Source organism: Cajanus cajan, chromosome 1 (assembly GCF_000230855.2).
Source record: "Cajanus cajan strain Asha chromosome 1, NIPB_CcT2T_4, whole genome shotgun sequence".
Taxonomy (NCBI): domain Eukaryota; kingdom Viridiplantae; phylum Streptophyta; class Magnoliopsida; order Fabales; family Fabaceae; genus Cajanus; species Cajanus cajan.
In genome coordinates, this window is record NC_138517.1 from 79,346,674 (window position 1) to 79,467,407 (window position 120,734).

Here is a 120,734-nt window from a genome sequence, read left to right on the forward strand (position 1 = left end):
CAGAATGTCAGAATACCTACTTCAAATATATTTTTACTTACAACCATAAATATTTTTTTTCATGAACATGATGGTGTAATATCTTAAAACTAAATCCAGATTAATTTAAATTCACAATGATCAAATGTTATTTTAATAGACAAAAACCAAACATGTAAACACTATATTAACCTCATATAATTATATTTTAGGACAAATCTTACGATCAGTTCAAAAAATTTGATTATGTATATTTACATAAAACTAATTCATTATTTTTATATACATAATTCTCGAATTATTTTAACCTTATAAGTTAAAGAGTTAATCACCTAAAAAAAATTTACATTGACAACCAATTATATATTTTAATTGTGTTATGTCACTATAAACATATTTACTTTTAACAGTGACATGACACAATTAAAAGATATAATTGGTTATCAGTATAAAAAAAACTTTATACTAGTAGTGTATAGGTGATTAATTCTAAGTTAAAACCACCACTAACTTACTCCAAATCTTCTCCTCAATTGCTTACTTAAATTTTTCTATTTTTTAATTTTTTAAAAATATAGAAAAGCATTGAATACTTCATTTCATTTATTCTGGTAATAATAAATGTCTTATCTTGACCGATCATAATCAAATATATTGCTGGATGCCATGCTTTTTTGTACTGGATCGATTGTGGGGTGCAGGGCACTGAGATGTTGCATAAACCATCCCTCACCAGTCACCACATTTCATTAATTTATTAGATGTAATTTGTCTGATAGATTAGACACCGATTCCCTGGTTCTGGTCACTCATTGTTTTGAATAGTTGTTATATATGGGCCACCCATGGTCCTTAATTAGGTCATTACTAACCTTTTATTAGTAAAAAAAATTATAAAAGCAGCGACAAAATTCAAGCTTTAAGAGCTTACACATACCATTATAATTACTTCATTATTAAGTGTGTGTTTGTTTTAACATCAACATACTTTCTAAAATTCGTTCAACTTAATTCATGAATCTTGTAGTTTTGAATTCAGCAGACGTTTGAAGCTTATCAACTATAAAACAAACACGTTTTAAATCCATCCTAATTGTGCAGTTATGCCTAACCTTTGCAAACGCAAATGGAGCATTTAGCTTTGTTATGTCTTCAGGGATTTCTCATTTCTATTCTTACTAGATTTACAGCAAGCTGAATATTTTAAATCCTTACTAGGTTGAATCAACAGCTTCTTCTTCAACGCGAGATTCACTAATTTGATTGTGTTGGAGGCCACTCAATCAACCTTCTTAAAGTAGTGTCAACTGTGGTGATCAATCAAACAAGATGCTCATTATCCCCCAAATTTCAACCCTCATTACCTAACACAATGACACAAATTATTAATGCACGTCAATCAAGCCCACTAACTAATATACACCAAACTAATTAACAATAATTTTTTCTTCTTATTCAAGTTCCCTCATTAATACTTTAATCCAAAAAAGGAAAAAAAAAAACTCTCATTAGAATATCTGATTAGAAAAAATGCATAGAACAGGTATATTTATAATCTCATAACTAATGCAAATTGGTTGGTTTTTGTCACAAAATAATTTAAGTTGGTTGGTTTTTGCCACACGTAGATGTCTCGTTGTTGAGGGTGCAAGATGGACGCGCACGCACGCTCGCCAAGTTTTAAGATCTTCAATGCCCATTCTTAGGTACAATATCAAAGTGTACCCTCACCACTTTTTAAGGCCAAGAAGATATGTACAAGAAAATACTTTTATTTAATCTTTACCTTTTTTATGTTTAATGCTAATAGAAGTGTATTCTCTCACATTTTGTGGAGAGAATTTGGTTGAGAAAGTGAATTTGATTGAGTATTTCACTAATTATATTTAAATTTGTTTAGTATTTATTTGATTGCAAATCCATATTTAATATAAAATTAATTCATTAATGGTTTGTCATTAAGCATCAAAATATAGTACTTAATAATGTGTATATACTTACAAAATTATGAGATTTTCGTATAAAGACAAAAATATTCAAGTATATATTCATTTTGAAGATAAAGACCAACAAATTACCCTCATTATAAATGTTTGATTTTCAACTCCAACTAAAATTTTTTAATAGGGGTCTAACGTACCGGAACACAAACATACAAAATCGATTAAATATAATCGAACTTATTCGCATATAAGTTGGTTGGATGATTGAGAGTTGGAGACTCTTGAGTGTACACTGATATTTCTTTTCTAATATGTGACTAGAATCGTCTTATTTTCTTAATTCGTGCATAAAAATTCCATTTATCTCGTTTTCTTTTCAAGAAACAATCCTTTTGTGTTTGTTGGAACTAATTCTAGTAGAAGCCAAATATTTATTTCATCATAATTGCGTTTGCTGATAGAATAAATAACACAATTGTATAATTAACACGATATTTGGCACTTTGTCTTTCGCTAATTATTTTTATTACACTACTATAAAAGTGTCATTTTTCTGCGAATTTTCTTATAAAAAAATATTTGCAGAAATTTTTTGTGAAAAATAATTTACAGAATTAGAAAAGTGTCATTTTTCTGCGAATTTTTTTGTAAAAAAATATTCGCATAAATTTTTTGCGAAAAACAATTTACAGATATTTTTTACAAATTTTGCTACAATTTTAATAATCATGGAAAAAAAATTCATGGTAAAAATTTGCAAAAAATATTGTAAGAATTTTATTTTATTTCTTGCAGATTTTCTTGCAAAAATAAATTCGCAAGTAATGTTTTCTAAATGGTAGAAAAATTTTGCAGGTAACTTTTCCTGCGGATTTTCCTTCAAATTTAAATCCGCAGGAAAAATTAAAAAAAAAATATTTAAATTCATAAGTTTAATATTTTAAAAAAACTTCAAGTCCCACATCGATTGAAAATAAAATAATTAAAGAGTATATAAGTTAGGGCAACACTTACCTCACAAGTTGATTTCTATGGTTGAGTGTTAGGCTTATAATCTACAATCTTAGAATTTAAAAGATTATATATCACATGTTGGAGGCATGGAAATAAAAGATTATGAATTCTTAAAAAATAGAATTTATAGTAATTTCTTTAATTTTTTTCATAAAAAATATTTCTGCAAAATTTCTTGCGAAAAAATTCGCATAAGTTTAGTTATTATGCAGAAATATTTTTTACGAAAAAAATTAAAGAAATTACTATAAATTCTATTTTTTAAGAATTCATAATCTTTTATTTCCATGCCTCCAACATGTGATATATAATCTTTTAAATTCTAAGATGGTAGATTATAAGCCTAACACTCAACAATACAAATCAATTTGTGAGGTAAGTATTGCCCTAACTTATATACTCTTTAATTATTTTATTTTCAATAGATGTGGGACTTGAAGTTTTTTTTTAAATATTAAACATATGAATTTAAATAATTTTTTAAAATTTTTCCTGCGGATTAAAGAGTATTTTTGTATGGTTTTCTTTTTAACAACATAATTTTACTGTTGTTTCTTGTGCACTATCTCAAATTTTCTAAATTTATTAAGAAAATATTTTAATTAATTAAATGAGTTTTATAAAATATTTTATAAGTTTTGATTTTTATGAATATTTTTAATTAAATAATAAACATTTGCAAAAAAAAGTGACTTGGATAAGAAATGAGTGAGTAGTCTTGTTCTAAACTCGGGTATTGATGAAACTATCTTGGAAATGGTAGGAGAATCTCTTCAACTAGCTTTTATGTGTCCTCAATCTTCTTCCATGAACTTGAATTGCTTCACAAAAAACTTGAAAATGATGGAGAAGGATTAGAGATGATGCATGCCACTTCACAAAGAAGATGAGCAAGAAGAGTGTTGAACTTGCCATGATGAAAAAATCTTTGATAAAAAATCTAAAGGAGGAATGTCTCCACGAGAGGGAACTAAGACTTTTGGAGGAGAAAACTCTAAATTTATTTTCACAAATGCACAAAATTTTTCACCCAATAGGTGATTACAAGTATATATAAGGTTTAGTAGTTTGTGGTGCAAGTTAAGTTAACATATGTTAAGTTAACTTAAATTCAAGAACACTAACCCTAGTTACCAAAATTCAAATTCAGCTAATTTTCTCCCAAATGTCACTATCTTAGATCTAAAATGGCTAATAAGAGTTTACCACGTGGCAAGATACGGAAAGTGTGACTTATGTCACCATCCTAAATCTATAAGAGTCAATGGGAGGTTGCCACTTGGCATGGTGTGTAAAGTGTGACTGACAAGGCCATGTGACATGTTGGCTTCTTGAATGACCTAGGAGACATCCGTGTCCCCTCCATGTTAGATGTCCAACACACTTGCACAAGCAAGTGGACATCCACATAGCACCGAGGAAGGATGTTCTTGGGCTTTTCAAGCCTAATAAGTCCAAATACCATTTTCTAGTTACACTCTTCCTAAAAGAATATTTACAATCCTAACAAAATAACTACAAGAAAATAAATTTATACACTAGTTAACCCAAAATACAAGATCAAAAATAAGAAAAATAATTACAAGAAGAATATACACAAGGAAGAAAAAATAAGCTACTAAAAGTGACTTAAAGTTCAATAAAAACTTGGACTTTCTTCCTTTAAGCCTAGCTAGCCCACACTCTTTTTGGCTCCTTTAGGACTTGGCCTCTAGGCATGATGTCATTAGGTATATATTGGATAGTGAAATTGATCATCAATCTCTTTTTTGTTGTATGCGTCATATAAGGGAGAAATCCCGATTTGAGACTTATTTCGTGTTTTTGTTTCCGATATAACTCTTCAATGCTCTAATTGATGTTATTGACATGTATGTATGTTTAATTAAACATATTAAATTAATATTGTGAATCTTGGATTGCCCATGGGTTCCTGTGGTAATCTTAGGGAATGAATGTATTAGGTCAAAAAGGGATAATTGAGATGAGTATGTGAGAATGTGTGAAATTGATGTTGAATTTGAGTAATTGATGAGATAATAGAGTAGTATTAAGCTTTCGTTGTGATGTTTACCAAATGGTTGGGGTTTTGGGTTCGTAATGTACGATTTTCACACTTCATTTCAATGAATTTCTCCCCAAAGCAGCAAATGGCATGCACATCCACCACATTGCACGCCCATTGATATGAATCCAGAGGGATGGATTCGTTTTACGGATCTATCTAGGTTTGAAACCTCATAATTAATAAATTAAAATAAAGAAATTAGATGCAAGAAATGGAGGGAAGGAAACGGTAAAGGAATGGAGGAAGAATCACTCTTCCAAGGAAGGCTTCACACAAAGAATTGTGGATGATCCTTTGATATGCCCAAATTCTTGAATCACTCAAGAACAATTGGAGAATCACTCTCAGTTAATAAAACTCAAATTCTGATCTGTTCTTATTCATCCCAATGGGCAGCTTATATAGCTTACAACCAACACCTTTCACTTACATTAGTGGGCAATTAATGGACTCCACTAAGCCTATCAATTATGACCACTAATGACAAAACATTAAAAAAAATCACTTTAGTGGGCAATTGTTGAACTCCACTAAGCCTAACAATTATGACCACTAATGACAAAACATTAAAAACACATGCTAAATTCGTGCACCCTTTGGTATGCCTCATGGCTGATTCATCCCAAAGGTTTTGGACCTTATTTAACTAAAAACAACTTGCCTAATAACTAGCCCAATAAGTGGTGCAGCCCAAACAAGAGTTGGCAGCCACTTTAACAAGAGTTTTAGGCCTTTATTTACTAATTACAAGTACTAAAAACACCCACTAAGAAAACCCTAGTCATTGGTCCTCCAAGTCCTTTGAGTGCTCCCATCAGATTCACATCACCCATGCAACCAAAGTTAAAAAAGTCTTGTGCTAAACAACAACGTGGGTGTGTTGAATTAGTTTTTTATGTTTTCATAAGAGTTGTAGCCTTAGATTTTAACTTTCAAATTTCATTAGAATCACCTAAAAAAGAGCTCTATAACTCAAGTTGTGATCAAAGTAGTGATTATAAGTCACGCTGCCAAATTTAGCCTAAAACATTGTGATTTTGTAATTTTGAAAATTAGTAGATGACAAAATTAACTCTTGAGATAAACATTGAAATTATAGATATTTGTCTTATGTTTGTAAAAAAATTAGGATCAATTGGATATCAATTATATAGCTATGGATATCATGTTTGGACCACACGAGGTCATAAAATATTAAGTTATGAAAATGCAGTTTAAGAATGGTGGTGATGAATGTCTCTACCCTTTAAGTGTATGACTTGAGGTACCTATAATAATATTTAGGAAAGAGAAATCATGAGAGAGAACAATTGTGAATAAGTTATAATGTAAGTTAATTGTTGATGACATTAGATGTTTTAGTGTTAACAATGTGTGATATCAACAATGTTATTAATCTAATTTAGTTATTAATATAAATGCTTAGTTTGATGTTGATCTCTTGATGACTATGGTTGAGGTATTAATATATATATGATGAGATGATTTCGTAATGATTTGTATTGGATGATGTTGTGTAATTGTTGTATTTGAATTGTAAACAATGTGAACTAACATTAGCAAATTGGTACTTTGTTGTGTATGGATCCTATGAGAACCATATGATGGAATGAGCTGAAGCTTAGCCACGATGTGAATGTGTGATGACCAGAAATGGGTACACAATTGTTATTTGTGAATATGTATTGTGATGACATAATGTTACATAGAGTCTTGTGTGACATGCATCATATGTATAAAAGTTTTTGGATGGGTACAATATGGAATACACTATCAAGGAAGGGCTTATTGTGTGAAAGTTTAAAGATTCATGTCCTCAAGGACAATTGGGTTTGGAAAGCCCTAATCTTGTCCATTTGTGGGTGTGGGACAGAACTTGCACAACATAACTATCCTAACAAGATCGAGTGAAGTTGTGTAATGAATCATTAATACTTTTGTCTTGGAATATGTTATATTATTACCTGATTATATCTCGTTATTGTGGTAAATTGTTAATACTATGTTTTGTTATTAATATGTTCTTGTTGTCTTATTGTTCTTATTATGTTTGTTTGACTATCCGACTATGTTATACACTATGAATAGAAGTGAAATATTTTTCACTCTCATTTTCTTTTGTCAACGCTCTTGTGTATGTGTTACAGGTGAGGATCATCATATAGACGATAAGATCAGAGATTAGGCTTATTATGCTTTGTGTTGAGTGTGGTGCTTTAATAGGATGCGACATCAAAGTTAGTTATGAATTCCATTTTGTTGATTTCTTAATGTTTAGGATTTCATGTTATATTTTATTTTGTAATTGTTATACTAGACAGTTGTTTTAGTTCTTTTTGGTGGTGTGTTATTATGTGATATCTCTATTTAATGGGATTTGTGAACCTTTGTTTAATCAGTAAAATTTATTTTTAAAAACTTTTGTATCTTAGTTGTTTTATATGTTATGTTAATATGCGGGATAGAAAGTATCACATTTTGAATTATTTTTAATTATAAAATTTGCAATCAATGCAATAGCAACAACAAATAGATAGTAAAATATACGTGTATCATACAAATACTCACACTAGTGTTTATTTTATAAAGATGGATGTGGATAATTAAAATAAGAAGAGAAAAGAGGATAAATAAGGGGAAAAAAAAGGTGAAACCATAATTTTAAAAATAATTTAGATTTATTGGTCGAACCAGTTAGATCGAGAACTAATTAGTTAATCTGTTTGAGCTTATTATTGAACCAGATTAGCAAACAACCTAAAATGAGTTAATTCAACTCAATTGATTTATGGTTGAACTAAGTCATTTTCATATGAAAAAATTTCACGATTTCAACAAATAATAATAATAATAATAATAATAATTTTGAGTGACATAAGAATTATGTTTTTGTCTATTTCAAAAGGAAATGTCCTTTGATCTAGTATTTGTTTTATTGATATATTTGTTTAACTTAAATAATTTATATGTATATCTTGAATTTAAATTAATTATTTAACTATTTTTATAGTAAAATACTTTTCTCATATTTTTTTAATGATAAACAGAAATAAAGATAATTTTAGATAATACGAGACTTGAATCCTAACTAATATGATTATTTAACACTTTAATTTAATGATTACTAAACTAACATGTACTATTATTATACAATTGACTTGAAAAATAATTTATAGCATGTTTTTAAAATAAATTATATATTTAATAATATATTAATTTATACAATTCAACTACTATATAATTTGATTATTTTGTCAGTATTATATTCACAATTTTTGTTGAGCTTTTTTTAAAATATTGCATGAATTTATTAAAATTTATAGATATTAAATATTCATAACATAAATATTATTTTTTTAAAATATATAATAAAAAATAAATCATATGGTTCAATAATAATCTACCGATTCAACCTTAAATTCACTAATTCAATCTTCTAATTAGTTTAATGACCAATTTGAATCTTAAAATATTAGATGTAAGAATGAATAAAAGAAGGTTATGAAAGGGGAAATATAGAAAAGGAACACCATCAAGCCCATAAACAAACCCAATGAAATAGTGTAGCTGGCCCGGCGTAAATATTTTGGGCTTCTTTTCAAGTCAATTAAAGTGTCAACCCAACAAGACAATGATGATAAATTGATGGTTCATGATATATACACCTCCTTTTTTTTATAAGTATATCTCCTTTTAAAAAAAATAATTAAAATTTTAAAATATTTTTAATTTTATATCCACAACATTTAATTTAGTACTTTTTTTCACACATCTTTCTTCCTTTTTTCAATTTTTACATGCACTTCCTTATTTTTTCTTCACTCCACCTATTTTAGTAACATGTGAAAATTGAAAGAGAAAAAAAAAGTATGTGAATAAGAAGAAGAAAATAGCAAATTGAAAGTTGAAAGTGTAAAATTAATTTTTTTAAAAAAATTTATAATTTTATAATTTTTTTTTTAAAGGAGGTGTATTTATAAATAAAAAAAAAAGAGGTGTACTTTAAAAAAAAAAGGTGTATATATCATGAGCCCTAAATTGATAATAAACTAAAAAAAATCAGGAAAAGAAATTAATGGATCTGTGTTTTTTTATTAATAAGAAAAAAATTAATGGTTATGTATCCACGATATATAACCGTTTTACATTAACCAATCACAAATCATGTCACGTTTAAAATTGGAAAAGTTAATAAATTTATCATCACAATTTGTAATACTAATTACATAGTAGTGTAAAAAAAAATTACAATGTGAATTGTCAATGAATTGATTATTTCCTCTTACCCAAAGCGTTTAATAAATATATATCAATAATAGTAGAGGTTATATTTATACATCTCATTTTGCAGTTGAAAATCTAAGAAACTAAAAAACATGAAACATAAATAGAAGCATTACTGAATGCCTGGGAATAAGGAATGGAGCACAAAAACAAATGAATCACCTGAGGAAACAATACATCTATTAATATTAGTTATTTTAGGACTCATTCGTGGTGGTTGCAAAATTTTTTTATATTTTAAATGTAATTTTTTTAGAACAAGGATTAAAAAGTTGAAATGATTTTTAAGATAATTCCAAAACACTTTACATTTTTTTAAAATATTTTTGTTTTGAATTTGGTTTTTAACTTTATAAAATACTGTTTTATTGCACTTAACATAACTCTTTTTATTACAACCATATTAATATTGTTGTTACTATCAACATTTTCACAACTATCACCATTACTGCTATTATTATCTTCTAAACAATTGTAATAACTACTATTTTTATTAATATCGTGATCATTACCATTGTTATCATTATCTATAAGGTTGTCACACTAACACTATTGATGTTGTCATTATTATTATCTACGTTATTATTATTAATACTAATATCATTAATGTTGACATTATTATTATCATCATTATCACATAAATAAATCTTTAAATTAATTTTAATATGATAAAAAGCCTTTAGAAAATAAGTTAAAATTAAAAATTAAAACAAAAAAACTTAAAACTTATTATATATTTTTTAAAACTTTAAAACTTAAATTTGAAAATTACTCCGACCTTTAACTTTTAAAAAATAAACCCCTATTTGTTTCAGGGGATTTACTGTTCACGACGAACGAAAGGTGAAGAAAAGCGAAGAAACTTCACGTTTGTTTCCGCTGATTTGCACCGAAAGAAAAGCGAAGAAAAGCGGAAGAACATCCTCGCGAAGTTGTGAAGTAAAGAGATGAAAGCCACGTAAGAAATGAGAAAACCCGATAATACCCCTGCCTCAAAGGCTGAAAAGAGATGAAGAATGGAGGCACATAATCGATTATGGATGACACATAATCGATTATGGTGTTTATTTTCGCAAATATGCAAACTCAGAACGGGTCGTTCCAACACTGTATTTTATGAGCAATATGCGAACTCAGAACGAGTCGTTCGACTTTGGGAACGGACCGTTTCAAACATGGCCGTTATGGGTTAATTTGAATCCCAGAATGGGCCGTTCTAGTCTGAGAACGGGCTGTTCTGATCATATTTAATTATTGTTTACTTAATTGATGACTGAATTGTATTTTCTGTTCCATTTTACAAATATGTTACTATCCATCTACTTTGTAATGTTAAAAATTTCTTAATTTTTTAATTGGTAAAAATTAACTTGTACAATTAACAAATATATCTTCATTTCATTCTAATTTATGTCAATGATTTATCAATTTTTTTAATTTATTATTTAACTTTCAAAAATTTAATTATACATTTTTTTTATATTAACAAAATTCTATTATTTAAATATTGACATCAAAAAGTGGAAATATAAAAAATAAAAAATAAAGTAATACATGTTTATAAAATTAAAATAATAACACTTTCATAAACATTAATAAAATAATGTTAGAAAATATAATTATCATAATATGTTTTGTTATTATTATTTATTATTATAAATATTATTATTATTATTATCATTATTATTAATATTATTATTATTTATTATAATTAGTATCATTATTATTTATTATGATTCTTATTATTTTTCTAATATTTATTATTATTATTATCATTATTTATTATTTTTTTTAATAAATTATACCTATTAATATAATTTTATTATGATTATTATTATTTACAATAATATTTTACTTATTTTTAATTCAAAGGTAAATGTGTAAATTACATATTCATCTATTAAATTTTTAATTTTTATCTATCATATAAATCAATTTTTACATAAATTCTTACAAATTTTTCACTCACTTTCCACTATCTTTCTCTTAATCCAAACAACCTCACTTTACACTCTCTTTCTCTTCAAATCTTTCCTTTTCTACTCTCTCAAATCCATCCTTCAATCCAAACTCAACCAAAGCAGCGTGGTGCATGTGAATCTTACCTCTATGTAAGTCATTGTTTTGATTAAGACTGCACATATGCGTTATTTTCAATGCAGTGGGCTCAGGGCTCTAGCGTAGGTTGCAGTTATTTTCGCTATAACTTATATTTTTATTTAATTAGTTCAATTTAATCTTTTATTTTTAAAAACGATACAATATTATCTTTTATCACCTAATTTAAACTAACAGTGTTACTCATTTTTATGTATGTGGTGACACTAGTTAATTTTTTTATTATGTCACATCTACATAAAATTAATGTTATTAGTCTAAATTTAGCTTTTTTTTTTTCATTTTGTACTCTTTAATATATTTATCTTAGTACACATATTTTTATTAGTTAAAATTTATTAAAAAATACATGATTGTAAGAGAATGTCATTAAATAGAATATGTATCTAGGGATGATAACAGTGGGTTTTGTTCTTTCCATCACCATCCCCATAAAAGATAAGGTGGGTTCAAGTTTTAAAAATTAAGTTTATATTTTTTAAACTCATTCCATTGAATTTTGTCAAGTTTGATATATCTAAGAGAAACTCATTATATTTTTTATAGTTTTAATTTATTTATACATTTTTAATAAATAAAATTTTAATTTAATTATTACATTATAATATAAATAAGGTATAAAAATAATAATTAAAAAATAGCTTACAAATAAAAATTTAAGAATCGAATTATATTTTTAGTTAAACATATAATTTTAAGTTTGTTATTTAATTATTATTATTATTATAATTATTTAACTATTAAAATAATTAACTTATATTTTTAATATTTATAGAAATAAAATCACAACTTTAATTTATATATATATATATATATATATATATATATATATATATATATAACTCTTTGTTGTAATAAAAAAATGTAAAAAATTAGCAGACAAGTAGGAGATGGAGACTTAAATACACAAATTTTCACTTGAATTCAATTTTTCAAGTCGAAAAAAATTCATACTTGAATCCGTACTCAATCAATTAGATTTTCTCTCCTAAAATTAGATAGGACCGTGCATGTAGATTTAGTTGTCATATCTATATGTATCTCACTGTTTTTTTTATAAATAAATTTCAAACAATTAATGAAAGTGTATTTTAAAAAAAATGTAAGAAAGTGTCTTGTTCCTTCCACTTCTTCCAATGTTTAAAGTTTAAACGGAGAGATGGACCTTTTCACTCACATTCAGGAATTGGTTCGGTGCATTTCTATAGCACCTTTAATAGTCTGCATGAAATTAAAAGGAAAAATTGAACTAATAAAAGTAGCAAAAGGCAAAGAATATAATTCTATAATGTTTGTCTTATTCAATTATTTTATACTTTTAAGTCTATATAATTTTAATTATTTTATTTTTTTATTTTTATAGTTTAAAATAAAATATTTATCTTTTTTAATCTCTATGATTTAAGATATATATTTTTAATTCTTATATTTACAGTTTTTTAATCCTTTTAACTCTTATCATTATTTTTTTTTTATAATATTGTCACTTTTGTGTTAACGTAACAAATGTATTAATTTAATTTTGTATGTTAAATATCAAATTTATTTGATAAAGTTACTCTAAATTAGGTATTAATTCCAATACTTGTACTTTTTTGATTTTTTTTTTTGTAATGTTATTTGTTTTGTATTAACGTGGTATAAGTTTCAATTTTGTAACAAATAAAAAAAATTATTTCAACAATGAATATCGCATGTAAGAGTGTAAATGTTACATAAAACGTCGAGAAACCTAATTAAAAATAGCTACATCAAAATAAATTTGATATCGTACACACAAAATTGAAATTAATACCTATGTTAAGTAACGACCCGCCTGGTCAATACACACAATACAGCACACCAGAATACTACACAGAAACGAACAAGTATATACATATAGGATCTAGAATATATATATATATATATATATATACAAGGTCCAAATCCGTCTAGAATCAAAGTGTACAAAATACATCCAGCAAATACTAACTAAGTAGCTAAATACATCAAAAGAATAAAACTCCATCTCCTAGCTGCAGACTCTCCTCAGCAAACACCAACCCAACCTTGCCCTGCTCCCATACATAGTATGATCATCGCAGTCCAAATCACATGGAAACAACAAAGGGTAAGCTAGTGAAAGAAACAACATACATATATAAATATATGAATAATAAACAGCTACAGCTATCAGCACATCAATCATCTTAACAACATCAACTTAATATATATAACAGCACACATTTCACATCATTCAGCAATAACAGCAGAAAACAGCAGTACACAGCGGTAAACAGCAGTAAACACACAATGCGTCGTCACGCATATAAGTTAGTAGTGGTCGCTTGTAATCGGTATAGCTCGACCTGGCCCCCATACCGTGGTCGCTTTGTACATGTGTGCCTCGACCTTGCCCACACACGGGACCACTAAGAATCTAGAGGAAAACAACAAGTTACCACTCCAAGGGTCAGTTTTCCATGGAGAGTTTTCAACAAATTAGGCTCTAAGAGCACCACAGCCACTCAATCCACACAATGGGATGAGGAATTTCAAAAACATCTCCTCTAGTCTTAGTGATCAACAGCTCAGCCTTACGGCCTACAACAGCTCCTATCAGCATGGAGCACAGCACTGCATAACAGCAATAACAGCATGGACTTAACGGCTATAACAACATCGACTTAGCGGCTATAACACAATAACTCCTATCAGCACGGAGCACAGCACTGCATAGCAGTAATAACAGCATACAGCACGACACAGCACATCAATATCAGCATACAACAATAGCGGCTCACAGCTCAGCTAAACAACTTACAGCACAGCAATATCAGCATACAGCAATAGCGGCTTACAGCTCAGCTAAACAACTTACAGCACAGCAATATCAGCATACAGCACAGCTAAACAACTAACAGCACAGCAATATCAGCATACAGCAATAGCGGCTTACAGCTCAGCTAAACAACTTACAGCACAATAATATCAGCATACAGCACAACTAAACAACTAACAGCACAGCAATATCAGCATCCAGCACAGCTCAGCGTTACATCATTAACAACATAAATCAGCATACAATTCAGCTCGGCTCAACAATAAAATTCAGCATTAACATCATACAGCACAACAATATACATCAACTACAGCTCAACATCATAATTCAGTATTATCAACTAATCAGCACAACAATATTTAACATCTACAGCTCAGCTTAGCATATCTATCAGCAAATTTCTACACATAACAGCTTAACATCAAATATCGTGTCTGCGCCCAGCGTGGCACAACTATAGAGCACCAGGGCTCAGCGTGCCCGACACAATTCTCATTGCGCCTGGCGTGCTAGGAGGTAGAGACCTTAGAAGGTCTCACACGCCTGGCGTGCAAACCCTCGCTCGGCGCAGGGTAAGCAGAGACTTCCCCAAAGTCTCACGCCCGGCGCAATATAAATTGCGCCTGGCGCCACCTCTAGTAGAGACTCCCAAGGAGTCTCCACGCCCGGCGAGACAAGGTCACGCTCGGCGCCACACCAGAAATCCCCAAGCAATGTCACTTACTGATATCGCGCCCAGCGCGGTCCAACCACGCCCGGCGGGGGCCATCCAGAGGCTCACACCCTCAAGCTCGCCCGGCGCATACACCCCTGCGCCTGGCGGGCTTGCCCAATGGAGCCCTCTGATGGTCACGCGCCCGGCGCGAAGAACTGCGCCCGGCGTGATACCTAACAACAACCCTCAAACTTCGAAAATCTCTTCCAAACCTGCACCGAATCAGCTTTCCAAACACATGCAATCGTCCCAAAACATCACATTTTCATCAAACAATCCAAAATCCCAGCTTTACCCACATGCAACCATAAACAATGAAAATCCCAAATTTCACCAAAAACTCGAAAATCCTGAAAAATGAGTTTTCATTCAAAGCAGCTCAAAACCTTTGAAAATCTCAGCGATTCGTGAGTCTTAACTCACTACAACACACAACCGACAAGAAATCCTAGCTTCCCTTACCTGAAGATTTGATCAGGATAGCCAAGAAGCAGAATCCCCTTTCCGAAGCTCAACTCGAAACTTCAATCCTTCAAAAGTCAGCTTTCTAGTCCAGAGCCCTTCTCTCTAGAACTTCTCTATAAAAAAACCTCTCCTCCTCAACTGCTCACAACCTCTATTTATAGACATTCCGGAGTGGCCAGAACGGCCTGTACCGAAACCGGAACGGCCCGTTCTACACCCCTTCATCATGTGCAAAAATCACATGCAGAACGGCCCGTTCTAAAATCAAAACGGCCCGTTCTGGAACTCATCCAGAACCGCCCGTTCTCCATCCAGAATGGTCCGTACTACCCTCTAGAACGGCCCGTTCTCCCTCCAGAACGGCCCGTTCTCCCTCCAGAACGGCCCGTTCTCAACCACGATTTACGGATCATTTTAATAGCTTGGAACGGCCCGTTCCAGATTGGGAACGGCCCGTTCTGGGCTACTAAAACATCAACCTGCTACGTCACATGTTACATCAATACAAAATAGAGAGCAGTACAAAAAAATTAACGATAAAGACTAAAAAATTAGAGAAATTCTTTAATACCCACACACAAAATTGATGAGTTTTGAAACTGTCAATTTTTAAATTAATAATAAGTAATTTTTTATTTTATTTTTTTGTCATGTTATAATTTTATATTTGTGATAAGTATTTTGTTAGAAGCATTGTGAACATTTTAAAACTAGTCAACAAACAAAATAGAAATTAAACTTTTCACCTTTTATTTGATCAAATTAGTATTATAAATATTTTTTCATTCCACTTTCATAATTTTAAAATTGTATTTTCACACTTATATTGAATAAGTAATATGGTACAGGAAAATGATTAAAATGTTAAGAAAAAGTATCATATAAATGTGAAGCATATAATCTAATGAAAAAAAATCTGTATCAAAACACATTAATTTATGAGAATATCATAATAACAGCCAAAAAATTAAAAAATTGTAAGTTTAAGAACTAAAATATTTATCTTAAATTAAAGACTAAAATTATTTATTTTAAATTATACGGATTAAAAATTATATTAACTAAAAAATATATATTTTTCTAACCTTATAGTTATCGTTTTATAAAATTTAGAAAATAATTATTATTTTTCAAGATTAAAACAGAAAGAAACAAGGTTTTAAAAACTGTGAATTGGCTTTTTGGCTATATAAGTTTCCGAAACTGCGATTTCAAAAGGAGGACCATGCTGGCTTGCTGGCCGCAGAAAGATACAAATCAGAAATCCAAGCCCACACATTTTAATTAGATTCCTCACTCTTTGCCTACTATAAACTCTACTCAAAAATATCCACTCAATAACTATTTATATATATATATATATATTATATGCTATGAATATACACTAGATCCTTGCGAGTCTGTATTGTTAAACTTCGTTATAAACATTTTTTAAGAAAAAAAAAAGAAAGAAAAAATAAAATAATATAAGTTAAAATTATACTATTTGATAATTTTTATAAATATTATACTATTTTCAATTTTAAAGTAAAAACATTTACTTTTTCACTTTAAAGTTTAACTTATATGCATTGTTTACATAAAATATTTTACCTATTCAACAAATTAAAAAATGGAATCTAAATTTTTAGGTAGTGTTTGTTTCCGGGAAAGTACTGTTCACGAGCAAAGAAAGATGTGAAAAGTATCCGTTTGTTTTCCCTGATTTGGAACGAAGGAAAGGCGAAGAAAAGCGAGGAGAAGCACTGTTGCTCTCCTCGCACAAAAGGGAAGAAAGGAGGTGAAAGACACGTAGGATTTGTGAAAATTCGAAAATGCCCCTCCCATGCATGTGCCATGCAGCATAGGATAATCGATTATGGTTGACAGAATTTCGACGCTGGTGGTTGGTGTTGCTCACTGATTCTCCACGTTCTCCACGGGCTGGTGACTCATTCTCGACGTTACGTGGCTGGTGGTGGCTGCTGGTGCGTGGCTGGTGGTGGCTGGTGGGTGTTGGTGGTGAGTGATTGTGGAAGGAGCTCCTCTATTGAAGGTAAGTTTGATCTCATATGTATATACGAAGGAGCATAATTGATTATGGTTGGCCTCATAATCGATTATGGCCTTGTATAATCGATTATGGGTGAGACATAATCGATTATGCAAGGCCATAATCGATTATGCCTCCAAGCATAATCGATTATGCAGGGTATTTTCGCTGCCAGTGGAACCCGGAACGGCCCGTTCCAAAAATGCATTTTATGAGAAATATGCGAAATCAGAACGGGCCATTCCACTTTTGGAACGGGCCGTTCCAGGTATGTCAATGAGACATGGCAAATGAGTCCAGAACGGCCGTTCCGGATTCGGAACGGGCCGTTCTGGGGTCATTAATTTGTTATTAATGATGGTTATTTAATACCGTTTATATATATATATATATATAATATTAATATTTAATATATAATACCTTAAATTAAATATAATTATTTAATATTAATATTTAATATTTAATATATATATATATAAATTAAATATTTATTTAATTTATATATAAAAATAAAATAATAATATTAAATATTAATATTTTTATGTTCTCACTTTGATATATATTAAAGTTCGGTTATATCACCCATCTACTTTGTAATGTTAAAAATTTGTTAATTTTTTAATTGGTAAAAATTAACTTGTACAATTAACAAATGTATCTTCATTTCATTCTAATTTATGTTAATGATTTATCAATTTTTTTAATTTATTAATTAACTTTCAAAAAATTTATTGTACATTTTTTTATACTAATAAAATTTTATTATTTAAATATTGACATCAAAAAGTGCAAATATAAAAAAAATTAAGTAATACATGTTTATAAAATTAAAATAATAACACTTTCATAAACATTAATAAAATAATGTTACAAAATACAATTATCATAATATATTTTGTTATTATTATTTATTATTATAAATATTATAATTTTCACTTTTTTAATATTAATATTATTATTTATTATAATTAGTATCATTATTATTTATTATGATTCTTATTATTTTTCTAATATTTATTATTATTCTTATCATTATTTATTATTTTTTTAGTAAATAAACCCTATTAATATAATTTTATTGTAATTATTATTAATTACAATAAATAATATTATACTCATTTTTAATCCAAGGGTAAAAGTGTAAATTATATATTCATCTATTAAATTTTTATATTTTTATCTATCATTAAATTTAAAGCAAATATTTAAATTAATTTATTTTTAAATTAATATTTTATAATTTTTTTTAGTTAAAATTTATATATTTATCTTTTAATTATAATAATTATAAACTTTTTTTAACCTAAGGGCAAAATAGTAATCTTTCACAATTATCAATTAAAAAATTTATTTTTATCTATCATATCAATCAATTCATTCACAAACTTTCACAAACTTTCTCTATACTTTCCACTCACTTTCCCTTAATCCAAACAACCTCACTTTCCACTCACTTTCCCTTCAAATCTCTCCTTTTCCACTTCCTCTTTTCCATCTTCAAATTCAAACAAAGCCTTAAGGTGATAATTATAAAAATGAGTAAATTTACTATAGAAGAGAAATTATGATTGAATGATTACATAAAAAGTGAACGTTTTTATAGAGTATTTAGTCATAATTTGGTTGATATATTTTTTAGAGTGGAAATAAAAGTTATTATCGAACGAAAAGACTCGTGAGTGGACAATGAGAGGTTGGATCCGAACATGGGAGAAATACTGACAGCTGGGTTGGGCTATAAGCCATCAATTCCCACCGGCCCACCTCATTCCAATCACCACTCATTCAATTGCCCTTTCAATATTCCTCTATCATGTTTATTCAATTATACTTCAAATTCCAATATTCCTGCAAAATAATAAATAAACACATGGCCGGCTAAGTTCGCCTCTGTTTTTTTCTTTCTTTTTTTAGAATTCATTCAGAACATTTTTTTGCAGCTTTCTTTTTTATTTTTATAAAGGTATAAAAAGAGAAACGATTGATATAAAAATATTAAAAATAATTTAAATTATTAATTATTAATTAACTTAATATTCTTACCTAAATTACTGAATTTTTTATAGCAACAAATCAACTTTTTAAAGGATATAAAGTAAAGTAGAGGTTACATATATCTTTGACTAAAATAATATTGCTTAAGTTGATGACAAAACTTTTCTTTAAAATATTTAATATAAATAAAACTTAAAACCTCACCCGCACCCTTCTCTGCCCAAGTCCAATTCACTATTGATAAGTGAAGTGATAATGACTTATATATTTTCTAGCCTAATTATTTCCGCCCTACCCACTCTCTGTCATTTTCCTTCGTTTCTTTATCTTTTGGCTGAGATAATACGGAATAGAATATATATTCAAAGTCATTTCTTTGAGTTTAATTAATAATAAATTAATTATATTAATAATATTTTAAGTTATTCTGTATAGAGAATATTTTAATTTATTTTTGAATATAAATTAGATAATTAAGTGAGGAATGAGGGTCGAAAAAAGAACTACCTAGTTCCTGAATTAAATATTTCCCACCAAAAGAATGATTGAAAAGCGTGTTAGATTTTAAGCGACAACGCAACGGAGCGAGAAAGGGCAACACCAAAACGCTCCGGAACATCGTCGTTTCGTTCGGTTCCTTTTCCTTATCACAAATCACAAATCAGACCCCAAAAATATCCCCCCGCTTTCCAAAAAGAGGCTCGGAAGAGGGCATAATTACGAAAAGGCCCCAGGCTTGAAAGTTGAAAGTGGAGAGTTGAAACTTGAAACCGTGGGTCTCATTTTTCATTCATCGCAGAGAATCTGAAAACCCTAATCTCCTCCGTGGTCGAAGATGAGAGAAATCCTTCACATCCAGGGAGGGCAATGCGGGAACCAGATCGGCGCCAAGTTCTGGGAGGTGATATGCGACGAGCACGGCATCGACCACACCGGCAGGTACAGCGGCGGCGACTCCGACCTCCAACTCGACCGCATCAACGTCTACTACAACGAAGCCAGCGGCGGAAGGTACGTCCCACGCGCCGTCCTCATGGATCTGGAGCCCGGCACCATGGACTCCGTCAGATCCGGCCCCTACGGCCAGATCTTCCGCCCCGACAACTTCGTCTTCGGCCAGTCCGGCGCCGGCAACAACTGGGCCAAGGGCCACTACACCGAAGGCGCTGAACTCATCGACTCCGTCCTCGACGTCGTCCGCAAAGAAGCCGAGAATTGCGATTGCTTGCAAGGTACTCATTAATGATCGATTCATTCGCTCCTTCTTCATTCGGTTGTTAATCTTTGATTGCTATTGTTGTTGTTGATGTAGGGTTTCAGGTGTGTCATTCGCTTGGGGGAGGGACTGGCTCCGGCATGGGGACGCTGCTGATCTCCAAGATTCGGGAGGAGTATCCCGATCGCATGATGTTGACGTTTTCCGTGTTTCCTTCGCCCAAGGTTTCCGACACTGTTGTTGAGCCTTACAATGCTACTCTTTCCGTTCACCAGCTTGTTGAGAACGCTGATGAGTGTATGGTTTTGGACAATGAGGCTCTCTATGACATATGCTTCAGGACTCTCAAGCTCGCTACGCCCACGTGTGAGTTGGTTTCTGGTTTTGGTTTTTGGTTTTGTTGCTTGCTGTGTTTGTTGAGTAATGATTGCTGGTAGTATCTGGTTTTGGGTTGAATTTTGGAAGTTGGGGTTGGGTGTCGTTGTGGTGTTGGTGGGGCCGTGGGGTTAGGTTTTGTGTCTTGCTCGATGCTAATGGTGGGTGGGTGGTGGTGTTTCACTTCTGCTGTCGATTTGGTTTACTGTCGCTTTCTCTCAATGGAATGTGTTTGGTTTATCTGATAATTTTTAGCTTTTTATGGAATTTGACTTTGAAAGAATTGGTGCTGAGAAAGTTGAGTTGTGGTTGGGAATGGTGTTTTAGTCAATTATACTTGCAGTCTGGTTAGATAAATTTCTCCATAAGTATTTCTAGGAGAAGAAAATAAGAACATTACATGAAATTAACTTCTCTAAAAACTAAAATTTGTTTTAAGTTTAAGCTAATTTGTGGAAATTCTCGTGTTAGCTTCTTCCAAATATGTTTTAGTTTAGATACTCATTCAGTCTCTGGTTGAAAACATTCTATGTTAGTCTTTATATACTGTCATTTTTATTTTCTTTTAGTTCCTATTGTCTGTTTTTTATTAATGACTAAAAGATAAAGTTTACAAAATTATAGGATTTAAAAGAAAACAAATTGTATGTATAGAGATAAAATGGAATGTTTTTATTTATAAAAGCTAAAAGATAAAGTTCTTGAAACTATAAGAATCAAATGAGTATTTGAACCTATGATTTTTATCTTAAGTTACAGAGAAACTTATTTCATTCTTTTTTATTTTCTTCTCTCAAAAGTACTTATACTTATTGAGAAACTTATCGAAAAATACTTGTGCTGCTAGATTGATTTTGAGAACTCCAAAAATTTCCCTGACAATGGGACAACTCTTGTTAGTTTTTACAAATAAATTCTTTTGGAAATTGAGCTAACAGGACATTAGTTGGAAGTTCAATTTTTCAAATTAATTAATTTTTACTTGTTTTGAATACAGTTGGTGACCTTAACCACCTGATTTCTGCCACCATGAGTGGAGTTACTTGTTGTCTACGTTTCCCTGGGCAACTGAACTCTGATCTTCGCAAGCTTGCTGTTAACCTTATCCCATTCCCGCGGCTCCATTTTTTTATGGTTGGGTTTGCGCCCTTGACATCAAGAGGATCCCAGCAGTACCGTGCTTTGACTGTTCCTGAGTTGACTCAACAGATGTGGGATGCCAAGAACATGATGTGTGCTGCCGATCCCCGTCATGGTCGTTATCTTACTGCTTCAGCCATGTTCCGTGGTAAGATGAGCACAAAGGAGGTGGATGAGCAGATGATCAATGTGCAAAACAAGAACTCTTCATACTTTGTTGAGTGGATACCTAACAATGTCAAGTCCAGCGTGTGTGATATCCCGCCCAAGGGTCTTAAGATGGCATCCACTTTCATCGGTAATTCTACTTCAATCCAGGAGATGTTCAGGAGAGTTAGTGAGCAGTTCACGGCTATGTTCAGGCGCAAGGCTTTCTTGCACTGGTACACTGGGGAAGGAATGGACGAAATGGAGTTCACTGAGGCTGAGAGTAACATGAATGATCTTGTTGCTGAGTATCAGCAATATCAAGATGCTACTGCTGACGAGGATGATTATGAGGATGAGGAGGAAGAAGAGGAGGCTGCTGAATAAGGCATGTTCCTCATTTGTCAAAAATTGTTTCAAATATCAATATGGTTGGCTTTGAACGAGTGTATAAGTTTTAATTGTGGTGCAGTCAAATTAGATTGACTCGTTAATGTGTATGCTTATTGTTGATTGTTGACATTGTATAAACTGTGTTTTGTTGACAATGCTTCTGTTGTTGAGATCAAATCTTGGATGTTTGTAATGATTAATGGCAGGTCTTGTTTTCTGTTTTTTCACCATTCTCACTCTTTAGTTACGTTGATTTATAGTAATTGCTTCTGAATTAAACTATAATATTTTTGGTGTTCTATTTAATTAACATTCTGTTATCAACGGGAGAAGCTCCGATCTAACAGACTAATAATTTATCCTGGTTACGAGACCAAATTAGTCTTTAAAATTGTGTGGATAGAGTATTATTTCTTTCGGAAAATTTAAAATCTTATTCAGCTTTTGAATGTATAATATATATATATATATATATATATATATATATATATATTTTTTTTTAAACCTTGTTATCTTTTTGTATTAAAAAGAACTAAAATGATTGTCGTTTTACAAAGTTAAAGCTAACAGTTTTAAAAAATGTCTGATCCATAAAATGTGAAAGTTTATATGATTTGGAATTTGCTGGGTTAATGGTCAGTTTTGACTTGTCTTTATAATTTTTTATGATTATTTTTACGAGACAATCTTATTTAGGTCGAAAATTATGGTGAGATTTGTTTTTCCTAATACCTAATCCGAGGATTTATATTAAGAAGAAAGATATATAATATTCTGCCGTTATATGAATTGAAAGAAATTTGTCCAGTGTCTAAAAGAAAGAATATTGAATGAAATGCTATTAAACTTCAAAAATGTAAATATAATTTATCTTAAAAGTAATGGTCTACCAATCAGCTTTTTTTAGCTCCTTGTATAAAAAAAAAAGTCAGCTTTTTTGTTTTTTGGATAACATTTAAAAGTGGGTGAGTTCGCAACTGGTTAAGCAAATAATCTTTCATGGTCCACAACGAACTGTCCAATGCCGTCTTTGCAAAAGACGTATAAAGTAGGCCTGTTTCCTAGAAATTTTAGGGTGATTTTATTTTCTCTCTACTGTTTTCTCTTCGCATCTCTGTTTTTTTAACCAAAAATACATTTTTTCAATTATTAGATGTTCCAAAAATTAATTTATATTAAATAGATTTCACTCACTAGTTTTTTTAGAAATAATATCCTGGAAATTTAGTTTTCGAAAGAATTAAAAATTTTAATTTCGGAAGGAAAAGTGAGAAACACTCTGTCAACTGGATCCAATAGTTTCCATTCATATTTGTCGTTTTCATATCCTCTACCAGAATTTGTAGGGCCGAGCATGACGTAAAACGAAAAAGGAAAATGAGAAGAGATAAAAAAAAAAAAAGGAAGAAACAAACGTAGGATTAGGAATTTTCCATGGCATCTGTGTAATGGGAATTTGGGAAGGGCAAAATGTAACTTCTCTTGGCAACTGCATGTATTCAATTATAGGAAATTTCCTTTCCGTTTATATTAAATATATTCTGAAAATTAAAATTTGGTACATTTAACTATTTGTGAAATAATGTTTCAGAAATTTATTTTTGAAAAATATTATTTTTAGAAAATAAAAAAAAAAAACTGGGAAGGATGATGCGAAGAAAAACATCAAGTATAAATAGAATTATCCTAATTTTCATTTTCCTCGTTGAAGGTTTGTAAATTTGGTGGGCTATTAGTTTTAGGTGTGGTGGTTCTATCGCATTTAAAGGCAGCTGAAAGTCACAATCCAAACCCAAGCTATGAAGTGGGCCTAAACACCAAAACCCAAGCTATGCAGCAATGTGTTATTCTCAAAATTAATTTTCAAGATTGATATACCCAAAGAAAATTAATTGGTAAATATTAAACCCAAGCTCAAAGATCAGGAGGAGATTTTTTTTTTTTATTGTGTTTAATATTTATCAATTATATATTTCTAACCACCAGACTCTTTCCTCCTTTTTTGATTACCATTGATTGTACCAAACAAAATCTTAAATTTTAAAAATTGTAGACCACTAACCTGAAATATTATATGCAGTGTATCCCCTCTAATACGTACAACAACTCCAACCCAAACTAGATACCGTTGTCGTCCATTTAGAATATCCATAATACCCTTAATTATTTTATTGTCACTCGTAATCTAGTTTTAGAATGATGATTACAAATGGAAGAGTTAGCGGCTTCAACTTAATTAATCAATTAAGATTCTTTTGTAAACGACTAGCCGAATGGTGGGTACTTGAGCAAAACATATATTACTTAATTATTACCTTATTCTTACCACTTCAAAGATGACCAATTCTGTTCTTAATTATTAGGGCGGCATATTTGTGGGTTAACGTTCACATCTTCTCTACATTATTGGTTCATATATAAATATGCCCTAATGCAATGCCATATTCATCCACCAATTATCGATTAATACTACAACACATATTGCTAGTACATATTCCTGCCGCTACAAAACTCCACTTGCTATTAGTACTTTTTGAGTTCTTGTCAAATGGCTAATCTCTCGTTGTTGCTAGCAGTTTTATTATCTCTTTCACTTTCAGTTGTTTTAGCAGCTGATGCTAGTGCTCTCCAAGATTTCTGTGTTGCAGACCCAAAAAGCCAAGGTATACCAAATACATGCATGCACAGTTCACACGTATCTTGACATTTTACTTTAAAAATTTAAATACACTTTTTTCTCACCAACTTTTAAGTTTTTACAAATTTTGTCACACAACTATTAATCAAATTTACATGATTTATCACTAAATTTATAATGTTTTGCATATTTTATCATTTCATTAGTTGGTTGTTTGATATCATTGTTGACACATTAATCACACGTTAATTGCTGAAATGAATTAATAATGTATTATATGAATGATGACAGTGTTAGTGAACGGTTTGGCATGCAAGGATCCAAAACTGGTGGAAGCAAATGACTTCTTCTTCAGTGGTCTTAACATAGCAGGCAACACCACAAACCCCGTAGGGTCTAGGGTCACACCAGTCTTCGCAACTCAGCTTCCAGGGTTAAACACTCTCGGCATCTCCATTGCTCGCATCGACTACGCCCCATGGGGCCTTAACCCTCCTCACACGCACCCTCGTGCCACCGAAGTCTTGACCCTTCTCGATGGCACCTTAGAAGTTGGATTCGTCACTTCCAACCCCGAAAACCGCCACTTCAGGAAAGTTCTACACAAGGGTGACGTGTTTGTGTTCCCCATTGGACTCGTCCATTACCAGAGAAATGTTGGGTATGGCAATGCTGTTGCTATTGCAGCGCTTAGTAGCCAGAATCCTGGAGTCATCACCATTGCTAATGCGGTGTTCGGGTCTAACCCTAGCATTGCTGGTGATGTTCTTGCTAAGGCTTTTCAATTGGATAATGCCACCATCAATTATCTAGAGTCCAAGTTCTAGACATGGACATGCATGCACGTGATGTGAGAGATTGAATTTGATTCATTATTAATTGCTTTCTTGTGTGTTGGTTTATGCATTTCGATTTGCATGCTTTATTGTTATTTGTGGTCTTTCTGTTTCCTTTGGTATTAAGATGTATCACTTGATTAATTTGTGCAATGCCAGTTCAATATTGAGTACAATTTCCATGAGAATAAAAGTTTTAAGAACATTATGGATTTTGTGATGCCTTCGCATTGTTCTGTGTTTCACGTTTATAAATTTTCCTCCAGGAATTTGAATTATATATAGGAGATACTCGACCACCTCAATTTTATCATAAAAAAATGGATAGTAGATATATGATGTGAATAAAGGAGTAAATCACCGTATTATTAGTTATTATTAGTAGAATTTTCCTTATTAGTTTCTGTTTGTAATTTCATGTTATTATATTAGTATATGAAAATTTTTAAAAAATAATCCTAAACTTGTATTATGTCATTTATGATGTGTGAGGTAACCTGCGTTGATGCGTCAGGTTAAGTACTACATATGTGCTTATATATCTCTCTACATGTAAGACAAGTAAGGATTAAAATAAAATATTATCATCCTTCATTTTGCCCTCACTTTTTCCTCTTTCTAGCCATGTTCTTCACTTACAGTATCACCTTTTCTTTCTCTTCCTCTCACTCCCCCTCCGGCCTCCACAGTGTCCCTCTAAGGCTTAAAATGAAATGTTATCAACATTTCTTTTACCTTCACTTTTGTCTCTCTCAAGCTCTTTCTCTTTATATATACGGAACAATCTTTATTGATTGATACCCGAACATAAAAGAGTGTTGGATCATATTGGTGGTGATGGCTTTACAACATTGAGAAAATATCAAAGAGAAAATCATTGATGATGATAACAAAGAAGAAACAATAGAAAAATATTAATTGGAAGTATTCAAGGCTTGCGTAAAACATTAATCTTTAGGTTCAATTTGTTCCCATTAATCACTATAGAAATTGGATGCAATAGTTTGTTCTCATTAATCACTACAGAAATTGGATGCAATGGTGTTTTGGTGAGCACCCTTCATGATACAATTAATAGAGTTCCTTGACATGATTCGCTCGCTCACATCAAGCATATTGTTGATGATAATTTATAGAATAATAACTTCATTAATTATCTTGTGTTACACTCTCTATTTAGAGTTTATTTATTTATATAATGTTGCAAAATTTATTAACAAAATCAATTTTTTCTTAAATCCAAAACAACATATTACAAGTAGGGCATTACATAAAAAGCCCCTAAACAAAGTTATATAAAACTTAATTGAATCAAAATGTGTTTTTGCACCCCCAAAGGCCATTGCAAAACTAATCCTAAAACAATGTGTTCATAACTATAAAAATATATAAGAAAAGAACCAAATGTTTTAGCCTTAATGCAAAATATATAACTATATTAACATAAAAATAAACATAGGTATGAGACATAAACCTCCTTTATAACATCATTATCTTTATGATCTTTTTGAACATTACCTATGTAACACATTTATAGAAGACACACACAAAAGAGAAAGGAGTGAAATATATATCACATCTTGCTTGAGTATAACAAAAAAGTAGATAGATCAAATGTACATAATATACCATGAGATACATATACAGAACAATTTTTTTAAAAGATGGTGTTTCATTGTGATGCATGAATACATAGATCAATGCACATAGCCTCACAAGGTTTCACATGGAAGCTCCTATCTCTACAGGTTAAGTTTTCATTCAAATCATACATAGAACAACATTCCATGACATTCATAATCATTTATCGTCATTTACAACTTATTCATATATGTCATTTATCATCAAATCATACGACATCATTATCAATTCATAGGTTTATTATTAGGTCAACTCTAGTATTGATTCTTTCTTTTATATTCCCTCAATCCTTAAAATTATGATAGCTTAACATTATAGTAGGGGTGGTGTACACTTTATATATATAATTTTTGTTTATAAAAAAGTTATAAGCCTATATCTTGAAGAAACAATTGGCACCACAAGGATCAAAATTATTTATCACTCATAAATAGAGGGGGAATGAAAATAAAGGAAAAAAAGAACTAGCATATTATTTTAATTTAAATGTCAAGAAAACTTGTCATGCATGCAAAGGAAACAAGGCATTATTTTGTCCTTGAACAAGAGATAGAAAATTACATGACCAAAAAATCACTCCAAATTGTTGCAATTCAAAGCATCCTTGACTTTTAGGATTGTTGAGGTTAAAAGGGTGTTCACAGCTGACATTGATTCCATATTTGGCATATTGATTCCATCTGGACTTGAAGCTAGTATTTGAAAAGCTACTGTCAATAATGAACCCCCTATTCTTTCAATATTTACATCATTAAAAGCTCCCAAAGTTGCATTTGGTTCACCATCTGCAGAGATGACAAAACCTGATGGAAGAATTGGTAACACTGAAGAGTCCTCTCCTTTTATGGCTAAATTCATAGTTGCTACATCGGTTGGAGCATATACAACATACGATCCCATGGGATTTGTAAAACTCTCTTGAAGAATTAGTGCATTGTTCTCGCTAGGGATGAATGGCTGAACATAATTAATTGTAATGAAATTAATCAAGTTTACTTAAGGAAACAATAACGAAGTTAATTAGGACAACTAGTGTAAAAAGTTAATATTTAAGCATATAATTACCATTTTTTTTCCATCACCCATTTAGTTATAACAAAATGCCTTAAATGCCAAAGTCTTTGTTGAATATAATTATACTAAAAATTAAACTAAACTTGTCTAACACCAAAATTAAACCATAAACAAAAAGAAATATTGAAATTACCTGAAGAATTGATATACAGTTGTGAGGATGAATTCCATTTGAGATGTGTGCAACCCTGTGTGTAGGATTTCCGCAACAAAGAACATCCCACTACACATATATAAGAAAATAACAAGTAGTTATTAATGATTATACGATGTAAGGTTAACTTAGGTTTAACTAAAAAATAAAATATTATTCTTATATATATATACAATAAAAGACTGATTAATTAGTTCATTTGTGAACCTGAGCCCGTCTTTTATCATCTGTGAAGAACTCAAAAACTTTCATATAATGAAGAGGAAGCCAAAGGGAGGTAGCAGCTACAACAATCATGCCATTTGGTTGACCAAGGTCTGTGTTTTTGCGAATAGAAACCCTCACCCCGCTATTATTCTCCATATTTGATTGTGGGAGGTCTAATTTACCCGACATAGTTAAACTTTCACAAAAGATCTTGATCATACGATGAGAAAAATTCATTACACTCCTCCTTCCTTTAAGAGAATTGACAACTGAATGATGAATAATGTAAAATTTTGAGTTAACTATAAGCACATAATAAATCATAAAGCAAATATATTAATGAAAAATGTAAGGGTTTTGAATGAAGATGACAAAGTATAACCTCCTTCAGAGTCATGATTAGGTATCTTTTCAACATAAAAACAAGCAAATCTCTCACAAATTCTTTGAAGTTCCATAATCCATCTTTCTGCTCCATATGCAATTCCTTTATGAACAATATCTTTGTATAGTTGATGTGCTTGGATCTTATCATCCACTTCTACATGTTCAATCCAAGTCACCTAACATAAAACATAATATTGTTTTTTTTGAGTTTGTTTGATAAAATAATGAGATATGTATATGTTGAACATAATATTGTATGAATACGGGTTATAGCTGATTTATTAAATTAGATATAAAGATGGTGATAAGTATATATTTATTTATTTTATATCGTATTTGTATTCGTTTTAATTTTTTTAGAAATTAATTTTATTTTTTAAAAATTTATTTGACATATATATAATTATATATATGCGTGTTCATGCTTTCTAGCATTTGTAACACTGATTCATTTATGTAAAATTCGTTTTGAGTACAAAAAATGTATTTCCCAATAACATGTAGAACATTTGAATCATATAGTTGAAGATTTATTCAAGTACTATGAATAAGTAAATTACTAACCATGGAACACCCATTAGGCATTTCTTGAATCATGCATCCAGAGGGATATCTCCAAGAGTGAAAAATGGAGTTTTTTTGTCGAAATGAATCAAATGACACATCTACTATCACCCATACACCTTCTTCAATTTGTTGACAATAACGAAGAAATTGGAATTCACGAGGTTGCACTAAAGGTGAAAGAACATGCATTTTTTCAAACATCTGTCATAAAAGTATTGTCAATAAATAAATAAAAAATAGTCAAAAATCTTAATTACAAAAAGTAAGGTTTGCACACGAATATATACCAGTTGCAAAGCTCCACTTCGATTTCCTAGCAAACCACTTTCAAGTACTTTGATTGTTTCTGCTTTCGTAATAATTGTTGGAAAAAGATTAGCCCATTTGTCCTGGAAAGATCAATTGCATCATGTTCTTACGAGTATATAAAATTCTTTAATGTAGATAATCAATATTGTAATATTAAAGAAAATTAAGAGGGAAATATTTAACAAATTAACAAGAGTTACGAAGTGCTCACTGAATCTAAGAACATCTCAACTAGCTGGATGCAATTAATGCTCACTATTCCCGAATCTTTTGTTGCTTCTACATGCATGTTGACACCTTTGAAATGATTGGTCCTTGGAAACACTTTTTCATAATTTTCATGGTTAAGAATGAATTTCTCATCTTGAGTTGAAGTATTGGTCCAAAAAGGATCATTAATTCGAAGAAGCCTAACTAATTCATCCATTGCATCAATAGCAACCTTTGACATAAGGGTATTTTCTATACCTTCACTTCCCGATGAGTTAGGCAATAAATGGTCACTGTCCATAATTTGCTTACCAAGACTTCGATTGGGACATGAACTTTCACCTGTCTCTTGGTTTTGTGAATTTCCTAGTGTTGTTGGAGAATGTGAACTTGATCCTGTGATAGGAATAAAACCTTGTTGTAACTCAGGTGGTGACATTTGTTTCTCCAAGTACCTTGCAAGAAGGCTAGACACTTTTTCATGCTGAAAACCAATTCATAAATAAATAATCATATATATACGTTAATTAAAACCAATCACCGTGTAGTCTTTTGTTTTGAAAAAAAAAAAGTAAAAAAATTATTCAGATTATATTTAAAAAGAATCAATCGAACGAGTTCACTAACCTCTTCTTTTAGTTGGGCATTTTCAAGTTGCATCTTTTGGATAACATGTTCATGTTTTCCTTCTGGATATGGTGGACCCCCACAAGATGGACAAAGCATATTCTTTAATGCTTCTTTCATTAGGACATTTTCGCTATGTATCCTATCATTCTCAACTCGAAGAGCTGTGTTATCTGCTCGCTCATGTTGATTCTTAAGATAACATGCATACACAAAAAATTGAGAGTTATATATTATTCATACATTTTTTTTTTCATTTTTTTAATCACATTTATTATTTATACATCACTCTCGATCTCTTCTCTTAGACTCTATCTCTCATAGTACGTTGAAAAAAAAATGTTCGATTTTTTTTTTAGTAGAAAAGTATGCTATCTGTAATGAGTGACACTAAGTATGATCACATGTAAAATAACTTTTAAATGAAAAACATTATACTAAATAAAATGAACCACCTTGATTTGAGTCCTTTTATTCTGAAACCAAAACTTTATTTGTTTGGGTTCAAGTCCAATCTCAGAAGCTAAATGACGTCGTTGGACTTCATCTGGATGTGGACACTCCTTGATGAATCTTCAAAAAAATAAACTCCAAAAATTAATTGAGAGAGTATTAGAATGTGCAAAGATATTTCTAAATCGCTGACGCTAAATGTGTTATAAAATAATTAATAATTATGCTGTATATGCAATCATATTAAATGTATATTGTTTAAATTTTATTAGCTTAGTTTAATTTGAGTTTAGGTAAATTTAGATAGTTAATTCCTAAAGAAATTAATCTGGGTTCTGGGATAGTATTTTTTTACTTTTCAAATTTCATAAAAAATTATAATAAAAAAATCTGAGACATGAAATGTTTTTTAAAAAATAAGTGAGATAATAAATCAAAATCATAAATCATTCATAAAAATATTTGAAAGTTTATTTTTATTGTCACACATCAACATAGAGAATGATATATTGATAATAGATAAGTGAAATACTTACAAAATTGAAGAGAATAACAAATCGATACACAGTCAAAAGTTAGAGTACATGAACATATTAATATATTAAAATATAATTGAAAAAAGTTAAAGAAATGTGTTTGCTCTTTTTTATTCTATTCGCAGAAATTGAACTCGATATCTAGGCATTCACAAAAACTCGTGCACATATTGTTCAACTAACTAAGTACATGGTTGTTGGATTATTATTGTATCTTAAGTTGTATATGGATTTTTGGCATTTCTTGTAACAATCTAATATATCTCTTTATTTACTGATTAAAAAAAACTAACTTAGACTGTCTTGATTAACTAATTTTGTTTGATTTTAATTACTTGATTTGATCTATGAAAATTTGATGCAAAAACTAAATTTCTTCAATTTTACTTGTTTTTAATACAAACTAACTCATTGATTTAAACCAACCTAAATTTTATGAATTAGATAAATTAATTTAAGTTTCTCAAGTTGTCAAGTTAACTTGTTTTTTAGTTACAGGCAAATATTTGTAATCGGTTGTCATATTAATTAGTGGGAGGATTCGAGCTCACTCTCCTCTTTTATCATTTCAGTCTTGTGTCAAGTTAACTTATATTTATGTCTTTCTCTTTGTTTCTACTAAAAATATTCTCCAACTAATAGTTAAAGACTACTATTTTAACACGTAAAAATTATCAAAGTGAATTTCTTTTTCAAGAAGTTTGTCTGTACATATATATAATTAGGAATTAAACTCATGATGACATGTTCAATAAATCCAACAATCTAACACATGTGTAAGATCTGGGTGGTACCATTTATCCCTAACCCTAAATAATATGCATAAATAGTTGATTGAATCTGAAGTTGATTTTTTTTTTTAATATGTCAAATATTTGTTAATTGGTACAATTGAAACTTTTGAGTAGAAAAAGAGTATGAATATAACATACTTCAAATTACATGTTATTTGTAAAGAAAAAAAGTGAGAAATTCCTATTTTTTTTTTTGAAGAAAATCCAATGCATTAAATATAATACTTATAATACATATAGGTACAAAAATTTGACCGCATTAATCAATTCAACAAAATATGCCATTATTAGTCAAAACAACTCAAATTCAATAGATAAAGAAACTGGTCAAAATAAGAATAGAATTGGTCAAAATAATATAAGCTATTGACAGAAAAATAAATTTGAATTTGAAAATGTTGATTTTGTTTATACAAAAATATTTTTAGTTAAACAACAACTCACGTATGAGATAATTGGCTATAAATCCTTATTACTTAATTATCTTATAATTATTTTTTTCTCTGGTAAAACGTATAAAATATTCTTTCATATCAATTGAAGATTTGGATGAATAATATATGTATTAAGAATGTAAAAAAAAAGTTAACTATCATTCAATCTCAAATCATATTAAATTTGTTAATTTTTATAATAATTGTTTTAAAAGTCATGCCAAAATGATTTTAATTGATTAATAATATAAAAAAAAATTATATTGACAAACACGTGACTTTTAAATACTTAATTTTTTTGTCAAACTTATTTTTTCTCCAACTTTATGTTACTTTATTTCCAAGTATATTATATAATATAAATTTTAAAAAAAAATTATTTTACACCATTAGTTAATCACAGTTTTTGTCACATATAATAAATTTATGAATTTTTATATAAACTACTAAAAAGTCATAATACTATGATTTATTATATAAAAAAGATTTAATGACAATACATGTATAAAATAATTTTGTATTGTCATTTAATTACAATTCATAATTTACACAAATTCATCAACTTTTACTATAAGTACCTTAAAAATTATATAAAAATTAATTTGATTAATTAACAATATAAATTTTTTTACATGAAACACCATTATACTTATAAAATAATATTATACAGTCATTACGTAACCATTAAGTATGAAATATTACTTTTATCATATGAACAATCAAGTCATTGATCATCATGACCATCAAAGAGATTTTTTACGACAATTAAGGGTTCATATGCTTTATATTTTTATTAAATTGTTTATGAAAGAATTATTAGTTGTGAAAAAAAAATATTTTGAAACAATTGATTTATATTTGGGTTTGATATTTTAAAAGCAAGTTGAGAAGAATATTTTTATTGTTGGTAAAGTAAATTTGCTTTTGGAGTGTAATTGAAATTGTACCCCCCCACCCCCCTCAAAAAAAAAAGCGTGATTGAAAAACATGTTTAAATTAATTTGAACCATACATTTGTATTGAAACGAGTACTTTTTACTGGAAAGTGTGAAAATTGATTTTCTAACTTTAAATAAAGAGGTGTAAAAAAACTTTAAATTATCAGAGGCTAAAAATATAATTTTACTCCGCATGTAAAATCAATTTTATCTAATAAAAAACAATTCTACACATTGAGTAAATTTTGTGGTAGAAAAATCCATTTGACAAACATACATGAGTCCCATTCGTCGTGATCATAGATATAATAAAATGGACATTCAACCAAATTTAAGTAAAAGAAGAACCCATGCCATGAAATAGATGAAGCCAAACAAAGCAAAATCAAGAGAAATTATTCATCATCAATGTGGACAAAGATGTATAGAGGCTTGATGAAAAACAAAATGGAAAAGTTTTTATGAATCTCAATCAACTCTACATTGTGTAAATATTTATGTTCACCCTTTCATTTCTTTCATCCAAAAAGTGAGATGTTCCCACAAAATCAAGCAAATAAAAAATTAATTAAAAACAATAATGTTGAAAGAAAATATTGTTAACCAAAAGGGTGACCTTATTACCTTTCAAGTTTGGCTGTTTGTACAGAAGTAAGACGTTTGTATGAAGGTCTTCTTCCTTCATTTAAGTTTTGAGAGCCTTCATCACCAGACCCGCCAACACTTGCAATAGAAGAATCCATTTTCCAACCACGATAAGCAAATACAATTGCAACTATTGGAGATTTTTATTGATCTTCACCTATTCTGTAAATAGATCCATGAACATTTAGGATATTTATATATGTCACTTTTGTTCTTTCACACCCTCAGTGTAGTTGCACAAATGATTTATCATCCACAAAAGGCAAAGGTAATAAAATAATATAATAATAAATACAAAAGAGTAATTTGATTTCTTTCCTAGGTAATATTTCCTTTGGATTCTTATGTGTAAAGATAAATAGAAATGTTTTCTAGTCTTTTCCATATAAGCAAATTTTGTTAATTGATAAGCCAGGAAAAAAATTATAAAAAGGACGTATTTTGGTAAACCACCATTTTTGGGAAAAAGATTATTTTAGAGAATTTGATAAGAGCAACGGGTGATTTTAAAGCCTTCCAAATGTACTTAGATTAAAATATAAAAAAGTTTTTTTTTTATTTTACAAATATACGATGAATGAATTATGTGTAAGACTCATTAAATATAGCATGTATTATTTTAGTGAAATATACATAAAATCTACACAATAAAACAAAGTATTATAAAATTTTACTATGGCAAGTATTACAATCCTTGGTTTGGTATAGAGGAACGAAGGTATATGAGAGGAAATTTTGAAATTTGAATCGAAGAGACAATTAAAAAAGAAAGAAAATCTTGAACTTTTTATTCTAAAAGGCAACTTTTTTTTTTCTCCCTTATATTTTGTTTTCATTTTTTCTTTAACTACACAAAAGAAAATGTATTGTTATCCTTGCTTTTTATTTTCTTATTTTATTTCCTCTCACAAATATTACATACATCCTATTAATTATATGTAATTATTTAAAAAGAAAATATTAAACGACTTTTTGTACTTTTATATAATAAATGTTTTATTTTCACCGTTAATATATTTTTATGTAATATATTTTTATTTTTGTTCCCTTAACTATTCATTTTGGTCAAATACTTTGGCTAGTTTAGTATTTTATTTTTATATCAAAATTTTATTTATATTAAAATTTCAAGATATAATATTTGTATCTTGTTGGCTCATGACATAATTCGTTTTATATACAAGTTATTTTGTATGCATAAATCAGTCACAACTTTAAGGATTACATAATTTTCAATCTCATGACATGATTGGCCTTGCACTCAATCGACTTCACACACAAGTCAATAGTGACTTCAAAGGATGTGTACTCTCCTAAGTCATGACACAACCAATCTTTTAAGTATAGGCATGCATGGTGATCGAGCCTAAATGGTCAAACTATTCAAATTAGGTTTCATTTAGTCAAGCACATTAACATGTTCTAAAAATTGGCAAAATCAATATGTATTATTTCCTCTTAATTGGTCTCTCTCAACAAATGTTGCTCGTGATAGACTTCATGAATAGAGATCCACCAAAATCCATGTTTGTAAGTAATCCCCCCTGTAACACCCCCAAAATAGATTTTTTCGCCTATTTAACAAATGTCGTATATAATATAGTATAACATACCAAAATTATGTTAGATTTTGACAGATAGGTCCCAAAAGGTCTTTTGTCCCTCTAAATCCAAAGACACCACACTTTCTATGTCGCTTAAAATAAGTTTTCCATGTTGATTATGGAATTTTCTTACATGCAAGTGATATAAAAAATTTGTACTTTCTATATCAAATAAGGAATGCTTGTTAAATATGTTGTTAATTAAGGACAAATTTTAACACTATTTTTATATTGGTTTTGACAGCAATCAATATAACTTTTTTTTTTTATAACCTATTTGTTTTATAATTTTCCCTCTTGATAACAAATAGACAAGATTAGATAGTTCACATGTATAAGGCCAACCACTAGTAATCTTATATATTATCCATATTAATAATATAAGTATCCTAAAAATTACAAATAATCTAAATTATACTACAAAGTCTATAGATATAAACTACATAAACAATCTTAATGACAACCAATATATTTATGATAAAAAAAAATATCATAATTGCAATAATTAATAAAATTCATACACCTAAGAAACATTAAAATAATAACATAAATTTACCCAAATTCACAAGTTATGATAAACGAAAACAAGAAAAAAAAAGTGAAAATCAATGGGTGTTGATGTCATCCAACTCTTCCCGCTTAATGAATCCGTTTGTTGATTATTTAAAAGTTCAAATTGAAGAATAATATTATTTCACCAATTAATTATCATGTTAGATTAAATAAGTAACTTAGTTTATAAATATATTACCCCTTTAATGACTTAACAATATTTGTAGAGATAATTGTGAGCATTTAGCTCATCATACAATATTCACACTTATGGTTACCTAATTATCTTGGACTCTACAAATTGAATATATACAATGAAAATGTATTTTAAATTTTAATTGAATGCATGTTTGACAATTAACTTACATTTAATGCCAAATATGAAAGCTTCCTCCTATATGAACTCGACATCCTTTGCAACATCTTATATGTGTCCATAGCTTTACAATAAACAATGAAAATTAAAATGCATTAATTGTTGAATTCATGATTATTAAAATATATGATAAAGAAAATCTATGAATTATAAACTTTCCAATCAAGTACATTCATAATGGCCAAGGTTTTCACTTTCTTGTACAATGAAAACTAGAGAACCACACACAACATTTTGCCTAGAAACAATAACTAGTATTTGTTTCTGGTCCTACATTTTGTTATAGTATTAGTAATTAGTAACAAGTAACTCATAATTTCAAATAATTTTTAAATTTGTATTTACACATGCAAGTACTAAGTAGAACTACATATCAATTGTTTCATTCCCAACACTTTGAATGTTGAGAAGGTCAATGCATGAATCCATAAATACATATGTTAAAGGCAATATAGATACCTTAAATGTTGAAATAAACTTTTAAATAAATATTTTGATATATAATTAATTAAGTGATTTTCATAAAATAAAATTATATTTACAACTATAATTGTGCTAACAATATGCTTAGCAAATTGATATCTGCACAAATGTCACAAACATTCTCTAGCATATATAAAAAGGATGGTATAATGCTCCTACCTATGACATCAAGACCCAACTATACATGTACAAGGTTCTCCTAATAGTCATCATTATTGCATCCAAACTCTAAATTAAGAGGAGACAAATATGGTTCAGATCTTGGGCAATAACTTGTTTTTGCTTTAAAACATCATCCTAAACAAATATCAAAGTTAAAATAATATTAGTAAGGTTTTTCAAATGTAAAGATAAAAAAAATATATGTAAACCAAATTATTAGGAATATATTTATTACAATGGCCATTGTTAGTCTAGCCAACCATATGATAAAGTTATTAGGGGCACATCTCATTCTCTATACCTCCCTATTAGGCATATGGATTCAAGTAGGGATGAAAAAATAGATCAACCCTGCCCCACTATTGGCTTGCCAAAAATAAGCCAAGTCGAGCTGGCTTGCCAGAAGAAAATAAGTTGGACACCTTAGTCTGTCTTGCCTAAGGGCGGGTTGGCGAGCTAGTAGGCTAGTCTGCCAAAAAAAAGAAAAAAAGGAGAAAGTTTGCATATTTATTTTGATTTATCCTTCCAACATATTTTTTCAATATATAAAGGATCTACATAAATCAATATATCTAAATAATAAAAAAAATCAAATTACAATTGATTTGATTGATTTACTACACAGCAAATCTCAAATTACATATAATAAAATAAATGAAAGTACAACATATTTGTTGTACAACAAATCACACATTACATACAAAATAAATTTGAAGTCACTTAATTAAATTTATATTAAATATAATTAAATAAATAAAAATATAAATAAATTAAATGGGCCAAAGGGCTAGGCAGGGCAAGTCAAGTGTGCTAGGATACCTAGCTCAGCTCGCCAATTTTTGACAAGCCAACAAGTCAGCCTGTGGACTATGACCCATTTTTTCACCTCTAGATTCAACTGGTAAGATCTCAAATGCCTACAACCTCTACTTGTACCATATCATCCTTAATTCACTAATGGTGTATGGTTGACCCCATAATGGGAACCTAAGGCCACTACATGTTATGGGGGATCATCAATATAAAGCTCACAATCAAAAGGGATAACAGCAGTAGCTTCCACTCCTAATCCCTTAGCACCCACACAAATCCCCTTAGTACTAACACAAACAAGTGAACCTTGTAGACTTGATGGCACATTAATACATTTTGTGGCCACACCAAGTGATGCCATCCCATGTCTCATGTCTAGTAACATTTGCTCCCTTATCTTTGGCTCTATCTCTACTCTAATTTCAACTCTGATGTGCTAAAAATTTGCATCAGTAAGTTATGATTTACTAAAAGTAGATTGAAATAAAGCTCCAAAGAATGGTTATATGCTTAAACCTCATCTAACAACATGAATAAGATCTAGATGCTCTAGATGATTGATGGCAAAAGTCAATATATCATCCCCCTTGAGGAAAAAATGTTCCATGCGTGCTCTGCTCAACCAGAGCATTCTACAAAACCAAAATTTAAATATGTTAACAAATTTTAATTAAGATCAATTGCTACATTCACAATTGAATTTAAGGATATTTAGAGATCTAGTGCATTATGTCATGTACCCCAATCATCAACTACACAGGCAAAAGGATTGAAATGGTGACCGTTATAGAAACAGTAAATATATATAGGATTATATCTCACATCACTGGGCTACTCACTAACAAAGTTAAAGTTTAATTTAGCGAGTGATAAAGAAGACCAAAAGTAGCAATAGTTGTTGGAGTAACGACAACTTGTATGGTAACAATTGTGGAAAACACAATTGTAGTAGGTTTGGTCATACTTGGCAATTAGAAGCCTTTCTCATTGGTGGATTAGATCCCATCTTCAATATGATATCCTTGGTAGTAACTGATTATGTCAATTGTTATCAAAGAAAGGTGAAGGGAACTTTAGCTTGTGATGAATGGAGTTCAACTAGGTATGCCAAGATTGTGTTAGTGAGTAATTTATGATTGACTAGCCGTGTGGATTAGCTAATTACCAATAGGATATTCCCTTAGTCTACTAACTTGAGGAAAGAATTATATCCCATTATTGATTTTTACTTTTCTCAAAAAGAACTTCCTATTAACCGTGAACTAAAATTTGACTATGTTACTTTACTCCTAAGGAAATGCAATAAATGAATGTTGTGAACAAATAAATGTGGTAAAAAAAAACTGATAAACAATGTTTTTTTAAAGGAAATAAAAACTCTAGAAATAAATAAATTTAATTAATTTGGTCAATACCATTTTTTTACGTTGTGTTTTCTCCTATTTATAGTGCTTACAATGGTCAAACATTTTATCCTAGATTCAACAACCTATTACTTGTGTTTTTAGGAGACCATGCGAGTACAATCTTTGTAGCACATGATTTGAAGAATATTACTTCTCATGTTCAAGTCTTCGATTGGACTTTGGGTCGTTTTAGGCACCTATTTGTATTAGACCCACTTTACTTTTTTTGAATGATTGAACTCATCGTCAACTATTTTATTTTAGGGTTAACAATTATATAGCATATAAAAAAGTTCGATAACAATAATCATGTCATATCAACTATAGCATTATTGATAGCAATCATTATGCATTATTATTCGATATTTAAAGTACTCGTAGTAAAAGAGGAAAAGAAAAATAAGAAATATGTAAGATAAATGTAAAAATTGAACGGTGAAAAAAGCAAATTTATTTTAAAAAATAGATTTTAAAGAAGGTGTAATAAGGGAAATCTAAATTTTGTAGCTAAAATGAAACCTTATAAATGGTAAGTTTAACTTGAAGCAAATCATAATTATTGGCTTCACAATACAACAATCTAATTTATCTTGTCCACATATATAAATTAAAAATATACAATAATTAATCAAAAGGTATATATAATTTTTTTTATATTAATGGCACATATAAAAGATCCAATAAATATTATGGAAACAAAAACTTTCAATGTCTTGTCTTTGAATTCAAAAGGAAAAATCACTAAAACTCTAAATTGGAACCATTCATCAAAGCATCCTTTATGTTTTTTACTGTTGAGGTAATGAGAGAGTTAACAACAGCCACAGACTCCAAGGCAGTTGTCGTTGGACTATTCATCAGTATTTGGAAAGCTACAGTCAAAAGAGAACCTCTTGTTCTTAAAATACCATTTCCACTACTTGATGTCGGAGCATTTGTAATAGATTGTTCATTATCTAAAATGACAATTCCTGATGGAAAAATTGACGTTGTTGAAGAATCTTCACCATTTATAGCCCTCCTTATGTCAAGTATATTGAGGGGAGAATATACAACATATGATCCTAGAGGATCAAAAGAACTTTCTTGAATCATCACCACATTATTCATAGTTGGGTGGACAGGCTGTTCACATGTATGATTAAAATGACTTTAGACAAGTTCACATCAAAAGCAATAACAATAAAATTGAGGATTTGAATAATTCCTAAAATATAAAATCAAAATAATTGTAATATAAATTGTTACTAAGAATTCAACCCAATAATCATAAATTTGACATTTTGTCGTCAATTAAAATAAATTCACAAATCACTATATAATTTTAGTATATTAAATCCTTATCTACTTTCATCTCTCTCTTTTGTTTCTTAGAGATATTCTCCTTCATAGACAATATTGTTCAAGGCGCAATTGAACACAAATTAAATGTGGAAACCAAACTTAACAGGAATTGAAACCTTGGTTTGTCATGTTGTGACATTTGGTTTACAATTTTTCTTCCACTTAAAAACTTACAAGAATGAAACAAGTGATTGTATGACTTTATTAACAAAGAGGTTATTGACCACAAAAAGCTTTGATAACTTTCTATTTTCTATAATATATAGTTGGGTTTTTTTATTAGTCATGTTACCATTTACATGGATTAAAATGAAAAATATATTCATAATTACAAACAAAAAGTGGACAAAAACAAAAATGGTTATTTATTATAAAGATTAATTTTTTTAACCAATATAAAATTCATGGTTTGAATATAAACTAAAATAGTTTCGACACATAAAAAATCAAAACATTATTTTAGACTAAAATATAGTATTTTAATACCTGAATAATCGATATGTAGTTGCTAGGATGAGTTCCGGAGGAGATGCGTGCAATCTCTTGCACTGAGTTTTTATAACACATGACATCCCACTACAAAAATATAACAAAATAATATATGATTTTCTATTACAAAGTTATAATTTAAAAACAAACAAAATAATAATATATTAATAAAATAAAACTATGTCATGTTTATCTTCTGGACCTTAGCACGTCTTATTGGATCTCTAAAAAAGTCATAAAGATTCTGAGAAGGGAGCGGAAGCCAAAAAGATGTAGCAGCAGTGATGGTAATCATGGAATTTGGTTGGCTTGGGTTTGTATTTTTTTGAGCAGAGATCGTAACCCTATTATTCCCCTCAGTTAAATGTTGGGGGAAGTTAGTGTCACTTGACATGTTTAAAAATCCATAGAAGTTCTTAACCATTTGAAGAGAAAGCTTCATTATACCCTTCCTTCCTCCGATTGTAGTGATCACTGAAAATGAATGACATAAATATTCTTAAATATACACACATAATGGATCAAAAAGATGATAAATGATTTTTTTTTAATTCATGGTGCTAGAAACTTGTTAGAAAAATTTAAATAAATCCAATTAAAAGTTACAAACTAATTATTTCAAAAATAAATGTGGGGTGACTTTTTAAAATTTGTGATATAATAAATATACTTTTATAAAAAAACATTGTTTTTCATATAAATTAATGTTTTCCACCAACAAGCTTGCTTCTAGCTTCTTCTTCTCTTCATGACCTTGTTTTGTGTCTTTCTCTTTCAGTCTTTCAAGTTGGTTGGGTCTCAAGGATGAGTGTTGGTCTCAAGGACGAGGGGTGGTTGGGTTTTGGCAATAAGTCTCTGCGTTTGGGGATCGGTCATGGTTGTTGATGGTCAATCACAAATGTTGCAGATCATTTGTGGCAGTTGATGGTTAGTTGCGACAACTACGCGTCGCTCGCATTTTGTAGCTTTAGAGGGTTGGTTTTAAGAGGTAAGACTCACCTGCTAGCAGGATGGAGGAGGTTAAAGCGAGGGCCACTGCGATAGGAGGAGAAGAATCACTTGCATAATCATTAGGGAAGGGAAAAGAGGGGGTTGAGGGAAGACTCACTCGCAAAAAAAAATAAATAATAATTTATTGGGGACGGGTATACCTGATACCTGACAAGGACGAATATGAGACTCAAATTTCATACTCGTTTGGTATCAGGGACGAGGATGGGTATATGGTTCAAATGTAGGGATGGGAACAAGATATTGAAACTCGCACTCGTCCCACCTTGTTGCCATCCCTATTCCAATACCTTCACCAACCATTTTTAAATCACAAAAAACAACACAAATAAACAAGTCCAACACTTTTTCCATGCTTACTCACAACCAAAACTTAAAACCCAAGCCATCAACAAGAAAAATAGGATTCTACTGACATATGAAACAAAGTTTAAAACATTATGATAAGAAGAGATCATAGGAAATAGTATAAAAAAAAAGTGTCATTTTCTTTCATTTCCTTGGAGTATTTATTCTCCCTAACCTTGTTTTCAAGGATGTCGGAATCTTCAAGTTGTTGTCAAATGACATACGTAATTACTAGGATAGTGTCATTATTGGTGGCTTCAAGATGCTTATGTATTGTGTCTTCATATGATTTTTGTCTTAAATCATACATCAGCCAAAAAATCCTCATGACACATAATGAATGAAGATTTTTTGCATGAAACTTCAACGAGTGAGTGAAAAGGGGAACCTTACACATTGTGTTTGGCTTGGCTTGGGATTTTCAGGTTTGAAAACTTATAACTTGAAACCCAAATCGAACAGGGTTGGATTAAGGAAACAAAAACAAAAATAAACAATGGTCCAAACCAAAATATCAAGATGTAATTAGGTCAGTTTGACCGATGAGGTTGATTCGATTGATGAGATCGAGTCTACCAATGTGGTTAAGTCTATTAATGAGGTCAAGCTGATCAATGAGATTGAGTGAACTCGTAGGTCTTCCTATACTTATCTACACCCTTAATATATACTTATGTTCACATGTTAAAATAAACTCAATAAAAGAATAAATAACAATAATGCTTGAAATAAATATGGTAGAGAGTAACCTCCACCGATGTCATAATTAGATATGTATTCAGCTCCAACACTGATAAATCTTTCACACATTCTTTGAAGTTCTGTAAGCCATCTTTTTGCTCCATATGCAATATTGTTATTAACAATATATCGATAAAGTTGATGCGGTTGGATCTTCTCATCCACTTCCACATGTTCAACCCAAGAAACCTAAAAGGAAGTATATAATTAATTTTATTAATGTAAAGTAAAGTGATCGAGGAATAGCATAACACAAAAGGAAATGAATTAGTTTAGAATAAATATATAGCATTTATTAATGTAGTATAATTTTTGTAACCTTCTAAATAGCAATATAAAGTTGAATGTTTAGAAAGATTTACATATACATATATACACACATGGAAAGGATTTCTTTATCATGTGAGTATGATTTCAATCACATAAATGGGAAGCTTTATATACAAGATAGGAGGGAAATAAATTAAGGAAAAAACATTCATTCATCTTTTGATGATTTTCAATAATGGAAAGAAGGAAAAAAGATAGATAATACCTTAACATAATACTTGGTTGGAGGGGAATAGAAAGAATGGGAGGGGAATGAAGGGGAACAAAACCCCTCTTCATCTAATGTTAGTTCCCTTCCAATTATGGGGATTTGAAGTAGAGGAGAGGGATTTTAAAATATTTTTAGTATCATGTCCAAAATATCATTATTTATGTTTTTAGATTCAAAATTATAAGCATACAAAGGTAAATTGGTTTTTAACATCTCTCATCTCCCTTTGTGAATTAAGCAAGAAAAGAGCTACCTCCTCTCCCTTGACTTCCTCTAAACCAAACAAAATTTATAAATTTTTCCTTCCCTTTCACTCTCCTCGATTAAAATCTCTCTCCTTTCTTTCTCTTCTTTAATTTGAACCAAATAGACTTTAAGGAAATGTTTGGTACGCAGAATATTTTTACTTTTCCAAGAATCTAAAATTAAGAATGTTAATTTTCTATATTTGGTTTATCATCTAAAAATTAATATTCTTAGGAAACATAGTTTGTTGGAAATGTTTTTTTATACACGTTTCCAACCAAATTATTCCTATGGGAGAGGTAAGAATCTAATATTCATGAGTTAAAAAAAATGATTTACTGTAATAAAAATATTATGTTATCTTAATTTGTTAATTAATATAATAAAAATATTTGATTCCTAAGTAAAATTTATAAATATTTTCAAATTTATAAACTTTTATAATCAATTAAACAAATTTAATTATTCATGAAAATCATAATTTTCAAAGTTTATAATTTTCAAGAATCATAATTTTTCTAACATAAAAGAATTTGCCTTTTACAAAACGTTTATAAAATTCTTCTCACAGATCGGAAGTAGTTAAGACATGATATTATAATAATATTTTAACAAATAATCATTAAATTAATTACACATGGCGTATATTTATAAGATTGATAACCTAATGAGTATATTGGAAGTCTAATTTCATAAACTAACCTCATCACCATATTTTTACCTCCCAAATAAGGGCAAATGACTTTCCTTCAAACTTCGACTTAAATAAAGGAAACCAATCACTCTTCATGCTAGTATTGTAATAACGTTGTGTTTGGTAAAAAATTTCAAATTGAAGACCATGTCATCTTGCAAATTAAGCATTTCTTCATCTTACACTCCTATTCAATGTTTTTTCTTCTTTTATCTACCCTCTACCTATTTTTCACAAATATATATTTTATTTTAAAATAAATTAACAATAATGAATATCAAAATATCATATCTAACTCCTTTAAAATAAAGAGATGTGCAAGATATGATACAATTGTTGTGATAGTCATCTGTTTTATATATATTTATATATAAAAGCTGATTTCACAAATGCAACTATATATGTACTCACATGGCATGCCCCATTAGAAATTTCATGAACCATGCATCCTGAGGGAAACCTCCAAGAACTGGGATGAGGGTTAGTCCCTTTCATGTAGTCAACTGAAACATCTGCTATCACCCATACACCGGCTTCAAGTTGTTGACAATAGCGGAGGAAGTAGAATTCTCGAGATGGCACTAAAGGTGATAGAACGTGCATCTCTTTATACATCTACACAAGAAGAAAAGAAGTTTTAACTTGGACAAAAAATTAAAATACTATAACAACAACCTATTACATAGAGAAAGATTTGCAAGAATGTATACCAATAATAAAGTTCCACTTCGGCTATCTATTGAACCATTTTCAAGTACTTCGATTGTCTGCGCTTTTGTCACAATTGTTGGGAAAAAACTTTTCCATTTTTCCTAGAAGATAAAAAAAAAACATCATCGTTACTATATAGAAAGAAAGAAAGCAAGAAAGAAAGAGAGACATATATCATAATAAACAGTGAGAGGAAAATAAGTATACTAACCGAGTCCAAGAACATGTCAACTAATTCCTTCGCCTGAATTTTCACAATTCGTGAATCTTTTGATGATTCTACATGTGCTTTGGAATTTTTGAAGTGATTAATCCTTGGGAAGAGATTTTCATAGCATTCAAGATGAAGAACAAATCTTTGATCAATTGAAGACTTGAACCATAAGGGCTCACTCGTGCACAAAAGCCTGAGTAATTCCTCCTTAGCGGCTATTGCAATTTGTGACATCATTGTTTTTTCCATTTTTGTTACTTTGCTCCCTGGGTTGGACACGATTTCTTCACCTTGAAATGAAAGACTTGTTGAACCACCAAGATTCATACCAGCACTTCCAACTCCTAGTTTTAGAGGACTTCCTAATATTAATGCATCACGTGATGAAGATCCTTTAATAGGAGTTGATTCTAACTTTAGTTCTGACGTCGGTTTCTCCATGTACATTGTAAGAAGATTAGACACTTTCTCACGCTGAAAAGAAATCCATAAATAAATGTGCATCATATTGTGGCCCGTTATCAAGAAGAAGAAAAATTGTTTTTAGTTTCTAAAAATAATACTCTTTTTGTCCCATGATAAATGTTACGTTAGAAGAAAAAATAAACTTTAAAATAAGTGTTATACTAATTTTTTAATACAATATTAATTACTTCTTTTTCATTTATATTCTTAATAATATTATATATAAAAAGTGATTTTTGTATTGTATTATTTATAATAAAAAAGATTAATCATAAGATTAATTTTATGAAATTATTATTCTCTTTCATCTATTTATTAATTTTTCTTAATTTATATAAAATAATTTAAAATGACATTTATTATGAAACTGTTAAAGAAGTACTAGAGAATTAGGGTTAGTGCTACTAAAAATATAAAACTGAAAAAATAAAAGTTCTTCATTCATGCCTCAAGCAAGAATACATCTTAAGTAGCAAAATGTAATTAGGTTTGGGCTCAAAAGCATAAGAGCCCATTTAGGAAATTAACAAAAGGAAAACATAAAGGATCCGATCAACAAGTTTGTAACTTAGACATAATCTTTTAACCGGTATGGGTTAAAAGATAAGCGTTTGGGCTTATCAGAAACAGTAAGAATAATATTTTTGTTTAATGTTTATTTAATAAAATATAGTGATTTTAATTAGAGCTGTCAAAATGGGTCAGCTCGACCCATGTGGGTCAGCTCACCTTGACCCACTTTAAAAACGGACTAACCCAACCCGACTTATTTTTTATTTTCTAAAATATTTTCTGGCCCAGCCCAGCCCACCACAGGTTGGTAGGTTACACGGGCCAGCCCACCAAAAATTTAAAAAAAATTATCAAAAAATCAAATTTTAAATTAATTATAAATTAACATAATAGTCATAAAATTAACATCATTAATAGTCATAAATCATAACTCATCATACAAAATTAAATACAAATCATGATAAAAGTCCAAAATAAAATTTTTTAATATCTCATCATATAAAATTAACTACAAATCATAATTGAATTTCTATTGCAAAAAAGAAATTGGTGGGCTGGTGGGTTGTCCGGTCCACCACAGGTTCAGCCCGAATGGGCCAGGTTTAGATATACCCGCCTACTATAAAACTTTCATAATTTTTTTTATACCTGACCCGACCCGTTTCAAAGGTGGGCTAGATTGGCCCACGGACGACAGTCCATTTTGACGGTTCTAATTTTAATATCTCTATGGCCTTCAATAGGCCCCTTTTTAAAATTTTAAAGGAAAAAAAAAAACTAAAAAGGCAATATTTTAGAGCCAAAAATATGTTTAAGTAATAAAAAAAACTAATCAAATAAAGAATTGACATAAAAGAATTAATCAAAGTAGTTAACTAACCTCTACATTTAGACGAGCATTTTCGAGGCGAAGTTTTTCTAGAGAATGTTCATGTCCTTTATCTCCATAGGGTGGACCCCCACATGATGGACAAATTATATTCTTTAATGTCTCTCTAATTACGAGATTTTCATTATACATTCTTTCATTCTCGACACGAAGAGCATTGTTATTTGCCCTTTCAGTTTGAGTCTATTGAAATTGCAACACATAAAATAGTTAGTATCCCTTAATAAAGCATGCATAAGAATTTTTTAATGAAGTACCAAATTAAAGCAAAACAATATATAAGAATTTTTTTAATGAAGTGACAAATTAAAATAAACAATATATATGACCTTTTTTTGAGTCCTCTTATTTTGAAACCAAAACTTCACTTGTTTTGGCTCAAGTCCGAGATCTTTGGCTATTTGACGCCTTTGCTTTTCATCTGGATGTGGACATACGCTAAATAATCTTTAATTCAAAAAATAAAGATCACAGTTAATAAAGAGTGTTGCAAGTTGAAAAATAACATACACGAGTCAAGAAAAAATAACACAAGTTTTAATATAGAGTGGTCTATGCACAATAATACATAGACACATGCCAAAATGTGATATAAAGATCATGTCATTACCAAAATGGCGTTTATATGTGTAAGAACAAAGATATCGATAAGTACATGTTATATAAAGAATTTAATTGTTATGTTCTATATAAAAAATTTTGCAATTAATTTATAGAAAAATGATAATTTTTAAGATTTAAGAATAATTATTATAAAAATCAATAAATTTATCATTTTATGATAAATTGTGATAAAATAAAAGTATAAAATTACTTTACTCTTTGCGTATATCACTATTAAACTTTTATATATATATATATATATATATATATATATATATATATATATATATATATATATATATATATATATATATAATTCATCCTTCATAATTTAACACTAATCATCCATATATATATCATTTCACTTAATGGATAAGACCTATTACCCAACTAAAGATATAAAGACAACAACTGATGTTTTTAATTAGGCATATCTGATTTAACAAAAGAGAAATATGTTTCAAATAAAATATTTATTTAATTTTTAATATTTTAAAATTTTAAACATTCGAAAGATTTTTCGGTATAAATCTTGGAGGAATGGTAACTATTCTTAGCAAGAGCCAGTGGATCTTACAAAGTACATGTGAATTTTATGCATAATATTACTAAAACTTATTTACAAAAGATGAATCAAAGAAATCAGGAAGGAAAAGATGAGAATCCCAAACAGAATGACATCAACCATGCGATGGAACAATGAAGGTAAATTTTGATGCTTTTGTGTATAAAAAATGCTTTCTACATACGAAAATTGTGTAAATATAGCTTTCATTTACTAAGTAGCAATATTTTTAAAAGATGACCACAATTATGGTCAATGCCTTGATGGACGAATTAAAAAGTGACGTGAAGTTCAATAATATTGATAACGATAAATAATATATATATATATATATATATATATATTTTTGAAATTAAGAAAAATATATTTTAAAATAAATATAATTGTATTTCATTGGGGTAAAATGCATTATCATTCTATATTAATGGCCTTTGACATTTTGTTGACAACATTGCAGAAAAATTAAAATTAGTATTCAAGTCAGATGCATTATCATTCAATATTAAAGGGCTTGGGACATTTAAATCGTTGACAATTGAAGAAAAAATTAATATAAAAAATTTAATCAATATAGAAAATAGCAGTGGAAATACGTTATCATAGCAATTAAATAAAAAAAATGTAAGTATTCGTTTGACCCATATCTGGGTAATTCTTAAATTTTCATTTTTTAAATATGAGAAATTCTTAAATTTTTATTTTCAGTCTCGTATATACAAGTTTAAAAAATCACATTAATTAAAAAAATAATTAATGATTAAATTCACTAATCTCATTTAAAAAAATAAACTATTTTTCTAAAATTTCTTTCATCGGAACTCGGTATCAATAATAAAGAAAAATTATTGAAAATACAATCTCAATTAAATAAAAAATACTTTAATAAATAGGATAAATTAATTAAATGTGTTTATATTTGAAATTAGTAAACATATTTTTTTACTTATATAGAAACCAAAGATAATAATTAATAATTTAATACATGATTTATTATAAATATATTAGTAACATGATTTTTCTTGAATTTATTCAATCTAGACAAAAATGATATTAAGCTTAAATATTTAATTCATTATTATAAACTTCTTGTTAAATTTGTCTAGGGATGATAAAGGGGTTAATTAGATCCATTAAGGCCAACCTTGTCACTAATTTGTCAAAAATGACTCAAACAAGCCTAGACTAGCTTATTAAGTAAAAATGGGTTAAACACCTTCACTTAGAGCTGTCAAAACGGGTAATCCAGCCCGGTCCGGCCCGGCCCACCACGGGTTGAGCCTTTGGTGGGCCAACCCAACCCGGCACGTTTATTGGTGAGCTAGAAAAAATTAAACCCGGCCCGGCCCACCACGGGTTGGTGGGCTAAACGGGTTGGCTCACCTAATTTGAAAAAATCACCTAATTTAAAAAAATGTAATCAAATTTAATGTCTAATCCTGCAAAAATAGTATGCACATAAGCTTTTCTAGAGAAAAGTAAATAAATTTCTACACTAATTACATAATTTGAAGAAAAAATACATAAAATTGAGAACCTATGATGGTCTATGAAGTTTTATTTGGCCCAACCCAATAGCAGAAGTTTTTTTTTTTTTTTTTATGGGCTGGTGGGTCAGCCCGGCTCACCACGGGTTGAACCCGGGTGAGCCGGGTTGTTAGTGGGCCGGGTTTAAAATTGGCCCACACTGAAATTTGCAATTTTTTTTTAGCCCAACCCGGCTCGAACCCGTGGTGGGCCGCGTTGGCTCACCGGGCTGAGCCCATTTTGACAGCTCTACCTTCACTCATCCCATTTAAGGGTGAGTTGTCGAGTCAACGAATTAGCCCACCAAAAAAAATATACATATTTATTTTGGATGTTTTTTAACATATTTTTTCTCAAATATAAAGGATTCAAATAAATTAGTGTATTTAAATAATAAAATAAATTTTAAATTAAAATTAATTTTATTTGATTTGTTGCACAACAAAATTCAAATTTATTAAATAATAATATAGCTCTTCCAATAGATTTACTACAAAAAATCTCATATTACATATAATAAAGTAAATTAAATTATTTAAACTTAACATTAAAAATAACAATAAAAAAATAAACAAGTTAGTGGGTCAACATGTCCTGGCCTACCATTTAACCTAGCGAGCTAGTTGATTAGATACGACGGACCAAGTGGGTTGATATACTAGTATGCCTAACATAGACAACAATTTTTTGGTGAGCCAATAGACTGACCCACAGACTGAGACCTGTTTTATCATCCCTAAACTTGTCTTACCTTAATTTGATAGGTCAGTGATAAAGAGTCAACCTCATCCTTAGATAACTTCATTGTTGTGGTAAAGATACACAACAAAAATGTAGAAATTTATTCAATAAAAACTTAATAAAAAAAATAAATCCATTTTTCTAAACTTAATTTCAAATATTTCCCACTTTAATTTCATGGGTCTATGATAGAGAGAGTCAAATTTTTCCCTAATCGACTCCATTGTTACAACAAAGATCAATAACAACAAAATTGTGAAAATTTATACACAAAACTTAATAATAATAATAATAATAATAATTCATTTACTTAAACTTGTCGTCAACCTTATCTCATCTTAATTTGACAAATTGTGATAGAGAGAACAAATTCATCCTTCACAAACTTTGTTATTGTGGGGAAGAAACACAACAAAAATGTGAAGATTTGTATCACAAAACTTAATAAAAATAAATAAAAATAATTAAGTAATTAAATTAAATCCTTTCTAAATTCGCCATTAAATCTGACCTATCTTAATTTGATGAGCCAATGACACAGAGATTCAAACTCATCCTTATCAAATTTCATTATTAGGCTTAAAATACACAACAAAAATATAAAGAATCACAATATTTAATTTAAAAAAAAAAAAAAAAAAAAGTCACGATCTTAAATTCAAACATCGACTGGAAAGAAGTTGAAAAAAAAAATCCTTTAAAACTATTAAACAAAGCAAAAACCCATCATGGAAAAAGATTCGAACTCATAAAAAAATTAATAAGATTTATGACACAGTTTTTTATCCAAAGTAAAAACAGTCAATTTCGGTATCTGCCCTTGTTGAATTGATCAAGGTTAGTCCTTTCCCTTTTCTTATATTTTCTTCACCCAAAATTCAAAACCTAACAAATGAAAAATCAACACACAAAAATAGTAGTCACAAGTAAATTGAAGTGATCTTACTCTTCAAGCTTAGTTGTTTGATCAGACTTATGACGACGGTAGGACTTTTTTCCATTCTGATCATTCTTTTGTTCATCTCCAGACCCACCAGCAGCTGCCATAGTCATGTCCATTTTCTCAATTCACCTGAAAAGAAAAGAGTTTTTGGTTTTTTTGCTTTACCCTTTTTTTGTGTGAACTCTTTAGGGGTTTATATAAGCCAAATAACTTTGCATGACACCTCAGTCTTGATTAACACATAGGAGTTATCTTTTGTTTTTCAATGACATTAGAAGAAAGTAATAATCATGAGATTTTTACCACCAGGAAGGATTTTCCCTTAGATTCCTGTGTGCGAGGGTGAATATGGATATTAAATTATCAACTAGTTTCCCCCACATATTACCCCAACATAGTAACAGCTATATAAGATAGGGAAAAAACAAATTATGGGAATTAGAAATTTGAAGGAAAAGAAAAATTAAATCTACTTGTAATAAGTGTTGTCTTGAATTCTTTTACATACACACCAAAATTAATAAATAAATAAATAAAAATTATAATTTTATAAAATTAATTTTATTAATAATTTTATATTTTTTTTAGAAAGGATACAATAGATATGAAATAAATAATAATAATTAATATTATATTAAAATAATACTTTTAAATTATTTTTTTCTTACCCGATACTTGTTAACTGAAAGATTATTAATTATATTTAAGAAAGGCTTATTTGGAATAATTCAAAATACCAAGCATGACAACTCATATGCAAGCAAAAGAGCATAGAATTGAGAAAAGATAAACTAAAAAACAAAATCCAGTGAAACTGAAATTTTGACTTTGAAATTTGAAAGAGGTTTGGTTTCAGTTTGGTGGTTTAAATAAAAACTGAAGGTTGTGTAGAGTTTGTGCTTACACTTGTAATAAAAGAAGAAAATTGGGAAGAGGTGGAAAAGAAAAAGGTTCAAATTAAAATTACTTTCTACGCGGATAAGATAAGGATCAATTAGGGACATTATGTTATTGACTGGTAAAGTTATTACTCAGAGTGACTCAAAAGAAGAAGAAAAAATTATGAACAATTAATATGTATTGTTTTAAGAATTTTTTTTAAATCGTACTATATTGCTACATGTGTGTGACTTGTACACTATTTGTGTTTTCTTTTATTCATGGTGTGAATGTATTAAAGGCATTTATTGAAGCTCTTTAATATTATAGTGTAATGGTGTTGAATGACATTTATTGAACCTATTTAATTTTATTTTCAAATATAATGTAATGGTGTTGAATGACATATAGGGAAGGTTTTAAATTTACAATATTTTTTTTACTTTTTTCAAAAGAATAAAAAAGAAATCAGAAAGAATAAAGTAAATGTTGTAACAAAGCAATTAGTCAAATGATAGTGGTGGCATCTTACAAAATTTATTTTCGGTATAGAGTAATATTACAAATAGAAATTATATTAATTTAAAAAATAAGATATATAAAATCTAAAAAGACACCAACATTGAAGTGTGAATTTTTATAGGGAAAAAATAAATTAATAATTATTTTTTATATTATATTAAACACAAATATCTATCTTGATTAACAGAAATCATATGTTATTTACCTTAAAACAATGTCTGGTTATATATTTCACGAGGGCATATTAGTTTTTAGTTATTAATTTTGAAATAATGAATTATGTTTATAGATAAAAAAAATAAACTTTTATTTTAGGTGAGAGTATTTTTAAGAATTTTTTTAAATTTTTTTTAATTTATTTAATTTGATTTTTATTTATCTTAATTATTTATAAATTAAATATTAATATTTTAAAAAATATATTAATAATTAAAAATATATTTTTAGTTACAATATAAATTATTTATAATAAATAAAAAATATAATTTATGTATTCAAAAATATTTATATATATAATTTACTATAATTTATAATATATATATATATATATATATATATATATATGTGTGTGTGTGTGTGTCTATTGAGCTAAAATACTAATTATATATCAAATTTAAGTATTTATCGTTAAGAGCGGAGACTTGTATCGATCTATTCTCCCTCCCTCTGTGTATTTTTATTTTATTTTAATATTTTCAAATACTGCTTTTTGAATTTTCAGTTTATTCTAACTTATTCAGTTGATAACACAAAATTTTTATGTTTGTAAATTTAATAAAAGTTCATAAATTTAAATTTCGATTCCGTGTTAAATTAATAAATTCACATAATCTATTTTCATAATTTACTCCTCAATTTCTAGAGTTATATATATATATATATATATATATATATATATATATATTTATTTATTTATTTAAATATGTTTTTAGACCTTATAAAATTGATGATTTTGATTTTGGTCCCTCTAAAATATTTTTTTTATTTTCTTTTATCCTTTTAAATTTTATAAACATTGTTTTTGGTTATTGTAAAATGATTAAATTTTGATTTTGATCCTTATAAGATATTTTTATTTAGTTTTCATTCTTCTAAAACCTAAACTAACTATTTTTAATTCTTAATGATAATTTTAAGGTGGATAAATAACATTTATTTTAAAGATCTATAATTTTTTTTAGATATATTAAATATCAATATAATATCAATAATAATTATAAGTAACACTTAAGATGGTTACTTAACTTTAGATGAAAAACATATTATATATATATATATATATATATATATATATATATATTATATGTATAAATTTTCAAAATATTACATTCTGAATTTATTTTTTACATAAACTAAATCCAACTCTTTTATGATAATATAAAACCATTTATCATTAACATCTATTATTATATTTTACTAGCAAATATTTTGAGCATTAATCACAAGGAGTAGTTTAATTCAAATAAAAATATAAGTCAAATATATATACAGGGAAAAATAAATATTAAAATAAATTAAAAATAATTAATTGATATACTATAGTCAAGTATTTAATATTAAAAACATAAAAAAAAATACAATTAAAGATGAGATTTAAATTTTAAAACCTAAAATTAAAGGAAAATTTTAAATAAAAATAATGATAACATAAAGGAAAATTTTTAAAATAATTAATAATTAACAATTTTAAAAGATCCTAAAAGATTTCTGTTTTCAAGTAATTAAATGAAGAAAAGGATTAAGAATTTTTTTTTTAATATTCAGCTTAACCTATATCCTTCTGCTGATAATATCAAAAAAATTTGTTTACAATTTAATTAAAATTTATAAGTTTAAATTTTGAATTATTGTGTTAAATTAATAATCACATGTAGTAATGTGGGTTGACTTGCACTCACACCACTTTAAACCCGCTCCACTTGTAATCTACCTTAAGCAATGTGGGACAGGTTAGTCCGCCAACAAAAATGAGTTAAAGAAAGTAATCAACCTACTTTAGTATGAGTTAGCTCACTAAGGGAGATAAAGTTGGTCGATGAATTATAAATATCCTAGATTGGTGGATTAAAATTATGGATTGACCGATTGATCTACTTTCAACTAGAGTTGTCAAAGAGGGTTCTAGTTCGTTGACTAAGTCGACCCACCTTGAAGACAGGTTGGGCTAGGGTAGAAAAATTAAGAAATTCATAATTGGTCATAAAACTCAATCTGACTCACTTTTGATCTAATCCACTTTTGTTTAACTGTGGTGGGTCGAATTGCCAACCTAATACATTTACACCCCCATTAGTCCAACCCACCAAGGCTTCAATTAATTATTTATTGTTATATATGTATTATTTTAATAAGATATTATTTTTTGTAGATAAAGATAAAGTTAATGTTAAACAACATAAAATTGGTATATATTTGTTTACTTGAACCTCCAATGAAGTTTGATATTGATAGATAATCATTATAATGACAATAATTTTCATTTTATAATTTTAATTATTTAAAGTTGTACACTTTTTAATTAAATTTAATGTTGTATGTATGATGTTTAGTTTGACAATTTTTATTTTAGGTTGAAGGTTATTTTATTTTAGATTGGAGTTTATTTTAAATTAGAGTTTATTTTTTTAAAATCAATGGGTTAATGGGAGACACGTTTAACCCACCAACCCTATGGGTAGAGTTCGTTGGAAAAGTTTGTACATTTAAAAAGGTGGATTGTGTCTAACTAATTAGAAAGTGAGTTCAAGTGGTTTGGGTTAAACAAGTCATACTAACTCATTTTGACAATCTTGCTTTCAACTAGACTTATTAAAGTAGATAGTCTGACCTAACTCATCATGGTTGGTGGGTTAAATGATTTGCCTCACTTAAATTAAATATATATACATATATATATATATAATAAAAACTATTGAACTTTATAAAAAAATATTATAATTTTATATTTTAGAATTATAATTATGTTAACAAATAGGACAAATAAAAATGTCAAAAATAGATATCATCCACAACTAACTTATGAAATCAAAGATTCTATAAAATATTGATAAATAATATCAAATTAATATTAATTATCATAATTCATAACTAGTATGTATTATGGGTCAACTTGACTCAAACTCATGATAGGTCGAGTTATCTCATGAGTTTTAGCTTATTTTGACAACTCTATATTCAATCCATCTAAATAAAAACATGTTAAAACATATATTTTATTTCATATACATGAAAAATGTGCTTGTTAAAAATATGTGATTTTAAAATAATAAAATTATATTCCATATTAAAGGGAAATAAGTATATGAAAAGATAAGCTAATTAAGCTATGAAATTCCTTTAAAAAAACTATGAAATAAATATACTAATCTAATATAAATATAGTACAAGCATGTTGGCGGGTTAGACATGTCTGATTGGTGAAGTGGATTGGGCGGACTTATTTATCTATCTCACTATACACAAAAAAGTAGGTTGGCAACCACATTATCATCCTTCGTCAACCTAGTACCAAGAGGTAATCATGATATACATAACATGTCAGATTCATACCTTGTTGTCACCTTTTTAATTCCTACCAATGAAAAATAAAAAGTTGTAATTAATTTGCATATCTATTATCATTTTTTTTATAATGATTACACTAATTTTGAAAAGAACCCATGCATATTACCCCAATTCATCATTAATTTTCATAATTTACTCCTTAAATTTTAATGATTTTTATATAAATAATTCATTTTATTTCTTTCTATCCGTTTATAAGTATTACCATTTAATTTTTTTCTGGATAATTTTAAACCATATATCGTTAACACAAGGACATTTATTATCATATTTTACTAGAAAATATCTTGAGCATTAATCACAAGGATATTATGCAATTCAAATAAAAATATATGAATTAGATTAAGAAGAAAAGAATAAAATCTAAAAGAAAATTGAAACTAATAATTTATATATTGAATTTAATTAATAACCAATATAAAAACAATTTTTGGTGAAAATAATTTTTAAATTAATTAATGAGATTTTAAATTTAATTCCTAAAATAAAAGGAACTTTTAAAATGATAAAAAAAATCTTACCAAAAATGGGATTTTTAAAATTAATTAATGATTTGTATTTTTAAAAATATTAAAAATAATAATATTTTCTTTAAGTAATTAAGATACAATTAACTAAGAAACTATTTTTGTAACATCATGTTTTTCATAAATATATATTTGCAAATGTATCCATGTGAGTTACTTGATGTTATTATATGTTATTTTCTTGATGTGAGGCGTGGATTAGCATTGAGATAACCCTAAACTTGAGTTATAGATGTTATAATTTAATAGTGTGAGAGTTGGTATGGGAAAGACTGAAGTATATAAGGAAGATTTGAAAATAAAACTTCATAAGTTTCAGATTTCATATTTTATAGAGAGAAAGACTTTGGGACTATAAGTTGTTGCTTGAGCTTCTAATTATCCTTGAGGTTGTGGATCTTTCCCAAAGCTAGAAATTGGAGTATCTTGAAGTCAAAGGAAGATTGTGAAGTTGAGATCTTGAGGATCAAATTCGTGGGAGCTTTAGTTGGGAGTTGTTGAAGGAGTTTCTCTTTTACATCAATTTTTCTTTAGTTGGGGATGTTGTGGTGACTCGATCAACCATAGTCGATGTCTAAGCAAGTGTTAGCCCCTAACTTGGTGGGGTTGAGAGGTCACTCAATAAGCGAAACTCGCTTAGTGAATGTTCCTCGTCGTGTGAGTTCTTGCTTAACAAGAAGGGTTCGTTTACCAAAAATCTTTTCTTATTAGATGGTGATCATGGTGATGTTATGTTGTGTTCCTATTTTGCAAGATTGGACTATGTTGTGCATATTCCTATTGGGAATGAGTGGTGAGTTTTAGATAGCTCAGAGGGCTAGGAACGTGAGGATTCTACCTTAGATCATATGAGTTTAAGGGTTGTGAATGTTTTACCTTTTTTTATGTTGATGATGATTAATGTATGTTGTTGTGTGTCTTGTCCTGGGCACATATCTATTGTGGAAGAAAGGCTTGAGTTCCTAATTCATGATGTTGTGGGTGGTTGTTGGGAAAACTTGATCCCCTTCATCCATGTTGTTTTTGAAAAGCCTTTAAAGTGGTGGTTTAAAGGATAATGATGTGTTGTTGAGTTGTTTAATAAGAGATACCAAATGACTGGATCTTCGAGAGCTTAGGACTTTATAGACCAAGTTGTGGACATTTAAAAAAAAACGTTATGTTCTTTAATGGTGTTATAAGTGCAATATAAAGTGGGTCACTTTGTACTTGATGTTAAATGGTCATGTTCGAGTGTATGTTGAATTGGCACGTAAGTTGATGCTTGGTGGTCACTTAGGGTCCACCCGACCCAATGTTGGAAGGGTGAATGGTATCTTAGGGGTAGATAGCAAGTTAAATTCATAAAGGGACTTGTTTTTATAGACTAATGTTGTGGTAGGTTTACACTCAATCTATTTCATTCTCAACCAATGATATTGGACCTTTCAAGTTTATGTTGACTAAGATTGTTACTATCTAGTAGGGTAAGCCAAATAAACCACTCGTTGTAGGAGATCTCTATTGTTATGCATGATAACACACATTGCAAGTTGGCACATAGTTGTGGTGTATTAGAGTTGTTGCATATGATGTGTTGTGATACACTCGTTTGAATGAATAAAAAATTATTAAATATTTTAGTAATATTATTAAATTATTACTTATCCTATAAAATCCTAAGTGCTTAGAGATCATACATAAAAGTTTAGTTATTACTACTTCATATAATTATACATCACATTTATCAAAATTTTATAAACTATTTACAAAAGAATGAGATGTTTATTAGTTTATATTTTTCAATTTCCCTCCTTATTTTACAATATTAGTACAATAATAATTATTATATATTATATAAGGGGTTAACATGACTTGTCGAGGGTAGGGTTAAAGTAATAGTTATAGGTCCATCTAAAAAAATTGAGATATCCTTATTTGGTAGCATAATCATTGATGATTCTTGCCCATGAAAAGTAACGGTATTATTTTGTGTGTCAATTGCCCACTGTATGGCAGGAAAAAAATATATGTACCAACACAGTAAAAGATCCAACTTGAGGTGAATCCATCTATATATCAATTAATATATATATAAGATTTTCTCGTTATAATAAAATTTGAATTATTTTAGTAGTGACTAGTCAAAATAAATAAACATTAATTCAAACTTTATTTTTTATGACCATAAAATAACATTTATCTTTATAATATATGAAATAAATAATAAAAAAATGAGCTTAGAATATTTTAACAAAACTATGTCATAGTTAGTATTAATATAAAAATAATTAAGTTAAATAAGTTTGAATATTTTTAATTATTTAAAATTTAATATAATATAGTTTACAAAAATGAATTATATTAAAGAATATTAATCTAGTAAATGACAGTAATAAAAAAAACTAAAAACACCTAATTAATTAAGAGAAAAAAATATCTTAGATTAAGTAAGTAAATAAGATTAGAAACATCTAATTAAGTAAATATACGTAAATATAACATAAAATAAACATAATAGTATATTAAATTTTAAAAAATAAAAATCTCCTCCTCCTTACTTTAATAAAAAAGTAGAATTACTTCTTACACTATATATATATATATATATATATATTACTCTTTTTCTCTAATTCTTTCCCTCTACTTTCACAATCCCTCTTTCATACTTTTTCTTTTTCTCCGCTCACTCTCCTTTCTCCCCCATGGTCCCTCTCCTTAGCCTATTTATAGGCATTTTTTTTTTTAATTCTAACCATTTAGTTAGGCTACCTTATTAGAGATAGGCATTATCTCTCCCCGTACACTTGCAGTAGATAAAGGCTACATTTTTTTTTTGGAAAACATCCTATTAATAATTTTAAATATAATAATCTATATAAAAAAATTTGGTTTTCTAAAATTTTTAATAATACAGTCGAATTTTATATATCTCCATTTATTTTTTTTATAGCATTTAAAAAAATAAATAAAAAAAATAAAACATTGTATTTCTATTTATTATTCAAGTATGGTAAATAAATTTTTAGATTATTAAAAAAAATAAGATAATAAAATTGAAAATATTATAATGTGATATGAAAATTTCAAAATATTACATGTTGAATTGTGGTTGTGCATGATTCGTAGTTGTGATGGTTCACATTAGTCTTAGCAAACATAGTTCCTTAGGCTCTGACTTGTTTTTTTTTGGACTCATGATATTTAAACCTCTATTATACTTTTTTTCCCCTCTAAAATACCTTTAGTATTTTTTTAATTTATCGACTTTATGAACTCCTTTTACCTTCAACATTCATTGTTTTTTCAAACACTCACCCCATTTTCACATGCATCCCATTCCTACCCTTGTTTCCAACATTTAATTTTTTTTTAAACATTCACCCCTTTCACAAACATTTCTTTCCTCTATTTTTTAGAATTTCAAAATGAACTAAAGTTTTATAATTGTATTTTTTCTTCAAAAAAATATAGAATTTTGAGATTCTCACGCACCATTTCTTTTATACATACCTAGTTTCAAATATATTAATTTTAATGTTTTGGAAAAAATTTATCGGAAGAATATTTTCATAATTACGGGAAATATTTTATAAAAGTGTATTTTTTATATTTGAAAAGTAATTTCCAAAATACTAATAAATTAGAAGGAGGATGAAGGAAGGTTATGAGTAAAAAGATAATTTTTAAAATAAGCAATTAATTAGAATAATATTTTAGGATTATTTTTATAAAAAAGGGGATATATTTATAATATGTATGAAGAGTAATATACTTACTCTAAGAGTAAGTCTATTTCACTCAATAACTAGTGTTTTATATCAAATTTTAACGATTCAGCCGTTAAATTAAAATTTCTTAATATATAGATCAAGTTTACAAATTTTTCAAAAAAATTAAAAATTATTTAATGCATAGTTTCATTAATTCAAATGAATAGATAAATCATAAAATATTTTAGATGCTAATTTAAATTTATATAACAAACTATCAAATAATTTTCAATTTTTTTAAAATTATAGGTTTGATTTATACATTAAGAATTTTTAATTCAAATGTTGAATCATTGAAATTTGATATAAAATATAATTTATTGAGTAAAGTAGATCCCTTATTTATATATATATATATATATATATATATATATATATATATATATATATCATGAGTTAATTATTTATTTGCAAGAATAATTTTTAAAATTGAACGTTTGAAATCTTAAAAAAAGAAAGGAAAGAAGTGCATGTAAAAAGAGTGAGTGCTTGAAAAAAGTTTGAAAATTGGGAGAAGGAACAAGAATGAGATAGTGTGAAAGGAAGTGAGTGTTTGAAAAAAAAATGAATATTAAAAATAAGAGAAGTTTGTAAAGTTGGAAAGTAAAAAAAAAAAATCAAAGATATTTTTTTTAAAATATAATAAAAATATATTATTAATTAATATTTAAACTTATAAAATGTACAAATATACTTATTATATATAATTAAATTTTAAAATAAATTATATATGAATAAATACCATGTTTGAAAATATAAATTACATTTAAAATTTACATAAATAAATAAATATTTTTTGTACAGATATAAATAAATAATTTTAAAATATATAAATTATATTTTAAATTTATAACAAATAATTTGTTTTAATATATTAATATTTAATTTATAAATAATTATAACACATAAAAATCAAATTAAATAAGGAAAAAAAACCTCAAGAAGCTATCTTGACTGGATTCCGGGGCCCAGTAACGCCATGGTCTTATTGGGCCTGCAACATAATCATCCGATGACCCAAGAGATGTAAAAAGCCCAAACGAGCCTCTGGCTTCGGAAGTCAGAATACGATTGTTTCGTTTTCTAGCGAGAAATAACGTAGCACATTGCTGAAGTGAAACCTCCAGATCTCTCTCTCTGCGATGGAGTTTCGCGTTTCCGTCATTTGGAGCCTGCTCCTCATTGTCTCTTTCTTCTCTCCTCAAATTAGGGTTCGTTTCTGGTTTCTCTTTCTCAGTCTTCTCTTCAATCTTCCGAGCCTGTACGCATTTGATGGCGATTTCGATCTAACGATTTTCTCTTTGTTTGATTCGGTTGTGTGTTTTGTTGCAGGGTGAGGCTTCGGGTTCCGTCTTCTTCGTCGATAGCTCCAGTAATCAATTCCTTCGCGCTAGATCATTCAGCGATGAGGTGGGGATTCTTTTATTTTTGTCTAGTTTCTGTATTATTATGTGTTCTCTTCCAATTCAACTCGCTGATCGATGTGAATTTCGTTTCCTTGTTTGAATTTGCATGTATCGAACCTTCGGTTTGAGTTGATTTCGAAGCTTTAGGTGCAAACAAATTAAAAGTGTATCCATTTTGGAATCTTAAGGGTAAATCATGTAACATGAGCCTTCTGCCTTGTCGTTAGTGTTGGAAATGTCTCTAGGGAAGTGACACTTGTCGAATGAATAAGAACTTTCAATAGATGTGATGTGAGAATTGAGTTGCAAAATTTCAGCCCTGGATTTTTTTTTTTCATTTGGTGAGCTCAGATGCTATGGCGTTAGTTTATTTACCATTATTATTTATTTTTATCCATGAAACAAACCCGTCTTCAAAATAAAATAAAAATAAAAATAAAAATATAGTCCGCAAATAAAATATTTTCTGTAAAGATATCTTCCTTTAAACTTGGTTGGATTATCACATTATTTAGCAGACAGAGTTCTGTGTTTCATTGCTAGTTTCTGCTTGCAGGAGAAGTTGTGTTTTTAATTGGTAGTATCAAATTCAAAGGTAATAAAGTAGGTTAGTGGAATGCTAAAGTAGACCTGGTTATAGGTCTGTGAAATTGCTTAAAAAGAGATGGAAATCGGAATTCTTTTTGGGCTTTGATTCTTTGAATAGCAGCATTGATTTGTAACTTACTATCAACCTGTGTAAATTCTCTGTTCTAAAGGATGTGCTAGCAGTTTGTAGAAGAGAAATAGCAGATACGTTAATGCAAATTTGGAAAACAAACAAGGAGAAGTAAATCCACAGAACTATGAGGGATAGATTGAAAAAATGGACAAAGCCCCTTAATTTTATCCAATTTTTGTGAACTTACATGTGTGTAGTGGTGCCCAAATGAGAAATCTTAACTACCCACAAATTGTTTTTACAAATTAACTGCAAAGGGCATCACTACTTTTAAAGCAATTTTCTTTCAAATTACACACACGCACACACATATATGTATATATATTGCAGTTTAAAATTTCTTAACTGTCATATTAAATTCAAAACAAGAAAACATTGTCATGCCATACATAAATGAGCTGGATTTTCTCATTACACTGGCATCAAAGATGCCCTTGTTGTATGAATAGATAGCGTTTTTCTCAATGTCATATCCCCCAAAGGATAAGGAATTTGAATAAAGAGCCTTTTAAGAAATTTTGACTGGCAAAACCCATCTGAAACATTATCAATTAGACCAGTTTTTTTTTTAAATAGATTTATTGTTCCAGAGACATTGTTTGTTGATAAGAAATGGTGAGGAAAGAAAATGGTGCATGTGAGGATGAAAAAATGGGTAATGAAAACGAGGGAGTAGACAGGTTTTTACTTCTCTTGTTTATATTCTTATGAATGAGTGTCGTAACTAAATTCTCTCAAATGGCATTTGAGGACAAATTTTTAATTTAAATTACTATAAGCTTGATTATGATTTTCTCTTTACTTTTGTTCATTTTGGGAGTGATTGATTTTATTGGAATTAAGGTTAATATTCTCTTCATTTTCATCTTTTCCATGTTCCCCTTGGTTTCATTAATAAGATTACTGCATTATTTTGTAGTGGTTAAATTAATAATAATGATCTCACTGGGTGGTATTATTTCACTTTGCAGCAACCTTCATTGTTGCTTCAGGATGTTGGAGCTGCTGTTTCAATCTTGCTTGGTTTTGCACCTCCTTCCACCCTCTCAGCTGCTAGCGCATCCAAGGTCCTTGAATTCATTAGTGATGTTTGTTTTCAATACATATTTATTTTACATCATGTTTTTATTATAGGTTTGATTGATGATAACAACTTGTCTTTTTGCAGTTGAATGAGGTTCTCATTCCTAACCCATTCAAGAGGCCTCGTGCTGTGTTTTTATTGGAAGTGAATGGAATCAATGGTCTCTGATCTAGGATTAAGTTTATTAAGTGATTTCTTTATAATGATAATGTTCTCCTTTTCGTAAAAAGATAATAGTATTGTATTATGAATGCAGGTCTTGGAAAAATTGTCCAGGATAATCCAAAGTTTAGCAATTCATTTTGGAGTACAAACTTTCTTGATTCAGAAAAAGTTGGCATTCAACTTCCAGGTGAGGCTTTGAAACATTCATTTTGGAAAGAAATAGAATACCAGGAAAATGGTAGTAGTCACGGCCAATATGATTTCATAATATTTTGTACGGCTTTATTTTTTCTTTATTATCACTTTTTAAAAATTTATGCAGATGAAAATGATGTTTCTGTGGTTTCGTTGGATGAGCAATTGGAAGACTGGACTGACAAAGAAATTAGTGATTTTGTTAGTTTTGATCTATATTAAACATGCCTATCAGTTATTTCCATATTATTTTATTATCATTTATATGTGGAAAAATGACTTTGTCATTGTTTTCTTAGTCATCTTTGATTGGTGGATCATATGCTACCGATGCCTTTGAGCCATTAAATGGAGTGCTTACCATTCCATTGGCCAATGATGCTTCAGTGAATCTTCACATGTCAAAGGTATAATGACGATTTTAAGGTATATTTTAATATTTATATGTGAATGTGTTAAGACTGATTGGGAGGTTTACATGTTTGTGTTTGCAGAAAGCAGACAGGAAATTCATTGCAAGTCTTATGTCTCTCACTCGAAATGTCCAAAGAGCAATTGAAATGCATTATGATTTATCTCGGAGTCCAAACAGTCCAGCTGAGTTGTTAACAGGATGCTTCAATGGCATCAAGGTATGCATACTCTTATTGCTCCTTTGTTATTTTTCTTTACCTTTTTTCTTTTTAATTTTTGGAAGAACCATCATGCAATTTCCACTGTCTGCTATATGATATAGCAAATTATAGGATTTTCTCCATTTTCAGTGATCCACAATGATAAAACTGGCTTCTTTCTCAACTTAAACTATGCTACCTGAGAAATTTGGTATACCAAGTCTTGTCAAGTGATATATATATTTTTTTCAATACTTGGTTTTTGTTTCTGTTTTCTTGATTACATTGCAACATAATTGGTGTATATGAATGCAAGTTTGTAAGAAACGGTTTTTTGAATATACAGTATTGTTTATATGATATTGGAGTCAATAACATTTCTTTATTTTTTTTTTCTCCATTCACATGTATTATATGTATTTCTGTTTGGGTGAACTTAAAAAAAAAAAAACACTTATAGGAGAAGAAAATAGGAAGGGAAAATAAATTAGTTTCTTCCTAAGCTAAAATTAGCTTTTGTATAAGGTAAAAATAAGTTTTTTTGAGAAGTCAGCATAAGAGAGCTTTAATAAGTTAACTTATACATAAGTTAATTTTAGTTTTTGGAGAAACTAATTTAATTTTAGGCTTTTGGAGAAGTTTACCTAAAAAGACTCATTATTATATTTCTCAATTTACATGTAGAGTCTCCCCACACTGTAAATCTTTAATCCCCAATTCCAGTACCTGGACAAAAAGAGTGTTGATTCCATTGTTTCTTTTATTTATTTTGTTATGTATATGTTTAAAGAAAACAAACGTAATATTGCATACTGGAGACAATGAGCATTACTATTGTTATTTAGTGTGCGAACATAGCCAATATTCACTGAAAATCCACATACCATTACCATTTTATTCTTCAGTATATGGAATAGTTCAATACATGTTTTTGTTCAGGTTTATCTGCAATATGTGTTGACTGTTGATGTTATATACATGGGTTTTAATTGTCTTATTGACTAATATGGTGCAGGTTTTGCAAGATCAATATGAAGCTGAAAGTATTGCTCAGCACGGAGTTGAGTTGCTATATGTAACTTTGACAAAGATATTTAGTTCACTGCAAGAAGCATACAAAGGTCAATTTTGTCAGGCTTAAATAATTCCTTTATGATTTTAAATTAAAGCCTTACAATATTGGAAAAGATTTTCTTTAATATAGAAAACCTAGTCAAATAACTAGCAAACTCTTAGCTAATCATTCATTCTTCAGATCATAAGATGTCAACTTCCTTGAACTGAAAGGTTCATTTGCTTTTTTTAATCTAATGATCAATGGCTGAGCAGGTCAATTTGTTGGAATTATTTACTGTAACCCGGCCAATACTCAAGAGTCGGGCAAGAAGTTTGATGTGATCTTTACTCCTCACCATACTGCTCGATGGTTGGTGGAAACAAATGCAGTGAATGCAACATTGCCAGAAGTGGTGCTGGTTAGGAGAACCCTTGCTTGGATAACAGGAATTATATTGCTCGTTTCAACCCTTATGGGGGTAAGTATAGCGTGTAATAATTATACTAGTAAATAGTAATATTATAATATAATTAGTTAACAAATGGAAATTCAAAAAGAAACACCTTTTCTGTATGGTTTTAAGATATCTGTCATCAGGGCCTAGCTAAATATTGGAAGACATTTCCTGAAAGAGTTTCTTCATCAATTTCTGTTTCTCACTTAATTTTGCCCTCTTTATTTTGATTGGAGCAGGGGCACGGTTGTAAGCTTTCCTTTGCAACTAATTAAAAACTTATTCAAGAATGAAATTCTAGCGGTAGTTTCATGTAGTATTTAAAAGATTCGTCTGTTTGGACAAAGGGTGCAAGTATCAGAGAAAGTGTTAATTTTTTTCTTTTGGATAATCCTTCTCTCTGTTTCTCTCTACGAAGGAATCGAAGGATTACATTCGAGGATTTTAAAATTAATAAGTCCCTGATGGTATTCAATTAGCGCTGATTGTCTCTTATTGAAAAATATGACACAAATGGGACAATCAATTACGTATATAGGTCCTTTAGGATCCATCATTAATGATATATGCCATTGAGGATATATATTGTTGAGATTGATGCATAATACTTATTTGTTTGATTGCAGATATGTTACCTCTTGAATATGCCGCTCACAAGGGACACGCTTCTGTATTCTAATGTCAAGCTTGATTAGGCGTGGATGCATACGAAGACAAATCGTTTCAACCAATGCAAGAGAACCGGGCTGCCGTTGAACCTTGTAATTAGGGGTCTTTTTCTTGATGCCTCTGATCTGTGTGCATGATTTATATTTATTGTTAAACCATTAGTTTTGTGTTTAATGGACCGGTTTAGCCAATTATATTCATGATGTGAATTATTGGAAAATAGTCCAATCAGGTTTGGGTCTAGAGATTAGGGGATTATTGTACCGATGTTGTTTAAATGTGAAGCATTGTACTCCCATGTTTTATCAGCACATAGATAGTCATAGTAGACGTGATTTTTCCAGCCATTTACAATAATGGGTGTACCCCATGATTGACATTTTGATCGAAATAATTTCAATTTTATTGTAAAATAAAGAAATTTCAGCCAAGTTGTTTGCCTTCTGTTTGTAAATACTGAGCTTTTCATATAACGATCTCACATTGTCGCCCTCTTGTAAATACTGAGCTTTTCATATACTGACGTTGTCGTTCTCTTCTCCGCGGTGGTTGTTTGACGATGAAGCACGTAAGTCATGGCCCATGTGGTTGTTGCTTAACTTATACCTCCATTCTAAAATAAGAAATATACTTTTGAATGGGTTATTCATATATTTTCTGTTACATTAATCTTTTGAAGTTATTTTTTAGATTTTGAAGACTAAAAGTAGATTCCAGGTGTGTTTGATTAACTGTTTTATTACGTTGAACGACAATTCAATGCGAGAGGATGATGTTTTGAAAAACGGGATTTGGATTTTCCAAGCACGCTAATGCTATATCTCATAAGAATTCTGTTAAGGATCAGGACTAAGGCTCAACTTGAATTCCAGGTCTACGTCCTTGACACCAACTCTCCAAGACCATGGTTAAATATATTCAGGATAGAAGTCGTCTTGGTATTTCAATAATTTCCTTTCTTAGGTCATGGGTCTTGAATATAGCAATTTCGTTCTCATTAACTGCATATACCCTTATTGTAGGTATATAATATATAGTTCAGAGTCGTGGACTTCATATTAAAACAGTTACACTTCAAATCCACCACCTGTTTGGGCTACTGAATCCTCAGAGTCTGAACCACTACCTGCCGCATTTTGCACCAAACGAATTCAAAAATATAATATACAAGGATAAATTCAGTAATTTATGTATCTATGAAATTTCATGACAGAATTTTACAAAACAAATGTGGTAACATAGAATTAATATAAACAATAGTATAAAAATGTTGTAAAACGAAAGGATTTTGAAATATATTTTTTTGACAGCAAGATAAAAAGTATTTTTAAAACATGCAAAACCAGCAAAGCCATCGACATTGAGCTTCTTACATGAGGAAGAAGAACCCAACATTGTCCCCTTAACCCAACCCAACAACTTCACTTCACCAGAGACAAATGAAGCCACCGCCACATCTCTTCCATCTCCGGCGCCACTTGGCAACAAAGTACACCGCGAAGATCACCTCCACCACTCCGACGGGCCGGTCCCTGGCGGCCGAGGTGACTCCGCCGCCGCCCCTCCCCTCGGACTCCCGCGGGTACCTCCTCCCGCGGCGCGACCTAATCTGCAAAGCCAGCCAAATCCTCCTCTCCCCTCCCCCCTCCTCCCTCTCCGACCCCTTCTCCGACCTCTCGGACTACCTCCACTCCCTCTCCCTCTCCCTGACGCCCTCCGAAGCCTCCGAAATCCTCAAAACCCTAAAAACCCCCTCCCTCGCCCTCAAATTCTTCCACCTCTGCCCCTCCCTCTCCCCCAGCTTCCGCCACGAGTCCTTCACCTACAACCGCCTCTTCCTCATCCTCTCCAAGTCCACCAGCCCCGACCGCTTCGACCAGGCCCGCTCCCTCCTCGACCACATGCTCCGGCACGCCGTCCTCGGCTCCATCTCCACCGTCAACATCCTCGTCTCCCTGTTCGGCACCACCGAGGACTTGCGCCGCTGCGTTGAGCTCGTCCAGAAGTGGGACCTCAGGCTCAACGCTTACACCTTCAAGTGCCTGCTCCAGGCCTACTTGAGGTCCCGCGACTCCGAGAGCGCGTTTCGGGTATACTTGGATATGCTCCGCCGTGGGTATAAGTTGGACATTTTTGGTTACAACATGCTTTTGGATGCCTTGGCCAAGGATGAAAAGGTTTGCAGCTGTAATGCCTTCTCCTTTCTCTCTGGTTTTTCCAATTGTTTGGATTGCTCTAAGTGACTTGTAGTCTGTGTTTAAAAGAGTGTGTTAGAAAGTGTTTCTGGAATGTTTACTTATTTAGTGCAAGTGCCTGGCTTGGTTTGGTGGGTTGGATTTAGTTTAGTATTGATGGGGCATTTCAATTTTATTTATTTTTAAATTTAGGGTATGTTTGGATAAACAATTTTAAGTGTTAATTACACAGGTGTTGTTGGTGTTATTCTCCAATCAAAATTAAAATGTCACTTTATTAATATGCAGAACCATTAAATATCAATGCATATTATTGAGGTAAAATTCTAATTAAGGATCAACACCAACAGTACCTGTATTGCAACTAAGTTTTGTCCTATATTATAAGTGTATGTTTGGAAACTAGTTTCTCAAAGCGTGAATGGCTGTTACCCAATGCCATGGGAGTGTTGCCTCTACATTTACTCCCTTGGAAAGTGGGAATGTGCATTTGAGGTGCTTCAAACAGCCATCCAAAGACACCCTTAGTTTTCTTTATAAGCTCTTTTGAACTCTTACATAAGTGTTTATGTCAGAATACGAGTCCAAATAAGTTGTAAATAAGGTCTTTCATATAGACCCTAAGTTTTATATGCTGTTTTTATTGTCTCAAGATTGCATCGGTATGTTGCCATGCAGGCTCTAACAGGTTTGTATGGATAGATTGATAAACAACTAATGGAGTTTCACAAGAGCTGTGTAAAGTGCATTTTACTTTTGTTGATCCTGTTTAACAGTTATTGTGTATATGCATTGTTTTGGCAGTTAGATAAAGCATATAAAGTTTTTGAGGATATGAAGCGGAGGCATTGTGAGCCTGATGTGTTCACTTACACTATTATGATCAGAATGGCTGGGAAATCTGGCAAAACTGATGAGTCACTATCACTTTTTCAGGCAATGTTAGCAAAGGGATGTACTCTTAATTTGATTGCTTATAATACTATGATTGAGGCACTTGCCAGGGGGCGAATGGTTGACAAGACCATCTTGCTTTTCTCAAAGATGGTGGAGAATGATTGTCAGCCTAATGAATTTACATACACTGTGATTTTGAATCTTCTGGTTGCAGAAGGGAAGCTTAATAAGCTAGACAATATTGTGGACATATCAAAGAAATATATGAATAAGCAGATATATGCATATTTTGTTAGGACTTTAAGCAAACTGGGTCATGCTTCTGAAGCACATAGGTTATTTTGCAATATGTGGACCTTTCATGACAAGGGTGACAAAGATGCTTGCATGTCCATGTTGGAGAGTTTATGTAGTGCTGGTAAAATGACAGAAGCTATAGACCTTCTGAATAGAATTCATGAAAAGGGTATAACCACCGATACTATCATGTATAATACAGTATTCACAGCTCTGGGCAGGTTGAAACAAATATCACACATTCATGATCTTTATGAAAAGATGAAACAAGATGGTCCCCCACCAGACATATTTACATACAATATTTTGATATCCAGCTTTGGCAGGGCTGGAAGAGTAGACATTGCTGTTAAAATTTTTGAAGAACTAGAGAATAGCGATTGTAAGCCTGATGTCATTTCCTATAACTCACTGATCAATTGCCTTGGAAAGAATGGGGACGTTGATGAAGCTCACATGAGATTTAAAGAGATGCAAGAGAAAGGATTAAATCCAGATGTTGTGACTTATAGTACACTTATTGAGTGCTTTGGCAAGACGGATAAAGTTGAAATGGCGTGCAGGTTGTTTGATGAAATGCTTTCTGAAGAATGCACTCCTAACTTGATCACGTATAATATTTTGCTTGACTGTCTTGAAAGGTGTGGAAGAACAGCTGAGGCAGTGGACCTTTATGCAAAACTTAAGCAGCAAGGATTGACTCCAGATTCAATCACGTATGCGGTGCTCGAGCGGTTGCAAAGTGGCGGACATGGGAAGTTGAAATTTCGCAGGCAGAACCCAATTACAGGCTGGGTTGTTAGCCCTCTGAGATGACACTGGAAACAAATAATTGATGTACATTCCTATCAAGCATAAATCATTTGTATGTAAGCTTTCTCAGGTTGCTTCTTACGCAGTTTAATCTATGTGTAGCTGAGGCAAAGCGTTTTATGATTATGGCCATCAGGCCATCTAATGAACTTGGTTGCAACCAGATGCGTTGCTTTAAGAGCAATGGCTACAGCATGCTCCAGAATTAGTAGACTTGCATGTTTGTTGGGTAACAAAGTCAAGTTTTCCTGCACTGGGATTTTGGACTTTCCACTTGGGAGTTCAATGAAGAGGGGTATTGTTTCTTTCTGTTACAAATCTCTTCTTATAGGTTCTTCTAATTTTTAATTTGATAGGATCTGTTTCAAGCTCATACAAGATACATCATCCTAGCAGGGGTTCCCCATTTTCCGACCTCGCAAAAAAATAAACGAAATTGTGTGGAAAAAAACAAGTCATTCATTTCTCTTTATATAGAATTATCCATTGATTCCATTCTTACATGAATAGAATAGAGAAAATCTAGGGTGAAACATCACTAATGTATCATTGATTTTATATGGGTGATTCCTGAACTTCTAGCCATATACACCAACTGTTATATATTTAATTCAAGAGCAAGTAGCCGCATCCTTCAAGCGTAGATTTTTTTTCCCTTAGTTTGAGGATGGTCTTGTATAATCTAAAACACCAGAACTGAGATAATATATTCTCCCATTTTACTTTCTCTATTTTATTTTCTGCTAGTTATCCTTTATGAAGTATGCTTTCGTAAACTTAGTTACTGTTTGGATATAAGTTTGAAAGAGTTTTTGAAAAAATTTTTTTATTGAAAATACAAAACTTTTTTCAATAAAAAAATTTTCTTAGAAACACTTTTAAACTCGGATCTAAACATGTTTTTAGACAAACAAGTTTATTGTTATATGCAAATCATTCCAATATCTTTTAACGATCTAGTGCTTTGCATGTGTGAAATGTTAGAGAGAGAGAAATTGGATCCGCATTTTGAAGTCTTGAATGGCACCACTTAAAATTTGTTGCCGTAAAGCTTTTTCTTTTATATAGTATTGCACTCGTTTTAAGTTCTTATCATCTATGCCAAACTTAAATTTCATATTTCCTTTCCTTTTCTTTTCCCTTTTTCTAGCGGAGTTTTTCAGACTTACCGAAATTCGTTGGATGTGAAAAGTTAGATATACTCGATGTACATAATTTAGCTGCCCGATCAACAAAATCTAACCAAGTTCCTCAAAAATAATGGTTGGTTCAGTTGAAAGTGAACACTTACAAGTAGATTACCCCCTTTTCAATTTTAAAATAATTATTCACAAATGTTTTAATATAATATTTAATGATATAAAAATAAAATATTAGATAAAACAATATTATTAATTAAAAGGATCTTAATCGTGAGTCATACAATATGTGATCAAATAACTTAATACTAAATGCTTTTAATTACTTAAAAATCACATTAAATTATATTTTTATCTTAATATAACATTTATTTTCTAATAAATAATTTATACTATTCATTTCCTTAAAAATATAAAGCGATTTAATTTCTAATTTTGATGTAATGAAAACATCTAATAACTGGTATCAGAATATTTCTCTTCTCAACCTATATGTTGAAGATGCTCGTTAACAAAACTTTCAAGATTTCACTTCACTCTTTGCATACATGTTTCTGTCTTTACAAGGTTTCTCAATACCTTTGGTTATGAAATTAATATTCTTTTGATATACATATACCGAGATATTCCTCTTTGCAAATACTTATTGACCATTGAGAAAATGAAGAGTCGAGCAAACTTATCAGAGGATAAAACAAAAAAGGGTACATTCCAGCAAATGCATAGGATGCATTATTGATTAATCAAAACCGAAGATCACCAACACATTAGGCACTTGTATTTGTTTGTTATTGCAAAATATGAATCCAGCTATTGTTACATAAACTTGAAATGACAACTTCTAGCAACTAATGCCACCTAAATCTAGGTAATCTCATCAAGCAAATGGCCATATACTTGGCATAAACTAAGAGCCAGTAGCTTGCAAGTGATAAAAAGAACAACAGATTGAAGCATAATCTCATCTTGAAACCTGCTTGGCCTCTATCTCCTGAAGTCTCAAGGTAACTGCTCGTTTGTGGGCTTCAAGGCCTTCAACTTCAGCCATGGTTGCTACATATGGCCCAAGTTTTCTTAGACCTTCCTCTGTGAGAGACTGCACAGTTATGTACTTCAAGAAGGAGTCCAATGACACGCCACCGTACATTCTTGCATAACCATAAGTAGGAAGGACATGGTTTGTCCCACTTGCATAATCACCAACACTCTCAGGTGTCCAAGGCCCTAAAAACACAGAACCTGTAGAGGCAGTGACAGACATTTAGATCTACGATTCTGGAATTTCCATGCCAACAAGGACACAAAATGATATTAAAAAGGAATTGGATTCTCTAAGATTGAAGACACAAGTATCTTTGACAAAACACGAGCCCATCCCCACTCTTCCAAACCCTTTATTTAAAAAATAAAAAATAAAAAAGGAGCAACACAACAACGAAAATCCATAGGCGCACCTGCATTCTCAATGAAACTCTCCCACTTCTCTGCATCCTTCACGTTGATAATTAGATGCTCGGGTGCATATAAGTTTGAGAAAGTGATGGCCTGAAAGATGCAAAGTAACTTTTACTTGTTAAACTCCAATAAAGATGTTAGGTGAATTGAGATTAAACAAGTAATAAGAGAATTAGGGCTTAAAATAAATTACTAATTGATTAAAAAATAAAAAAAATAAAGATATAACAGAAGGCTAAATTTTAAATTCTTCTAATAAAAGTTGTGAATTCTAACATATCACGAGATAATCTTGACACTTCATGTGGCATAAATGTCGGGGAATAGTTATTCATACAGGTGCCTCTTATGCTATGTTAAATTTTTGGGGTGGGCCTATTTTTCCTATTCCTATTCTTCTCTTGATTTTCTCTTAAAATAAGCTTATTAACACACCTAGGCACAAGAACAATCTATGTTATGGCACGTCATACTTGCTGTGCAAAGTATAAATAAAGGCACAGAAGCCTAACACTAACAGTCTGTTCTATTCTAGTTATTCCAACGAAATTGCTCCTCTCTCTCTGTACCTTAATCCTGATCCCTTAGCTCTGCTTTTAGCAAGTGAAAACACAAACTTAGCTAACAGGACTGACCTCAAGCATATCACGTGCATACACAATAAAACTGTGGCCAAGTGCTTTAGAGGCAAATTCGCCTCTTGGAAGACTCTGGCACTGCTTGCTGAGTTCCTCCTGTATTGCATTCAGATCCACACCATCTCCTGCAATCACAAGAACAACCTGACTATCTGGGCCATGCTCAGCCTGAAAATCATAAATTAGGTGCATAGACATCAGTGGTGTACAAGAAGCCAAAACGGTTAGAAATCATCTTTGAAGTATGCAGGTAGAATAAAAGGGACTATTTATCAACCACAATGATGGTGAAGCATGTCCGTTTGAAACTATATGCTGGACACTGTCTGCAATACTGTTTCTAGTCAATGTCTGAATCTTTGGCAGGTTTTGGGTCTTAGTTTAAAGAGGTTCTGTCTTTTGAGATAAAATATTTGGGCTTGTTTTGGCAGATTTTGTGCCTTAATTGAATTAAGGTGTTATGGTTGGTTCTCTAGTGTATTTGTTTGTGCAATGTCAACTAAGAGAACTCTGAATCATACTCATTCAAAATAAACAAAAAAATGCTTCTATACTCCATCTCCTCAGTTCATGAATTTGGTTGCTATCCATATATTAGTGATTGATCTTCAACTAATTCTTATTCTTATTTCTTACATGCAGCACATATTATGAATTCATCCAATATTGAATTAGGATTACCATATTTCGTAATGAATGAGAATTGGTGAATAATCTTTGTAAAGCAAATGGGAGAATTTTAAAACTTATTAAACCTGGGAAAGCAAATCAGCAGCTACATGAGAAGGAATTGCATGCTTGTCTGCGATGACCAAAACTTCAGATGGACCAGCTGGCATGTCAATTGAAATCATGGCTTCACTGTTCTGCAGAAGATTTTCAATAAGTAAAGATATGAAGATTTCAGATTCAACAAATGAAATGTATAGTTTATACAGGTGCATAAATTTAATGTAAAATATAAACATGCTTACTTGAAGTATCATTTTTGCAGCTGTGACATATTGGTTTCCAGGGCCAAAAATCTTTTCAACCTGTAAGTTTCATCACAAATTCACAATTAAAATAGAAAAAAAAAAATCAAATAAGTATGAAGTTTTTGTTGAAGTTGCATCTTAAGTACAGTTCGGTCACAAGATCACATAATCTATTTAAGGTGTGAGGATAAGTTTGATAATCTATCAAGGAATGATTTTCACTATATCTAATGCTATTAGAATATGATATGCTAAATTACTAATACAAGAAAATAAATAATCAAGACTGGTCCAGTGCATTACAAGGCGTTAAATTAATCTTAAAGTGAGATTTTTTAAAAAATTAAAAATAATATCTTTTAAATAAAAATGTTTTAGAGATGGGCCTTGAAAACATAATTATATTTGTATATTTTTTAGAGATGGGCCTGCTAGAGGATCCTTTTAAGAATACAAAAAGTGATTTTGAGTTATAGGCCTTGAAAAAAATTGTATAAATATTGATGTAAAATAATTTTTTTTAAGGAGGCCTAAAGCAAGGGCTTTGTTTGCCTAATGCTTGGGCTGACCTTGTAAATAATAAGAAGCGATAAAGCTGAATCCATTAACTATCAAAAGAGAAGCAAACAATAAAAACGAGATAAATAAGAAGTTAAGTTACCCACCTTTGGACAAGTTTCTGTTCCCCAAGCCATAGCAGATATGGCCTACAATGGAGAGAAATTCCATATTAATCACGGGTTAATATATAATGAATGATACAAATATATTAGAATTAGAATAAAAATAAACATAAGAACACTAGATTCAGATTACAAAACTAGATAAAGATTATATTATATTATCATGATTCAAACCTGTGCTCCCCCAGCTTTGAGAATGTGAGTCACCCCAGCCTTCTTTGCACAGTAAAGTACTTCCTGTAAAAGAAAAATTGGTCAGAACAAGAAAAACATCACAACTACAATTTTCATACAAAATAAATAAATACCTTGCATGTAGTGCCCTCCTGTGTTGGAGGATTTGCAAGAACAATAGTTTTACATCCTGCAATTTGTGCAGGCTAGAATACAAAATAATCAATCATCAGCTAAATCTGGAAGATAAATATCAACATACAATATCAAACTTATAGAACATTGAAAGACATAAGAGGTACTGAAATATCTATTCAACTTACAACTGCAAGCATCAAAGCAGTTGAAGGTAATACAGCAGTTCCCCCTGGAACATAAAGACCCACGGAGTTAATACTTCTTGCAACTCTCTTGCATTGGACTCCCTGACATTTTCAGAAAACTCCAGATTCGCATAAATTGGGTAAAACTAAGAACCCAAGAACAAACAAACATGTAGGCATGATAGCCAAATATGAATGAATAATTCAAAAGATAGAGACTAACCAAGGACAGAAAAGTACATAATCACAACTGAAAAAGATAATCTAACCATTTTGATCTTTCGAGTATCATTTAACCGTTCCTAGCTATATTACTCACATCTTGACATTCAACATTTCAAACTTTGCTTAATAATGCAAAAGAATAAGTTTATGCTAAGTATCAATTCAGCCTTGAATCATTAAGCCCCTGGTTTTTGCATCCAACCTAGCCATCCTAGAAGCAAGAATCAACATTGACATACTTTCATGTTCTCAACACTTTTGTCAGGTGACTTCTGAGCAGCATGAAACGCATAAATATTGTCGTAGGCGACATCAAAAGCTTCCTTAACAGCTGGATCAAGCTGCAAAGCAAAAGGCACATAAAACAACAATAAAAAATGAATCATAATAAAGGCACATCACATTATCAACAACAAAATAAAAACATTATATACTAAGTGTGAATATCCAAACAAACATACCACGGGGTCAGGGAGGTCCGAAACAACCTCAACTATCTTATCCAATTCAACTTTATCAAACTTCGAAGTGTATCTACAAAACACAAAGATGAAGTCACATATTAAATAGGTGTGAATGTAACAATAACAAGATCATTCATAAGACGATTTCAAAGAAGAAACCAACTCTTTGACTGCAGCATCCCCTCTTTTGTGAACATCATCGACAATGGGGTTGACCTGAAAGGGGGAAAGAAAAGGAAGGATTTTGAGAGTGACCCATTCGAAAACAAAGAGAAATATGAAAACCCATTACACACCACACTGAAAATGGAAGAGAAATATGAAAACCCATTACACACCACACTGAAAATGGAAGAGAAATCGATTCGGGGTCGGCTCTTGAGGCTCTGAAGCTGAGAAGGGGTGAGGTTGGACAAACGATAGGAGTTGATGGAGCAGCGTATTGCTGTGGGGCGAGTGGCACAGAAGCGTGGCTTAGTGTTGTGAATTCGAATCAAAGAACGGTTCCAGTTAGAAGCTGTAAGTGCAGATTCCATCCTCATCGGAACAAGCTTTTACTGAATTGGGTCTGTGGTTGGAGTTGGAGTGACAGAGACCACCCTGCTATGCTCGCTTGTCTCCTCGCTCCGGTATAAGGTTGTTATGTTATGTTGTGTGATACATTACATAAATACAAAGTTATTTCGTCACTAATTTAAAGTAGGGATACCAATGTTTTTGAAATTGTAATTTAAAAAAAATAGCTAAAACTTAGGGGGGTGTATTGGATTAGGATTTTAAAGGACTTTTTTAGTGAAAAAAAATCCTGCGGATTTTAAAAGACTTTGCAGAATTTTCATGACTTTTAAGATTTTGCAGGATTCTACAAGATTTAGGAGGGTGTATTGGTTTAGGATTTCGTAGGATTTTAAAAGACTTTTTTTGAGTAAAAAAGTCCATTGGTATTCAATCAGGATTTTATGTCACTTAAAAACAATCCAGTAGTATTCAATCTGGATTTTCAGGATTTTTTAAAGAGTCCATTAAAATCCACTAGTATTCATTTGAGATTTTTTACAACTTAAAAACAATCCATTGGTATTCAAAAATTTAAGGATTTTAAAGGATTGTTGTGTGAGAGGGATTTTGAAAGACTTTCTAGTGTTATCTATAAATACCATATTCATAAAACAATCCCATCCAAACCCATCGGATTTTGAAGGATTGTTTGAAATGATTTTTCAAGTGTTTTAAGAATTTTCAAGTGAGTTTTTCATCTTTTTTTTCTATGCTCCTGTCTTCTCCATTTTTTCTCTACTAATAATACTACACTATTGTTCATTGCTCATATATAATACTATTCTCATATCATTCTCCTATTTTGTGAAACTCTAATATGTAAATGATAGTGTCATTGACTTGTTTTATTTTTCTGTTCGTTCTCTTTAATTGACTTACTTTATTTTATTCTATGTAGTTGAATTTGTTCCTTTATATAACACAAAAAAATACTTGAAATTTTAACTTTTAAGTGGTAATTTTTTTTATGACACATGTTAAGAAAAGAAAAAGGTGAAAGATGAAATTGATATCATAATCTCAACAATATATATATATATATATATATATATATATATATAAAAGATGAATTTGTTAGGGTTTTTGTGAGTAGAATGAGATAAAAATGGATCTTAGTAGGGGAAGAACCCTCTTAGCATAAAAATTGTGAATTCTCTCTTTCCCTTGAATTTGTTACTCTTATCCCTCCTCTTTTTATGACTCAACAATTATTTTATTTTTTTTACTATGAATTTTTCTTTTTTATTTTTATATTATGAAATTAAGATTTTTTATATTTTAAAAAAAGAAAATTAACATAAGACATTGCAATATCTAATTTTTTAGGGTTTAGGATTTATGCCTTCATTAACTTATTTTTTAAAAAAGAAAATATTGTTAAAATATTTGTTAGAATAATTTATATTTATAAATATCGTTAAAAATTATCATATATATATATATATATATATATATATATTCTCTATATCTAAATACTTCTGTTTATATAAAAAAATTATATATCTAAATATTTTTTCAGTATCGAATATACTAATTTTTTTATATAAAAAATTATCTTATGTTTCTATATTTTCGTTTTTACATTTTTATAATAACTGAGGTATTTGATCCATTTGGATAGCAAAAATATATTCGATCTTGTATGATGGTGTGCTTCTAAAAATAATAATATAATTTTATTGATTTTGTCTATTATCCGTAATTATTTATATAACTATTTTTTAACATATATTGTTTTAGTAATTCAAATGGGAGATTCACAAGGAAATAATAAAGAAAAATGAAAAGAGAAAGAAAACTATGAAGCTTGGATTAAGGATGATTCCGATGAATTGTTACAATTGATAGTGGATGCTATAAAAAGATGATAGAATATTATAGAGAATTATTATTATTATTTATCTAGACATTATTTTTTTTATTTATTATTTTTATCTTTGACTCTTTTTAAATTTGAATGTATAATTTTTTTTAAATCTTATCAAATGTCAAAACTCCACAAAATCCCACAGAATCCATTAAAATCCTGATTTAAAAGTCTTGTAGAATCCATTAAAATCCTGATTTTAAGTCTTGTAGAATCTTGCAAAATCTTAAAAGTCATGAAAATCCTGCAAAATCTTAAAAGTCATGAAAATCCTGCAAAGTCTTTTAAAATCCGCAGGATTTTTTTTAACTAAAAAAGTCCTTTAAAATCCTAATCCAATACACCCCCCTTAAAATCAGGATTTTAATGGATTCTACAAGACTTTTAAATCAGGATTTTAATGGATTCTGTGGGATTTTGTGGAGTTTTGACATTTGATAAGATTTAAAAAAATTCATACATTCAAATTTAAAAAGAGTCAAATATAAAAAAAATAAAATAATGTCTAGATAAATAATAATAATAATTCTTCATAATATTCTATCATCTTTTTATAGCATCCACTATCAATTGTAACAATTCATCAGAATCTTCCTTGGTCCAAGCTTCATAGTTTTCTTTCTCTTTTTCTTTTTCTTTATTATTTCCATGTGAATCTCCCATTTGAATTACTAAAACAATATATATTGAAAACTAGTTATAAAATTATGGATAAGAGACAAAATCAATAAAATTATATTATTATTTTTAGAAGCACACCAATTATACAAGATCGAATATATCTTGGCTATCCAAATGGATCAAATATCTCAATCATTATAAAAAAAATGTAAAAACAAAAATATAGAAACAAAAGATAATTTTTTATATAAAAAAATCAATATATTCGATACTGAGAAAATATTTAGATATATAATCTTTTTATATAAACGGAAGTATTTAGATATAGAGAATATATATATATATATATATATTATTTTAGTTATATATTATATGATAATTTTTAACGATATTTGTAAATGTAAATTATTCTAACAAATATTTTAATAATATTTCATTTTTTTAAAAATAAGCTAATGAAGGCATAAATCCTAAATCCTAAAAAATTAGATACTACAATGTATTATGTTAATTTTCTTTTTTAAAATTATAAAAAAAAATCTTAATTTCACAATATAAAAATAAAAAGAAAAATTCTTAGTAAAAATAAAATAAAATAATTGTTGAGTCATAAAAGGAGGGATAAGAGTAACAAATTCAAGGGAATGAAAAGAGTTCGCAATTTTTATGGTGAGAGAGTTCTTCTCCCAACTAAGATCCATTTTCATCTCATTCTACTCACAGAAACCCTAACAAATTCATCTTATATATATATATATTTAGAGATTATGATATCAATTTCATCTTTCACCTTTTTCTTTTCTTGACATGTGTTATAAAAAAAATTATCACTTAAAAGTTGAAATTTCAAGCATTTTTTTTGTTATATAAAGGAACAAATTCAACTACATAGAATAAAATAAAGCAAGTCAATTAAAGAGAACGAACAAAAAAATAGAGCAAGTCAATGACACTATCATTTACATATCAGAGTTTCACAAAATAGGAGAATGGGATGAGAACCGTACTACAATATTATATATGAGCAATGAACAATAGTGTAGTATTATTAGTAGAGAAAAAATGGAGAAGACAGGAGCATAGAAAAAAAAAAGATGAAAAACTCACTTGAAAATTATTGAAACACTTGAAAAATCACTTTAAACAATCCTTCAAAATCCGTTGGGTTTGGATGGGATTATTTTATGAATCTGGTATTTATAGATAACACTAGAAAGTCCTTCAAAATCCCTCTCACACAACAATCCTTTTAAATCCTTATATTTTTTAATACCAATGGATTGTTTTTAAGTTGTAAAAAATTTCAAATGAATACCAGTGGATTTTAATGGACTCTTTAAAAAATCTTGAAAATCCATATGGAATACCACTGGATTGTTTTTAAGTGACATAAAATCCTGATTGAATACCAATGAACTTTTTTACTCAAAAAAAGTCTTTTAAAATCCTACGAAATCCTAAACCAATACACCCCCCTTATTTTGATCCCTTATAATAATTATTTATTTTAATTTAGTTTTATTTTTAATTTTGGTTTCAATTTAGTCCCTACTAAATTAATTGGTTGCAATTTAGGATTTCTGTCTAAATTATTTAAACGGAGTTAATTATTGGTCACTTGACATGTACGTGGATGCCACGTAGATGCATAGGTGGATGCTACGTGGATGCCAATTTTTTGAAAACACCTGGAACCAGAACGGCCCGTTCTGAAACCAGAACGGGCCATTCTGGGTGCACTCTTGGTGTGTTAATTTTGCATCTGGAATGGTCCGTTCCAGGTGCAAAATTAACACACTAAAAGTGCAACCAGAACGAAACGTTCTGGTTTTAGAACTACTAAAAGTGCAACCAGAACGAAACGTTCTGGTTTTAGAACTGGTCGTTCTGGTTTCAGACTGTTAAACACAAACTGTCAATGATTACAGTTCACGATTGTGAATCGTGGAAGGAAAAAATTCCAAGGTACAAAGCATTTCAAACACTGGATTTGGTAATATTGTCAATAGAAATTGATAACTTCAATTGCTAAACAGTTGGACTATACAGTGTATCATTAAGGACAATGCAGTATATCACTAAAGACAATGGTAACAAATTTTATTTCATTGTTAGTCAAACTGGAGTGAACCACTTACTACCAAATTGACACTATATAGTAAAGGATGAAATGATGGTATTTTTTTTAAGTCATTAACGATGTACCCCAACAACAACAACCTGTTTTTGAAGAGGTAGAACCTAAAGTAAAGGAAGAGGATACACAGGACTAACATTTCACCACACAACCACATGCAATGACGGATCTAAGTTAATCATAGTGGGGGCACTTGCTCCCACTAAATTTTTTTTCATTCTTTTCTTTATATAATTTTATAAAATATATATTATTAATTATATTTTAATTATCTTGTTATATTTAATATAATAAATACATTAATATATTTTTTTATATTTTATTTTATTGTTTAATTATTTTTTATTTTATGGTAAAATTATCTTCATTTTTAATGAAGAAAAAAATTACTTACTTCAAGATTAAGTCTTGATAGATTTATTTTACTTAATAATTAATGTTCTATATCAAATTTTTAAAAATTTAATTGTTAAATTAAAAAGCTTTTCATATATAGATCAAATTTATAAATTTTTTTAAAAAATTAAAAATCATATGATACTTCGTTAAATTAATTCAAAATAACATATAAAATATTTTTGTTTTAAACGAGTGTAAAAATTTAGAGGACACTAAAAGAAAACAAATTAATAATTTTATTATGTTTATCCTATTAATTTTTATCATTTTATTCCTCTAATTTTAAATAAGTTGCAAAAAATTATTAAGTTATTAAGTGACACTTAAATATTTCTTCAGACAGAAAGAGAAAAAGGAAAAGTTATCACTCTATTTATAAGACAATTATATTTTATAAAAATAAGTAATTTTAAAATTTTTATCATAAAAAAATATTTTTTAAAATTATTATAGTTCTGGAACGGGCTGTTCTGGTTCTTATGTACTCGTGGTGTGTTAATTTTGCATCTGGAGCGGCCTGTTTCAGATGCAAAATTAACATACCAAGTGTGCACCCAGAACGGTCCATTCTGGTTTTAGAATGGACCGTTCTAGTTCCAGGTGTTTTCAAGCAATTTGGCATCCACGTGGCATCCATTTGTGCATCTACGTGGCATCCACGTGGCCAACAGTTAACTCTGTTTAAATAATTTAGACGGCGACATTGCAACCAATTAATTTATTAGGGACCAAATTGAGACAAAAAATAAAAGTGAGACTAAATTAAACAAACAATTATTATAAGGGACCAAAATAGGTTTTTAGAAAAGAAAAAAAATTGGTGAAATCTTAATGGTGATTTGAAGTATTGCTTAAAGAAATTGATGTATCTGTCAATAATAACAACAAATTTACGTACTTTGTGAAAAAACAACTATTAACTTAAAAAATTAAGAGAAATAAAAAATGTATTATATTAATGTGATTTAATTTAAAATTATTTTTTAATATCTATTAAAGGAGTCAACATTTCTTAACAAACATATTATTTTTTCATATACATAAATTTGAATTCCTACTCATATATTTAAAGAATATAAATTATTTGTCAATCATTTGTGGAAAATATTTTCTTTTATATAAATATAAAATATTTCTATTTATCACACATTTCATTTTTATTTAAGATATTTGTTTCATTTTACTATTCATTTTTTTTCCACTTTCTACACACAAAAAATAATAGAAAATAAATTTTCCCCTACTAAACAACAACTTGAAGAATAATCTAACTTTCAACTCTTTTTCTTTTCTTTTTTTTCTATCTTTTTCTTCCTTTCATTATCTTGAAATCCAATCCTTATTTAAAATAGTATTGTGCATACCTAACTCATTTATTTAAACATTTTGCTAAGGATGTAATTGGATCGAGTAAAGTTAAGTTGAGTATAATATATTTTAATATCCAAACCAATTAAACTTAATCAAATTGGGTTGAATTAAGTTTATGGAGTTTTTTTAAAGTGATAAACTTAAACCAATCCGACTATAGTCAGTTAAGATAGATCATCGCGTTGAATAATTAAAAAATAAATATATTTAAAAAAATTGAAACAAATAAGAAACAAAAAAAATTAATTTAAATTTTAATACACATTTCAAAGTATAAACAACATTACATCAATGAGAAATCAAAAGTATCTCAAATAAACAAACATTATGTCATTAACTAACAAATTTTGAATTGCATAATAAGTAGTATTAAATTATTTTTCTTGCTCTAGTTCTTCTTTTATTTAGTCAATCAACTCATTATTACAATATTTAGTGAAAAAAGTGTAATTAATATATATACATAAGAGTGTATTATGCGTTCTATTATGTATAATATTTTTTATTCAATTTAATAATTTATTATAGGTCAAGTTAGTTCAAGTTCGTCAAATAACAAATTTCTTGATTCATTATTCGACCCAATTATAATTGGGTAACATAAAAATTATCCAACTAACCCGATAACCTAATTCAACAAAATGTAATTGAATTGGTTTAGACATGTCAAGTTCATGGATAAATCGTTACCCGCTTACACCCCTAATATCTATAGTGTCATTTTGCTTCTTTTACACTTTAGTTAACTTCTAATTTTTCTTCCAATATATGTTTTTTTAATTTCTTCATAAAATTAAGTCAATTTATTACTTTTTTTCTATCCAAATAAAAGAAAGTATGAATGGCCACGTGAGGATTCATGTTCGAACGACTAAGAAAACAATTAAAATTAAATATGGTATCAGTTATGATGGTTTGAAGAAATTTTTTTATGCCAAATTAGAGCTTTAACCTCATCAAGTCATTTCAAGTTTGACATTTAGATTTTCATATCTGACAACGGAAGCATATATGTTTTTACTGTTTAGTTGAATCATAAGATGCTGGAAAAGTCCATGAACGAAACATGGAGCATAGTATCGAGACTCCAACCGTTTAAATTAATTATATTTGTTAACATTTGTTCATTCAATAATAAGTGTTCAAAATATCTGTGCATTAATACATTGTGATACTTAAAAATATGATAACCTTAGCTGTAGCGATACAACTATGGACCAATAAATCTTAAAAGGAACTAACAGAAGCACAAGTTTTCTTTTCTTTTCATTGATTGTAGAAGGATCATTGCATAATATTAATATCAGTAATAAAACTACTCAAATTGTGTGCGCCAGAAATAGGAACTGTTCGGCTTTTACAATATTAGATAGCATGACTTTTTTTCATTAATTGTAGGTAGAAGGAGCAATGCATAATGCCAGTAGTGAAACTATTCAAGTTGAAGCACAATCAGTGAGTGAACAGTAGGCACTTTGCCAGTTTCAATACAACGGAGGAAACTATTTTGAAGTATTGGAAAGCACGGAGTTGGACTTTACAAGGAATAGACAGAAACATAAATTTTATTCATTGATTGTCGAAGGAGAAGTACATAATATCAGTAATGAAACTAGAAAATTGAAGTACAATCTGTGAGTTTACCAGTACTAGGCACTCTTCCAGTTTCAATACAATTGAGGAAACTATTTTACATTTACAGTATTGGGACAAATGAACACGGATTTACAGAAGTTGTTACAACTTCCAAATAAAACATTGAGTATGAATGAAGGAATAAGCTATATTAATGAACAAAATTCCATCCATAAATGCTATCCATCATCATGATCCTGTAATTAAGCCAATAAGTCTTAATAATGTGATTCTTCTCCATCCATAAGGACGCTAGTATAGAGACAAATAATCTTATGCAAAAGTCATGGTGTCTCCGGGAGAAGAGTAATATCCTGAAATACCTGTAGCCTGTTTCTCCTTGTTTGTTTCTTCTCCCCAGTCAATGAGTCCCTTTCCCTTGCCAGAATTCTGCGGCTTTCCAAGTTAGAAGCCTTCCTTGGTGATTTTGATGTGCAAAAGAAATAAGCTGGTTCTGAAGTCGGTTCGGCATTGAAACACAGAGAACGCCTTGCTGTTGGATTCCTTGATAAAATGGCACTACCAGATGCACCATCTTTCTGGTCCAATTCAAGCTTTTTGCTTGAACATTCAATCTGGTTCTGTGGCCAAGGACACTGATAGATTATATTGGAGTCTTCATTTTCGTCATTAAAAACTTCTGCACCATCCTCACCATCAAAACTTATGTATCCACTAAAGAAGTCATTCTGTATCTGTTCATCTTGTTCTTCTTCTACTATGTCTGCCCAACTCTTCTTCTCAAGTGGTTTTCTGTTTCCTGAAGCAAATTCATTGGCACCATTCACAACCATGACATGTGATTCCGACAGTGTAGATCTATAGCTACTGTCATATGCAGCAGGTTTCTCCTTCTCAGTAAACTCTATAGCTGCTTCTGTATTCAAAGTGTGTAATGAATTAGAACTAGCAACAGCTGTTGTACCTTCATGCCTTGGTATAGAAGGATCTTCCAAGGTCCTTGACCTCCACTTTCCATTGGCAGGTGAAGACAAACCATTTTCTCTCGGCCTTGTGGCATGCTTAACATTATTAGGAGGAGTCCCAAATGATGATTTAGAATCTGAATGGACATCTCCCCAAGTTTCCCTTCGATATCCGTTATTGAAGCCCCATGAACATCTTTTCGGTTTTGTGCAAGGAACATTCAGATCTCTTCTACCGCAATCGGGAGACTGGTACAATCTCCTCCTGGCATGAGATACATCCCCCTCAGATGTCACAGACCGGTTTTCTGTCCTACTCTTAATACTATCAGAGCTCTTTTCAATCGATGTCTCAAAGCTTTGTGGAGAACACTGTGACTTGCTAGTCACTGAAAATGCAGCATTGTCCGATGATGATGACTCTATCTCGATCAGCATCTGAGAAGCGCGTTCAAATGATTTAACAAAAGAATCATCCATCTTTCTGTTTTTTGTCGCGGTGCTTACTGCCTGGAGCAGAAACTTTGCTTCTTTGATTCTGTTCATGTGCATCAAACATATTGCCAAATTGCACTGCTTGTTTCGATCAACTTCAAAAGACAATGCTTTTCTGTAGAAACAAATAAGGAATTGTTATTTTTTTCTTAAAAAAATAAAATAAATATAAGCTCCATTTTGGTTCCATCTCAAAAGCACACCTATAATGTTCTTCAGCAGTTTTATAGTCTTCTTTTTGCAAGTAAGCCCAGGCCAAGTTCCCCAATATCCTACATATTAATAAAGAGAAATTCAAAGTCAAGTATAGGTCCATGGCCTATAAACTAGACGTAAAATCACAAAAGATCATGGATGAGAAAACACACCTCGATATCTCTTGCTCAGCAGTTATTTGAATCTTCTTCCCTTGAGATCTTGCTTGCTTTGTAGTCCTTCCCACAAAGGTCACACCATCTTCAATTTGCTTCAACTTGTGATGAAGCATGGCAATCTCCTCATCAACCCTTCCTGACCTCTGTACCAACATACATACAACAATAGTCTCATACCACTAGTTGAGGTATACTAACATACACATACAACAACAATAGCCTTATCCCACTATGTCAGGTGTATCAACATGCATACAGCAACATTCTTACCCAACTAGCTTAGGTGTATCAACATGCATACAACAAGAATAGCCTTATTCCACCAGGTGAGGGGTACCAATGTACGCACGTAGTTAAAAGTTCAATTCAGTTAATGACACAGAAAAACAGCAACAAAAAAAAGAGAATCCACCAGCTTTTACCTTATACAGTTCGACCAAAATGTTGTCAAGAGAATCCTGAGAATCCAGAGGACAAAGATGACGGAAAGATTTGATAGCTTCAATTGCCTCATCTGACCTATTCAGTTGCTTCATAACCAAGGCCATGTCCTTCAATGCACTTTCAACACGATCCCCAGCATTGATAGCAGCCCAAAACAACGAAATTGCTCTACCTGGATCCTTATCCACTAGCTGTAAATGAAGAATTCAGATTCACAATCATTGCACAAAACCAATGAAAGAATACAAACCAACAACAACCCTTTACAATGCAAGTTCTCCTTCACACTCCACCCCATGAATTCTATAAATAACTATAACAAAACATTACTAGACTCGCACTTTGCCCCTCTAACATCATCACATCACATTCATAACAAAACCAAAAAGAAACATCAAAGAAACAAAGCAATGTTACAGAAACAAATACCTTGTTTCCCACGAAAAGAAATTCAGACCAAGAAATGAAGTCAAGATGCAAAAGCAAGAACAAACAACAAATCCCAGATGAATTAACGTTCAAAATCAACTCAAAATGTTACCTGAACTTGCTTGGCCTTAACATAAGGTGAGTCCCCAGCAGGGACCTTGTGAATTATATGAAAAAGATCGTTTTTATTCGCAGAGTTTGGTGATTTTTTTCTCTCTGAAAACGGCACAGTGGGAGACCGTGACAGTCTCGACTTCCAGGACGACGGCGGCTGCGGCGGCGGCGTCGTGAAGCACCTCGCCGGAGAGCCTCTTTCAAACAGCATTGTGGCAAGAACTTTCACAGCCAGAAAAACAAGATTGCAGAATTCTTCAACTAAGGGAACCCCACTTCTTCTTCTTCCTTTCTTTGGGTGTGAAAAGAGAAGTGGTAAAAGATAGCGAATTTAACAGAGTGGAGGAAAAAGCACACCAGCAATGAGTGCTGCAACGATACAAAAGAAAGGTGAAAGAAAATTTTGGAAAGGAAAGTAGCCGTTTTATAATTACTAGCCGTTGGGGTTATTGGGCCATCCTTTGTACCTGAGATCTCTTGTGGGTTTGGGCTCTAAAGCTGGGCCTGGGCCAATTTACTCTTTAATAACATTACACCTTCTGACTAGTAATTTTTCAAGTTCCTCCTCACCTTTTTCATAAGTGTTTGATATAATTTATTGGTTTAATTATTTTTTCGTCCTTACAATTTTGAGAACTTTATCTTCTAATTTTTATAAAAATAGATGATAGGGATTAAAAAGAAAAAAAAATATAAATAGAAATTAGAATTGAATATTTTTAACTATAAAAACTAAAAGATTAAATTTATCAAATTATTCGACACATAATTAAGCCTGATTTATTCTAAAGGATCGATTTTCTTTTAAAAAATATTTTTTTTTCTTTATCAACCATGCTGATAATGTTCTCTCAATTCAATGAAAATAGGCCCAACGAATATAATGATCTCTTAAACTAACTAATGCCAATAAGTTTTGGTTTTATATGACAATAGTGTATATATATATATATATATATATATATATATATATATATATATAATGTTTAAATCGAGTTGATGTTAATATTTTATTTAAATAAAAACTAAATTGAAATAGAAGGAAATTAACTACCTTAATTAATGGATATCAACACTATTGTCGCATAAAATTATTAGTTTACGATAAATTGTTATAAATTAAAAATTTATTATATAAGATTATTAATACGAGTTATGAGTTGATCGATAAAATTACATTTTAAAAAGAAAATAATATATATTAATTATATTTTGTTCGGTTAAGTATTGACATTCTCGTAATTATTAATTGAGTTGGGTGATATTTACAAATGAACATAGTGATAACATAACATGTATGATTCAAAAACATATTGTTTTTATCTTTCAAGCTTAGCGCTTGGAATTATAAAATGTCATAATGAGTTATAGACCTATCATTATGACTTATTATGACTCATTGAACCATTATGAATTATTAAGGTTAACTAACACATATCATGTTTTATATGACAATGGAGTTCCATTTATTATGAAACAAATCATTATCAATCCTTTAAAAATTTCCTAAAGGCATAATAGAAGACATCCAATCTAATATCGTAGTCTTTCGCACTCAAAAAACCTATAATGTTTTTTTTCCTCAAGAACAATACTCCAAACAAATGTAAACATTTTATTTATTTCACTCACTTCTTATACTTTTAGTTTTAATTTTAAAGGAGTTGTATAAATTTACATATATACAGCATTCATTCCATATATCTTCTTCCCTCGTTAGGTTGATCTAAGCAAGTCAATTTAATAATTTAATTAGAATATTATATTGAATTTATCATCAAACACTTTAATAAACTCATCTTTTTTAGGTTTATTTTATTTCCAACTCAATCAAATATATAAGTCTTACATCTAAATTATATCTTTATCCTTGATCCCGATGAAAAGTATGATCTTATTCTCTTTAACAAATTTATGAATTTCAAGATACTTTTTTAGTTTGATTTGTTAAGGAATGAAACATTCAAAAAGCTTTTGTCGTTAGTCTCAATAAATAATAAATATTTAATGTACATGAGACAGACTATATACTTCGTCTGATTTACATCATTTTATAAACGATCTACATCTTACACTCTGTTTGATAAGTATTTTCAAAGACGTTTTTAAATATATTTTTCCTTATAAAAATGTTTTGTTTGTCAGCATTAGAACTCTGAACTCAAGGGATCTAAGTTTTTTTTTACTTAATAGTGAGGTATAAACACGATATATGAAGTTATACTTATGATATCAAGTTAATCTCAGTTTTGTTATAAAGTTGATACAATTATCTAAAACTCTTATGTTGGTCACACAAGTTGATTTTGTAGTCTACTATTTTTAAAATTTATGAAATCGCATCGTTTCAACCTAAATTTGACAACTAACATTTGTTTAGTAAATTGATCATGATTTGAGTTCTATACCTACTTTTTAGGTGATTCAACCAACATTGAAAAACTAACATTTAGAGTTATAGTTCATATGAAGATCAAAAAACATAAATTTGACATTATCATGCCCAACGTAGAGAAGATAAAACCATAGTTTTAAAAACCGGACCGGTCATCGAACCGGTTAAGGTACTGGGTCAGTGGGTTAAAGGTTGAACCGGTGGGTCACTAGTTGAACCGCATGACTCGGTTTTTATTTATTTTTATTAAAAAAATATTCATATTAAATATATTTTATACTTATAAATTTTAATAAATTCATATCTTATTTTAAATTTCAATTTTTCTATCTTATTTAAAATTATTTTTATTTTTATTTTGTAAAAAATATATAAAAAATTACATGTTAAACTGTATATTAATACAAATTAAAAATATAAATAATATGTACATATATAATATGTTTGCAATTGATATCACAAAATAATATATGTAATATCTACATATATATTATATTATTAAATATATAATAAAATTAATAATATACTATAAAAGTTATTTAAGTTGTATATTATATAAACAAATACATTAGAACAAGTAGTCATTGTTATATTTAATAAGAATCTTTGTTCTTCCATTAAAAGATTCAATTTTCATTATTATTTTTGTGGTTTATGGTCCCTTAAAAAAAATTTATAAAAAAAAAAAGTGGTTGAACCGGTTTGACCCACCGGTTCACCGGTTGAACCGGAAAATTGACCGGTTCAATCCGGTTTGAAACGGGTCGACTGCATAACCGATCCAACTTAAGGTTCGGACCGGCTGGACCACCGGTTCCCGGTCCAACCGGTCTGACCGGCCGGTTCGGTCCGGTTTTTTAAACACTGGATAAAACCCTTTTTGCCATACTTGCGTTCAACATGGCTAAGGTCACATCCGTCATGAAACTACATAGCAATAGCATTAAATGGTGCTCGACAAGATCCATTTTATGCCCAAGGTCACAATAATAGTGAACATTATGTATAATCACATCTGGGCCCATAAATATGCACCTGGTGTGACATTAGTTCATGATAAACTTGTAGGATGTGCAAAAGTCGCACATTACGAAACCATAACTCTAAAACTCCAAACCAATCAGTAAAAAATATGATTAAAGCTTAATACTACTCTATTATACCATCAATTACTCAAATCCAATATCAATTTCTCTTATTCAAGCAATTAACATCAATCTTCAATTTGCTCTACAACTCAAGGGTTTTCATAGGCACTCACAAATTTATGATCAAAATACTCAACATGAAATTAATCACACATACAACTTAATTAACACACATAATGCTCATAAGAAACACATAGAACTTTAATTCTCTTTCCTTGAGTCAAATCATGAATTTTTCTAAGAATTAGATAAACATGGTCAAATTAACCCCTTTACCCAACAATTAATTTTTACCTAAAAGAGAAAGCTCTCACTCTCCTTTATCTTGATGAACACTAAATGATGGATGCAACATTCCCTTATTTATTCTAAAACATAAAAACATAATTAAAATAAACAACATTATAAAAACATATATTTTCTAAAATACACTCAATTAAAAAAATTACTTAAAACACATTTTCTCCAAATATTTACGATAACAAAATATTTTCACAACCTTTCTTTATTAAATAAAAATACTCATAATTATTAAACTTTTAAAATATTTTATAAAATCTCTTTAATTATTTAAAATATTCTTTTAATAATTTTAAAAAAGTTTGGGGTGTTACACTTATAACATCCCTATATCTGATCCAATTCCCTATAAGGTCCAAAGCACAAGCCCAACAACATACAAACAACAAATACTCTTCATTAAAAATAAATCAAGAAATATTTTATTTCTCTTATAATTTATGTAAAACAACTTAATCATGCATGTAAAAGATGAGATCACCATACAAATGATTTTGGTGGCCGGTAATTTTTATTTGATTTTTAACTTTTTTTAAATATAATTCAAATCCATACTTATTTATTAGCAGTGTTAGATAAATAAGATAAATAATAAAATGACTAGAGATAGAAATTTAGTGAGCTAAATTTCAAAATATAATTTTATTAATGATAATATTTTAATTTAATTAAATTATATTTTCAACAAGTTTTAATTTAGTAATACTATTAATAAATTATTAACTAGTAAAATAATTATCTAAAATTATTTCTCACTAAAAATGTTATTTATAATTATATATATATATATATATATATATTATTACAATGACGTTGGTTAAGCATACATAGTTAACCATGGGAAAAAATCACCCCCAAATAGAATTTTTTATTCTAAATATTATTGAAGTTCAAAAATATATGTATATATTTATAATTTTAGCTATTTTTTCTAATTTATATTAGTATTAATTATCATCATTACTAATATTTTAGGGATAAAACAGTCATTTTACTATTTTTCAGACTTCGGTCTAAAAAAGTTATTAAAAATCAAAACTATATAGTACTCATCGTTAGAATTGTGCCTATCAAAATTATGATATTCTTATTCGGTTTTCCATAAATAAATACAAAATAAATAACAAAAACACTTAATAAATAAAAATCAGGTTGTTATATTATATCTTCAATTATTCGATTACTCTATTTAATTCATTTGTTCCAAGTAATCATATTATATTCTTAGATATATTTTAATTGAAGTGTTATTCTTGGGTATAATTTTTTTTCTTTTCGATTCTTGAATATATTTTTTAAAAAAATATGTTTCGTTACATTCTAATATTCATAGGAAAAATTTAGAATTCAATATAATTTAAATAAAAAATAATTAAAACAAACAGTTATAAATGCGTTAGAAATAAATTTTCATATTTTTACAGAAATATCATTTTTCCACTCTTCATCATAAGAATAAAAATGTGAAAAAATAAAATAAAATAATTTTATCAATAATCAACAATACCTTTAAATAATTTGTTATGAAAAAATAAAATAAAATAATTTTATCAATAATCAACAATACCTTTAAATAATTTGGAATCACAAGCATGATTCTCATGGATCTTTAATGCAATTTGTGAAATTTGGAAGAAAGTTCCACGTTGAAATATTTTAAATAAATTAGGATTAAATTAAAACAAAAAATTAAAGTAATATCAAATTAATTTTTTTTTAATATTATAAGGAACTAAATTAGAATTTTAGTCTATTTTAAAGCCTCTATTATTCCATTATCGTCAAGACAATCATTGTAGAATAGTTGATGTAACTTTTTACACCATTGTATTTATTACATTAATAAATTGCAGTTAATCATTTATGCTTTGTAGTGTTAGTGAAGTACTACCACTATATTAACATAATTATATATATATTTTCTTCTATTTATATCTCTTTGATCTTCCTCTTCTTTTTCTATGATTTCACTTATTATATATTTTTTTTGTTTTTTTTTCTATTTTTCTATTTTTTTTATGTCTCCTTCTCACACTTATCTATTTAAAATTAAGCAGAAGATAAGTGAAGAAGATATATAGAAGTATTTAGATGTAAAATATTTTAGTTTTAATTACTAATTTTCTCTCAATTTACTTTTTATTTTTTATAGTTAAAGTATTTCATTTAATCTATATATTTAATTTTGTTTATTTTTAACTCTTATAATTACATAAATTTACTTTATAAATTATAAGGACTAATAATATAAAATACTTTGAATTTGGTGGCAACCCAAATAGGTATTTTTTTTTTCTTTTTCGTATAAATAACAAATAATACTGTTTTGGTATATTAATTGGTCCTAGTGACATTGACTCGTCTCGTGTGTCTTTCTGTGCAGTTTTTATTTTTATTTTTATTTAATTTATTTTATTCCTTCGCTCGCAAGCTGCTTACGAAGCAAGTTGTGTCAGTATCACTGTGATTTCGTTTCAAAACTTCTTCTTTTTAAGTCACACTCTCACTCTCACTCTCCTTACTCACAAGGAAAGCTACCACCTTTTTCATTACCCTTTTCTCAACGCGTGTCAGTGAGTTCTGGGTTTCGATTTTTTTCTTCTTTATGTTTTGCATCTTCCATGACAGGGAGAACGATCGTTTCTTGATTTTTTTTTTTTTTTGTCTTTTGAATTTGAACGCAGGTTGATCAAGAAGGCAACAGAACCATGGAAGAAGCACTGCCAATGGAGATAGATACCAATACCCCGCAGCAGAAGATTACTCGTGATGTTCTTCCATTCGCTAGAAGGTGAGTTTAATGTGCACGTGTTGTTGTTAGCACTTCTAGTGTTGAGTGACATGCATTGTTGAATGTGTTATTATTGTCATTGATCTTGATTTTTTTTATTGTGGTTTTGTAGCTATCAACTTGAAGCATTGGAGAACGCTATCCGTGAGAATACCATAGTTTACTTGGAGACTGGTTCAGGCAAGACTTTGATAGCCGTCATGCTTCTTCGCAGCTATGCTCATCTTCTGCGCAAGCCTTCTCCTTTCGTCGCAGTGTTCTTGGTTCCCCAAGTTGTGTTGGTGTCACAAGTATGCCACTTTCTCTCTTGTGATGTCTTTTGCAAATTTGAGAATTGGGATGCTTTATATTTGATTGCCATGTGGTTTTTGTTGAGGAGATATGCAGTAATGGATCAGTGCTTTCTTTCACTGTGCTTTTTTTTTTTCGTTGTGCTTTAACTTTTTGCTATTCCCTTGCTTATTAGCAAGCTCAAGCCGTGAGAATGCACACTGATTTGAACGTGGGGATGTATTGGGGAGATATGGGAGTTGACTTCTGGGATGCTACTACGTGGAAACAAGAAACGGAGACACACGAGGTGAGGGATTTTGCATTTCTGTCGGGACTGATAATGCTCTTGTTAGGTGTACGAACCTGCTTTGCTTAATCATAATCCATCTGTTTGTGTTATGTGACATATCCCTGTTTTCCCCCACTTGAAAAGGTCGTTGAATATTTATCTATAATTAGGTAAATAGTTATCAGAATTTACGATTTGAATCTTATGATTCGATACAATTTGACAACCTGCTAATACATATCATAAGATGAATCTAAAATGACTTTGTATCTTACTATACATGAAAGAATCTTTGCAATTTTGTATCATCGATACGAGCCATAAGATTTAACTATTCGTTATTTTTTCTTTTTTGACCTTTCTAACTCCAATTCTCATGAAAAAATTGAAAAGTTATATAAGCTTAAATTGTTAAATGAAAAGGAATTGAAAGAACTCTTTTGAACTTATCCTATTTGATTATTCTGTTTCTCAATTTTTCTCTCACTCATTCAATGCATATATATACTCTTTTTAGTTATTTACTTGCTTTCATTTAATTCTTCTAAAATAAAGGTTTCACAAACTCGTATATAACTATAATTATTTTGTTCTACAAGACTTTGCTCAAGTTGTTTCATCTGTTTCTAGTTTTAAGTTTTTACATTGAACACTATATCATCTATATGACATATTTGAAGTAATTTTCATTGTCTCAGAATCTTACAATGTGATATAAATTATGATTCATGATTCAAAAGTCAACTCAGCGATTCACGATTCGAATCACAATTTGTTAACCTTCAAAGAGTGATTACAAATCATATATATAGTCTGCTTCTAACCTAATTAAGTAGAAAATGTACAAATAAAGACTAAACAAACCTGTCCCAATCATAGAAATAAAAAATTATGGTACCCTTCATTTGGTCTGTTGTTTTCGGTTTCTGAACTTAATGTGTACGTAATTAATCTCTCTTGACAACCAAAGCCATTGAGGCTTCTATCTTCTATCTTTGTGTTTGGGTAAAATGGAGAAGACATGCTTTCTTTTTTCTGTTATTCAATTGACTTGAATTTGAATATGATATGCATTGCATCATTTGTTACTTTTAGAATGATCCTTTTGAAATTTATTTTTTGTATTCTACACAGATATTTGCAAGGATAATTGGTAATTACTCTCAGTAATGCTTTTTGAATGTATAGGTGCTTGTCATGACTCCTGCAATATTGCTGAATTGCTTGAGGCATAGCTTTTTCAAACTGAATATGATCAAGGTTTTAATAGTGGATGAATGCCATCATGCTAGGGGTAAACACCCATACGCCTGCCTCATGACTGTGAGTGTTATATCCCCTCCTTGGTTTTTTATTAACCGATTTGTGTCTTTTAATTTTTTATGAATTCTTATCATGATAATATATTTCACTTGTGACTTTTTCATTAATATGTTGTAATATACCTTTAACCTTTCTAATTATTGTCCTTAATATTCATTTTTTGTTGGGTAAATTAAATATCTATGGACAGGAGCAAAGGGGGAAAGGGAAATTAAACCCACTACCACTGTGCTAGTGTACATACTGGGTAGAATGATATGTGAGCTGTGGTTGATTTGTGACATTAAAATATTTTTCTTCTTCTATGACATGCATACCATTAATAGCAAAAGACTATTCATCCATTTGTGGATTAGGAATTAGATCTCTAAACAACTCTTGTAAGAAGTTAGTCATAGTTATATATTCAGTGTGTACTCATCTCTAGAAACTATCTAATGTAAAAGACACATACGTCCATTCACTGACTTGTGGGGTTTTTGAAGGAGTTTTTACATAACTTACTTGGGTTTCTCTGGACATTAAAATCAAGCATTTATGCAGGTGTTTGATTATGCCTATGAAAGTGGTTATGACTTTCTTATGTACTTTTTTGGCTAATTCAAATAATCTTCGCTGTGAATCTTATCAAATAAGCTCATGTGATAAGCTTTAATTGAATAATCATTTAATTAAACGTTTTTTCTTGACATCCCATTGGTTGCAATATGTTGTCATATAAATTGCAGCAAACTTATGGTGTCGTTAATAGATCTGGACTCTGAAATACTGCATTTTCCAAAGATAATATGAAAAAAGACTTGATGTCGAACATGAATTCCATGGATGTAATAAGGTGGTGTGACCTGATGCGTGGGTTCTGAAAATTTGTTACCATTGACCATCTTACTTTATGACGTGAGATTATAAATTGAATTGGTGACTCTGTTCTGTAGTATCATGCTTTTTTCTAATTTTAATTTTCTTTGAGTTGTAATTTCTTTTGTTTAAGGACCATTACAATCATGTATTGTAAGAAGTTGTTTCCTTTCTGCATCTGCATTGTGAAGTTGCAGATTATATTGTGGAGTTGGTTTGTCACCTTTGTAATATTTGATTTCATGCAGGAATTTTATCATCACCAATTAAATTCTGGTATCTCTGACCTCCCTCGAATTTTCGGGATGACTGCATCTCCAATTAAGTCAAAAGGTATTCTGGCTTAGAGAAAGCTTATGGTCCTTGCATTGCTTGCTTGCTTTTTTTTTGTTTCCCAATAATGTTGAATTGCCTTTTTCTTCTATTTTATTTTTAATCCAGTTGGAAATTCTGAATCATCCTGGGCAAATAATATTCGGAAACTAATGACTCTAATGCATTCAAAGGTTCTTTTTTTATTTCCCCCCTCTTTTGTACAATTTTACTTGCTTTCTTTTTTCTATTCATGTCATTGTGTTGTTTGAGTGTTATCCTCTTCTTAGTATAATCATATAAACTCTTAGAATAGTGGATTTGAACTTAACTCAACCCTACAAAACTGACTTGTAAGGTGAGAATTACTATTCACTTATATATTCTTTAATTGCCTTATCTCTAGTCAATGCGAGACTTGGGTTTTTTTGGTACGTAGATAAATGGTGGGTGACTCTTTTTAATGATCTAGGATAGGTGAGACTTGAATTTTTCTCAATACACCCCTTCATGCCCAACACTATTGAGCTTGGTGTATGTATTAATGGTAGGTGGCCTATCTAGAGTAGATCTAGATAGCTCTAATACCATCTTAGAATAGTGGATTTGAATTTGAACTTAACTCAATCCTATAAAACTAGCTTGTAAGGTAAGGATTGCTCTCCACTTATATATTTTTTAATTATGTTATCTTTAGTCGATGTGGGACTTGAGTCTTTTCCAATATAAACATTATGGTAATTAAATATAACCATATGTAGATACATCACAGGACTATTGATACTTGATAGGGCCTCAGAGTGACAAGTTTTATTGGAGGGAAGTATCAAAGGATTAAATTTTTGTTAACTTATGGGTTATCTTATTTGATACTTTTTAGTTATTTCTAGCGGTTCTCACTGTTCAAGACTCTTAATGTTGACATGCCTAGAGGTATTGGAACCTGTTAGCATAATTTGTTCATGTGATTAATGCTTGTTTGTGTTGATGTGCAAATCATTTGGTCTTGCTATGTAGTATTTGTTTGACAAATATTTTGAATTGAAGGTATATACATGTGTAAGTGAAGCTGTCCTCGCTGAGTTCATACCAACATCGACACCAAAATTCAAGTTTTACAGGGATAATGGAGTTCAATTTGTATTATTTGAAGAATTAGCATTTAAACTCAAGATGTTAAAAGAGCAGGTGTGTACGTTTAAGGATATCAGTTTTTAATATATGTTCTGAAACAATTCAGAAAAAGAAAAACTCCGTGTCAAAACTTGAAAGGGGAAATATGAGTATGCTCCTTAGTCATTTGCTTTATTCCTATCATCTTCCCATATTTAGTTATTAGTCAGAATCATACTTTCATTTATATTTAGTGCTACTTTATAAGTTCCGTATTCTTTTATGTTATAGTTTATTATTTCTCGAGGTTATTAACTATTGGATATTCTTTTTCTCAGCATGAAATCACTCTAAGAAGTTCAGATTTCACTAAAACAGCTGCTGAGTCTGCAGAAAAAAGAATAACAAAGATTTTTTCTGCTTTAATGTTTTGCCTAGATGAGCTTGGTGTTTGGTTGGCTTTGAAGGTTCTTGCCTTCCTCCCGCAAAGACTTTCTGACTCTTATGGCTCTTCACAGTTTTGGAAATCATAGTTGACAACAATTGTTTTTTGATGTGACAGGCTGCAGAGTCTTTATCTTCCAATGAAAGTGAATCATTTTCATGGGGACACTCTGGTGATAGAGTTCTTAGAAGCTTTATTTTGGATGGTGTGCATACGCTTAAAACATACTTACCATGTGGTAATGATTCTACAACCATTGAGAGAACTTGTGAAATTTTGAATATAAATATTTTGCATGCATTTCTAACATTAATTTATTCAAAATGTTTTCTTACTCAGCATCTCAATGGTCTATTGGTGACAATATCAAATCTGATGTGGAAATGGGGCTGTTAACCTCCAAAGTTTGCTGTCTTATTGACTCTCTACTTGAGTACAGGTTATCATCAAGGATAAGTTTCTTTCTAAATATATCAAATGTGATGAAATAATGTAATGTGAGTTATTATTATGGATTTTCTGACCTAGACTTTTGTTGTCCTTGGTAGACTGTTTAAGTTTCTTATTGAATGAGTATGTGCTGTATGCTTGGTTATTTAATGTGAAGTTTCATCTTTCTTCTTTATTCTTCAGCTCTGAATAGGGAAGTTCATTGGATGGAATTAATCTAATCTTAACCTCTCCCAATATTTCGTAATTCAGCATCATGTCCCAACTAATGTTTGGAATAGTTCTAGGTTGACTCTATTATGACAAAATGTACAAGTTAAGATATTTTATGGTACAAAATACAATTTAAAGGTATGCAATTGATGGATGTTTTACAATATGAAAACAAATATGTGTGTATCTGTGCGTGAATTTTAAAATGTTGTGTGATATCAGGAGTTTGCAATAACTTGAATCTTAACCTAAAATTACAATGGGTCTAGTTTCTAGAATCCAAGTCTATTACTGTTGGCTTCAGGTTGGGACGAGCGTTGAACACCCTACCTTGTATTGATATATTCACAAAGATCTTGCATTGTGACCCAATTTATGAAACTTGTTATTTATTTATTTATTTTAGACTTATTGTTCTATCTAGCTTACTGTTTTTGATTGTATGTAGTTTTATTGGGATAAGATTATTTTGTTGTTTGATTGTATGCTGTGATCTTTTTTAGAGAAATTCTACTGTACCCTTCTAAATTTAAATGGTTTTGGAACAGTTGGTTTTTTATATATATTATGTGAATGTTTGATTTTCAAAAAAAGTTTATCTTTTCCATTTGCATGTATATTTTTAAAATTCTTAATATCTATAAGAAATCTGTGGCTTGGCAATATTTTTTTGATGATCTTATTAAAATTCTTAATGTTTTGGAAGGATTATTTGTATTCATAAGTTTCATTCATACTAAAATCCAAGAGGTTTTATGAGAAGCAAGTTGAATAGAAAATCCACAAAATCGCTCTCTACTTCAGCAAACATAATCTTATTGTGTTTTGCTCACTGTTATTTTAATAATTTCTACGAAAAGATTTGAAACACTTGGGTCAATATTTTGTGAGAGGAAAAAGTAAGTTAACTTAGATTATCTATTTGCCATGAACACATCACTTGGGAAAGGGAAAAGAAGTAAAAGTGAAAAGAAAAAAAATCACATGTTACTTCATTTTTATTGATTTAAAAAATTGACTATGTAGTAACTCCCTCTTTTTTATGCCATTATGATTATTATTAAATCTATTTGATGGATCTTCTATTTATGCTACAATTACAGGGGGTTGACAGATATGAGGTGCATAATTTTTGTGCAAAGGGTCATTACAGCCATTGTCCTTCAGGATTTATTGAATACCTTGCTTCCAAAATACAATAGCTGGAAGACTAAATTCATTGCAGGACACAATTTTGGTTTGCAAAATCAGTCAAGGAGAAAACAAAATGGAATTGTGGAAGAGTTTCGAATGGGATTGGTATGTTGTCTTTTCTTAAACAATCCATTGTATTGTGATAACCAAATGCAGTGTCTTACCAAGATATTTTTTAATATGCAGGTCAACATCATTGTTGCAACATCAATTCTCGAAGAGGGTTTAGATGTTCAAAGTTGCAATTTAGTTATTAGATTTGATCCATCTCCCACAGTGTGCAGTTTCATACAGTCCCGGGGACGTGCCAGAATGCAAAATTCAGATTACATATTAATGGTTAAGAGGTGTTTCTTTTTTACATTTCTCCGTTAGTAAGAATCATTATTACCCTGGCACATACACAAGTGTAAAATATCAACACTGCATGAGACAAAATTATAATGTCAAATCTATATGCTTTACTAGTTGAAGTAAATTTTACCCTGAATAACCTTTATTTTATTCTGAAATTGCAGTGGGGATTCAGTTACTTGTTCTCGACTAGAAAAATACCTTGCAAGTGGGGATATTATGAGGAAGGAGTCGTTGCGTCATTCTTCCCTTCCATGTGATCTTTTTGAAGGTGATGAATTTGATGAGGAAACTTACCGTGTTGCAAGCACTGAAGCCTTTGCAAATCTTAGTTCTAGTATTGGTTTAATACACTTGTATTGCTCACGGCTTCCTTCAGATGGGTTAGTTAGTTCATCACTGCCCTTTTTCATTTTTTTTCCTTGCTTCATTTTAATGAACTGAAGATATGCTTACTTTTGCATCATTCTGGTTCTTTTATTTTGTTTTTATCTAGTTCTTCATCATTTATCCTATCTAGATTAAACTCTTAGGTACTTTAAACCGACTCCAAGGTGGGACAAAGTGACCGGAACATTGTATCTACCCAAGAACTGCCCTCTACAGCCTATTCATGTAGAAGGTGACAAAAAGATCTTGAAGAATATTGCTTGCCTTGAAGCATGCAAACAACTTCATAAGATTGGAGCTCTGACAGATAATCTTGTTCCTGATATTGTCATTGAAGAAGCAGAGGTGGAGGAATTTGGTAACATAGATGCCTTCTATTCATTTCTCCTCCTACTATTTCCTGTCTTACTAAATATTACTTCTTGAATGTGAAATTCTATTGGCTATATTGTACTTTTAATCTCTCTATTTTTGTTGATCCACAATTTTGGTCCCTTTATTTTAAAATAAACACATTTAATCTCCTTATTTTTAAAACTACAGAATTTTGGTCTTACCATCAATTTGAAGTGCATTGATTGTTAAATTTTGATGTTGTTTGGTAATCTGTTATGATTTAAGTGATGTGATATTTAGGGATGAGACATGTGGGGATAAAAATTAAAAAATAACATACCAAAAACCTTTGTTTGTATCTATTTTAATGAGTGATTACTGATTAGTATTTATTTTATTCATAAATCTAATTTTAAAGATTTTTTAAGTTTTTTTTATCTCCAAATGTCATGATTAACGTTACATCACTTAAGTATGAGTAAATGTTAAAATTTAAACATTAGTAGAAGTCAATTTGACAGTAGGATCAACATTCCGTATTTTTTAAATTAGAGGGACTAAGTGTCTTTATTTTAAAATAGAAGGACTAAAATTGCGGATTGACAAAAATAGAAAGACCAAAAGTATAATCTAGCTAATTCTATTTGTTTATATAATTATTTGAATGGTTTCCACATCAAACAAATTCTTATAGGGAACGAACCTTATGATGAAAACCAACCAACGTATGTCCCATTTGGATTGGTAAATTCTGTGTCAAATAATAGTCACACAACCTACCATTGTTATTTGATGGAGTTCAATCAAAATTTTAGCTATGATATCTGTGTACAAGATATTTTTCTTGCCACAAGAATTGAGCTTGATCCAGAAATCGGATGCACACAATTTGATATGGGTTTTGACAGAGGTAGCTTGTCTGTGAAGTTAAGATACAAAGGAACCATTAATCTTTTTCCGGATCAGGTATGATGTCTAGTTGTCCTTCAATTGTATCTGGCATGTGTTAAGAAAAGCTAGTTATCTATTCTTTGTTTCTGTTTTCCAGGTTCTTTTATGTAAAAAATTCCAGGTTACTATTCTTAGAATTCTCATAGAAAATAATATGGATAAGTTGGCGACTGATATAGACAAATCCTATTTGGAAGATAATCTTGAGATTGATTATCTTCTGCTTCCCGCTATTGATAAAGGGCTAAATCCAGTTGTCGATTGGTTAGCAATTAATTCTGTAAATCCATGTAGCATTAGGTGTAAGATTCATCAACCGACCATATGGACTAAAAGTGGCCTAGTTTGTACTTGTAAACTGCAAGGTTCATTGGTTTGTACTTCCCATGCTAATGGTAAGATTTATTTCTATGTCACCACTGGTTTAATGGACTTGAATGGAAACTCCCCTATGGAACTAAGGGGAGGTGGAGTTACGACATACAAGGCTTACTATGAACAACAGTAAGTAATTATTTGTGATTGATGTTTATTTTATTTCTGAGGTTGTTTTATGTACTAGAGTGCATTATTCATTTTTTGTTTCCTTCCAATTTCCAGTCATGGCATTGAATTGCAATTTGAACATCAACAACTAATTAAAGCAAGACACAAGTTTCAAGTTAAAAATTACTGTCATGGACGCAAACAAGGGAAGGGAAGAGGTATGATCTTTGATTTTTCAATCTGTTTATTTTATTCTGTTCCTTAATCTCTCCTTTGTGATATTAGACCAATGATATTCAATCTTTGTTGTCCATAAATGCATGGAATTTTTTATTTATTTATAAATATAACAGTTTTGTTATAGGTGGTTACCTAGGAGGTTGACTATGCCATGAATCTTAAAATTAGGGTTACTGTACCTGTGTAATCAATATCTATTGAAGTGGATTTTTATGAATGTATAACTGTCATTAAATGGTATTTGATTATAATTGAAAGGAAATCACACTTGTTAGTTTGCTTATTTCTTCTGAACCATTGTTTGGTATTAAAACTATGAAAATGGCCTGTGCTTCATTGTGTTAGGCACAAAGCTTTAATCTTCTTATTTGTTACCTTTGTATTGGCTTGCTTGACCTGAACGTTAATGTTATAATCTTAATATAAATAGGATTTGTATCAGCAGTATCTGCGTCTATTAATGTGAATTTAGTTATCAATGTCATGATATGCCTAACTCTATTAATTTTCAAATTATAGTTGTGTTATGTACCCCAAAAGTCATGGCTATGTTTAGTGTTTGTCTTCAAGCACTACCCATATGCGATGCAATCTGAATCCTAACTTTGTGTTTTCTGTTTCAGAAGCAAGTAAGGCCTTTGTTGAATTACCTCCTGAGCTGTGCTTTATAGTCATGTCACCACTACGAGATAGTATCATCTATTCCTTCTCGTTTATTCCGTCGATAATGCATAGACTTGAAGCATTGCTCCTAGCTTTCAACCTTAAAAAGATGCATTTGGATCATTGCTCACAGAATGAAATTCAAACAATCAGGGTGTGTTACAATTGCTCTAGACTTGACTACAATCTAGAAAAGTTCAGACCCGTTACTTATATTTTCATTTCTTTGAAAACAGAAAACAGATCGAAAATAAGATGACAATTTTGTAATTAAAGAGTCAAAACAGGAAATGAAAAACAGATATTAATGGGGCCTTAGGAACTGTTTGGTGTGTTCATTTTCTGTTTTCATTTTCAGTGAAAACAGAAAATAGAGGCGAAAAAATGTTTGTTTAGGTTTTAAATAATATTTTCTGTGGAGACATTTCCAAAATGAGGTACAAAATTGACAACAAAAAAATCATTTTCAATATTTTCCAATAAAATGAAAACATGGTGGCACAAACCATAATTATAAATTAGTTTTTTCCTTTCTTTCTTTTTTGAATCTCATCATTCCATTATCTCTTCACTAGTGGTAATGATGATGGTAGCGGTAGTAGCAGTGACAACAATAATGGTGGTGGTAACTATGGTAGCGATGATGTCACCATCATCTCTATCACCCACCACCATCATCTTCACTACCATGTGACGGTGATGACAGTTGTGGTGACAACAACAACGACAAAAATGGCAGTGGTAGTGTTAGAGGTGTTGTCATCACTACTATCGTCACCATCACCACAATTGTGACATCACTACTCTCGCCACCACTGTCATTTTTGTAATCATCACCATCATTACTGTCACGTGGCAGCGATGGTGGTGGTGGTGATGATGGTAGTGGTGGTGATGATGGTGGCGGCCATGGTGACAGTGGTGTCACCACTGTCATTATCACCATTATTGCCACGGTATTAATAGACTTTAAAACATAATAGGCAATTTTATATCTTTATATTATTTGTGATAATTGTTAGATTTTTTTGATTAATTTGTATTGGTGCTCTCTAAATGTGTGGATATTTTATTTTTTTTATATTATTATTATTATTATGTCCAGTTGTCAAATATTTTAAAGATATTTTGCTCCACTGGTATCTGCGTTTTGCATTGTAGGTGTTGGAAGCAATCACAACTAAAAGATGCAATGAGACCTTTCATTATGAGTCTCTAGAGACTCTTGGAGATTCTTTTCTTAAATATGCAGCCAGTCAGCAACTTTTTAAAACATATCAAAATCACCATGAAGGTCTCCTTAGTGTAAAGAGGGAAAAGATCATATCTAATGCTGCCCTCTGTAAGCTAGGGTGCAGTTCTGGACTTCCGGTTCTCTCTCTCTCTCTCTCTCTCTCTCTCTCTCTCTCTCTCTCTCTCTCTCTCTCTCTCTCTCTCTCTCTCTCTCTCTCTCTCTCTCGTTGAATGTTCCATTTTTATGCTCTGCATCTGTTATGAATGCTGTCTTTCATCAATTTTCTTATTTAAAGTTAAGATTTTATTGTATGTTTAGCTATTGTTTTATCTGTTCTCAGTTGAATTGCTGTGGTTTTAAAATTATCACCATGAGGATTGCATTATAATCTTGAAACTTTAGAATTTTGCATTATTTTGATTTGCAGGGCTTCATACGAAATGAGCCTTTTGATCCTATTGCCTGGACTATTCCTGGTGATAAATCTGGAAGTTTTAAATTGAAAGAGTTGGATATCAAGGGCAGAAAAATTTATGTTAGTGGAAATAGAAAATTAAAACGAAAGATTGTTGCTGATGTTGTCGAGGCACTAATTGGGGCCTTCCTCAGCACTGGTGGTGAAAAGGCTGCATTGCTATTTATGGATTGGGTTGGTATTAAAGTGAGTTTCAATAAAATTCCCTATGATAGGCTGTTTGACATTCAACCTGAGAAACTGGTAAATGTCAGCTTTATAGAATCACGATTGAAGTACTCATTCCATGACCGTTCTCTTTTGGTGGAAGCTCTGACCCATGGTTCTTATATGCTTCCTGAAGTTCCCAGATGTTATCAGGTATTTACTGTGGTTATTGTTCATCATATGGAAACAAGGAAGTAACATTAGCATGTATTTATTATGTATGAATGAACCTTTGCCAAGTCCATATTTACTAGCCTATCTTTGTAAGTCTTGGTGGGACCTAATAAATATTAATTGTGCACATACTTCATGATTAATCATGTTTTCCTCTTACTGTTAATTTTGATTCTTTTATCTCAATTTGTGAATGATATACACCCTTGCCCTGCAGCGACTTGAATTTCTGGGAGATTCAATATTGGATTATCTGATTACTTGGCATTTGTACAAAAAATATCCCGGCATGTCACCTGGGCAGCTGACTGACATGAGATCAGCCTCTGTGAACAATGATAGTTATGCATGGTCTGCCATTAAGCATGGGTTGCATAAACATGTACTCCATGCCTCACAAGAGCTGCATAAGCATATTGCTGTCACACTGGACAATTTTGATAAGTTATCTTCGTCATCAACTTTTGGATATGAGTCAGATACATCACTCCCCAAGGTTAGTTGTTAAAATTTAGTTCTTAGGTTCACTTGATTATTATTGTTATAAGTATTAAGTTAATGCTATCATTTTGTATTACTGTCATAGTGGTGTTTGAATAGGGGAAAAAGCTCCTGGAAAGTGAACTTGACTGTAAAGTTTATGTTCAAGTAGTGGTGTACCTACTCTATAAAGAGTGATGATATACGTATAGTAATTTATACAATAATGTATACAACATCATATTTTGTTTCTCTCTCTCCACCCACATTATTTATTACATTTCAAACTTTCTCTCTTAACATTCTTTCTCTTAATAAAATTTGCTAACAAGTATGATTTCCATTCTATAAATTCTAGGGTGGATGCATGCTTACTCCTGCACTTGCAAGTTTACTTAGGAGGATCCTTGAGAATGTATAACTAACAAAATAAATATCTCATTATTGTGGTGTATAAATTTTTAGTGAAAACAGTTTTTAACTGAAGGGGGGAAATATGATTTGCATTATGGGTTTGTTTTTAGAGAATACTATTTGGTTTGAGTTTTTCTTCAAAAGCTGTTATAAATTGTTAGGAAGTCCCACGTTGTCTACCTCAGTTCTCTGAGTGCGATTTATATAATTGTTGGGCAACTTCTTTTAACTTCAATTGGTTTTAAGCTGAATTCTAACATGGCATCAGAACCAAGAGCACATCTTCGTATTTCACCTATTCTAATAGGTATTGCTTGGTCTGACAGGCATATGTGGAGGAGGGGGGTGTTGGGAAGCTCAACATCACTTGCCTCATTTCTCTGAGTGCAACTTGTATATTTGTTGGGTAACTTCTCTTAATGCAGTTGGTTTTAAGTTGAATTCTAACATAAATGGGTAAATGGCTGCATCAAATTTTAAATTTTCCCTTTCTTAAGTTGTTACATGAAAAGCCATTAGTACCTTTTGCTGCTTTTCTTTTAGTTTTAGTAGGGGGCAGCATTGTTCTGGTTTTCAATTCTATTTTTCATGCAATTTTGGTGTACCTTCTCTTTGCGAAGGATAAATTAGTTCACTAAATGTTTTACTCCAGTACCTTGTTTTCCAAACCCATGGACTGTTGAAGGAGTAGTTACTGAACTAATGAATTAGACCACTTTTGATAAATTTGGTCAAAATCTTCTGCTTCTCCAATGTTAAAGAACCTTGGAATCATTTTTCGTCTGTCATCATGACACATGCTTAAACATGTAGCTGCTTTGTCCCCTTCATTTAAAGATGTAATGTTAGCATATACTTTCTGTGAGTTTTGCAGCGCATTTCTATTCCGTGACTTTGATGATCAGCTACAATGTGTTAACCATTTCAAAATTCATGAGATTGTTCCTATTGTTTGATAGGTACTTGGAGACATTGTAGAGTCTCTGGCTGGAGCGATTCTCGTTGATTCAGGATACAATGAGGAGGTTGTGTGGGAAAGCATAAGGCCACTTTTGGAACCCCTCGTCACACCTGAAACGTTGAAGCTCCATCCCATCCGAGAGTTGAATGAACTCTGCCAAAAAAGAAATTATCAAGTTATACGTGACACCGGGTCCCGCAAGGATGGTGTGACTAGTTATAGAATGGAGGTAGAAGCTGATGGGGTCATTCACCAGTTTGAGTATTTAGGTCCTGCTCTTAAGGACACAGCTAAGAAGATAGTCTGCAAGGAAATTTTGAATTCCTTGAAGAAAGAAGAATCACACACAGGAATGGTTTAACATGACATTGTCGTTGTAATACTTATTAATATTTCTACATGACATTGTAATTTTACAGGAATGAGTGTGAAGTAGTTTTACATTATCATCTAATCATAAACTATTATTTATGATAAATTGTTAACTTTTATAATAAGCAAGTAAAATGTTATACTAATGGTGATATTTGTTTGGTTAATGATGTAAAACTTTTAGATTGTCAGTGCATCTCTTCTTTTTAATCCTTCTCATTAATATTTCACCGGTGTGAGTATAATATTAACATTTCCTATCATGTGACTTAGGTTTTGACTTTTGATACTATCACTAGTTTACAACAAAGGATGCTTACAGTGAACAGACAATATTTCACCATTCAATATTTTATGTGTTAAATGGACTAACTGGAAAAAAAAAAGATTAATCATATTGGTCGCGGAGGATGATGAAAAGCTTATTGCTGTGAAGGATCGTTTGGAAGAGGAAGAGAAGTCATTTTTTGAAAAAACTAGCCAAGATGACCAAAGCTGAAGAGTTTCATTGTTTATCAACTCTCCAGGAGCATGAGCGTGGTTTTTCTTTGTAAGAAAATGGGGAATGATTCTTATGTAATGTATTTTTATTATAAAATGAAAGTTAATGGTTAGATGACTTAGATCTTTACACATGAGAATATCAATTTTTTATATCTATTTTTTCACTTGAGAAGATCTCTTCCCAAGAAGGGATATGCAATGTTGTTTTCTCCATAATGCCCCTAAAATCAAGTATTTCTAACATTTTTATTTGCAAAAAAATATTTCAACTCTCACCCCAACATTAATTTAACCCGCGGTCTAATATATAAATAAAGAAGGGTCTATCTAGGTACCTTTTTTCCATTTAGATTTTGATTAGGCCAATTTTTTTAAGTTGGTCATGAATGAATAGTGAATTCAATCCTAGACTAGTTTTTGTTATTGTGAACGAAGACGGTGGGCCCAACTATAACAGAGAATCTTAGATCTGACACGTGCTTTGGTACAATGTTCCAGTTGTCTATGACAACCAATATTCACTCGTTCACACATTTCATGGCGAAGGGACAAACCCATCAACGTCTATCGCTTAATAAAAAGCCCATTTGCCCAACATTACGTTTCGGACTTCATTAGTAGTAAGCGAGAACCTTCCTTTAATTGGTGGTGGTGATGGTGGTGGGGTTCAAGAACGAGTGAAATTAGAAATAAGGCAAATTATGTTCATAATTTCTTAATTTACTTTTTTTAATCTCAATTCTTCATTTATAAAAATTTTAAGGCTATATTGTATTTTTAATTTATTATTTTTATATACAATTTTGATTCTCTTATTTTAAAACAGAAATATTTAGTCTCTTAATATAAAATATATAAAATTTTAGTCTTTTCTTCTTTTTACATTTATTACATTTGGAGATGAAAAATAAAAATAAAAAAATATCTTTATGGAGTATCTAATTTAATGGATGATTTGTATTTGTCTTTTTTTATTTTATTTTTTTAATTTTATTATTATTATTATTAGTTTACAAAAAGGTACTTTCTGCTTTCGTATATTTTGTTTACAAAATAATAATAAAATAAATGATAAAAATTAATTGAAGTTAAATACAAGGAAATGATTAACAAATGAGTGAATGATTTTAGGTAGTTAATTAGGTGCGATAAAAAGTGTTTCAAAAATTATAGAGATAAAATAGTCAATAAAAAATGATACCAAAAAGACATTTTAAATATGGGTAATGTATAGGGTGAGAACTTTATACTTCCTTAGTTCCTTCCAATACACACACACACATCATATTCAAAGGAGTGCTTTTTACAAAAATTGACCCAAATCCTCATTATGGAGTATCTTTGTACACACTCTCATATCTTAAGTGTAATGATTTGATAAGTTCCTATATTTTACAATTCAATAATTAGCATCAAAACATACATCTAATCACCTAAGGTTAACATGCAAATAGTCATGGATATACATGGTGCATGTGTGTGTTTATATATGTATAGGGAATAAAATATGTTAAAATAAAAATTTTCCTCAATAGAACTACATCATATCCTATACATGTGTGTGCGTGTGTGTATATATATATATATATATATATATATATATATATATATATATATATATATATATATATATATATATATATATATACAATAATCCAAAACTGAAAATAAAATCTAGATTATTAGTTAAGCAACACTACAAAATAACTACATAAAAGTAGCCCAACAAAATATCAACACTATCATCATTCAACATGACTTTCACAAGAACATGCAACGGTAAGCTATTACTAAAAAACAATTAACAAGTATAGAAGAATTAACTATCTGTACTACAACTTAAAAAGCTCAACATACACCAACCATGATTCATTTGCAACCCAACTATACAACACAAGTTCCCAACTAACAACATAGTTATACAACCATCAACATGTCATATGAACAACACAACACAATATTCAACTTGAGCAGCACAACAACAACACTACAACTTACCCACATAACAACATAGCATATGCACAACATAAAAATTACATGTGTTGCCATATATTTAATTGAGAGATCTCTTACAACACAATTGAGTAGTTTAAGTTACTTAAACCTACCGATCCAACCAAAATGCTAACTTTTTAAGCTAGTTAGGTTAACAACTAATTTGGATAAAAATCTACAACAAAACATGGTTTCTCGAATTTTGCCACTTAAACTAGGAAAATCTAGTATTTTTGTTAGGGTAGGATAACTTGGGTATGAACATATCACAATCTTAGCATGCATAATTAAGTTTCCTATGAGATTATCCTGTTGACTATCCTCCAAATACTTTGCCCCTTCTAGTACTTAGTTAGGGATTTTGACCTCCAACCTTACACTTCATTCGATTTGGTCACTTTATATACGTATGACTCAACTTGACTTCCATACAAATCAACATTTTGGTCATTTTATAATCAATATAACTCAATCTGACTCATATACTGTGATCACTTATAAATAGTGTAACTCGACCTTACCCCCATATTACATCAACTAAAGTCCTAAATAAAACTTAACAATCCACTTCAAGAGTCAATTTTTTTAGAAGAAATTTCAACAATTGGACTCATAAAGCACCACAACTAAGGATGACAAAATGGGTCATGGGCCACGAGCCAGCTCATTGGGCCGCCAAAAATTGGTAGGTTGGGTTAGACATCATGGCCCACCTAACTTGCCTCTCTTAGCTTGTTAGCTTGTCGGGTCAAATGACAAGTTGGGGCAAGTTGGTCTACCAGCCCGTCTAATTATTATTATTATTATTACTATTATTATTATCTTATTTTTAATATTAAATTTAATTAAGTTACATGATATTTATTTTATTATATGTAATTTGAGATTTTTTGTGTAACAAATTTGTTGAAAGAGTTATTATTATTATTATTATTATTACATATTTATTTTATTATGTAACAAATTTGAGATTTGTTGTGTAGAAAATCAAATTAAATATGTTGTAATTTGAGATTTATTTTATTATTTAGGTACAATAATTTATGTGGTTCTTTTAGATATTAAAAAAAGAAATATGTTTAAAGAGATACACAAAATAAATATATATATATTTTTAAAAAATTTGGTGGGTCAGTAGGCTCATTGGCCTACCAATCCATCCTTAAGCGAGGTGGGCAAAGACGTCCAATTGGGGCCAACTCAATTTGGCCCATTTTTGGCAGGCAGTCAAATTGACTTATTTTGTCATCCCTAACCACAACACAATATCCTCAAAATTGGATATTCAACTTTAAAAACAACTTTTTCTCTAGTTATAAGTTAATCAACACCACTCCACATAATGCCTTAAGTCTTCTCAACACTACAACATACAAATCAACTTACAACTCTCAACAATTCGATCATCAATATACAACATCCTAAATCAATGTATAAAGAATTATCATCATATATCAACATGCAAACATGTGAGAAATTCAACTATCATATACATGTCTAACGCTTAGTCAATAAATCAACATATTTTCATTAAGCAAACTACTCCTGATGCCATTCTCCCCACGTCCCGCGTCATTGAGGCAAAGAGCCTTTAGTTTGCCCATATCAATGCCAAATTATTCGTGCCCTACATGAATGAGGTAAAGAGCTCTTGGGTCAATCATGTATGACATGGCCATACCCACACCTGACCCCATTCATGCAGAAAGTCTCTAACAGATTCATATTCAATGTCACTACACTAGCGTCCAACGTTGTTTAGGCATGAAGCTTTTATCTTGACCATTCCTAATGCCACTCATTAGGGTCAGACATCACCAAGTCAAAGAGCTCTAAGGACATCCATGTCCGATATCATTCAACTCACGTCTAGCGTGACCAAATCAAAGAGTTTTCCTTTAACTCACACTCAAAGCTACCAATCTCACGTTCGACGTCAATGAGGTAGAGAGCTTCTGGCTTGCCTAGCGCCTTAAAGATGCACCTAATATGAATTTTGAACTTAGTAGATTCACAAATTTGATTCATATGTACTTGAAACTCAAGAAATCCAAGCATGCAATGCACCAACTCATATATACACATCATAAGCACCTCAATTTTAGCTAGAGATGCTAGATGCAACCCATAATTGTTTAGAATCATGAATCTCATCTCAATATACCACAAACATAACAAAACCCCCATCCCCAACATTTATATCTTGAAAATATTCAACACAACAACAACACAGATGCATCAATCAACAAAATATTTTAACAAAATTTAACAATCAACAAAGAGTTGGGTTCTAGCTTTCCTTACCTTTAATCACCAAGAAAGAGGAAGAAAGGAGAATAATAAATTACTCTAAGCCAACTCCGCACTAACACTATACCCATTTTGATTCTTAGCTTTGAGGGCTGAATCACAACTCCAACTACACAATCTCACTCTTTAGAGGGCTCAGAAGAGGAGGGAAGAATCTTGACTCCAGAGTTCCTCTCTTTAGCTTCTTTTTTTCTAATTTTCTTAAGAGACTAAACTTATAAAGTCTATTTCTTAAAAAAAATCTTATATATCTTTTCCCAACATATCAAACTTAATGTCTGTTCAGAAAAATCCCTAAATAACTAAAACTCATGAAAATTTCTAAATTTCTAAAATTTCTTAACAATTAAACAATAAATTATTACAACACATAATTTAATAAAAACAATAATTATTAATAAAGCTCATTGTTAAATTACGAACCTAGCATGCTTTCACTATACCAAACATTATGTTACACATTACTTGCTATCATATGTAAAATACTTTTTCACTTATGAAACTTTTCCCATTTAATTGTAAATGTAACCTCCATTCCTATTATTACTTCTATATCATTATATAAAAGAATTTCTTTCTCTTGATCTTCACTTTTATTGAAGTATTATAACCTTAACAATATTAAAAACTTGTTATTACTCAGGATTTAGGGTCTCATTAGAAATTCATATGTAGTAATTGATTGTTGGATTTTTTTTTAATTGTAATGTTATTACTAACATGCATGCAAAGCTTTTGGCTATTTATCAAGGTTTACGAGTTGTTTGAGATATATTGGCTTTAAAAAGATCATTTGAAATTAATTTTTTAATGACACACAATTTAATCCAACAAGATTATCCTCCTTGACACACATATGCAACAAGATTATCCTCCTTGACTAACAATATTACAGACTTATTATTACTTACATTGTTTCTTGGAATCGAACTCACATTGTTTCTTTCTCTTTCTCTTTTTTTTTCCCTCCTTTTGATAGCCTCCCCTGCTTTCTTAATTATTTATTCACTTTTTAATTTTATGTTTTGCCTCTATTTTTTTAAAACCGCTATTTTGTGTAACTACTTGAACTACTTTTATTTTTACCATTTTAAAAATAAATATATAGAGATATAATAAAAAAAATAAAGAGAAAAATATAATTTAACTCTTCAAACTTTATATCTTTTACAAATAAATAACTTAAGTTTTAATTTCATCCTAATTATTCCATACACTTTATTCTATTTACGCATAGACATAAACTTTTGTAAAAAAAAAAAAAAATTAAACTAAAATTTTAATATCTCTATTTATTTTTAAATAGAGGATCAATGATTCAATTTTGTAACAAATAAATCTCACTATTTTTAAATGATTTAATTTAGTTTTCTGATTTTTAAAAAAAATATTCAATGATATCCTTTTATTCAAATTGATATTAATGAAATCAAATAGAAAGACAATATTAAACATTTTTGAAAATTAGAGGATCAAATTAAATTTTTAAAATAATAAAACTAAATTAAGTTTAAAAAAATAGAAAAACTAAAATATAATTTTAAAAAAACACAAACTTTAATTTCATTCGTATCAATCTTTACATTTTATCATTTTTGCAAATAGACTTCTTGACATTTAATTGTTTTAATTGATTCTTAAAATTTATCTTTTTTACATATATTTATTTCTATTAAATTAAAATAAAAATATTTATATTAAATATAAATTATTAATTATTATTTTTTCTTTTCTTACAATTAATTCAATTATTTATACGTGAGATTATAACAAACATATTTATTTAGGAAAAGATAAAACAATAAAAAACAATTGAAAAGTCTTTATTTAATTTTTTATTCTAAATTTATTATGCTTTAATGTTAAAAAACTTATTTCTAAAAGTAATAATAATAAATGAATAGAATTTAAAGTAGAATTTGAATTTGATATAGAAAGACTATTTATAAAAGAGATTAATTTTAAAAAAATAATTGAAATTAAATTTGTAAAATTTAAATATTAGTTGAAATTAAATTAAAATTTATGTTGTTTTACGAAGAGAACTTAGGAATTAATCATGATTATGTAAAAGAAAGGGAATGAGCGAAAATATTAAAACTTAGGATGTACATGGATGAATTTTTTACGTAAATAATATTTTTTTAAAAAAAAAATTACAAAAATTACATCTGTGCAACTTTATTTACACAAGTAGCACTAAACACTGTTCACGGTCAGAATTCGGTTCCCCGAGAACCGAATTTTGAGCCTCAATATTTTTTTTTTGTTATCAGAATTCGGTTTCCGGGAAACTGAATTCTAAGTTATTTTATTTATTATTTTTTTTTTCGGGTTTGTGACCCATTTTGGGCAAATATTGGAAGTGGAACGGCCCGTTCCAGAAGTAGAACGGACCGTTCTGCTTAAACACATAGAGACTTTTTTTTAAATAAAAACGGGCTAAGAACGGGCCATTCCAGAGTTAAGGTTTTACACATAAGTTGACCTCTGAAATGGCCCGTTTGAAAGAATGATTTTAGTTATTTTTTTTTAAGCTGGAACGGGTCGTTCTTGTTTTAGAACGGCCCATTCTGTAACACCCCAATTTTTAAAAAAGTTATTATTATTATTATTATTATTATTATATATTATTTGGTCATGATTATTTTAATAATTATAGAAGAATATTATTTTGTACGTTTTAAATAATTATTGTTTTGGACAATTATTTTGTACGTATTAAATAAGTATTTTTATTAGCATTTTTTTAAATAAATATTTATATGTTTTAAGAGAAGATTGATTTTATATGATATTTTGTTATTGATATTATATTATTATATTTTGGGGTCAGAAATATATTATTATTATAGAGGAAAAATATTTTATAATATTATTTTATTTAATTATTTTGAGGAAAAAGAGAAGTGGGTTAGAAGAGAAGGAAAATGGGTTGGGTTGACCCAGCCCAATAGATTAATTTTAAGAAAGGAGTCAGGTAGCGTTAACCCTATCTGCCTCATTTACGTTCTGGAGGGTTAGGGAAAAAAGAGGAGAAACAAAGAACTCTAAGGAAGAGTACTCAGGAACGGTTTTAGATCACACCAAAACCATTCGTCTTCTGCTCATTCAGGTAAGGGGGGAGTGAGAAACCTTGTTCTGGGTGTGGGATTGTATGCTGGATAGTGGGATTGGCCCCCAATCCTGTGTTTGCTGTATTTTTTTTGTATGCTCATGTATGAGGGATTTCTCCTAATTGTATCTATTTTGTTTATTATTTTTCTTATATGCAATTAATTATATGATTTGATATCTTTATGGGTTCCTATGGGACACCCTATGAGAAATAGGCAAAATATAAATATTTTCTGTTTTGATTTCTGATTGCTCTATTATATTCCTTATTGAATGTGATGTGTAAGTATGTGATTAATTTTGAGAATAAATATGTTTTGATATGATTTAGAGTGCTCTATAGGTTCCTATGGGAAACCCTATGAGAAATAGGCAAAATATAAATATTTTCTGTTTTGATTTCTGATTGCTCTATTATATTCCTTGTTAAATGTGATGTGTAAGTATGTGATTAATTTTGAGAATAAATATGTTTTGATATGATTTAGAGTGTTCTATGGGTTCCTATATGGGAAACCCTATGAGAAATAGGCAAAATATAAATATTTTCTGTTTTGATTTCTGATTGCTCTATTATATTTCTTGTTTGATGAGATGTAAAAATATGTATTTAATTTTATAAATAAATGAGTTTTGATATAAATTAAAGTGTTCTGTGGAGGCATTGTGAATATGATGTGAAAAGTGATGACTATGTGAATATGATGAGATGATGTAAAAAGTGATAGTGAGACATGAAAATGTGATATGAGAAAAGCATGGAGTCTTGATTGACATGCATCATATGCATAAATGTTTTTAAGGGTACGATATGGAATACACCGCCAGAGAAGGCCCCCTAGTGTAAAAGCTTTGGGGATTAGTCCTTGGGGATAACTCGGTTTGGAAGTCCTAGTCTCGCCCATTGTGTGCATGGGATGTATCTTGCGCGGCTTAGCTATCCCGACGAGACTCTGGTAGTATATCCTTCTAGTGAGAGTGCGCAGAGGGTGTGACCCGGCATGTACTCCTAGACTACTCTTCGTGTATTGCTAGCGGCAATATGCCATGTGATGTTTTACTGGTGCCACATGCATGATAATATGTAGTCCGTGTCCATACTTATGCATTTTTAATGTTATGTGATAAATTGATGGTTTATGTCTTGGATGAGTGTAATGTTGTTGTTAATATATTTATGCTATATCTTTCTTGTTTATGTTTGGCTATCCGGTGCATATTTCTACACTGTGAGCCAGAGTGAGATGTTTCTCACTCCCTTTCTCGTGTTGTTTTGTTTTGACTGTTATACAGGTGATCATCAGCGTGAGGCTGAAGATGTTGGTGATGAAGCTTAGGCTTCTATGTTGGGTTTTGCTCTGATAGGACATGTGACATCGGGACATAGATAGAATTAAAATATGACATTGTTTATGATTTATTAAAGTATATATTTTGGAAAATTCAATTTTTATTCTTTGTAATTTTACCGGCATGTTATTTGGATTAAGTTTATGAATGTGAACTCTTTACTCTTACGTGGCTGGAAATTTGATTTTTAATGATGAAATTTTTTATATTTTTTATAATTACTGT

The 120,734-nt window shown here is 30.1% G+C and overlaps 9 protein-coding genes across 14 annotated transcripts; 5 read left to right on the forward strand and 4 right to left on the reverse strand.

Moving 5' to 3' along the window:
• The first annotated feature begins 20,149 nt into the window (after window positions 1-20,149).
• On the forward strand, window positions 20,150-22,935 carry LOC109811440 (tubulin beta-7 chain). Its single transcript, XM_020375195.3, has 3 exons — window positions 20,150-20,666; window positions 20,747-21,016; window positions 22,023-22,935. The coding sequence occupies exons 1-3, from the start codon at window positions 20,270-20,272 to the stop codon at window positions 22,697-22,699; spliced, it is 1,344 nt and encodes a 447-aa protein (XP_020230784.1). The 5' UTR covers window positions 20,150-20,269; the 3' UTR covers window positions 22,700-22,935.
• A 136-nt stretch (window positions 22,936-23,071) lies between these two features.
• Window positions 23,072-26,591, forward strand: LOC109811468 (putative germin-like protein 2-1). The gene is made up of 2 exons (XM_020375229.3): window positions 23,072-25,368; window positions 25,635-26,591. Exons 1-2 carry the CDS (start codon window positions 25,254-25,256, stop codon window positions 26,168-26,170), a joined length of 651 nt encoding a protein of 216 aa, XP_020230818.1. The 5' UTR covers window positions 23,072-25,253; the 3' UTR covers window positions 26,171-26,591.
• A 1,700-nt stretch (window positions 26,592-28,291) lies between these two features.
• LOC109811485 (homeobox-leucine zipper protein HDG11) lies at window positions 28,292-35,253 on the reverse strand. The gene is made up of 10 exons (XM_020375242.3): window positions 35,135-35,253; window positions 31,811-31,928; window positions 31,356-31,547; window positions 30,730-31,212; window positions 30,497-30,598; window positions 30,207-30,410; window positions 29,638-29,818; window positions 29,256-29,524; window positions 29,028-29,117; window positions 28,292-28,777 (listed from the first exon to the last, which is right to left on the reverse strand). The coding sequence occupies exons 1-10, from the start codon at window positions 35,251-35,253 to the stop codon at window positions 28,394-28,396; spliced, it is 2,142 nt and encodes a 713-aa protein (XP_020230831.1). The 3' UTR covers window positions 28,292-28,393.
• A 5,860-nt stretch (window positions 35,254-41,113) lies between these two features.
• Window positions 41,114-53,855, reverse strand: LOC109811465 (homeobox-leucine zipper protein HDG11-like). The gene is made up of 10 exons (XM_020375226.3): window positions 53,137-53,855; window positions 49,087-49,204; window positions 48,749-48,940; window positions 46,888-47,364; window positions 46,676-46,777; window positions 46,377-46,580; window positions 44,493-44,673; window positions 42,587-42,858; window positions 42,382-42,471; window positions 41,114-41,676 (listed from the first exon to the last, which is right to left on the reverse strand). The coding sequence occupies exons 1-10, from the start codon at window positions 53,247-53,249 to the stop codon at window positions 41,293-41,295; spliced, it is 2,133 nt and encodes a 710-aa protein (XP_020230815.2). The 5' UTR covers window positions 53,250-53,855; the 3' UTR covers window positions 41,114-41,292.
• A 9,573-nt stretch (window positions 53,856-63,428) lies between these two features.
• On the forward strand, window positions 63,429-69,173 carry PMP (putative type 1 membrane protein). The gene is made up of 11 exons (XM_020375230.3): window positions 63,429-63,588; window positions 63,710-63,787; window positions 65,476-65,571; window positions 65,673-65,748; window positions 65,845-65,940; window positions 66,076-66,149; window positions 66,248-66,355; window positions 66,443-66,580; window positions 67,578-67,683; window positions 67,892-68,097; window positions 68,700-69,173. The coding sequence occupies exons 1-11, from the start codon at window positions 63,520-63,522 to the stop codon at window positions 68,766-68,768; spliced, it is 1,116 nt and encodes a 371-aa protein (XP_020230819.1). The 5' UTR covers window positions 63,429-63,519; the 3' UTR covers window positions 68,769-69,173.
• A 504-nt stretch (window positions 69,174-69,677) lies between these two features.
• On the forward strand, window positions 69,678-73,680 carry ABO5 (ABA Overly-Sensitive 5). Of its 2 annotated transcripts, none has more exons than XM_029273998.2 (2): window positions 69,678-70,919; window positions 71,874-73,680. In XM_029273998.2, the coding sequence occupies exons 1-2, from the start codon at window positions 70,182-70,184 to the stop codon at window positions 72,945-72,947; spliced, it is 1,812 nt and encodes a 603-aa protein (XP_029129831.1). In that variant the 5' UTR covers window positions 69,678-70,181; the 3' UTR covers window positions 72,948-73,680. The 2 variants fall into 2 exon arrangements, with proteins under 2 accessions (XP_029129831.1, XP_020230767.1); XM_020375178.3 differs by having other exon boundaries at window positions 69,683-70,919; window positions 71,742-73,680.
• Window positions 73,681-74,792: 1,112 nt separating this feature from the next.
• On the reverse strand, window positions 74,793-79,680 carry LOC109811473 (histidinol dehydrogenase, chloroplastic). 2 transcript variants are annotated; one of them, XM_020375233.3, is made up of 13 exons: window positions 79,319-79,680; window positions 79,186-79,238; window positions 79,020-79,092; window positions 78,798-78,899; window positions 78,334-78,435; window positions 78,145-78,216; window positions 78,011-78,073; window positions 77,819-77,860; window positions 77,151-77,210; window positions 76,932-77,042; window positions 76,174-76,344; window positions 75,538-75,628; window positions 74,793-75,322 (listed from the first exon to the last, which is right to left on the reverse strand). In XM_020375233.3, the coding sequence occupies exons 1-13, from the start codon at window positions 79,562-79,564 to the stop codon at window positions 75,045-75,047; spliced, it is 1,464 nt and encodes a 487-aa protein (XP_020230822.1). In that variant the 5' UTR covers window positions 79,565-79,680; the 3' UTR covers window positions 74,793-75,044. The 2 variants fall into 2 exon arrangements, with proteins under 2 accessions (XP_020230822.1, XP_020230823.1); XM_020375234.3 differs by having other exon boundaries at window positions 79,361-79,679.
• A 7,683-nt stretch (window positions 79,681-87,363) lies between these two features.
• Window positions 87,364-90,777, reverse strand: LOC109811453 (uncharacterized). Its single transcript, XM_020375208.3, has 5 exons — window positions 90,391-90,777; window positions 89,828-90,040; window positions 89,400-89,548; window positions 89,235-89,303; window positions 87,364-89,146 (listed from the first exon to the last, which is right to left on the reverse strand). Exons 1-5 carry the CDS (start codon window positions 90,601-90,603, stop codon window positions 87,895-87,897), a joined length of 1,896 nt encoding a protein of 631 aa, XP_020230797.1. The 5' UTR covers window positions 90,604-90,777; the 3' UTR covers window positions 87,364-87,894.
• Window positions 90,778-96,677: 5,900 nt separating this feature from the next.
• On the forward strand, window positions 96,678-111,400 carry LOC109811422 (endoribonuclease Dicer homolog 2). Of its 4 annotated transcripts, XM_083063765.1 has the most exons (24): window positions 96,678-96,808; window positions 96,920-97,026; window positions 97,139-97,316; window positions 97,493-97,606; window positions 98,777-98,911; window positions 100,018-100,102; window positions 100,211-100,275; window positions 101,129-101,269; window positions 101,533-101,661; window positions 101,757-101,877; window positions 101,979-102,078; window positions 103,406-103,601; window positions 103,683-103,843; window positions 104,015-104,233; window positions 104,384-104,598; window positions 105,271-105,542; window positions 105,625-106,031; window positions 106,128-106,231; window positions 106,877-107,070; window positions 108,078-108,287; window positions 108,578-108,985; window positions 109,224-109,502; window positions 110,227-110,306; window positions 110,860-111,030. In XM_083063765.1, exons 2-24 carry the CDS (start codon window positions 96,944-96,946, stop codon window positions 110,876-110,878), a joined length of 3,915 nt encoding a protein of 1,304 aa, XP_082919891.1. In that variant the 5' UTR covers window positions 96,678-96,808; window positions 96,920-96,943; the 3' UTR covers window positions 110,879-111,030. The 4 variants fall into 4 exon arrangements, with proteins under 4 accessions (XP_082919891.1, XP_029129825.1, XP_082919886.1 ...); XM_083063760.1 differs by lacking the exon at window positions 110,227-110,306 and having other exon boundaries at window positions 96,679-96,808; window positions 110,860-111,400; XM_020375177.3 differs by lacking the exon at window positions 110,227-110,306 and having other exon boundaries at window positions 96,784-96,802; window positions 110,860-111,400.
• Window positions 111,401-120,734: the final 9,334 nt, after the last annotated feature.

Coding starts and splice junctions, on each gene's coding strand:
- LOC109811465 (XM_020375226.3), bottom strand. CDS start 53,249: ATGGACATGACTATGGCAGCTGCTGGTGGGTCTGGAGATGAACAAAAG. Junction 46,778..46,887: donor TTGACATGTTCTTGGACTCG/GTTAGTATACTT, acceptor TTTATCTTCTAG/GAAAAATGGAAAAGTTTTTT. Junction 42,472..42,586: donor ATCCAATAAGACGTGCTAAG/GTCCAGAAGATA, acceptor ATATTTTTGTAG/TGGGATGTCATGTGTTATAA.
- LOC109811440 (XM_020375195.3), top strand. CDS start 20,270: ATGAGAGAAATCCTTCACATCCAGGGAGGGCAATGCGGGAACCAGATC. Junction 20,667..20,746: donor GAATTGCGATTGCTTGCAAG/GTACTCATTAAT, acceptor TTGTTGATGTAG/GGTTTCAGGTGTGTCATTCG. Junction 21,017..22,022: donor CAAGCTCGCTACGCCCACGT/GTGAGTTGGTTT, acceptor TTTTGAATACAG/TTGGTGACCTTAACCACCTG.
- ABO5 (XM_020375178.3), top strand. CDS start 70,182: ATGAAGCCACCGCCACATCTCTTCCATCTCCGGCGCCACTTGGCAACA. Junction 70,920..71,741: donor CCTTGGCCAAGGATGAAAAG/GTTTGCAGCTGT, acceptor TTGTTTTGGCAG/TTAGATAAAGCATATAAAGT.
- LOC109811473 (XM_020375233.3), bottom strand. CDS start 79,564: ATGAGGATGGAATCTGCACTTACAGCTTCTAACTGGAACCGTTCTTTG. Junction 77,043..77,150: donor CTGCAAAAATGATACTTCAA/GTAAGCATGTTT, acceptor AATCTTCTGCAG/AACAGTGAAGCCATGATTTC. Junction 75,323..75,537: donor GAGTTTCATTGAGAATGCAG/GTGCGCCTATGG, acceptor CTGCCTCTACAG/GTTCTGTGTTTTTAGGGCCT.
- PMP (XM_020375230.3), top strand. CDS start 63,520: ATGGAGTTTCGCGTTTCCGTCATTTGGAGCCTGCTCCTCATTGTCTCT. Junction 65,749..65,844: donor GGAAGTGAATGGAATCAATG/GTCTCTGATCTA, acceptor TTATGAATGCAG/GTCTTGGAAAAATTGTCCAG. Junction 66,356..66,442: donor TGAATCTTCACATGTCAAAG/GTATAATGACGA, acceptor TTGTGTTTGCAG/AAAGCAGACAGGAAATTCAT.
- LOC109811485 (XM_020375242.3), bottom strand. CDS start 35,253: ATGGATTCTTCTATTGCAAGTGTTGGCGGGTCTGGTGATGAAGGCTCT. Junction 31,929..35,134: donor CAAACAGCCAAACTTGAAAG/GTAATAAGGTCA, acceptor ATTTTTTTGAAG/ATTCATCAAGGAGTGTCCAC. Junction 30,411..30,496: donor GAAGTGGAGCTTTGCAACTG/GTATATATTCGT, acceptor CTTTTATGACAG/ATGTTTGAAAAAATGCATGT.
- LOC109811468 (XM_020375229.3), top strand. CDS start 25,254: ATGGCTAATCTCTCGTTGTTGCTAGCAGTTTTATTATCTCTTTCACTT. Junction 25,369..25,634: donor TGCAGACCCAAAAAGCCAAG/GTATACCAAATA, acceptor GAATGATGACAG/TGTTAGTGAACGGTTTGGCA.
- LOC109811422 (XM_083063760.1), top strand. CDS start 96,944: ATGGAAGAAGCACTGCCAATGGAGATAGATACCAATACCCCGCAGCAG. Junction 101,662..101,756: donor GTGTTTGGTTGGCTTTGAAG/GTTCTTGCCTTC, acceptor TTGATGTGACAG/GCTGCAGAGTCTTTATCTTC. Junction 106,032..106,127: donor AAGGCTTACTATGAACAACA/GTAAGTAATTAT, acceptor TCCAATTTCCAG/TCATGGCATTGAATTGCAAT.
- LOC109811453 (XM_020375208.3), bottom strand. CDS start 90,603: ATGCTGTTTGAAAGAGGCTCTCCGGCGAGGTGCTTCACGACGCCGCCG. Junction 90,041..90,390: donor TTAAGGCCAAGCAAGTTCAG/GTAACATTTTGA, acceptor CTTCATTTACAG/CTAGTGGATAAGGATCCAGG. Junction 89,304..89,399: donor GCTGAGCAAGAGATATCGAG/GTGTGTTTTCTC, acceptor ATTAATATGTAG/GATATTGGGGAACTTGGCCT.